Source organism: Pezoporus flaviventris, unplaced genomic scaffold (assembly GCF_033815535.1).
Source record: "Pezoporus flaviventris isolate CSIRO_AGI_PZ_B2104156 unplaced genomic scaffold, CSIRO_AGI_Pfla_v1 ptg000021l, whole genome shotgun sequence".
Taxonomy (NCBI): Eukaryota; Metazoa; Chordata; class Aves; order Psittaciformes; family Psittacidae; genus Pezoporus; species Pezoporus flaviventris.
The window spans coordinates 6,889,572-7,011,467 of NW_026892569.1; the positions used below are offsets into that span (position 1 = coordinate 6,889,572).

At 44.6% G+C, this 121,896-nt stretch overlaps 1 protein-coding gene and 1 long non-coding RNA gene across 7 annotated transcripts; one reads left to right on the top strand and one right to left on the bottom strand.

Annotated features, from left to right (window-relative positions):
* Nucleotides 1-39,976: 39,976 nt before the first annotated feature.
* Nucleotides 39,977-40,981, bottom strand: LOC133270539 (uncharacterized). Its single transcript, XR_009743821.1, has 2 exons — nt 40,867-40,981; nt 39,977-40,320 (listed from the first exon to the last, which is right to left on the bottom strand). It is a non-coding gene; the product is annotated as an uncharacterized LOC133270539 (long non-coding RNA).
* On the top strand, nt 40,313-121,072 carry ADAMTS9 (ADAM metallopeptidase with thrombospondin type 1 motif 9). 6 transcript variants are annotated; one of them, XM_061455821.1, is made up of 40 exons: nt 40,313-40,928; nt 41,055-41,443; nt 42,612-42,774; nt 56,075-56,361; nt 57,432-57,515; nt 57,613-57,734; nt 58,139-58,179; nt 58,294-58,399; nt 60,160-60,306; nt 61,157-61,298; nt 61,725-61,832; nt 65,728-65,873; nt 71,436-71,617; nt 71,719-71,855; nt 72,806-72,923; nt 73,189-73,284; nt 75,713-75,879; nt 75,985-76,114; nt 76,682-76,808; nt 78,567-78,777; nt 79,708-79,872; nt 80,880-81,044; nt 81,908-82,027; nt 83,995-84,099; nt 84,246-84,413; nt 84,618-84,902; nt 85,538-85,699; nt 86,254-86,430; nt 100,134-100,301; nt 104,891-105,064; nt 110,611-110,781; nt 112,241-112,435; nt 114,390-114,522; nt 114,753-114,847; nt 115,007-115,101; nt 115,196-115,329; nt 116,760-116,851; nt 118,471-118,575; nt 120,586-120,680; nt 120,800-121,072. In XM_061455821.1, the coding sequence occupies exons 1-39, from the start codon at nt 40,328-40,330 to the stop codon at nt 120,673-120,675; spliced, it is 6,303 nt and encodes a 2,100-aa protein (XP_061311805.1). In that variant the 5' UTR covers nt 40,313-40,327; the 3' UTR covers nt 120,676-120,680; nt 120,800-121,072. The 6 variants fall into 6 exon arrangements, 5 of the variants coding, with proteins under 5 accessions (XP_061311805.1, XP_061311806.1, XP_061311804.1 ...); XM_061455822.1 differs by having other exon boundaries at nt 40,748-40,928; nt 61,728-61,832; XM_061455820.1 differs by having other exon boundaries at nt 40,748-41,443; nt 61,728-61,832.
* Nucleotides 121,073-121,896: the final 824 nt, after the last annotated feature.

The following is a 121,896-nucleotide window of genomic DNA, read 5'->3' on the forward strand; positions in this document are numbered from 1 at the left end:
TTTGACAGATAAAGAGAACAGAACAGTGCTGGTTTCACTTGGACCCTTTCAGAGAAACAGGAAAACAGGAAGGGAGTTAAAAAACTTTATTCTACATGCACCTTGACTCCCACATTGTTTTCTGCTCAAGATTATAAGCAATGTTTAGTTGAGAGGCTTTAGATTTGTTATTTCAAATGCTATAGTGAATGAGTATTGAATTAACATTCAATATTAATCTCGTGGCGGTACATCAGAGGCACCTCCAGCTTGTGCCCCCCAAGCTAAACCCCGTTGCAGCCACTGGAGGTATATAACCTTTCTGCTGCTCAAAGATCATTCAGTAAAAATTTCATCAAATACTCACCTCTTTGTGATGTCTGCCTATGTGGTGTGTGTCAAGAGCTGGAAAGATAGATTGGTATCAAACAACTACTGTTTGGATCCGAAAGGTTTTTAATAGCTGTGTTACGATCCCTAGGAACTGCTCAGGGATTCTTTAACAGTAGTCAACGAATGTGTCTTAGTGACTAGAACAAAATAAAGTCAAGGCAGGCTGAACTGCAAATGGTTTGTAAATCCTAAACACGAGATCGATTCTATTCTTAACTTCATTCATCAGTGTTTAAATTGATATGTGACTCAGAGTGATGGCAAGATGGCTTCAGTCAGCTGTTGTCTCATGCTTTTGAGAACAAGCAGACTCGAATTCAAAGCGTCTGTTGCGAAACTAAATGAATCCTGGTTGAAATTTATTTCTAGAAAAGCTGTCCATTGGGACATTCCTGTAGTAAGTTGAATATTTATTTCTACTGCGAGACATAATTGCATCTGCTGTGTGGTTTTGATTTGGGAATGTCTGAGGGCCAAATCTCAGTTGCTCTAAATGGGTATAGCTGTTCTCCTTTCTTTTGTTACGGAAAACTTTGCTTAAGACATCAAGCCATGAGGGAGATTTCTTGTGAGGATAAGACTTTGGATAGGTTCATTTTTTGATGGGTTTGGAGTTTCTTCCCTTGTGGAGATAGGGTCAAACTGCAAGTAGAATACAGACAGCAATAATGTTCTGCTATGGCTGTTTAAAATGCTGATTTAAATATTTTCCTTAGTTTTTCGAAAAAAAAGGTATTTTTCTTTGCTCAAGTTTCTATTTCCTTTGGGTACATTAACATTTCATTTATAGCCTAAACATTTTCATTCAACATAGTGCCACTGCTCCTTGTTGGGAGCATGAGAGTTTGATGCTTTGGTCCTTCGCTGTGCACTAGGCTCCTGACTGAACTGACATCCATTATGGAGAGGAACACAAACTGTTCCTCTGCCTGATTTCCACCAACAGAGATTTGGGTTGGGGGGCGGGGGGGGGGAGGGGGAGGAGTTGCGGATGTTTTGGGGTTTTGTGGGGATTTTTTTTAGGAAGAAGATATTTTATTTTGATGTACGTTTTATCAATGTCCACAGTAAGGCCTTTTGTTCAGCAATAATTTTGCCCTTGAGGGAAGGGTTATATATGATGTTACTTCCATAGTCTCCCAAAGTATCTCCACAAAGCTTCTCCAGTGTAAATTATTGCATGTTGGAGCAGGTTTTTCAGGGAACATCAGGATGCAGACAGCATAGGCACACGTCCCTTTGCACACCTCATTGCTGATGCCCCATACTCTGTGGATCAAAATGTGACAGTGGTGAGATATCTTCATAATGTTATAATTTTAATGCAGAGGGTTTGGGGCTTTTCAGGATTTTCAGCCTAACTTTGTTTCTTAGTTCTTTGTCTAGCTACTTGGTGCATGAAATAATTGAAATAATCAAATACTGAAATAATCAAAGCACATTTGGTTTGGACATCTATTCAGAAGAAGGCTTCAAGTTCAACTTTAAAATTGTTTAGTTTGTGTATGGGAAATTTTTTTCCCACTAGTTTACTTTGGCTAATAGCCCAATAAGCCTTAGTTGTACCCTAGCCAAGATTTTTCATGAAGCATCAATAATTTACTGAGTACGTAGGTTAATTTTTTTCCCATGGGACTACCTTTCTCCTGCAATCCAGTCTGGAAAAGAGACTTGCCACTAACATGACCTTGACACTTTGCACATTTCCTATACTTATACTCTTGGGTTCTTCAGAAAACCAGCACCGGTGGGTCAGCATACAGAACTGTGAGAAAAATGCAGCTTTACAGTTGTACAACTCTTATATGAAAATCATGATTTAAATAAATAAATATGGATGCTGGATGTGTGCCAGAAGACAGAACAGAACTGGTTAGCAGAAACTAACTGCTTCATTAGCCTTGATAATATGTGTGAGTTGAAGCTTCTGAGACTTAGAAACCGACTTCGAATCACAGGGAGTCAGAAGTGAGAAACTCAACTGAGGGACCTCTATCAGCTGCCTGACTCATCCCAGACCCTCATTAGGGAGTACATGTGACCAGACCGAGGAATTGGATGTCTAATATTTGCCAGAATGCATCTGTCACCAGATTTTATTATGGGTTATAGTTGTCATTCTTCAGAATAGATAGGCCACACTTCAGTCTACGCTGTCTGCTGGAAAGCTTATGCCTTTCAGTATCAAGAGTTTAGCAAACCTTGGAAAGGGTGGGAGAGGCTGAGAAGGATGCATCTGGGGGAGCTATGTGTAAAATTTTCATTGTTAAATCCCCATACAGGGGTACTTTTAGTGTGGAGATGAGTCCTAAAGACTGATATGTATTGGAGAAGTCAGTCTCTACTGAGTGAGGTTATACAGCAAATGTCTTGTGGAACTGCTTACCTACTCCTCAGGCCCAACTATGTCAAATATTTCCTTTTCAGTTTTTCATGAATACTTATTATTGACAGAGGATGACGGATTGATTGCTTATCTTTAGAGACACAGCAGCATTTGCTGTTGGGTCTGACTCGATGTAGTGATTTGTCAGCATGTTTGTCCTACTTCTTGAGACTGGTGAAAGTGCCAGTCAGTGAAAATAAGATGAAACCTGCTACATTTTAAATGAGGTGTTTCTTGGCCACTGATGACTGTGTGTAGAGTGCTCAAATTTATTGCTCTGAGTATTGAAGACCCGTTTCATGTTGATTTTTAACCAGACAAACTGAACATACTTTGACTTTCAACAGAAGACAGGCAACCCAGGAAGAACACTATAGTCCTCAGCCCACTGATTTTTTTTCCTGACTTCATCCTCAAAAATCCTGTCCTTTGCTATTAGAGTTTTCCAGGAAATCTATCCTTACCACACACTCAGCTAGTGTCTGTGAGTTATTTACACTGTGTAAGATTGTCCAGCTTGAAGCAGACTTTCCAGGAAGGGTGGAAGGCTCCAGCCGCTTAGGTCCTTTAAGAAGTCTTAAATTTGACAACCAAAAGTCATGTAAACAACTTAGTCATTACACCTGAAACTCTGTGCTGTTGATTAGTCATTTAAAGTAACACCAGTTCCTTGTTTCTGGTCAGGCTGTGCATGGCTACAGGGGAGGTACTGAAATTGTGCTTGTGCTCTTGGGTAGCCATCCTCAACACCTTCTGGGTCTGCTCGCTGTGATGTCCTTGCACAGCTCTTGCATGGTCCAGGTTGTAACCTGTTTTCACTCTTTCTGAAGAAAAAGCTGTACCGGTTTCTCTGCCTGTTTTCATGGGGTACTGTGTTAATATTGGCAAAAAAGATGGCTGCTGAAGAATATTTGTGAATGTGAAACAAAAGCTTTCATGGGTCTGGGTTTTATCTTAGTTACTTAGACATTTTGGATTGAAAGTTTAGTAGAAATGATCTTTACATTTAAAATTAACAGAACAGCTTTTTCCATAGCTGTCAACTAATACTCTTCACCCTGGATCTCCAAGGGCTCTTGTGAATGTCTTGCTTCCCAGCCACCAAGTGTGATTGACCAAGAACCAAGATTTATGGGTCAAAGTCACTATATTACTTTTACCTTCTCATCTAACTTGACTGACTGCCAAGTAGGGTGCAAATGGTTTGAGGCATCCCCACTTGTTGATGTCAGGACATCATTTTGTACTTTATGGCCTGTGGTGTAATTTTTCTTGTATGCTCCAAGTCACTGGTCTAATTCTTTATGAATCTCAGTCTAATATCAGTGGAGTTTGAAATCTGTAACCTTCCTTGTTTTGTCATGGGAGGGAAATCTCTTGTTCTAGATATTAAGAAAACCCCAAACGAACAAAAAAACCCATTCAAAACTGCTTTGATTGCAAATGCTACACAAACATTCTGAATAACAACGTGATAGACGAAGCACAGTAAGTCATTGCAATTTCTGAGTTCATATTTGGTATTCAACATGCAGCAGGAATAAGAAATTCGATAGTTTTGCTCACTATTTTGTTGAGGACTGTCACTAGCGATGATAAAAATGACAAGATGACAAGACCACATGTGCACTTAAGGGAAAAAAACTAAAACAACCCAAACCATGCAGGATAGTTCAATCCATAGATTTAATTTTCATGCTCTTGCAGTCTCTAAGGACTTGTATGACTGACAACTTTAATAGCAAAAATCTGGATCCAAGGGTCTTCCTCCACTGACCCAGTAAACCTTTGCCAAGTCATGATGGTTGCCTGATGCACAGCCTGAGTGTCAGCTGAAGAAAGAGAAACACCTGGGATTCAAGAGCTGAAAAAGACATTTGAAAAGGAAATACAAGCTGAAGTGGAAGAAGGTCACAGGAAAAGAGCAGAGACTGGGGTAGGTAAAACTAATAGCATGGAGGAGCAGACATCATTAGAGATGAGGCTTCTCCTGCCTCGTGGATCATATGGATTTCCAGCCTGTGTTTTGTCACTAGTGATACCATGCTATTGTGATGTTACTAGCTCAAGCCTGGTTCTTCTCTAAATGTCCATTGTGTAGCAATGCTCTGGGCAATGGACCATCTTCTACCTCTGAAAACAGTATCCACACCTGGGTGCAAGCACCAGGCAAGAGGATGAAGCAGGGAGTAATGGCTTGCAAGAAAGAAGGCTCTGCTGCCAACTGGGAATGCCACAGAGCTGATCTGCAGATTTGAGATCCTATTTAATGTGATTTCCAGCAAATCTTTAATTGAGATCATGATTATGGCTGACTAGCATTCCTACGTCACTTTTATCTGGATCTCTCAAGTCTCACCCCATAAAAAGTGCTTTTTATGAAGATGTGGACCAGCCTACTGCACAAGTGACACATCACCTCCTGAAATCTAATAGAGCTGTCATCCTCGTGTTACTGTTGTATCTGTTAAAGCCATCAGCTTAACATCTGTCCCTCTGTATTTTATACATTACAAATCCACCCTGCCAACTCCCTCCACCAAGCCAGGTTCCCGGAAATGCTGCATTTTTAAATGCTTTTAGAGTGGGAGGGAAAAGGGAGTGTTTCTTCATTTTTCAGTCAGCTGTATCTGATAAAACAACAATTTGTAGCACTGGGTAACCCCAAACATGTAAAAGCTGGTTTGCAAGCCATGCTGCAGTGTTATAAAAAGGACTGGAGCTCTTCAAACCCCATGCAATTGGAATCACATTGGGCCCAAATTTGGCAAGAAAACCACCTAATTTCAGCACTGAAATCTGTAACAAACTGCAAGTAATTCTCCATTAGCATGGAATTCGTATAAATCAAGGCTTCTGCTTCCAAAATTGAATTACTCACAACAGCACAAGCTATTGTTGCTTTTAAGAGCAGACATTCAATACTAAGTGCAGCCAGTTCCAGGTGTTCAATGTTGTAATGGGGGCCAGGATTTTTTGAGACATTTAGATATGTTAAACAGCACGTTGAACTCTTCTGAAAAATCTGGTCCTGTCTTGGCTGCTATGGAAGGGATTTTTGCTCTCAAAAATGCCCCAAAAATCCCCGAAAACCAAACAAAAAACTGACTTTTTTTTTTTTTTCCATTCCTGGTATTTTTGCAAAGTCCATTTTCTGACAGAATCCTTGTATTTAGTTTGATGCTACCCACGGGAAAGAAATGCAAAGAGCTCCTGTGTCTGGGCTAGCAGCAGAAAGCTGAAGAAAACAGTGATGAAATGGAGGGATCAGGAAGGGGAGCAGACTGCAGGGCATGGCTGGAGGAGCTTGCTTGGCAAGTCCCTCTTCCCTGCCACACGTGGCTAACACAACTTCATCACATCCACATCAAACAGAATTTCACCTTCTTCTACTGCATGAAGAGCTGTGCACATTGCTATTAAAATCAATCAGATTTCATAGCATTAGCTGTAGGCTTGCAAATGCAAAGTAACCAGTTGGTTTTTTAACCTTGTTTTGATGCTTTATCCAGGTGTTTTGGCTGCCCCTTCCATAGGGGTCACAAACCAAACCAGCTACCAAATACTTATGCAAAGTAATTAATTTCTTCAGTACTTCTAAACAATCAATGTGCAGATAATGCATTTCTGTTAGTTTATGGGCTGTACCTGACTGTGGGGCAGTTCTAGGTTAGAGTTTCTTGTCTTTCTGCTTTCCACTTGGAGTGAGTGAAAAGAAAAAAACATCCTTTCCTAATTCTAAATTTTACTAATGTGTTGTGCTTTTGTTTTTTTCCTCACACCCTTTTGCTTAGACATAGCTGGAGAGTCAAACCATGTGCAAAGATGCTGTATGTTTAATATACTGCTGTTGGGATTGACATGGGATATGGAGTGTTTGAAAGTTCATCTGGAGGGAAAAGTCACAGTGCAGGTAGTTTATTAGCTGTGATGGTTCTTGATACCTTGAGAAACTCACCCTGTTACACCTGCCAAGAAAGACTGTCTCCTGGAAAAGCAAAGGCAGTTTATCTCAATAAATACTTGGATACAGCATAAAGCACACTTGCTGGCTGGGTACCTGCAATCACAATGGGTTAAGACTTAACTGCGTGTGTCTGCAGCCTGATTATGTGCTACCGATAAACTTGTAATCAAAGAAGTAAAACTCTTTTGAAGATCAAAGGAACTGTTATTCACGTGGATGAGTACAACATATCTGATTGCAGTCAATGGTCTAGCAGCATCTTGCAGCAGCAAATATAACCAAGGAAACAAATGGGTGGTTAGAAGGGGTGGATGAGGCTTTAGCAGTCTCTTCTCAGGCACTCTGACCCAGTACTGGAAACAAAATACACATTGCTGCGGTCAGCATTTGTCCAGTTCCTTTTCTAAACTGAGTTTTCAGTCAGCTGGAGAGACCTAGGTGTATAGCAAAACTGTCAGAAATATTTTGTTGTGGAAAGCCAGCCTGAGTTCTTGAGAGAAAGGAAAACTACTTTCTTTCACTGCTTCTCATTTTCCATTGCAGACATGGCCGAGAACCAAGAGGGGAGAAAAAGAGTCTTACTCAGCTAAGACATCTCTCATCCTTATGTTTTTCAGTGTTATTCATGTTTCATGACTTAGGCTTCATCCTAGTACTAACATTCTGTCTAGTGTAGTAATACTAACAATTCAGAGCTTTCAGTGCTCACTCCTTCTCAGAGGATGCATTCACAGCATCCCTTGTCAGGACCATAACCCTGTCTCTCTTCTGAGTTTTGGGGGATGAGGGGAATTTCTGTAGACTCTGGGCACAGAGTTCAACGAGTCCCAGAGACAAAAGTAGCTGCATGCCAAGAGCAGTGTTGATGGGGTGTGGAGGAGTTTGATTAATGTGCTGAAACTTAAGCTGTGTCTGCCAGAGGCTGGTACCAAAATAACAAGAAAAGTTGCAACAAGATACATGTTTGAGAAATGCTATAGATGGCCTCCTGTTGGCTGGGTCACAGTGAGGAGAAACTTGCCTTCTTGTATGTCTGTCCAGGCTAGACATTATGTTACTGGTAGATATCAAAAAGCATGAGAGGAAGGATAAATTGAGTATCTGGCGACAGGGATTTTTCCCCAGAGCTACCTGAATAGCAACCACAGAACAGCCTTTTCAATCTGAAGCAGATCAGATGCACTAAAATGTGCCATAACTAATCCTTCCCTCATATCCTCTATTCTAGGCAAAATTGCCTGTACCTGTCAACACCTCCAGGAATTGTGGTGTAAAGGTCTGTACAATAATCCCAGTCTCACCCACTGCTTGTGCTCTCATCTTTCGATCCCCCTCCTCTTTCATGTATTCCAGCAATGGATTTCCCAGATAACTCTGTCCTACTAATTAGGCATGCTGTCACTCTTTGCCATAGAAACTGTGTAACACCTGAAAACCTGAAGGGGAAGAAAAGAGTTATTTCTTGAGAAATGGTTTCTAAAATAAGAAATGTAAACAAGTGAGTCAAAAGTACTTCTTGGGGAAGAGGGAGGCTAATTCTAAGACACAGTATATTGCAAATTCTGGCTGCGCTAAGGTGTTTGTTTATCACTGAATCACAGAATGGTTTGGAATGGGAGGGATATTCAAGATCACCTTCCACTAGAGCAGGGCACTCCAAGATCCATCCAACCTGGTCTTGAACTCTGACGTAGCTTCTCTGCAAACCCTGTGCCAGTGCCTCAGCACCCTCACAGAGAAGAACTTCTTCCTCATATCTCATCTCAATCTCTGGCAGGTTAAAGCCATTCCCCTTGTCCTGTCCCTTCATGCCCTTGTCAAAAGTGCCTCTCCAGGTTTCTTGTAGCCACTTTAGGCACTGTAGCTGCTTTAAGGTCTCCCTGGAGCCTTCTCTTCTCCAGGCTGAATAACCCCAACTCTCTCAGCCTGTCTCCTGATCATCTTCATGGCCCAAACCTTCATGAAGAAGAAAAAAAAACGTGGTTATAAGAATGTTCTGGTCTTGCTATTTCCTGGGCATGTTGTGTTGTGCCTTGCTCTTGCTGAGGTTGGATGGTGTCATTCCGATAGAGTGGGAAATGGACTGGTTGACCACTTCTCTCCTATTAGTTGTCACACACTCCATGTAACCAAGGACTGAAGCATAATCTGTTGGCACAAGGTTGACTGAACTAGGGTATAGAGACAAAGAACTGTTTCAAATACTCGACATTTCAGTCTTGACCGTGGTTTATATCTGATGTAATTTGGAGGTTTATTTTTATTAGAATCTGAATAGTCATTTCTGATTATCAGACTGCATAGATCAGAAATGATACTTCAAAGCTGAAGCCATGCAGATTGCCAAAGGTAACACACTGTCTTTGCTTACTCAGGTTTTCAGTGCTGAACTTATTTGAAGTTGAGCTGAACCATGGAATATTTGTTTAGTTTGCAAATGTTGTCCACCCATCTGCTTTAGGTTTTGTTTGATTTCAAGAAGGGTTGGATGGTTTTGGCTTTTTGGTTTTTATTAAGGACATTAGGTACATTAATCCTCTGAAAAACCAAAATGCCCTCAAGATTAATTACAGATATGGGTCAGCTATTTGCTGCATTCTACCCATACGAAGCAGGTGTTTGGGTTGGCAAGTCACCCAGAAGCAAGGGGAGGACTTGGTAGATGAGTAGCAGCACCCTTTTACTTCATTTTTCTTCAAGTTAATGGTGAATCCAAGCTCTATATTTTGTCTAGGAGTCAACTGCTTTGAATGTTGTGTTCTGCAAAACAGTTCTCACAGGAATGGTTTCATAGAGTCATGGAACAATTGAGGTTGGAAGATAAAATTGCAATCCCTGTACTAAAGCAGCACCATCTGCTTGTGTGTCTTCATCATAGCCACACATGAGATAGCTGGAGAAAACAATTAGATGCACCCATCCTCATCTCTGTCTTTTCCAGGCTGAATAAATGCCATTCTCAGTCTGTCCTGTACTCCAGCTGCCTTGGCTACAGAATATTCATGTCTTTCCTGACTGCAGTACTTCAGAGGTAGCCTTTCTATAGGAATACAGGGTAATAATTATTTTCTTGACCTGCTGTCTTAAGTTCTTGCGAGTTCAGTGCAGTATGTGGTTGAGTGTCTTTGGTGGCTCAAACCCAATTCCTGTCCACCTAGACCCCACCTCCTCCTCTGCAAAGCTGCTTCCTATTTAGGTAATCTGCAGCATGCATGTGGATTATTGCTTCAGGTACAGGAGCTGGCACTGACTTTGTTGAATTTCATGAGGTTCCCATCAGCTGACTTCACCTGCCAGTCAAGATGTAACTGAACAGAGCCTTTCCCTCTGGTTTATCAGCCATTCCCACCAATTTAGTATCTCATGTGAAAACGCTGAAGGTGCACTCCATCCCACTGGCAACATTGATGTTGCTAAACACAGTGATTCCAGTATCAAACTGTGAGGAGCTCCACTGATGATCAGCCACCAGTTGAGTGTCAAGACCCTGACCACTACTTTCTGAGCCTGGTAGCCCACCCGTTGGTTCCATTCATCTCCACATGTACCCTGAAAGGTTGGCTTGGGTTAGAGGACAGTACAGCCAAGGTCTGGAGAGAGAAAATGGGAAGGTAGTGAATTCACGACTGGAGGACAAGCACCATTTGCCAATGGCTTTTTCAATGGGAGGTGGTGAGCTCACAGTGTTTTCTCTTGGGGAAATCTCTTGTAGTAGCATATTTTGGTGCTCCTGAGACTTGGAACCCAGGATTGTTTTCTTAAGATCTACTTAGCAAACGAATAATGCTTCCAGCAGCCAACAGTGCTGCAAATTTGATACAGCAGGGAGCCCTCTCATTAGGTAGAAGGGATTCAGACTACAGAGGTTAAATGCAAGTGCTGGAATCCCAGGCCAGCATAAAGCTGCTCTTAAGAAGAGTTTGTTTGCCAAATGCTGATAGACAACTGTCTTTTCCTCAACAACTAAACTCTTGTTTAGCTTTATTTCAAATGTTTACTTTTCTGCTGGGATTTCAATAAAAGACCCTTGTCCTGCCGCAGCAGCAGCAAGTCATCCAGCACAAGAATGGGGTCTGTAAAACTGTCCTTGTTTTGTGCTTGTGTAGTTCTTTGAGAGAGAGAGAGCGCTACCCATCTTGTGGTTTGCTTTTGGAAGGAAGTTAAGCATACATTATTTAAGTTATTTGTGTTATTGTTAGACCACCGGGACAAAGGGGCTGACTGGTAGCAAGCATAAAGTAGTTGAAATGTATGCTCTTATGAGTCTATTTCCTAAAAAAACCCAACCCTAAAACAAACCCCCAAAACAGGAAAAAAGGGGAAAATAAAGAGTGAAGATTAGTCATTAGGTTTTGAGCTGCTTTGGTTTCCGAGTTGTCTTTTTTCTTCTGAGCTCCTATTAGACTCTTACATCACTTGCATCCACTCCCCAGAAATAAGACCACTTATTTAGTTTCTCTAACATAACTGTTGGTCTTGAAAATTAAATTCTGCAGATAGATCATTGGTGTATCATGTCCACCGAGGAGGAATGCATTCAGTAATTGGAATTGCTCTGCTTTCCCGACAGCTTTTCCTTCTGCTACTGCATGATGATCATCTCCCCATCACTGAGCTAACACTACAGCAGCACTGGACAGGAGCAGAAATCTGTATTTTGAATTTCTATTTGATTTCTCTGTTTCAAGGTTTAAATGGTGTTGAGTAGTGAAAAAAAAGCAAGCTTTAGGTCTAGGGCAGGAGCAGGTCTCAAGCTCTGCAGATGCAGCCCCCGTACCTGTTAGGTGCACTCGGTATTCATAGTTTCTGTGATGTTTCAACAGCTCCCACAGCATTCAGCCCAAGTGCAATACTGAATTCATCTCTTCCCCTGCCTCCTGAAGAGGGGGGAGCCACAGAGGCAAAACCTACGGGTCCTTCTCCCCCACTGATGTTGACTAAATCGTGCAAGAGGGATTAAGGAGACCAGTGAAATATTTAACCCTCCTCTCACCATAAAAGCAGTAGGGTCCTGGCATGTTTACTTAACAACTGGGCATGTGCATCAAAGAGGCTGGTATATGAGAGTGGGAGAGAGGCTGAGTTTAACAAACAGCGCTTAATCCAGTTAGCTCTTGATACTGATGATGAGGGCACAACTTGGAACTGAAGTTTGTGCTCCAGTATTTCCTTTACAGGACTCTAAAAGCAATATGTTCCCTCTGGACAGCAAGCATTAAGGATCCTTTGCTGCTTTTAGGAAGGCAGCAGTGCTGCAGCAGATTTGTATGGTGTTCCCACAGCAATTCCCACTCCTCCCTGGAGCTTTCTGAAACTCCTCTGCCTTTTGATAGTGGCCCAGCTCCCCAGTTCAGTGCCTCGTCTTTGTGCGGGCACCACAGAGTCCTCACTGGAAGGGAGATAATACTTCCTGAAGTGCTCATTTAGCGCAGCGGGAGCCAGGCAGCCAGCAGCATCCACATGGGTTATTAAGCTGCACTGGAAAGAAAGAGCAAACTGCAGAGTTGTATTAGTTTATGTATTATCAGCATTTGTAAGGTACCTGTTGCCTTAGTAACGAGGAACAGTGTATATAGCTTTGACCAGGCAAAATCACCCTCTGGTCAGGGAAATAAAAAATTCATGGCCTCTCCTCCAGGGCCACTCCTCCTGTGCTTAGGGAGGGGAGCTTAAGAGACAGAAGAAACTGAGCTGGTTGTTATGATCATACAATCCCGGTTTCTGTTCATTCACAGCTCCTCGGAACCCTGCAGAGCTGCTAACAAGCTGTGTGTATATTGAGAGCACGTAGGAATATGTTGGAGGCAGGGGGGACAGAGGGGGCTCATGTAACCCAGAGCATGTGCAGTGCCTTTCAGTGCAATGGGCTTGGGTTTATTCATAGCTGTCCTTTAGGTGTCCCTCCTGTCCTCATCTCTAAAGGATCTTCCTGGCTGGGAGCATGTTATCGGTGCTTCTCCTGGCCCCATCCACCCTGGGAACTGGGCTGTTTCTGTGTGAGAGGAGTGACTATACCTACTATTTGTGTGACAATTCCATGTGCTGCACTGTCCTTAGTTCCCTGAGTTTAGCATTTTGTCATTAAATGGGAGTAATGGTATTACCCTACCTCATAAGCTCCCATAGATCCCACAGTAGCAATTAGTCTTCTAATGTGGGCTGAAGAGGTGAATGCCTTGGATGCCACTAATGTGTGTAGGTCCGAGTGCTGTGCACTTGGGAGCTCAGCACTGGCATAGTGTTCCCACTGGGGTACAGCAGGGTTGCACCATCTCCAGAGCAGGGAGCATGGCCTCAGTATATGACCCTCTGGACTTTCAGATGCTTGACATTCGATATTTCCCTATGGAAAGCTAGTCCGCTCTGTATAAATACTAAAACAAGATAAACATTGCGCTCAGCATGACAACCAAGAATAATACAGCAAGGTCAACTTAATGGCTGGGATGGGTTCAGAAGACAATGATGACTTTGTGCCAAATCAGGGGAGACTCATTGCACAGGTCCTGGCAGTCGCAGGAGATAAAGCAGCACTTTCTATCGCACGTGGGTCAGCTAGCATGGGCTTGTTCCTTTTATTTATTCTATATGCAGCCTAATGACAATACAGTTATTGTTCTTACACCTGTTTGCAAAGGGAAATGAACTGATGACAGGATTTTAGTGCCTTTTCATAAAGCACATGGGTCAGGTTTCTTTATTTTTGCCACTTTGTGCAGTACATCTGGTCTCACAAATCTGAGCTGCAGCTCAAGATCTATATAGGCAATTCGGAGCCTTGTTTTATTATCTTCTAAAGGACAATAAAATAAGTCTCCACTAGGGTGAAATAAGAGGTGAGATTCTGATAGTTATAAACCAGGCAGCCAGAGAAGGCGAATCCAATTATCTGTGGCATTGCAGGTTTCTATACGTCGTAGGCAGCAGCATTAAGCGTACTTAGGTTTGGCTTGACACATGTTGACACAATTGTTAAACAAACATTAAAATCATATCATCTATTACTGTTCCACCTTCCTACCACTCTTTGTTGCATCAGAAGAGATTTATCTTCACTCTGTATCAGCCACTACAGTGGTTACCGCTTCTGTTACCTTGACTATGATTTTAATTGCCTATAGATGCTGCACTGATCTACTTTCTGACACTGAAAGATTTAACAGTGGAGTTAAGCTCCAGAATCAATGTTAACAAGTCTTTATTTGGGACTATTTTATTTAACAGACTCTCATAGCTACTAGGGGTAATTTACAAAACTGACTTTCATTGACTGTCAGGAAAAACAGAGAATTGGCAAATACATTTCTTCAGCAATGGATCCTTCCTGGTTGGGAATTACCCTGGCCTCTAAGTCATGGTCACAACTTCACCTGCCCCAAAGCACTGCTGCTGTAACTTTTCACCAGATGATTTATTGCCCTCTGAAGAGTAAAATAAAAGCAAACTTCTTGTTCAATACACTTTAAAATGTGGCAGCAGAGGTGGAAGTAGCTGATTACTTGCAGTGCAGAGCCTCTTCCCATGTCTACCCAAGCTGATAGGGTAGTTTTAAATGTCCCAAGTAATAGGAGTCTGAAGCAAATGCTGTAAAAGATATGGTATGGAACAGCTAGGCTTTGATGGAGACATGGCTGTCTAACCTAACAGGCATTCCTTGGCTTCAACAGCTCTGCAACAGTGTGCAGCGATTTAAGTTCAATATGAAGGTTTCTGCTTTAAAAAGTAAAGGGGGAGAGAAATTGCATTACCATGCTGTTCCAGCAGACAATGTGCCATTGGGATCATACTCCCCAGTTAAAATGCCTTAGACACAATCTGTCTGTTCCTACCCATCATATTTCTTTCCATGCCAGTGGCTGGCAGGGCACTCCCATTCATACACAAAATCCAGGCTTTCTGGCTGCAGTGGCATTTGGAAAGGTGAAATCATGCAGCTGTTAGAGAAACTCACTTGCTCCTGATCAGAAAAGTAGATGAGCATTTTACAGATGATGGGTTTGGGCAGTAGTTCTGAAGTGACTTCACTCTGCTTTCTTCTACCCTCTGATTTGACTGCTGTAGATGCAGTATGTACTTCACAGAAAATGGTATAATAAAGGGTTATTAAGCAATACAAGTGTGTTAAGAAGTGCTATCCACAAATCGGTATAAAATATTCCAGACTATTATAAGACACTATTACAAGAAAATTTAAGGACTTTTCATCAGTTGATTAACCAATTACGAAACTGTGCCTCTTTATTAAACTTTCATGTGACGCGTTAAATGTACAGTTGAAAATGAAAGGCAACTAGGCCATTTATTGTAAAACTAAATGATTGAAATGATAAAAAGGGGGTTGTGCTTTTGTTTGGGGATACTGCCAAGAGGAATAGGAAGAGCAGTCCCAAAAATGGGAATGCCACAATGTGCTTTTACTCCAAACCAGAATCTGCTGTGTTAGAAAAATCTATTGCGGGGACTTGAGTGAAGTATTATCTAACCATCTGAGACACAGCCCTATAATTTATGGGTCATTGACACAGTAGAGAAGATCAGTTCTGGCTATTGTAGCAGCAGAGGGACTCTTAATCCATGGATTATTAACGTGGAAAATTGAAGGGGCTGTTACAGGCTTGTGGTTTATTAGACTATTGTGGATTTAGGGAGCTTTAATTTGAAGATTATGGACACAATGGAGTGCAACAGATCCTTTGACAATGTCAGTGGCAAGGCTTTTGTACAGGGGAAAGCTTCTGCCTGAATTCTGGTCTTCCCCATCCCACAGGATACTGCTTAGGGAAACACTTATGGGGCTGTAATCACCTTTGAAACTCATTTGATCAAAGCAACTCAGAAACCCACTTCTCTGAAGAGAATGTTCCCTGAACTATCCCTCTTGCTAGCACTTGATTTGCACTCACCATTGCTGTTTTGTCTTGCCAAAATCTGATGCTATACATCATTAGGTCCATGGGATGTTTTGCAGTACTAGTGAGCTGACTGAATGTCACAGAGAAGACTAAGAAGTAAAACCTTGGGCTTTCACTAGCAACAGCTTTAAGAAATACCATCCTCCCCCTGATCGCTGAGCAAGCTTATCTGTGCTACCCATTCACCTTGAAGGACTAAGAGAGGTTTGAGGAATTTGTGGGTATGGAGAGACACAATGAAGCTTGAACACAACCACAGCTCAAAAGACGACTAGCCTAATCCAAAAGCCAATCTGGAAGAGTTTCTCCATTGCCGAAGCATCTTTTACGTTACATATTCTCCTTCTATCCTATTCTGTTCCAGAAACAGGGAAGGGAACCAGAAAGGGTTTGTCTTAAAGTGTGGTGAGGAAGACTTAGAGTTGGCATTGGGGTCAGCTTTGTGACTGCAATGGTATTTGAGAATCGAAAGGCTTTGCCTCTGGAGAGCAGGACCATCTGTCACTGCAGTGTCTGAGCAGGTAAATCATCCGCTGGGAAGGTCTTAGCAGTGGCAGGCTCCACTGCAGAGCAAAGGCGTGAACCAGACAAACTTCCCACTCAATTCTCTGACTTATATTTGCAATAAAAAAGGGAGCTGTGAACAGAGCTAACAAAGCGGCTGCTTGGATCAAGGATCTTGATGTGTCTTCTGTGCACATGCTTGGCTCAGGGTGACTGTGCTTGCACTGGTCAGATTTACAGCTCTTGCATGAATGTCTGTGGCTGTGGGTGGATGGAGGGAACAGGGAAGAAAGCCAAAATGCCATGTGTCCATGGCATTGCTTGTTTTATTGCACTGTTGTCCAGAAAAAGTACAATTAGGTCATGGAGCTCCTTGACACTGGAAGCTGAGGAAGTTAAAGCATGAATGGGATCAAAAGGAACTACACAAATCCATGGGTAATGGCTAATAAATGGCTTTTGAATGAGGGCTCAGGCACGATGTTGGGATGCAGATTTCTAGAAATAAGGAGGACGACAGGAGGAATAGCCATGCTTGTCCTCTGGTCTAGGCTATCTCCCTAAACTGGGTACTGCCTACTCTTTCTACTTGATTTCAGTTTAGAGCCCGGCAGAATCTTAAAGGCTTTCCCAGGGAAAGGACTAAAGGAAGAAGACATCTATAGGATATGTGAATTGGGGAATGGGAAGTGAAAAGGAAGTGTGGAGGTCTCTCTGGCCAAGAGAGAGGCAGAGAGTTTAAGTGAATGCTGCCATTTATTTGCCCACTCTCAATGGGATAGTGTCGCAGGCACTATAGGATGACATTCACAGCATGAGGACAGGCTGAAGTCAGCAAAGCTGTGTTTCTTCTGTTTGTCTCTGCTTTGCAAGAAGGGGATGCTGGAGGAGAAAGCATGTGCAGGACTTCAGAAACTGACTCAAGAGTTTCTAGAAGTAGCCTTGGGCACTACACAGTCTATATCCTCTGATGCTCCAGTGTGGACCAAAGGGTTGGTTTATATACAGAGTCCCAGTAGTTGTGCAGAGCTTTGATTAAATCATTGTAAAATTGAGGTATTTCACTAATTTGAGCAATTATTTTAATTAAGAAAATATATATTTACTTGAAATAAACTCCCGTTTCTCAACTATGCTTATGTTACACAGATAGCTTGGTTTATATTTAAATAGAAAATGTTTAATATTCAGCCTGGTAATAGTTGTTTAGCAGAAATAACTATTTCTTCAATATTAAATTCCACTTCAAGTATTTACATTTGCTCCCTTTCCCTCCTTTGCCCTCTTCCATTCCCTCCCCCCACCAAAATGTACTTGGATTTCCCAGGGAATATAACTGGTTTAGAGTAATGCAAAACAAATGATAGATTGAGTGTATTTGCAATGGCCTTTGAAAACTGTCCCAGTGTCCAAAGACTGCTCAGTTTTATTTCTCTAAGTGTTCTGTGCTTACTGCTGCAACATGTCAGCTACACAGCCAGGAAGTTGTACAAGATATACAAGATTCAAGCCAAGAGGATAAAATCCAAGTGATCTTTTAGTCAGCTTTTCAAATGCATATTACTTTGTGACCCAGAACTTCAGAAATGCATATTAGCTGAGTGGTCAAACACAGATGGTCCATATGAAGTTTTCTGTGTAACTTCGAATTTGACATGTTTTATATAATTTTAAAATATACCAGGGTTTTGAGCATTGTGCTATTTAAGGAAGTGCATATTCTTGCAAAAACAAGGACCTTCTGAGAAGTGACTGTGTTTGGCTAGATTTAAGCAGTTTTCAGAATTCATGCAGTACAGTTATTGAGTTAATATTCCAGGCTAACCTATGGATGTGCAAGCAGTACGATATTCTGAAAATGCAGATTGTAGAATATGCTCAGTTTGAAGTTCATAGAGTCTTAGAATGGTTTGGGTTGGAAGGGACCTTGAAGATCATCTATTCCAACCTCCTGTCATGGGCCGGGACACTTTCCACTAGACCAGGTGTCTAGTAGATGTCCTACAAACTTGAAGATATTGATGCTTGGGTTTGTGAAGATAGGACTTGACTACAAATGATTCTGCAAACTTGGGTCCGTAGTCAGGCATTAAGGTGTTCAACTAGAAGCTAGGGATGTGGGCTGGGAATCTTGCTGGTAATGGTGCAGAATCAATATCAGAAAGTCAACTCGTGTGTACAGACCTCTCCAAAGGGAGAGCCCTGCTTCACTAAGCACACCTATCTGCCTCTTGAGCCAAAGATGCCTGATTTTGATAAGTGCTGTGTGTGCCACTCCATGAAATGGGAATGCACCTTGTAATAGTGGTGCACTAGACATCTGCAAGGACTCTGAAGCCATAAAGTCTAAAGTAGAGGTAATCTTTCCTTTGACTTCAGCAGATGTCTCCCACAAGTATGCAAGAAAATATTTGTCTTTTTATCAGCAGTAGTTTTTAGGTTAGGAAATAGCCAAAAGTCACAACTTCATTTTCTCTTGAGCATGGTTCTGAATGAAAAATAACTGAATAACTTCTATTTGATACTTGCACTCCATCATGATATTCTATCAATTGCTTATCCTCCTGGTTCTGATTAATAAAGTGGCTGATTTTTGGTAAACAGCTGGAGCGAAAGGGGTGTGAGAGGTAAAAACACAGTAAAACTGAGATAGGTGAGAGGTTCTCCTGGTCAATATAGGAAGGAAGGAGACACTGAGTTCCTCAAGCTCTGGGCATCACTCCTCCTGTGAGAGGATTGTGAAATGTTTTGGTCATTTGGTTCCTAATGTTCAGAGTAGAATTATATCCTAGGGTAAGTTTTTTGCCAGCAGATGAAGCTTTCCTTCTATTGGGACTGAAGTCTAGAAAGCGTAATGGTCCTTTTTGACACTCACTTTCAGAGGGGGTGCCTGGGTCTGTTTGTTGCACAAAGTCTCCACTGTTCATGGTGAATAGGTGCTCCCCTTGCCATTGCTGTTTAGAACACTGAAACTTCTCCCCAAGTGGAATAGCGCTGCCCAGACAACTCCTACTCACGCCACTGCTTTCTTCTGTCTCATGGCTTTCCTGTACAGCAAGGTCAGATAGAGAGCCATCAGGAGGCTGCTGACACTAATTCAGAGCAAGCCTATTCATTTCTCCTCAGCTTTGCCAAGACAACCATCTCTGCTATGGAGAGCCAAGGTGGAATTTCTTTCTCCACTTGATCAAAGCAGCCCTATTACATCCCTTTGGAGCTTTACGTATTAGCATCACATAACATCTCTTTTCACTTAACTACTCCATCCATTTATTATCCATCCAAATGGAATTTGGCAGTGCTTTCTGTATTCAAGGTTTTTTTGATCAGTAGTTGTATCTGTTGTTGGTCCAGAAAATGTCAGCTTTCATGTGTCTTCTCCCTCGCACTGAGCTTTTCCTTTTAAACCAAAATTGTTGTTTAAGTATTTAAACATGTATTTGTTTAAGTAGCAAACTGGTGCATTCTCTACTCATGTCAAATTTCACTAGACTGCATTTCTCTGGCTTTGCTTGTCTCATGGCTCAGCAGATAACATATTAATGGCCTGCAAGAAAACCCAGCAGGATGTATCCTGGAGAGAAAATGGACTATGTCTGGATTTCCTGATGGTCCTTCATTTGGATGATTACTCAGGAAGATGTTAGAACTCTCTTGGAACAAATACAGCTGCTTCTTTGCATGTACGACATCCACAAGGAAAGATTATCCATGGTCACTCCTCTTATATCAAAAGTTGCTTTCACGTCCTACAGAAACGGTTTTAGTCCAATAAATGGCTGCCATTTAATGCTCCAACCAATCTTCCTAGTAATTACAACCAGCAGGGTTCCCACGCTGTGCATCAGTGATGGTTCGTGAGCTTGCTTCAGTAACTTCCTATGAGCCATCAGCAGAGTTGACACAGCTGAAGTAAACAAGTCTAAGTACAATTATGTAGTTTTGTTGGGGTTTTTTTAAACCTGCTTTCCTAAAGTGAGGATTTCCACCATCACACTGTAAGTCAGACTCTGTGCCTGAACACACTGCTAAGTTTCATCCAAATTTGACAGACAGATATGTCAGCAATAGCAAGATAAGCAACTGAAGAGAGATTAAATTCATGCCCCCCAATCAGGAACAGAAGTTGCCTTGTAATCTCAAGTAAATCTCCAGATCCCACAAACTACTCATAGGAAAAGTATTCCTGCTAAAGGAGATGTTCTGATTTGATTTTGTGTGTTACTACCTAGAGACTGGCCCAACCCTGTGCCAGGGAGCCAAAGGAAACAAAGCTTTGAAGGTTCTGTTGCTCACAGATTGGCTTCTTGTGAAACGTATTCCTAACTTCACCGTCAGAGATATGTGTGAGCCTTTGGTTTTTGGTTTTAAATACGCAAAGATGTTTTTTCCATTAAATATTGTGCAACTGACCTGGGAGGTAAATTTCCAGTAGTTTCTTTACTAATAATTCTTGAGCACAGAAGGGAAATGGAACCTGAGGGCAGGGTGCACAGAAAGCTTTATTGCATTAGATAGGATGGCAACCTGCGAACGTCGCTGGTGTGGGACAGAGGCTTGTATAAGGTTAGAACACGTGCAAACACGTCAGATTCATATAACATGGTGCGATGTCTCCATGATTCCAGAACTCTGCCTGGGACATTGGTATTTGGACTATAACAGTCCTCTGCATGTTGAAAAAACATCAGGCCTGTTGTATGGCAGGGAACACGCAGGGGCTAGTTTTCAGCTCTATGGTTTTAGTAGACCCTCGCACGTGACAGAGGAAAGGTATTGGAGCTGAACCCCACTTTTCAAGCATGAAGCTCTCTTCCAAGTCTGCATGAACACTTGTTGTGAAGTGTCAAAGAAGGAAAACAACGTTATAAGAAGCAACAATGCCATATAAGCTCTAGGTAGCACTGTCTGGCATGAGGACAGTGGTTCTCATGATAAATATTTCACAGGTCATTCATGTCTGGCAAAGGTGAGCAGCAATGCATGAAACTTTCATATTCCTTCATCTATCTCCTTTTTGCAGCAGTCTTGTTTGCTGGAGGGCCTCACTCTCCCAATCCTTGCTGTTGAGGGAAGAAATCGCTGGTTTTGACATTTTCTAAATAGGAAAAGCTGAGGCAGAGAAAGCTACATCTGTTGAAGTAAATTAGGACAGAAAGAGGCACACAGAGCAAGCCTCAAAATTCCCCCCAGATGTCCAGCTCCCCTTGGCACCAGGCATTAAAGAAATTCCTCTAAGTTTTCTATCTGCATCTTTGCAAACCTAAATCCCTCTGAATGTCTGGCACTAAATCATCCACCCATGGTTACAGAAAGAATTTGAAGTATCACAGGGAACTGATCCTTCTTCAGTAACAAAAATGGTGTTTAATTGCTGCCCTTTCCATCTCGTGTGCTGTGTTCTAGAGAGGAGTTTGCCAGCTTCAATTGGACACTTTTCAGCTGCCAAATTCTTTGTTGAGGGAAACTCCCAAACTGCTTTGCAACAGGAAAAAGCATATCTATAAGTATGTATCAGTGTATGTGCGTATATATATTTAAAAATATACATAGTGTGTGTATGCATATGTTCATATACAATATAGATTTACACTATCAAGCAAAGAAGAAATGAGAGAGCTTCCAAGACTCTCAGCTCTCTTTTAGAGGAGAATTGTGCCTGTTGCTAGTGGCTTATTTGAAGTGCAAGTGCTAGGTTGCACATTGTAATCTTTATGTCCTAAAACATAAAGATGGCAAATGAACTCTAGTAAATTCTGAGTAGCTTTTTCCCTTGTTAACTTGTTTAATCTTTCCAGTAAACTCCTTCCCACCAGAAGCTCAGCTGGGACTGCTTGCTTAAATTTATTTTGCTTAAAACACAGGAACTGGGCCTTAAACCCATTATTAATAAACAATTTATTTTTTACCATGAGGCATCAGATGTAACTCATACATTATTGTCCATTTAATTAAAGACACTCACCTTCCCAGTTGTTTCCCTAATCAGCTTAATCTAAAGCAAATAAATTCAATGGGTGCTTTGCCAGTAATGTCAGGGAACTTGGTGCAAACACAAACACTTTCAGACTCCTTCCCTTGTCACCCCGGGTGTTACCAGGTCCTGATCTGTCCTGAGATATGCTTGAACTTCTGGGGTCTCTGCTTTGTCACCAGCAGGTTGTCCAAGGTGGATGATGCCATGCCTGGCCCACCTCTTGTCTTTATCTTTTTTCTTATTCCCTTTGAACTCAAAAGTGGACCTGTAAGTATTAAAGTAACTTAAGGCACAGCTCTCCTAGGGAAGCAAGTCTGAGCAAGTGTCTGGCTACGTCAATGGCAATGACCCTTCAAGCTAACCCGTATACAAGATCATTTCCTATGAAACGGAGGGGATGTTTCAAGCAGCTGGCTGGAGCAAGGAGTTTGTCTGTGACTATTACCCGGAGGGAAAAAAAATAGGTATCTTATTTTCAGTCCTTTCTACAGCTGGCTTTCTGAGTCTTCTTAGTTCAGGAGTAACCAAATGAGTTCATGGAAAACAATTCCACTGAGGGCTATGAAGTACAAATACAAAGATACCACCCTGACTCCAGAAATCACCTCTGAAGTTTGTTAGAGAGGTTTCTGGGGGAAAGTGGGCTGAGAAACAGAAGATAAAAGTAGCTGGAAATGTCTGGGTTGATAAAATACACCCCGCTTTCAGTGACCTGCAAAAGAGGGGAAAGTGGGTTGACCTTTGTTTATAGAGATATGCCAAAGATGAGTTTTTCTTCCCTGCATCTTGCCTTTAATTCACTTTTATTCCCAGTCATCATATGCTCCAGTGGCATCTGCAACATGATTCAAATGGGGGTAAGAGAGAGCGTGTGATGTCTGCAGGTAGGAGAAACCAAGACATGTCAATAATTACAGATAGTAAAGAATTATTCTGAAAAAAAATATATAATGTGACCAGCAATCTCTCTGTGATCTCCTCTAACTTTTTCAGTGCCCAGAAAGCTGCCTTGATGCTCACTGTTTTAGTGTGTAGGGCAGACAGAAAAGGGATGAAAATGCTCCTGCAATGTTTTTTCAAGCACCTGAGCCACCTCTGCTGACCAAGCAGCTGCACTTCCGTGACTGTATCATCTGTGTGGTGACATCAGCACTGGTTTGCCATTAGATAACACTTCTCGGAAAGGGAAATTTAATCTATTGGATTACTTTTTCAAGTAATTGGGGAGGGAATACAAACAGGGAAGCTTTGCAAGGCAGAGTTTGTTTTTACTTACGACGTCCTTTAAAACAAAGATTAACCATCTGCTCAGACAAGTCCTTGTAGAGCTAAGGTTCAAAACTGAAAGTAACAACCAAGCAGAAGTGTGCTTCTGTAGATGTGACTCAAGAACTGTGTCGCAAGCTGTGGGCTATGAGAAATCGGCTTTGTTACAAGAATCCACGACAGCTTGAATGCTGGATGTTTTGGGTTAGTTTCCCCTTTTTTGAATTTTAATGTTACTAGCTTTTGCAGTTGAGTGGTTGGTTTGATTATTCCTATGAACCCTATAAAAGAAAACTTTTTTAGTTTGGAGAAAGCTGAAAGAGAAGGACAAAGGCAGACCCTCTGTCCTTGAAGGTAGGTACCTCCGAACCACTTGACCTGGTTTGGGATTGCTCCCCTTGGCAGCCCTGCCCAGGGGCTGTTTCCATAAGGCAGGACCACTAACAAAAGCCTGAAGGACTGTGTTGGGACTAGGGACATACTTTGCAGAGCATCCCCTTCATGCACTGCAGGAGAACCAGAGCCAGTGCCACTTCTTGACTGAACTGGGTCCTGTGCTTGTAGATTTAACCTCATTTTCTGCTACAGTCCCCTGATACATGAAGAAAGCAAATCCAAGTGCGCCACTGTGTTCATTGAGGCAGCAAACTTGGGGGGGGTGTTGGAGGGGTAAGTGGTGTAGAAAATTCCCCTCCTGCATTTCATGGTGTTCTTCTAAACTATTTATAAATAGGTCTATTTTAGGATGGCTTCACTGTTCTCATTTGCAAGGCTTCTCTCAGATCTGAAAGTAAAAATCGGGCTGATTCCCTCCATTTGAAATAAAGAGGGGAAGAAATTTAATGCTGTAGGCAGGTGGCTTTAATGCAGTAATTCCCAGGAACATTCCTCCCTTATGCATGGTGGGGACAAAGCTGTCAGCCCACTTTCCCTTTTGCTCCCTCTTCATTTCCCTGCCCTCTTCATTAGCTGATGATAGTTGTAACTTCCTGTATACTTTTAAAGAGATCCCCCTGCACATCATCTGGGATTCATGAAATGCAGAGATTTGGTAAGCAGCACAAATGGCTTGCACTTGCCAGAAGCCCTGGATAAGTTTTCAGCTGAGTTTATACTTCACCTCCCTCCACTCTAGAGAGGAATGACCTATGGCTTCATTTTCTCCAGGAAAACTTGCACCAAGAAACAGCAATCTATTTTGTGAAGGATTATTTTTTGCTGATTGAGAGGTGTTTGGAGATGACAGGCATCTGATCTCATCTTAAGCCTTAAATTGCAGTAAATCCTCTATTTATTTACTTTTTACTTCATCCAAATAGGACATTATCCTGCCTTTGAGTTAACACTTCCAATGCTTGCCTCAGCTAAGTGCTGCATGCCAGAGGTATTATTACCTACCAACACTGGACAAGGAGCAGCACAGAGCCACCAAGTCAAGTATGAAACAGCGAAAACACTAAATGGGATTATGTGGCTCATGAGACACAGATAATGAGAACCAGCCTGCTAAGCAGTCTTTAAGTTGTACTACATATATGTAACAATCGTTTTGCTTCTGCAGGGGGCAACTGAAGGACAGGGCTGTGAAACAGCCCAAGACACGTGCTTTGTGTGTATGGGCATAGTATGTAAGGCCTCATTGCCTTCCTCATGCTGGCATCCAAAGGCTGGGAGTAAGAAAGAGCTCAGTGGACATTTTCTTGAGGTCATAACTTATATCCGAATGAAGAAAACGTGGCTTTGAACATGGGTGTGCAAAAATTCACTTCTGAAATGGAAAACTTTTGTTGTTACATAATCAAGAGCACCTTACCCTCCCATATCCACAGGACCTAGCTAGCAGCTTTCTTCAGAGTAGATTATCCTTGACTCAAATGATATATTTACTTTGGGATGGGTTTCTAATAAATAGAAGTTTCTAGGTGTTCTGAATGCAGGGAATGTAAGTGGTAGGTTAGTACACTATGAACTTAAACAAAGAAGACTTATAAGACTAAATACTGTTTTACTGCCTATTTAAGACTTTGAGATGAAATGTTTGTATAAAAAGAAGATGCAATATGCCAAGACAGTGGTTTTATGTCTGCTATTACTAACACAGTGTTACAAAGACCCACAAGGTCTCTGTAAACACTCTGCTCTGACCGAGCTATGAATTAAGGCCAAGACTAACTTCTTTCAGTAAGTCCCAATCACTGAGGCAAAGCACTCTTCTTCAAAGAGGTGTCCTGGGCAGTAAGTCTAGAGGTGGTCTGATCAACAACAGAGCTCGTTCATATATGTTTTTACTGATGTATGGTCTTTTAACCCAACAATAATGTGTGCAGGTGTAATAGCACAGAAGCACTAAACAGCTAATTGCTTCTGTTCTTGGATGTGTTCAGCTGCTTCTTGTTCTGAGCATCCCACAGGCTCAGAGGGATAGTTTCTGTGCAGGCAGTAGCAGCTACCCTGGCAAATAAGTGTTCACCCTCTGTTTAGAAATCTGATTTTCTTCCCTTGTTTGTTGTGGAAAAAAATCACAGGGCATTCTTGTTACAGAATTCCTTTCCTGTGTTTTGCACTCTTGCAATCTCTGCAATTATCTTGGGCACAGCAATTACTATTGTGCCAGCTGTAATTCTTGCAATAGGTGATCCTAACTAACCATTGCTATGTGTCTTGTGAAATTCCAGCACTGGTGAGTGTGAACCCCACCAGAGCTTTTATTATGGATTTCACTAATTTGTTTGGGTATGCATATTGAAGGCTTTGATGTGATTTACCTTAATGCTACAGCAAAGTGAATTGCTAAAATTATTTACTTCTGAAATCTGATCTTTTATGTAGAAAAGTGCAGTTTCTGGCAGGTGGTAAGGGATGAGTTTCCGCAGTGTATTTTTCAACTGCTTGGCACCTCAGCTGAACAGCACAGGTTTTAGTTTTATACATCACTGAAAAAAACTTATAAAACAAGGTTCAAGAGGACTATCTCTGTGTTTCAACAACTGTTTCAATTATTATGAAATCATTTATTTTAATAACTGCCATTTCAAAGGTTTTTTTGTAGCTCTATTTCAATTATAGACACTAGTTATATGCATATATTCATAGGAGGCCTTAAAAGTTTTATTTCTTTTTATATTTCTTTCATTTACATTGATTAAATGTCATACACTAAATAACTACCCATTAACATATGATTTGCCCATTAGTAATTACTTTGTCATCCTTACTTCCTCAGGCTATTTTCAACTTTAAGCCACTGTTAATCCATGACCTTTAGTGCTTTTGTCTCCAGGTCTGAATTATATAAGTATTATGGAACAAGAATTGAAATGAACTACTCTTGGCTTTATTGTACAATTACAGTCAGCTGATTGGTTTTTCTATTTCCACTAACTAAAATAATAGAGTAAATTTAATTCTTTTAAGAAAGAATCATAAGAATTTATTAATTTTACTTTTTTTTTTTTGCAGTGTAGGAAAGCCAAGTATTTCTAAGAAGAAAGTAAAAATGGAGGAAATCAGCAACTGTCTGCTTTTCTGGGTGTTCAGGATTGCTGCCAAACAGACACAAAGACGACCAAAGCAGAAATGTACCCCGCACTCTGCAGTGGCCACTGCAGTGGTAACTGAATAAAATCCACTGAGAGGAAATTAAAGGCACTTTGGTCATGGAGCCGAAATGGAAAAGTAGATGTGTTTAAAGGACCTTTTTGTATTGTGGCTCCTCAGACTCCTTCTCCTTCCATGAGACTACCCAAAAAGCAGAACACCTGCTGAATGTCAGGTTTCCTTTTGGCTGCAGGACCACAGCATCACACAGCATGGTCAGGTCTCTAAGAGACCCGGGGGGGGGGGGGGCAGTTTGCTATTGCTCGTGTTCCAGGCAAGCCATTTGATTCTTGTTTGAAATGCTATCTCTAAGCTGCTTTTGCTGAATTGCTTACTTTCATGAGAGGTTATAAACAAAAGGCCAGACTTCTGGAAGAGTTTGGCTTCCTTATATGATACTGGTTTCCAAGTGGCATGTAAATAAGGGGTCACATTTTCCAAAGGGAGGACTGCCCTAGCATCAGTGTTGTGAGAACTCTGCTTTGCAGTTCCATGGGTGTATTTAGGGGGAAACATTACTGTCAAGCTGAGTCAGTGGCCTAAATTCTCCTTCCTTTATCCATACAACCACATGAAAGCCTGTGCCTCCTATCCACAGAGTGTGCATGAATAATTTGCTTGGCATGAGACTGGAGCTTGCTAGCACCGTAACTATGCCTTTGTAGGCTCCATATGTCCCTTGCCTGGGACCTTTTCAAATGATATAAAACTCTGGTACTGTGACCAAAAAGAAAAAAGTCTGGGCAATGACTTCAGAAGCAACTGGGAGTGACTTGGAGCTCACGAAAGGACTCTTGACTTCAATGGTGTTGACCCAAGTCCATGACACTGGAGAGTTACATCCAGACCTTACGGAGATCCTAGAATAACCCCTGTGTTCTGCAAAGATTGCGTTTTTAATCACTGCGAAGGAGTCCTGACTTCCAAACACTTCAGAAACACTGGACTCTTTAACTGTATTTCTTGAAATACGCTCAAGAAATAAGTGTGCACACACATTGCCTGTCCCTGGCCTCCTCTATGCACTGAACATTTTTGGTGTAGGAGAGTTCCATAACGGAAGCGTAAACCTTCTGTTTACATCTATAAACAAGATAAGGTACAAATTGCTGCAATACAAACTTCCTTGCTCTGGCCCTCCACTGACCTCAGCTATAAAGGACGAGGAGCCTCCTTTCTCACAGTTGCAGGGTCTTTAGGACAAAGTTTCAGCCAGCAAACATGCTTGCAAGGTCTTCTATGTGAATTTTTCCAACCGCCATGCTACTCATACACCATGGGACTCATGGCTGTGACATGGGGATAAGGCATCCCCACTTGCAAGTTGCTCCAGACACCACCACCCACAAGGTGAGGTGAGTTGCATTTGCACGTACCTCCTGAAATCAAGAAATGAGCCATGGGCACTTTTGCTGAAGGGCTTTGGTAGCGAAGTGCACTCTTGTACTGCATTTCAGACTGACGGCAGATACCTGTATGCGCTCCTATCTTCTGGATGGCTCAATCCATTCTTCATCCAATCATTTCTTTGCTGGGTCAGACAAATTGGTTGAAAAATATCCAAGTAAACCAAGTATAATTAGATTAAAAAGCTACTCATGCATTGTCCTATTTTTACAGATTTCAGTGGATGCAGAAAGAAAAAGATCTGCCAATAAGACGAGCTGGTTTCTAGGCAAAGGAACCTGACTCCCTGGTGGCCTGGACGCATGGTCTGAAGGAAGGACACAAGGAGAGGGCTGGGGTATGAGGAAAGTGAAAGGGATTTCTGCTCTTGACAGCTGTAATTATAGCTCCATGCACTGAGAGAGCTCACAGTCTTTTTTGCTTAAAGCTCACAGCCATTGGCAACCCTAGTCTGGCTGCATACACATGCCATTGAGACTAGGGAGGGCTGTTTTTAATCAGAATTTATTAAGCTGAGATTCCTATAGCCATGTCTGTTCTTGGTGATCAGTGGAAGCTAAGCTATCATAACCGGTATCGATGTCAGAGCACAGGACAGTGCAAGGTCAAGCCTTTCAACACCAACACTGCATTTGCAAAGGGGGAAGAGTTCCAGTGATGTTTGTATCTCCCCAGACAGGACTGAGGTCCTCTCCTCCCTGAACAGCTCATCAGAGAACATCACACCTCTGGCATGGGTCACCCAATGGCACATCCTCAGAAGATGGACTGGTGCTCAGGTATGGCACTGCTTACAAAGGTTACCTTGTTCTTACCCTGTCACCATTGAACGGTCACTGTTGGCAGGCCCTGGAGATGGCATGGAAATGGCCGTAACAGAGCAGTAGTCTTTACGTGTTTAAGCAATGCAGAAGCTCCTCTTTTGTTCCTTATGCTGTGCAGTGGGCTGCAAGCAAGTGGCTTAGGGATGGCTGTGAGACGGAAGGGCCATGGAGATGGCTCTTGGTTAGAGATGTTATAGAACCATAGAATGGTTTGGGTTGGATGAGGCTGCCAAAGCAGCAGAGAGGTGGTGACATTGGATCCCTCCTGATGCTCTCGATATAAGCATGTCAGATCTTGAAAAATGCTGACTCCTGTCTCAGAGGCCTATTTTCTATTCACAGTGGTGTTCAAAAATGTTTGGTGCAGTCAGATATGCTGCTCTAAACCAGATGGTCTTACATACACATAACCAGGGCTACAAAGTTACAGTCTCAGTACTTAGAGGCATTAATTCATTCACAGAATCAAACAGGATAAGAATGTATTTGTTTTGATGAGCCCAGCATTACACATCTGTTCTGTTCTTGGAGTGTTCTTTTGGCTCTTGTGGTGTTTGACTTGTGGGTGCTGGGAGATGCCAGCATGGCTCACCAGCTACTAGGGTCTAGGGCTCTCAGCCATCATCAGCCAGCATCTCCCTGTCCTGGTGTCATACAAACACAGAAGTCCACTTTTGTTGGTAGATGAAATGGCTCAGATTTGGACAATTCTATTTTGAATATGGGCTTTGAGTTACAAACAGCCATGGGCAGGAACCTGCTATGAAAACAGTATAGAGAAACAGTGCTGCTGCTATGCACGGGTTTTCCCTCTCCTGAAACAAATGCTACTCTTAGCTGGCCAGCCTGCATGGAGTAATGCATTAACTGAGTGTGATAAGGCAGGGGAACTCCGATACCAGCTCCACTTTCAGTCCTGTGTTTGTTCTGCAGTTAGCACAAAGGGGTCTTGGTCCCTTGGTAGGCCCTGTCATGTCAAAACAATGTCAGTTAAGTCAACAAATTCATTCATGTTACAGTGATTTCCAAGTCATGCTTCCTCCCTTTAAAAATTCTGGATGGAAATGTTAGGGATATTTAAGAATTAAGCTGATAAAACATGGGGAGAAAAATGTGGGAACAGCTGGCTCACAAACATGAGCCTGATTCCCATCACCAGCATTCAGTAATGCTATTTATATTCTAGTGTATACAGAAAGTAGAGAGGCCTGAAAAACATGACATATATATCCCAGTATTAATGTATCATGAGACAGGGAATTACCCCTTTAGCAGTGCTGCCATGTCTCCAGGCATACAAAACATGCTGTCCACATCACATCTTCTCAGGTCTGTCATGCACCTGCCAGTGATGAGGAGTCATGGTTATCAGGAAGGTCCAAATGATCCAAATCCTCTAACTATCTCTGGATAACACTTCTAGCTGGGATAGAAATGTCATGCCCTCTCACTGGGTGTATGTGAGTTCTGTTCTTGGTGTCATCAAATTCAGCCCCTGATATTGTAGGTAATAGTGCTATAATCCTTATTGCAAACTGATCACTCTTTTTTTTAGGAGTAAGTGTATGAAAGCAACCTCTAGAATAGTGGCATGTTGCTTTCTCTTTCAGTCATGCTGCTTACTCCTAGTGGCATCCTTATGGATCCTGTCACAGTTCATCCCTCCTTGCAACCAAAAGACAAAGTGAGGCTTGGTTTTAAAGTCTTGGGAATTTTGAGGACTGATCCATGGTTTTGTGTGCTTACAAAATTAGCTGCTTACTTTATTAACTGAAAGCAGGTAAGTCATATGTATAAGTGATGAGAAATACCTGCTTGTGCAATGAATAATTAATCAGTGAAAGAAAGTGCTGCAGGATAGTACTTGGGACGGAAACTGCATAATGTCAGGTGAAATTCCCGATGACTGGAAAAAGGGAAATATAACCCCCATTTTCAAGAAGGGGAAAATGGATGACCCGGGGAATTACAGAGCAGTCAGTCTCACCTCTGTGCCTGGCAAAATCTTGGGGCAGATTCTCCTGGAAGGCATGCTAAGGCACATGAAAATCAACAAGGTGCTTGGTGACTGCCAGCATGGCTTCACTAAGGGGAAATCCTGCCTGACCAATTTGGTGGCCTTCTATGATGGGGCTACAGAACTGATGGACAGGGGTAGAGCAGTTGATGTCATCTACCTGGACTTGTGTAAAGCGTTCGACACTGTCCCACACGACATCCTTGTCTCTAAATTGGAGAGACATCAATTTGATGGATGGACCACTCGGTGGATAAAGAACTGGCTGGATGGTCACACATAAAGAGCTGTGGTCAGTGGCTCAGTGTCCGGCTGGAGGCCAGTAACGAGTGGTGTCCTTCAGGGATCGGTGTTGGGACCGGTCTTGTTTAACATCTTTGTTGCTGACATGGACAGTGGGATTGAGTGCGCCCTCAGCAAGTTTGCTGATGACACCAAGCTGTGTGGCTCAGTTGATACCCTGGAGGGAAGGAATGCCATCCAGAGGGACCTTGACACGCTTGTGAGGTGGGCTGATGCCAACCTCATGAAGTTTAACCATGCCAAGTGCAAGGTCCTACACCTGGGTCGGAGCAATCCCAGGCACAGCTACAGGTTGGGCAGAGAAGAGATTCAGAGCAGCCCTGTGGACAAGGACTTGGGGGTGTTGGTCAATGAGAAAATGAACATGAGCCGGCTTCAGTGTGCGCTCGCAGCCCAGAAAGCCAACCACATCCTGGGCTGCATCAAAAGGAGCGTGACCAGCAGGTTGAAGGAGGTGATCCTGCCCCTTTACTCTGCTCTTGTGAGACCTCACCTGGAGTATTGTGTGCAGTTCTGGTGTCCTCAGCATAAAAAGGACATGGAACTGTTGGAACAAGTCCAGAGAAGGGCCACGAGGATGATCAGGGGACTGGAGCACCTCCCGTATGAAGACAGGCTGAGAAAGTTGGGGCTGTTCAGCCTGGAGAAGAGAAGGCTGCGTGGAGACCTCATAGCAGCCTTCCAGTATCTGAAGGGGGGCTATAGGGATGCTGGGAGGGACTCTTCATTAGGGACTGTAGTGATAGGACAAGGGGTAACAGGTTAAAACTTAAACAGGGGAAGTTTAGACTGGATATAAGGAAGGAGCTCTTTCCTGTTAGGGTGGTGAGGCACTGGAATGGGTTGCCCAGGGAAGTTGTGAATGCTCCATCTCTGGCAGTGTTCAAGGTCAGGTTGGACAGAACCTTGGGTGACATGGTTTAGCATGAGTTGTCCCTGCCCATGGCAGGGGAGTTGGAACTGTATGATCTTAAGGTCCTTTCCAACCCTAACTATTCTATGATTCTAATATCAGTCTTCACGAGTCAATCTGCTACCTATAAAGTTAAAGAAAGGGATTTCTGCTGTCTGTCCTCTCTTCAGGCAGAAAACAGAGTCAGTAAAAAACCCTCCTCTTAACACTGTCTGCATTTAGAAACAGCCTACATTTCAAGTAATTAAAGCTGATGATCCTGACAAACATTCACCTCCAAAGAAATAGTATACTGTAAATGTAAACTCTCGAGATCCTTCCAGGCATATCAGCACAACTGTCTCCTAAAAATTCCTCCCAAGCCATCTGGTGCCTTATCTTTGTAGCCAAGCCATACAATAACTTTAAAAGAGGATTGTTGCTTTAGTCTCAGGACTACAGATTCCCTTCAAAATATCACAGCTAGCCCTGAACCCATCAGCAGGGAGCTCTGGCTGTGTGAATACTCCACTTTTTTCTATCAGGACCCAAAATATCCAGCTGCGGTTCTCTGGGGAGATCCCTTCCTCATGTGGTTTGCAAAGGGGGTGAGGGAGAACGCTGTGCACTTCCAAACAGGGATTTATACTCCATTAATTCTCTCTACGGCAGCCCAGCCTGAGTGGCATGACATGAATGTGGTTACAAAGGCTGCAGCCAACCCACATCATTCTTGTAGGTCTCCCTGTACCTGCGAGGGGAAAGTATGGTTGCCAGGTTTGCTCCTACACAGCTTTTGCTATCAAAAAAGGTGTTTAGTGAGTGAGAGGGCAGGAAAGCATGGAGCACAGATGGCTGATGGAAACAACTAGGGAGGGAAAGGACATCCCTGCTTCAGCTTTGCAGATCATCCAGGGTTTGCTCTCCCCTGGTTGCACACCACTACTTCTGAGCCTGCTCCTTAACATCTCACCTAAATTCCATCATTTAAGAAACACTGAATTCTTACCGTTAAGTGCCCTATTTTGGTTGCAAAAGCAGAGCTTGACAGTGAAGTTAAGTAACAAAGCCAAACCTGCAGGCATCTGACAGCAGAGCACTGATCCAGCTACAGACCATTGTAAGGGATCTTGTGTTAGCTGCTCAGACAGGACAATGGCCGTTGTGAGAAACAGGCAGGTTGCTGCAGCCATACACTCTAAACAGTGCATGGCTGAAAATAGAGCTTGCTCACCGCTCACTCATCCAGGGCAAACACAGCATAGTTGGGGAAAGACCAAATCCCTTTTTAGGTCTTGGTGGCATGTTTATATGCTGACTCTACCCTGCTCTAGTCTGTTCCTTATCAATGCTGCTTTCAGAAGAAATGAGGGAAATGGGTGCAAGAGTGTAGAAGCACATGTAGGAGAGCTCCTTCCTCAGCACATCCTGCACTCAGCAAGCTAGAGACTTGCTGGAAGATGCACCTGCAGCATCATATTTAAGCAGTGTCTCTTACTCCTTTAACATTAGTGGAGCGAACCCACATAACTGCTCTGGTTTGGTGCACCTTCTGGCTGTGCTAATGATGTGATGCCAGAAGTTGTGTCAAGTGATGGAGCTACTATTAGATTACCTTCTCCTTCTCTGTGCCAGTCTGCGTCCAGCTACATGGGCAGCATTTTGAAGCTCCCTGGTTTTCAGCGCTGCACCTTAGAGAGAAGAGGTATTTTTCAATTAGAGAGAAGTGTTGTTTCAAGCTGTTGCATCTTGGTAATGAAATACTGGCTGTAATATATGCTTGTCAAGTATTAATAAGCACAATATGATATTGTAAAATTGCTCCTGCAAATGACAGAGGTCCTGACTCTGCACTTCTCCAAGTCAGTGGAAGTTTTGTTGATGAATTTGGACAGCAGCTGGATTAGGCCTAAAACATTCCCATTTATTAGCCATTGAAAGTTTTTCTAATGTTTTTATAACTGGTACAGACTTTCTACCACTGTACAAATGCAACAACATCACAAAGACTTCCCACAGGAAGATGCTTTTGCTTTTAGCTGGCTTCCTTGTGATACCTGTAGGGAAATCAAACAGCTTAGGGGAAAAGAACTTGGTATAGAATCCCAGACTGGTTTGAGTTGGAAGAGACCTTAAAGCTCATCCAGTTCCAGCCCCCTACCATGGGCAGGGACCCCCTCCACTAGAGCAGGTTGCTCCAAGCCCCTGTGTCCAACCTGGCCTTGAACACTGCCAGGGATGGGGCAGCCACAGCTTCTCTGGGCACCCTGTGCCAGCGCCTCAGCACCCTCACAGGGAAGAGCTTCTGCCTAAGAGCTCATCTCAGTCTCCCCTCTGGCAGGTTAAAGCCATTCCTCTTGTCCTGTCCCTACAGGCCCTTGTCCAAAGCCCCTCTCCAGGTTTCCTGCAGCCCCTTTAGGCACTGGAGCTGCTCTAAGGTCTCTCCTTAAGAAGCCTTCTCTTCTCCAGGCTGACCCAGCCCAGCTCTCTCAGCCTGGCTCCAGAGCAGAGCTGCTCCAGCCCTCAGCATCTCTGTGGCCTCCTCTTGATTCACACAAACAGGTCTGCGTCCTTCTTGTGTTGAGGGCCCCAGTGATAAACACAGTACTCTAGGTGGGCTCTCAGCAGGGCAGAACAGAGGAGAATCCCCTCCCTTGACCTGTTGCTGATGCTCTGGGGATGCAGCCCAGCACACAAGAGGGTTCTGGGCTCAAGTGCACATTGCCAGGTCATGGGGAGCTTCTCATCAACCAACACCCCCAAGTCCTTCTCAATTTAGTCTCTGCCCAGCCTGTATTTGTACTTGGGATTGCCTGAAACCATGTGCAGGATCTTGCACTTAGCCTTGTTGAGGTTCACATGGGCCCACCTCTCAAGCCTGTATTTGTAAAGCTGCTGAGCTTTTTCCCTACTCTAATGGATATTTGTATTTTATTATCTCTAAAGACAATCTGCTATTTGGGGAAAAGAATTAAAACAACCCTCCTAAAATAGTTTTACAGCTTAATGATCCCTGCAATGAAATATTACATTGTACACTGAGACTGCATGCAGGCTTCAGTGAGAGGGTGGAACTGATCACAGGATCAGAACACCATGACTGTGTCCTTTGCCAAACTGCCCATCTCAGTCTCCTTTTCATAGGGTGATGGTGATACCTCACAAGGCTGTTATGATAATTAGCTTATGTGAATAAAAGTACATGGCTCGAGGGGTAAAGTTTTTTGTACCTCCAGACCTTCCAATGTTCCCAGATTGTGTTTTGGTGCAGGATTACAGAACATCTGTTCTGTTTAGTCCTCCTTGTATTGCTGTTAACGTTTTGGCAAAGGCACCTGGAACACAGCATAGATGCATATGTACATAATATCAGAAGTCAAAAGGAGTGTATTCAGGTCCTGTTTGATTTATAGCCTGTCAAACACAAAGAATAAACCCATCTTGTGTTTAGCTTGATGGCTTAATTTGCACAAAAATAGGAAGGTCCAGAATTTAGTGTTTCTTGGCTCGGAACCTGCCCCAGATTGCTACCTGTAGTAAAAAGGGCAGGGGATGGGATCTATAAATGCTTGTCAGGCCAATGGAACTGCCAGGCTGCAGCAAGAAGCAGAACTTGGGCTACTCTGAGCGTGCACTTTCCACAAGGCAGATAAGAGGTGTAAGCAAAAGTCTGCACAATGCTGGGAGGAGGGGAGGGGGTGAGGTGGCACCAGCAGTTTTAAGGGGAAACCCTCAAGGGATCATTATGTCCATCCATGCTGACCTGAAACCGAAAATCCCACACATTTCCAGTGCCTACGTGGGCTACGTTCCTCCCACCCAGTCCCTCATCCCTACTCATTTGTCTGTTTTTCAGGGTCAAAGTTGTTTCTAGGCAAATGGAGAGCCAGTTTCCTTTCATGTGAGTGGAGCCATATGACTTGTTTGCTTTTCCTTCTTCACCTCCTGTTCCCAAATGATAGTTCCGCACCCAGGCAAGGAGCAGGGGTGATGACTGCAAGAACAGGGTTAGACTTGCATCTCTACTGCACCCAGCTTGCTCCCACAGGACGCAGCTCCTGCTGCAATTCTCTGGCAGGGAGGACATTTGAGTTGCACAGCTTGACCCAGAGGAGGGCCACAAGGATGATCAGGGGACTGGAGCATCTCCTGTATGAAGACATGCTGAGAACATTAGGGCTTTTCAGCCTGGAGAAGAGAAGGCTGCGTGGAGACCTCATAGCAGCCTTCCAGTATCTGAAGAGGGCCTACAATGACTCTAGAGAGGGACTCTTCATCAGGGACTGTAGTGATGCAATGAGGGATAATATGTTTAAACAAAGGAAGCTCAGGTTAGGTATAAGGAAGAAGTTCTTTACTGTGAGGGTGGTGAGGCACTGGCACAGATTGCCCAAAGAAGTGGTGAATGCTCCATCCCTGGCAGTGTTCAAGGCCAGGTTGGACAGTCTCTTGTGTCTGTGTCTAGTGTGAGGCATACCTGCCCGTGGCAGGAGGCTGGAATTTGAGGATCTTAAGGTCCTTTCCATTCTATGTGAGCAGAACAGCTTCCTAAACTGAAAGGCAGCACAAGGTATCCTTGTTAGGACAGATGAGCAAGAGAGGCTAAAACCCAGTCTGCAAAGCTGTTAAAAGGAAATGAAATCTTTCACTTTCTGACCACAAAGATTAAATGGGAGGAGAAAATGTTGGCTATCTTCAGTTAGCTTGTGGCATTGAAGAACAACCATCAAGGGAAACAGTCTGCCTTCTGGGATAGTTATTGAGCAAGAGAGTGGATACAGCAGATAAAGGAAGATGACTCTTACCCAGAGAGGCTCAGCAGCAAAGAACAAACATTAGTGACTGGGGATTACACACAGGGAGAAAGGAAACACTAACTGGAGTGAAAAGCAGTGCAAAAACCTCAGGAAATTTGGGTTCCTCGAGTGTATTTTTGCAGCAGTGTGCACTGCTTTAAATCTCCTACTGAAGTTCTGCTGTTGTGGTCAAGTTCTCATTTTGTAGTTTAGAGAAGAAGGATTTGCAGCTCAGCTTTTGCAATATTTACACAGGTAAGACTTCCAGGGTTTTAAGATTTTGCCATGGGTAGGTATGGGCTCTTAGAAGTTACTTCTGACTCGGTAAGGACCTGGAGTCTGCACAATTACCATACTGTAAGTATTAATAGATCCTTCCTAATAGAAAAGTTATTTGAATTTAAGATTGTAGCTTAGTTTCTCTAAATTCCAAGTAATCAATTTACTTATGCTTCGGCTTTCCTTCTGCACTAATTGTCAGCTGTAAAGATTCAAAAGCTGCACAACATACAATTCTTATGTTTGTCAGTGGAAATGGCACTGTAAGTAAGTAATACCATGGTGCTAGAGTGTGTTTAGGACTATTGCAAAGTCAGGACTTGGTCCTGGGAGTAAACTTCAGTCTGCTCTCAACTCTGCCCCATAATTGAGATCTAATGAGTCTCTCCATGGTTCAGCTCCCCTCTTCTGAAAGATAGAGGGGGTTTGTCTCTTGCTTATCCTCATGTCTGTATGTGCCAAGGTTTCAGATCAGTGAGCAAGACTGTGAGGATGCTCCTCCTCAAGACAGCCTTACTCCATTCAGCTCAGTGCCAGCAAGAACAGGGTCTTACCCACCCAAGTCATAGGTAGGTGCTGCCACTTCTCACCCTGTGACAGCACTTGAGCTCCTTTGAACCCCACCTCAGAGCCAAAATAACTGGTTACCTTGTAGAAAACTAAGTTGAAAAGTCTTTGATAGGTTTTCCTGTGTCAGCAGCTGAATAGAAGCAAGGCAGCTCCCACCAGGACCAAACCTGGCATGAAGGGATGCCGAGGTTGGGAGCAGTGGGATGCAGGATGTGAAATGGAGACAGTGGTTGCCTTGCGGCACTCTGCAACCCAGATAAAACAGCAGCAGACCCGTTTCCCAACACCACCCTGATCTGAGGACTGAGGAGATGCAGGAGGGCTGCACCCCTCTCCCCCAGGATACCTGCAGGACTAGCTCCACGTAAGCCTCCTCCCCTCCCCTCTGACTCAGCTCTAATGCTATGCTCAGCTTTTCACTCCTTCCTCAGGCAACTCTGTTCATTCTTCCTCACTCCCCCTTTGCTGACTGGCAGCTTGATATGGCTCAACACACCCAACAGGCAGAGCTGGCCCACCCTGGCACTTCCAGGATACCTTTCTGCACCCACCTGAGCATGGGATATGGCTTCCCTCTCCTTTGCCATGACTTGTGGGGCGTTATCGCAAGCTCCAAGCACTCTTATATCCCTCTTCCTGTGAAGTCTGAAAGTTTGGGGGACACATGGAAGTTGTGGGAAGGTGTTGGAATGCACAGGATGCTCCCATTAGCCCAGTGGAGCAACACTGCAGCTCAGGAAACAGGTATTATTTCTGCTGTGAGTTAAGTCATTTTTGATGGTGAAATGGAAATCATGAAGAATCAGAGCAAGAAAACATGCCTGGAGTGAATTCCTGGGCTGCTAAACATTGATGTTGAGATTCCCCTTTTTGTTCATCCAGCAGCCCAAGGACCTTGGTGGCTTTTCCGCCTTAATCAGGACACAGCTCAGTGTGGGACGGGTGGGAATGCCCATACTCTTTCATGCTGAGACAGGAAAAGCCATGCAAGCCAGGAGTTTGCCTGGCAGCCTCAGCAGGCTTTGCAGATTGAAGTTATTTTAGAATAGTCTAGTCTTTCCTCTGAGGGTTTCTTTCTTAACATAGGGGCATGAGCAAGGAATTAGCTGCAAGGATAGGAAGATGTTACTTGTGCAGCCCTTTGTGTCATTAAAAGCAAATCTGGTCCAGGTCTGCTCATGAGCAGGTGAGTGCATAGAGATAAAACCACGTTCGGTCATAGGGAAGAGCTGCTTCTGGCAGAGGACAACATATACCAGAATGGGCACATCACTGCTCCTGCACACCCAGAGCAGAAGCAGGGAGATGCCTCTCTGCTCCTCAGATCTGGGGGACCATCAGACAGCCACAGCCATGCTCACACCAGCCTAAGACTGGACATAGTGAGAAGATCCAGTGCTGCTCTTGGAGCTGGCTGCATGCGAGGCAACTTAAGTCTGGAAGCATCCCAGCTTTGTCAAGCCCCTGAAGCCAACACGGGTGAGTTATCTTATTGCAAGCATCCAAGACTCGAATTAAGCATGGTTTGTAAGAGCAGGCACAATGCCATGCTGGAAGGTTACATGCCATTATGCCTTGCCCTAAAGGTGTGATGATTTGACTTGGGTCTCCACCAGCAAGGAGATTCCTGCACTGTGCCCTGTTGTGCAGAGCTGTGGCTGAGAGGCAGCCTGCCCAGGAGCTAATGGTTGAGGTTTGTTAGGACTTTGCCAGTTAGTTTAAAAGAGCCAGGAGGTGCTGTTTGGCCAGAAGTGGATTCTGAATTGATGTATTTTAAAGCTTTACCTTCCTGCAGCAAACATTTGTTCTTTGTCCCAAAGTCGAGTGAAGAAAGTGAACAACTTAAAACCAAGGTTTGGGGTTTTGGTTTAAGGAAGGGTAGAAGACAATGTTTAATTACATCGAACTCTAAAGGATGTCTTAGATTTCAATAGAAAAACTTCCAAATTGTAAACCAAAATAAACTCGGATAAAGAAAAAATCTTTCTTTTCCCTCAGAATGCTTGAAAGAAGGAAAATCATCAATTATGTAAGAAAGCTCGGCTCTCCTCTTGGCGAGTGACAGGGTCGCTCTTCCCCCAGGACCTTGCAGCTCAGTAGCAGCCGGTGACGCTACGCCCGGGCCACTTTGCCTTCTTAAATCCATCGGTGAGGAGCAGCGGGGGCCGCGGCAGAGGCCCCCGCAACCCGCCCCATCCCGTCCCGCAGCAGCGAGGGCTTTTCTTGGCGAAAACCTGCGATTCCGGCGTTCCTCGGGAATGAAAGAAAGTGACATGTTGGAAGTGGGGGGAGAAAGAGAGAGAGGAAGGGCTGTCCCTTCTGCAGGGCGGGATCTTTCCTCTTGCTTGATCTATGGAGCCCAGCCCCTTAAATTGGCTCCCGGGAGCGCCCCGGCCACCAGCCCGACGGGGGGAGAGGCGGAAAGCGAGGGAGAAGCAGGCAGGCGGGCGGGCGGCCGGATCCCCCGTCCCGGCCCGTCGGTGTCGGTCCCGGCCCGTCCGCCCCCCGCGCACCATGCGCGGCCCCCGGCGCCCCGCGCCCCTCCGGCCCGCCCGCCCCTAACGCCGCCCGGCTCCGGCGCCTTCCCCCGGCCGCGCTTCGGGGGGCGGGGAGGGGGGAGAAGGGGGCGAGAAGGAAGAAAAAAAGTAAGGATAAAAAACATAAGGGGGGGTGGGGGAAGGGGGACGAGAGGAAGAAGAAGGAGGAAAAGAAGAGCCAAGGGAAGCGGGGAAGGCTGCTCTCCTCTGAGGACAGCGCGCAGCACCATGCAGCTGGCGCCGCTGGCGCTGGCACTCACCACGCTCTTCATCGACGGCTTGAGGATAGGAGCGAGGAGGCAGAAGCTGCACCCCAGGCAAGGTAAGGGGGTGCTGGGGTTGGGGTACTGGGAGGGTGCTGGTGTGCTGCCCCCCCCCCCCCCCCCCCCCCGAGGGGTGGGGGGCTCGGCCTCCCCACTCAGGGGCGTGTGGTTCTCTTCCCTTGCAGCCAAGCTGCTGGAGAAGCTCAGCGAGTACGAGATCGTGACTCCTACCCGGGTGAATGAGTTCGGCGAGCCCTTCCCCACCGATGTCCACTTCAGGCGGCGGCGGCGGAGCACCAGCGCTGCCCCCGATGCCTGGATGGCCGCCTCCGCCGCCTCCCACAAGGCACACTACAGGCTCTCCGCCTTCGGGCAGCAGTTCCTCTTCAACCTGACAGCCAGCTCGGCTTTCATCGCCCCGCTCTTTACCGTCAGCCTCCTGGGAGAGCCCGCCGCCCACCAGCGGCGCCTGTACGCCGAGGCGGCCAACGCCGACGTGAAGCACTGCTTCTACCGCGGGCACGTCAACGCCCGCCCGCGGCACACCGCCGTTATCAGCCTCTGCTCCGGGATGGTGAGACCCGCGTCCCGGTCCCGCCGGGCGCCCAGCGGCGGCGCGCCGGGGCGGAAGCAAGGAGGAGGAGCGGGACGAGGGAGGGGTGGGCATTGGGATGGGGACGGCCCCTTCCCTCCGCCCGCGGAATAAGGGCTGGCGGCGCCGGCTCGCCCCTATCGGGGGTGACTTCCACCCCGCTTTTAGTATTCCGTCTGGTTCCGGCAGAGGGTGCTCCGCGGGTCTGGGGGGAAAAACTGCCACCCAGTGGCACCCCGGCGGGGAGGTCAGCGGGTCAGACACCCTCCTGGCCCCGGAGTGCTGGCGAGGGCTGCAAAAGGGTGATGGAGGCTCCCCACAGCGCTGACCCCAGAGCCGCCCTGCACCCCAGGGCATGGCCCACCGGGTGATAAAGGCACGCCGCCTGGCAGCCGCTCTTGGTGCCCTGCTTTGCAGGGGGATGTTAGCGAAGGAATGAGCAGAAGGTCCCAGCGGGGCTGACCTTTCTGGTGCCTTATAGCACCCTGGGTGCCTGTCCCAGGTGTGCCCAGGGGGGTCTCTGCTGTCTCCAGCTGGTTGGTCGCTCCCCTGAGTGTGTACACCCCAGCTAGTACACGTGTGTGTGCATGGGCATGCCTCCCTACCAGTTACTGGTCATGCATCCCAGTGTAGGATGGCTTTTAGTCTTGGATATCTTGTTTACATGCCAAATCCCTATGTTCATAGTCACATGCAACCAGGAGTGTTGGTGTTTTATCATGAGCTGGGATTTCAGTGGCTGGACACCTCCCTCTGGTCCTTACATGTGTGTTGAAAGCCTGTCTCAGGAAGAACTGCTGTATGAAAACCAGCAAAACCAGATAGAGTTGTACTGAGACCTCCGACATACTACAGCACCATCTCCCCTTGGGTAGGAGTGGTGTGGTAAATGGCACAGGGACAGGGTCTGGTAGACATGCCTCTCTTGTTCTTCTGACCTATGGGTTAGTAAATTTGCTTTCCGTAAATTGCAGTGGGATGGCTGCAGGGTGCAGTGCAGCCTGGTGTTGGTGTGATGGGACCTGAAGCTCACATGGGTTACTGCAGAACCAGGCACTCCCTCATTAACCACTCATTGCGTTGGGTAGTCCTGCTCCGTGGTTTGTCATTGCCCAAAGCTAACCCTCTGCTCCTCTCTGGTCCTTCTCAGCTAGGCACCTTCAAGTCTGACGATGGGGACTATTTTGTAGAGCCACTGCTATCACTCGAAGAACAGGAGTATGAAGAAGAGCACAATAAACCACATCTAGTCTACCGACACCGGACACCTCCAATGAACTCTTCGGGGGACAGGCAGACTTGCGACACTCCAGGTACACATTCTGTTACTGCTCTTGGTGACTTGGCACCTATGAAAGGGAACTCATGCAGTAAAAACAGTAAGTTTGGGTGGGGCACAAGGGATGTGGAGTTGAGGGACCCTCTAGAAATGGTGCTGCTGTGTGAGCTAGGACCGGGCTCGTGGTGGTACTGCTGTCCTGGAGAGATGTGGTGCGCCTGTGCTTCCTAGTAAGGGGTTAGAAGGAAGTTGTGGTCAGGAAAAATGTTAGGTTTCCGTTTCATCCCTGCTGAGGCTGGCAAGAGATCTGTTGGGCTGTCTTGCCTTAAATATCCCATGAACATTTCAACTTGCTTTGTGTCCTCTCCTACGTGTAATTTCTAACTATCCTAATCTAATTTGTTCTCTGTCTGAAATTATCTTTCTGTCCTTTAAATGACTTCTTGGTCTTGCTGTGCTCCTGGTCTTCCCTTCCCAAATGTGTTTGTGATTTGCAGTGTGTTATTTCTTTCTAGTGGAAATGAGAAGGTCCTAACACCAAGCCTGACAGTTCTTCCCTTATTAATCACTTTTCCATGGTTCATTTTCAAAGGCCTTTTTCCCTCATGGCCCTTTCTCCACCAGCACCATCTCCCTGACCTCCTCACTCCCTCTTTCTAGTCATCGCACATATGAAAGAGCACAAGGCTTTATCTCCCCTTCACTCGCCTTGGTGAGCAATAGCCTTGCTCCTACTGTCCCTATTATCTGCAGTGGCCTCCTGCTGCTCTCTGCTTCATTGACTTCCTGATTTTCACAACTAATCCTCTCCTTTGGCAGCAAATAACTAAGTTCTCTCCTGTTTCACCTACTGTTTTGCCCTCCTCCTTTGGCCTGCAGCTAGATCTGCAGGAGCTTTAAAGTCTAAACAGAGTAGACCTTGACTGACTTCCCTTGTGAAGGCTGCAAGCCGCTCATGTGCTGCAAAGTAGGTGGAGTTACTCAGGGAGTAAAGGTACCACTGGAGGAGAAGCGTGGTGCCAAACTCAGGCTTCATTTAACACGCGTGACTCATTTGGCACCCATGACTGTGGATTGTGGCTGTGCTGTTGAGTTGTCGGTCTGTTCAGCTTGAACTGATCGTGCTACCTCAGAAGATGCTCTGGTGCTCTGTGACCAGCCAGAGCCGATGCACTAGGAACATGTTTTTCTTCTAGAAGACATGTGGACACATGTCCACATACAGGCATACGTGCTGGGGGACAATGGTACCTCTCACAAGGCCATCGTTGTTTGTTCTTCCAAGGGTTGCTGCTGGACTATGCCATTCTGGTTTCTCTCTTCCAGCTGTTTCTGCTCCCTTCTTTGAGATCAGATGCAGGAGACTCAGAACAGTTGGAAAGAAACACGGAATCTGGCACATTGCATCAGTAGCCCTTGGAGGAACGGAGCAGCAGATCACAGGACTCATTGAATCGAAGGTAGCTGGGAGGGCTCTGGCTTTGGCTTGTGGACTTCACTCTGTGCCGTTATAACAGCCTGCTGTATTTCACACCACTGTCATAGCTTCCACTGAGGGTATTATTCTTCTGGATCATGATTCACATGAATAATGCTCCATCTATGGTATTATATATATGATGTATATCTCTCTCCTCTTTTCCAACATGCTTTGCCTCTTGCTTATCTTTATTTCCTTGCTCTTCTCAGTTGCTTCATGTAGTGGAGGGAGAAGATCTTGCCTCTCACATGCAAGCTTTAAGGCTCCAGATAGGTGTGACAGTTTTACTTGTCCTCCTGTCCTCTTTCTCTCCATCTCTTGCTTCCTCTTTCACCATTGTCCAAGGTTTTGAAACAGAATGACGTATGGTGAAGAATTCTTGGTCACTTAATTTAAGTAGCATGTGCAGAGCAGCTTGGGCAATGCTGAACCTTGGTGTTCCCTGTGGATCTGGTGGAAAGAAGGCATCTCACATGTCTTTGGAGCAGAGGAGAAAAAACAAAATCTGGTAGCACTCACTGTTTTGAACAGGGTGCATCTGTCACTCCCAGCAGAGAAGAATGGTTTCATGAGAGTCTGGGGGAGCTTGTTAGAGCTGTAGGTAGTTGTGTGAATCCAGGGAGAAGAATGTGTGAAAAGGTGCATTTGCTTTGCAGGCTTCTGGCAGGGATTGAAATTTGCTCAAAGAGGAAATTAATGCAAAGGAAATCTTTGGTACCACCCTGCAGTGAGCAAGGGAGCCTGCATTGCCGGGTACTGGGGCTATTAAGAACAGCTTTCTGATAGTCTTCTTCCTGGAAACGATTAATAAGCAACACACCGGTGTGCCCTTGCCATGATGATGTAATTATAGACTTATTGCAGTATCCAAGAAAAGTTTCCCTTGTGAGTTGACTGACAGATTGAGTAAAAGCTTTCATTTCCAGTGGTCTCCTGGTGTTACTTTTGGTTTTCAGCATCCTCAGGTCAGCTTAGAAAAACATGTATTTGATTTTCTATAGAAGTTTTAATTAGCCATTTCTGATAATGGTTTTAGGTCCTCTGACATACGAGATACTCTGCAGATGTTGTGAAAAAAGGCCTTTCTTCTCTGAACGCTGATGGATATCTAATGCAAACTGTGCTCTGAATATGAACTTTCATAGCACAAACCAGGGTCTCCTGGCAATGCACTTCAGCGTCTGGTGTATAGCTCAGCCACCGCAATAAAAACTTTTGACAAAGTTTTCCTTGGGGTAACAGGTTAATGTAGTTTCAGTCATAGGAAATGGTGCAATTTCTCCTCCTTCCCGTCTTTTAGTTAGTACCGTGAATCAATTTGTCATCTGGTCAAGGATCTGGCAGAATAATTAGTTGCACTTTACTGAATAACCCTGACGGGATGAAGGCTTGGCCTGGTTGAGAGCGTGATGTCAGTAGGTGCAGCGCCGCTACCACCCATCGCTTCATGATAGCAAGCTTTTCCGATCCAAATTATTAATATCCGCTTTTTTGAGGTGGAGGAGGAAGGGAAAAGAAATTCTGATCCTAAAAAAAGAAGAAAAGGAAGTGGCTCATTGCGAAGCTGGAGAGTGGAGCTTTCCTGCGCCCTGCGGAGGAACAATCTGACTCCGATGATAAAAGGCGCGTAGCTGCATCCTGCAGCTGTGTCCCTCTGTGCCGGCCGGTACTGGGGGGCCAGCAGCAGCAATCTGACCGGCCCATCCAGTCTGACCTCCTGCGAGGAGCAGACCTGCCAGCCCTACCCACTGGTTTCCATGTGAAACCCCAAAGGTTTGGTATGGCAGAGAGATGTCCAACTGCAGATGCTAACGTCACACTGCCTCTAGTCATCACCTGAGTAAACCACTTTGGGCCACCTCTTGCTCTGCATCTTGTGTCCCTTTCTACTGCCTCTTCTTTCTCTCATGTTTCCCACATTTTCTGTCATTGATATGTTTTTTTAGGTATATTTTGGTTGTTGGATTCTCTGGAGCTCTTCCAGTTTTCTTTGGTTTTGTGGTAGCATTAGCGTTTTACTGAGTCTTATTCAACCATTCTGCTTGTTGGCCACCCCTTGTTCTGAGACAGATTGGCCTCCACCTGCCTGGTGGCACCAAAGCACAGTTGCCTTGTGCCCATGACTATAAATGCAAGAGTTGGGCTTTCTTGTCTCCCCAGTTCTGCTGCATGCTCAGCTATTTCATTGCTCCAGACTTTGCCAATTCCTTGTTGCTTTTACTGTGACCCTGTTGCGGTGCTCCTGAATGAACTCTTTTGGGGCAGCTCCTTGTTTGTTCCCACTGCATTCATTTTACTGCTCTCCTGATCTGTGCTTTCCATTTCCTTCCCAGCTTTGTCAGTCAAATACCTCCCTGTTTCATAATTCTTTTATATTCAAGACCCAGCAGTGGCTAAGATGAATGAATCAAGGACTAAATCTTTAGTGAGCATTAGCTGTTCCCATGACTTGTTGCTGGTCAGCCATGCCTGTCCTGAGGCTGGCGTGTCAGATGTGGGCTCCAAGGCTGCGTGTGAGGATCTTGCACTAAGTCCTGGCTCCTTAATGAGAGTGCTTAAAGTGGGAATATTCACCACGGGCAAAACTCCTCATGCAGAAGCAGCAATAACACTCCAACGGTGCCAAACTAGCAGGAAGATGATTAGAGCTTTCCTGTTTCTGGAGGAGAGCCAAGGGGCTGCAGTCAGCAAAGAGGCCTTCCAGCAATTCTCGCTGAGGTGGTGAGGGTTTGGAAATGGGCTCAGAGGAGCACAGGACAGAGCGGATCTTACCTGGGCAGAGCTGGCTGCTGGCAGAGGTGGGAAAGCCCAGTGACTCAGCTGCTGAGGTTGCTTTCCAAAACTCATATGCATTACCAGCACAGAGAGCTGCTGGGCACAGCCTGGAGGCTTAGCACTTCCCAGAAACAGATGTAAAAGGGTCTCAAATTTGCAGCTGGGTATTTAGCTGCAAGGTGTTAAAGCAGTTGGACTATTCAGGAGGCAGCACATGTGTACTGCAGCTCCAAAAAGGCAAGGCTGTGTACTCATATGGGTGAGGAGGAGAAAAGAAGCTGTGTGCGTGTAAGTTGTGTTGAAAAGGTTGCTGTAAAAAGCACAAGACAAATCAGCGTGAACCAAGTCTTGCCGCCGAGCTAGCATGACATGGGCTTAATCAGTAATATGTCACTGATTTTACAGTTGCATTAATGAGTAATTTGTAACAGATTACCCTTTCATAGTAAATGTAACAACCCTTCACACTGAACGTGACACTGGGGAGCCCCCAGAGCAAAGGAGTGCTGCCCTGGGTCTTGGGCAAGCAAAAGGTGCTGCCAGCCCCATGACTGCGATCTTCTTTCTGCATGATAATTAGCATCAGCCTGCTCAGCTATTACAGATAGTTGTCATCTCTTTCCCAGTGCCACCCAGATGGAAAGAGTCATTGATGAACCCACGGCACAAGGAGGAGATGGTCCTGCCACTGTGTTCCCATGTGCTTGAGGAGTGGCCAGGTTGAGGTTGATAGAGTGTGGGTCAGCTAATGTGTTACCGGTGCTGTGACCAAGGAGGTGGCATGGGTGAGGATGTGTTGGGGGTCTGGCACCATGGCTGAAGCCTGACTTTGTCCCTTTCCATGTATCATGGTCTCTTTGTTCAGGTAGGTGATAAGCTCTTTCTCCAGCCTGAGCTGCAGTTTGAGGTATATATCCCATGTTAGGACTGTCAATGGTGGGAACTGTGGCCAAAGAGGCCAGAGGTGGAAAATTTCATACTCATTCTTCAGACCACTTATACATGTTACAGTCTCATTTTATAGCAGGTTTGAGGCAGAAACTTTAAATGTCCTTTTCCACAGGACTCAATGTTTGTGTTCTGGTGACTGGTCCATGATGTAATCCCAGCTCCTTTTCAGTCAAGCTGTTGGTCTAAAGCCCTCTTGTATTTTTGCTGTTCCTTTTGGACCATTTGTCTTCATTCTATCTGTGACCTTACTTTGGTTTTCAACTCCTCCATCCAGCAGAACTTCACATTCTAGGCGTCTGGTTTCCAGGCAGGTCTTCAGGCAAATTCTGTGGTGCTGGGTCTCACGTAGCCTTGGGTTTGCAGGAGATCTGCAGGGAGGTTTCCCTAAGCCTTTGCTTCCAGGTTGAGCAATCCCTGTGCTCTTTCAAATGTCTGTTTAAGCCGTCAGCTTTGCTTTTGGCCTCAGGGTAAAACATTGACTTCGTTCTTTCCCTCAGAAAAGTTTCTCATCTTGAGGAAGTGAATTGTAATTTATACTAAGATAGTAATTATTTCAGGTTTCCTTCCCTCCCAAAACCGGCGAATGAGAGAGTTACGTCACAAGTCCCATATGCTAATGTAATTAATTCTATTTCTGGCTTCCTATTGAGGTAATAGCGCAGTAACAGCCAACTAGTACTTGCTCAGATGGGCCTGGGATGTCAAGCATAAGCTTTTCCCATACTGACTTAGGAAGGGATCAGGCTGGGATGTTTGTGCTATCTTGCTGTGTGCTGGCAAGTGAAATAAGGTATTAGACTGACTTTGGTTAAAAAATGTGATTACAGCCAGTAATGCAGATCCCATACTGTAGTTTTGTTTTAAAATTTTTCAATGTGAGTTACAAGTGAGGTGCATGAATTATCTTGTTGTTAATATTAAAAATGTAGCAAGTCTGGTACCCTAATGGTGGAAAACCAAGATTGTGGCTGAGCAAGTCATTATTGCTTGGTTATTGTTTTGCAACTTGAGCATGGTAAGTGAAGAGAGTTAAATTACTCTCCTGCAATCAAAATTGATGTAACTGTGATTTTTCAACTACTTTTACATCGCCTGTGTGGACATCCACTGAGGAAGGGCAGGTGGGAGAAGCAGGGAGGTATCAGTTGGGTCCTTTCCATCTGTACCCCATAGCATATACTAGTGAAAGCAAACAGGCTGACTATTCTGTGACTTCTGTGATGCCCCATCCCTGGCAGTGTTTAAGGCCAGGTTGGATGAGGCTTGGAGCAACCTGGTCTAGTGAAAGGTGTCCCTGCCCATTGCAGGGGGTTAGAAAATGATGATCTTTAAGGTCCCTTCCAACCCAAACCATTCAGTGATTTTATGTTTTTCTTTCCACGTGCCTGTATTGTCATTACCAGTTAAGTTTCTTTCTTTCTAATGGGATTTTTTTCTGATCTTTTGATCTTTGAGTGAGTTTAGTACAAGGCTGTGGTGATCCCAGTGTTGTTCCTGTTGGCATGGTACCTCCTAGGTATCACTAGACATGGACATGGATAACGTGTTGGTGCACTTGAGGCTGTCACGCATTGGGAGTTGAATTAAGAGCAAGCAAACAAGCTTAGTATTTCAGGTGCTCCTGTGGTTTGCAAAGCAGAAGTCAGGTTCAGCAAGTGCAACCTCTAGAGTGCTGCAGGCAAATAGGTTTAATTAGCCCTGGCAGTGCCAAAGGCAGCAGCTCTGGCTTTTTTCCTGATGTACTGAAATACCACCAGTGTATGTCAGTGTGCCCATGGTATATTCATACCAGTGGCACCCACAGCCTGGCTCAAATACATGTCTACTCACAGATGAAACGCTGCAATGTACTTTAGCGATCTGCCCAACCCCATAAAGTATCAGGGTGGGTTTCAAGCTATTTTGCCATGTTTTTTCAGTCATTCTCCATGGCTAGTTTATTTTTCTTCTTGAATCAGTGGATTATGGAACTGGTATCAGTGAATTTCAGCACTGTAGCTTTCTGTCAACTGTACCTTAAACCAATTTTGAACCACTACAATGGTCCTTTTCTGCCTTGCGGTTGTGAGGTGCAGTTATTTACTTATTTCTTTTCTGTAAGATGATCTTGAATCATTTTCTGCCACATGGTCAGCTCACATGTTCCTATCTGCTTTCTTAAAGAGGCAATTTATTGTTTTGTTCATTAATCTGGTTTCTGTCTACTGTGTGAAATTGATAGCTGGTTTCACATACAACTTTTTACCTTAGGCAGAAAAGAATTCTTTAAAGCTGGAATGCATTCTGACATACATCATCAGGAAAGGAAATGTCTGGAGTATGTGTGGTCTTTGGTGCTTGCATGGCATAAAAACAGAGAGTATTTTCTTACTGAGAGAAGTTGATTGGTGCTAATTGCAAGTCCATGGTTCTCAAGCATTCTGGTTCAAGCAGCAGGAAGAAAGGCGGGATCACCCTGAATGACATAGGTGGGCTCAGCATCACATTGAGCCTTGGCAGCTCCAAGGCTGAGTCCTTATGGCCAAAGCCACTGCAGGTGGTAGTGGCTGATTTTTGTATCAGTGATGCTTCATGCCAGTCTAAACTGCTCATGGCTCTGTAGTGTTGCTTTCTGGCCTTGAAGAGTATTTTCATAGGCTACAAACACAGATTCCAGGCTCTGGGCTTGACATGGGGGACATCTTCAGCACCGTGCTCCTGGGCACGGACCTTTCTGAGCATCTTAACATTGCTCCAGTTGGAGATCTAGGAAGCCACTTAGTGAAGTGTACCTATGTAACTCAAAGGGGAGGAAGGCAAGAAATTATCAAGGTGTACCTGGGTAATGAGGGCTTGTGATCTGTTCCTGGAAACATTTCTCTTAATAGCAAAGAAAACTTCTCTGTAGAAGCCCATTATTTTGATGCTCCTGGAACAGTCTGGGAGGGAACACTTTTGAGCCCATACCATAGTATGAACAATATGGGCAAAATTGAACTATTTCTCTTTCATATTTCTCTAATAGTGGCACAGTCTGATATTTTACTGCATTTTCAATAGTTCCAACTGTGAAAGTTTGATCTATGCAGTTTCGTCCAGCTCTTGCTGATGAAGGCTGATACTTCAGTTGATCTCTCTGTTAAATAGGTTCAGATTAATTTGCATTTGAACACTTTCTGGTTTGCAGATTAGAATAATTAGGCAAATTTTCATTTCCACTCTTGGTGCAGGATATCTTTCTCTTTGGATACTGGGTGGCCCCTATCCTTCATTTCCCTTCTGATGGAGGTCACTGATGTCACCTCTAAAGCCTGTTTCCCCTTTCTATCTATAGCAGCAGCTCCAATTGCACAGCCACAGAGCTATCCAGAGGGAAGGCAGGATTAGTCCTGCTCATAGTTGTCTCAGTGTGGTGCAGGTCATGGCAGTTGCTGCTCCCACATTACCATTCCTGGTGAGCAGCTGCTGGCAGCAGACGGATATCTGTATCTGTAGGTATATTGAAAGAAAGATAGAGATATAAAGCATATTGATAGAGAATTAAAGCAGACCTAAAGCTAAGAAAAATCATTTGGTCCAGCTTAGGACCTGTGTGGGTCTTCAAGAGGAGTCAGTTTCCATCCCGTTTCCTGGCAAAGGGAGCCTAAAAACATGGTTTGATTTCAGCCAGTCTGACCTCTGTATGAAGAAGACCCATTTTGCCTCTTGCCTCTCTTTTCCAAGTGATGACAGACACTTCAGTGGCTGCTGTTGTACCAGCTACAGACAGCAAATTCAGACCAGCCAACTGTAGCTGTAGCTTGTACTGGAGTGCTTGAACAAGGTTTGCTGCAGTGGCTCCTGCAGGTCACACACTGACTGGAGGTGTGCAATAAATAACTTCCAAATGATGGTTTTATCATCTGTGCAGCTGGATCAGAGTAGGTCTAAGAGTGCTATGGGCCAAGCACTGAGTGTCAAACTGTGTTCAATATCCTAGGTCATACATTCAGGAAAGGTCTGATAGTAGGTTAATTTGAAAGGACCATGCTCCATTTCTAGCTTGGAGTAGTTGTTAATGTTATTAGCTTGAGAAATAGATTATTTTCCCCCCTCATGAACTCTTTTATGTCTCTTTTTTGGTGACTGTCTTCCCCCTGTTATGTGCAGCTTTCATGAACTTGGAGCTGAACTGCAATTGCTTGCATTGTCACATGCCTTATTTAATTGTGCAAATTGCTTTCTATTCCAAGGACAAGTTAATGTAGAAATGGAAAGAGTTAGAACTGTTGGGATAAGCGATCACGCTTTCTTTTAATTTTTGGGTTTAACATAACAATAGCTACTATTTCAAAAGCAGTCCCTTGTTGACGCGGGAGTCACGGACAACGCAGAGATGATCAATGTGATCAAGCGATTGCCAAATTTATTACAAAGCCTTAACTCCTTATATACTATTTCTTACATGCAGTTACAGTGATTCGGCATATTATGATTGGATACATGTCTTGAAGAACCTCAGTGACTAACATATAATTGGTTAAGCACAGGTGTGAGAACTTGACCTCAAAAGCTTGCCAACAGTCCACAGTTCTCATTAACTCAGTGAATTCCAGCTTCTTCTTATCTTGCTTGCTTAAGCTTCCTCGGGCCTCTCATGGCCTTGCTGTATCTTTCAGGATTATTCAGAGTTTATGTAGCAGTTATCCATTCTCCTGTGAGAACACTGTCTCCACAGTCCCTGGCTCTGCCCTGTCACCCCTTCATGCAGGCAAAGTACTCAGTCTGAGTCTCCTCTGCCCTCTCCCTTGGGATAGATTCAAAGTCCATTAATCAGTGGAAATCATCCATAAGTCAGCTCAGTGGGCTCTGGGCTGAGGCTTCTAGTGCAAGTGGGAAGATGCCATCAAGGAGGAATTATCCCTGTCACAGGATTGGGTCTCCTTTATAAGTCCCACATAACAAAGAAAAAACCAGGCAGAAAGAAAAATGGACATAGACCTCCAGCTCTGTCTAAAGACAGTGCAAACACCATAGACTAGCTTAGTAAAGCAAGCTGTTAAATGGACATTATTCCAGCAGCCTTTTAGCCACCTCTTGAATGAGCATTAACTGCTGAATCAGTGCATAGGCTCACCCAGTACTTGAATTATTGATGTGTAGTTTGCATGGGTTTAAAGTGTTGGTCTACCCATTGGGCTTAGGTTTTTTTGCAGATTAAAGCAAATGTTTTATTACTTCAACCCAACTGATTCCTGCCATGTGTAGATAGATGTTTTTCAGGTCGTTTGCAGAGATTGAGAGCTTGCCAAGCAAACCATTCTTCCTGATTTCTGTTAATATATTAACACAATAGGAAACTTAAAAAAAGGCAAACCCAGGTGGAAAAACATTGCACCCTTTTTTGGTGCTGTGTGTGGCAGTAGGAAGCAGTCACTATAAAACTGAACTTTTCTTCTGTAACTTGAGAAAATCTCACTTCTGCTTGATTCAATGGCAGTGTGCTGCACCATTCAATAAGGGTATGGCTGTTGTGGCCATTGTAACAGAGCAAGATAACAGCAGCACCAGGCACAGGGAGTACTGGCAGTGCCTGTATGCAACTCCCATTAATGCTGGTGGGGTTTTATGGATGGGTTGAGAGCAGTGCCCTGCCATTAGTGTTTAATTTTTTACAGGTGAATGTGCACCATCTCTGAGTGTAGTTACATGCAAGAAAGATGGGTGAAGATAACAGTTCACTACTGTCAAAGTCCAGGAGTGGCTTTACATATAATGCACCCCTGCTGTGTGCTTGGTTTTACAGTAACTAGGCTGGCAAACATACTGTATGTGACTTGTCCAAATAGTGAGCTGTAAGTGTTGGAGTGATTCATACCTGGAAAATAATGTCAGCTTTTGAAGGGATGATGGGGCTGACTTTATCTATGTGCTGGACAGGGGAAGTGCAGATACTGTACTGACACTTGGCAGTGTTAGGTTAGCAATTGGACTCAATGATCTTAAGGATCTTTTCCAACCTAAATGATTTTGTGACACTGTGCCTGATCTCTGCAAAAGGAAAAAGGCAGTTTTTCCTCTGTGCTGGGCATAGCTGCCTGTGTTGGGCTGTGGTCCTGCACAGTACGTCAGGTTGAGGCTCTTAGAATCAGACCTGGCATTTCATGGGTTTTGGGTTTTGGGGGAGTTTGAGGTTCTTTTTTGAGCATGTGCCAGCACTAGCTGCAAGATTTCAGTGCAAGCCTAGTCAATATCAACAACTCAAATACCTCCTGTATAACCACTTTCTCTCCAAAGAATCCTTTGCATGGAGGAGAAGATGCCTTAGCCCCATGGTTCCATCTGGGGCCCTATGGAGCCATGGTGGTGAATAGGTGAATAGAAATCTGCCTTCACACTGCAGCCTTGCCTTCAGCCTCACTTGAGCTCTGTTGGTCATCTCCTCATCCTTAATGCATTTTCTTTTAGCACTTCTATTTTTAAGTTGGATATTTAAAAGGAAAATTTAAGGGACTGGCTGAGGGTGCAGAGAGGAGGGGAGCTGGTTGAAGGGCTGTTAGCACTTGCTCCTAAGTCTGGTCTTCTTCACACCTTTAAGTTATTTGTATGCATAGTTGGCTTCCTGCACTGGTTGGCACTGAATGAGTCAGGATAATGTCATGGTTGCCCACAAAGCGGTGCCAGCTTAAGAGCACAACCTTGCCAACACAAGGCCATTGATTAGTGCAGAGGAACTAGGGCAATCCAATTATAACCACAAATGCTATTGGCTTTCTCAAATTCTTAGTCAAATAACTGCAGGCTCTCTGCTGTATTAAGGTGGTCTGGACTATATCAAGAAGGGAATTCATAGGACTCTAGGTAGTGCAGAGTAAACAGGATTTAATTCTTGAATACTGTATTGCCTATTTACACATAGGACAAAAGGATAGTATTTTTCAAATAGGTAGAAGCTGGCTGACCCCCTTTGCCTGCCCTTGATATTGGAGAATGTCTTTTATATGTCCTTTTTTGGAAATTATTACAAAATATCCTAAGAGGAAACTACACAGGAAAAATAGCTAAGAAGTTTCCTATCATTTTGATCTTGTTTGAGCATTGAGTATTCCTTTGTTCCCTAATATTATGCTTCCTCTAACCTACTCAGTGGGTCAGATAAGGAAATGTGATATTTTCCACCACCATGATGAAATTAGGCTAAAGCTACAAAGATTGTGAGGGTTGTAGCCTAGAGTCTTAGATGAGTAGTTCAGATCTGGCCTTATATTAAATGCAGAAGCAAATAGTCTCTCATGGATGAATCACACTCAATTAGCTACTTCCTATGATGAACTGATTAAAAATTAAGTGGCATCAAATAAGATTGATTTTGCTCTTACATTTAAATAATGCTATAATTACATACTAATCAGATGGTAAATCTTAATTGTACACGTTCCATATGTTTTATTTGCCTGTTCTCCCTCTTCACTTTGTCGTCTTTGTATCAGCATGGAGTATATTTTCAGGCTGCTTTTATGTTTGGCCTAATTGAATATCAAAAGCAGTATATGTGAAACTTCCTGAATTCTATTCTTTAGCCAGTGGCAGCTGTGCTATTAGATGACCTTTACCATTCCTGTAGCACAGAATAATAAAGGGAGGGGGGGAATTGAAGCCCAGCCATGTTATTGTTAGAGACAGAAATAAATCATATATAATTGCTTTGCTATGAAGGCCAAATCCTGCCGTCCTTCATGCCTGAGTTAGAAATACAGGATTTGGACCTTTGTTTCCTGTGGTTTCCTGGCCACCTTGGACGTGCCCAGAATCCTCACACTGTCGCTGCGGTGGCTAATTACCATCATGGGGCTCACGTCGTGTTAAACTGAATGGCAGCCCAGGCTCCATCCCTCCTGCATGGGCAAGGAGACAGCTCTGCTGCAGGGAAACTTCATGGGAATGTCCATCTTGAAGTGCCATTGACTTCTGTAAGGTTAGTTTAAAGATTAAGAAAAGCCTTAGATGTTGGATTACATGGTGGCCTTCCACAGAGTGCTTCTGGTTTGGGTACTTGTTTGTAACAAGCCTGCTGACTCTTTATTGAAGTGAAATAGCTATTTTGACATGTGGTATTAACTTTATTCACTCCAAATTGCACTTGGTGTTTTTGTCTGCTTTTCAATCATAGATCATGAACACAGTCACAAAAAGAACAAGCGGAAACACTGGAGAAGAGAGTGGGCCGAAAGCAGTATATTATCTGACGTGGAAATGTTGAAACACAGTCTGGAAGTGAATTCATTTTCTGCAGATAGCAACAAGACTGGGAACATCATTGAAAAGAAGAGCCACAAACGAACAAAGCGGTTTCTCTCCTATCCTCGGTTTGTGGAAGTGATGGTGGTGGCTGACAGCAGGATGGTTGCCTACCATGGAGCTAATCTACAGCACTATGTCTTAACGTTAATGTCAATAGTGAGTAATTCAACTAGGAGGAGTACATTTACCCACGGATCATTTTCTAGGCATCACAGAGCACACTTTCTGCTGTGTTCATGTGCAGTACCATCAGTTTGCCTAGGCCAGGCATGGAGATAGTGCTGGGATTAGAGTACAGCTTGGAATCACTAGTCAGAGTTGTCTTTCTTCCCAGACTTTTCCTACATCTCTCCCTTCCACCTTTCCAAACACCAAGCATTAAGAGAAATATCACTGGCCCTTCAGTCCATGTCTTCTTTTTATTTAAGCCCATGTGAAATAGCAACTGAATTAAAAAGGTACTTTGGGAAGTGTGCCTTCCAAGGGACTGATGCTAGCAAGTTACACAGGTGCCTACCTTCCCTTGCTGTTGCAAGGAGAAGCAGCCTGTGGTCACCTGGATCCTTAGCATAGTGCTGGGATGGGCTTTCCTGGCAGAGAACAAGCATTTTAGTAGCTGCTGGTACTAGGATGCAGTAGTACCATCCCCAGATAAGCAGCTCTGTAGATGCAGAGTGACTGGAATGAATATCTATCTTCCATAGTTGTGTCACTGGAGGGATTTTCATCCTGTTTGAAGGTAGAAGTGCAGTGAATATGTGGTCTAAAACTTTCTACATCAAAATGAGGTAGTTGGGAGAATAAGTTGCTTTTGACAGTCTTGATTGGTGGTCATTGTATCTCAGAGCAGAATGATCCTGTAATTTGGTGAAATGTGCACTAAAGCAAAAGGAAATGTCTGGTTTCTAAAATACCAGCAGGTTTGCCTCATTCTGAAATTGTGCTTCTGGCAGGAGGTCTCTCCAAGTAGCATCAGAGCACTGAGTGGGACAGAAGAGCAGCTCTGGGATAAAACAGTTACAGAATGGAAAACATAGACTCATAGAATCATAGAATAGTTAGGGTTGAAAAGGACCTTAAGATCATCAAGTTCCAACCCCCCTGCCATGGGCAGGGACACCTCACACTAAACCATCTCACCCAAGGCCTCGTCCAACAACGTGTTGTCTTAGTTGTTTCTTTCCTTGAATGTTAACAATAATTCTGAACAATTCTATTTGAATCAGGTGGCTTCTATCTACAAAGACCCGAGCATTGGAAATTTAATTAATATCGTTATTGTGAAATTGGTGGTGATACATAATGAACAGGTAATGGAAGCGATTTTCTTCACCTGCTGTTTGACAGTGATGTTTGTAGTGGGCATTGCGACGAATAAGTAAATTCCTGCTGTGTGTTTCTTATTAGGATGGTCCTGCAATATCTTACAATGCCCAGACAACACTAAAAAACTTCTGCCAATGGCAGCAATCACAGAACCACCCTGAAGGAAGTCACCTTCAACATGATACAGCTGTGCTTGTTACCAGGTATGGTGAATATTCTCATGAAAACTATAGCCTGTCATACATCAGAGGCTGTGAGCATGTCACATATCCATCTATGGGAAATTATTAGGTTTGGATGTGGGTGCAGTGACATTTGCAATTGTGGGAGCAGTGTAACTGTGAGCTGAATTGGGATAGTGTGACCAACATAGCGATAGATGACTGAAAGCTTCGGGACTGTCCAAGTTCTGCCTGTGGGTTCACCATAGGGTGAAAAACATTGACTGTGGTAGGGAGCTGGTTTGGACTCTCGATAATGTGGCAAACCAGTTTGAGAAGGTCTGTTGGAGGACCAAGAATTGCTTTTGGATGTTGTTGTTATTGTGCTTGTACCTTAACTCGCTGCTGCATTGAAAATTAATGTGTCAGGTCTGCTCTGCTTTCAGACAGGATATTTGTAGAGCACACGACAAATGTGATACTCTGGGTAAGGAAAACCTTTCCTTTGTCTTTTAATAACTTTTTTTGTACTGACAATGTTAGTTGCCTGTGCTGAACTATGGGAAACATTTCCCTGTCATAAATCTCTGTTCTCTCCTAGGTCTGGCAGAGCTGGGCACAGTCTGTGACCCATACAGGAGCTGTTCAATTAGTGAAGATAACGGACTGAGCACTGCTTTCACAATAGCACATGAACTTGGCCATGTGTATGTTTTATGTAAATACATTTACATTTAAATAGCCCAAGATTTATACTAGCTAGGGCTTGCGGCCAGACTAGGACTTGGTACCTGCTGGGCCTAATTATTTGAGAGGAGATAAATACACTTGGGTGGAAGATGCACCACCGAGGAAGATTAAGCTGTGATTCTGAGAGGTGGTGGAGTGCTCCAGAGCCCATCTGAGAGCAGCAGAACCACATTTTGAGGAGGATGAGTGATAGGGTACCCCAAGCAGCACTCAGGCAAGGGAGGAGTGCTAACAGATGTCCCTTATTACTGCATCTTCTCACATCTGCATGCAGATGGCAGGTGCTCAACCTGTCACAGCTCATCCCACTGCCATTTGTGGTGCTACTGAAGGCAGCCCAGCTGTGTGTGAAGGCAGAAATTTACCCAGGGCATCTGGCAGGTAATGGGAATGTATAAGTGAGCCTTATCCCCCTCTTTAACTATTTCATGATGGAAAATCTCATGCTGCTGGACATCCCCAGAAGAGATGCTGTCATTCAAGATTGCATCTCCTCCATTGGAAACTTCTTTTAACTGATTTTGACTCCTTTTGAGAGTGGTTGGGAGAAAAATCATCTCAGATCATGCAGTCCTTTACCCTTACCCCCCAGCTGTAACTCTTAGCTGATTTAGCTCCAAACCACCTGCCTGGTTTGCAGTGGAGGTCTGTAGGTTTGAGATAGATGAGTACTTGAGAACAGATCTCTCATTGTTTTAAACTCCCTTTTTCTTCACGGGGAGCCGGCTGAGATGGTCTATTTTTAACTACAGTAGTATTTGTTTAAATGAGATTTCCTGATGAAAAGTCCCCGAAGTTTTGGTGTTCCCCACACCTAACCTGTGGCTAATTCCTTCCCTAATGCCCCAGATCTGCCGGAGGGGTTAGCAGTGCTCCCGAGCAGGAGTTGCCTCTTTGCTCTTTTGCAGGGAGCAGAGTGGGAAAGGTGGTTCAGTGGAGGTAATCTTAATGGGATATAAACTCCCCAGCCTTCAGACGCAGGATCACACCGGGTCATTTCCCCTTCTCCACTTCAAACAGCCAAGCGCTTTAAGCCATTCCGTCTCCCCTAGCATATTTGCTGCATTTTCCAATATGTCATGTGCTGCAAGCTTCGCATGGGTTTCTGCTGATATTGATGCTTGGTGGCATTTTGTAAACCTGCTACATAAAGTATAGGAGCCAGGTCTATCCCTGGTGTGACCCTGTTTAGCCAACAGCATGAGGGATCGGCGTGGCCCAAGGTATTCAACTGCATTAAAAAACGTTTGGCAGGCAATGTAGGGTGCATGCAACGGACTTCAGGTGGGCAGTGAGCTCAAGACATTTGTCTCCTTCAGAACCTCCTAATTCCCCTGGCTTCACTCTTGGGTCTTTTTCTCAATTCCAGAGTTCTTTCTATTTTCATGGTGGTGGGACCAAACTCCAGATTGCCTGCGGGTGCCAACTGCTAGTGAAAAGCTGAAATAGCATCTTACTTCAGGCTCCCTCTGACTAAATATGTGTGGAGAGCTTACCAGGATGTTCTGTATCTTTTTGCAGACAAGTGATAGGGCCTGCATTTGAGGAATACTTGTTGACACTTAGGAATATGTGCATATATTCTGCAGTGCCCGTCAGCAGTATATCTAGGAAAAGTTCTTGGGTTTGCTTACTTTTAGTTCACACTGTTGCTATGCTAAATACTTGACATTTGTCACTTAACTGACTCTGCTTTTCACTGCTGTTTTTCTCTTAGATTTAACATGCCACACGATGACAATCATAAGTGCAAAGAAGACGGAGGTAAAAATCAACAGCATGTCATGGCGCCAACACTGAACTTCTACACCAACCCCTGGATGTGGTCAAAATGCAGTAGGAAATACATTACTGAGTTTCTGGAGTAAGGCCTTGCATATGCATGAGTTAGGCTGTTTTTACATGTGCATGCATTCCATGGGGTTCCTTGGTTAATCTGAAGTCCTAGTGTGCAGCGTTTGGAGGAAATCACAGGGATTTGTGTGTGCACACATCCTTTATATAGAGCAGGAATGCACCCCTGCTATCCAGTCCCTGCCAGTTCAGCCTCATGATAAGCTGGCAAGGACCGGCGTCTCTATGGGGAAGAATGTCTAACCCCATGGATATTGCTTTTAAGGAATGCACGTTCTCCTCGAACCTGAAGAGTGAGTTTTTCAAGCCCTGTGGCCCAGATACAGAGCTGTGTTTTAGGAGGCAGATTGCATCTGCCTTTCTGCTCCAGAGGTCAAGATAAAGCCCTGGCACTAACCTGTGGTGGGAACACCATTCCAGGAGCCCACGGGTTAGTTTGATATGCACAGTGATTACCCATTTTGCTCTGAAGCCTTCCCATGTGTTGTGATGGGGAACAGAACGAGAGCCATGGTGGCAATTCCAGGAGCTGAGTCCCTTGGGCAGTTCTGCTAATCAGTGATATTCTTTCTAAATAGTACCAGTACTTGCTTAGCCACTAAATACAGGTTGTGCACTCAGATATGCTTTGCCAGGATAGCTGACTGCAAGGTGGTGGATGGTTGTTGGCACAACACGGTGGTGGTGGTGATAAATGGGTGATGCACCCTCCTGTGCTTGAGTCTGCAGTAGCTGTTGTAGTGCTTGTTAAATATGGCAAATGTGGTGTGCATCTGCCCTAAGGTTAACTCAGGTAAGCAGCAAGGGGTTCTGTTCTCATGGCCTCTTGTTTAACACTGTTTATCTGATTTGTGTTGTAGCACTGGCTATGGGGAGTGTTTGCTTGATGAGCCTTCATCAAGAACGTACACATTGCCTCAGCAGCTTCCGGGGCTGATTTATGATGTCAACAAACAATGTGAGTTAATTTTTGGACCTGGATCTCAAGTGTGCCCATACATGGTAAGTGGAATTCCACCCTGATGTTGCCAGAGCAAAATAAGGCCTCCTGGGGTTGGGTGAATCATAGATTCATAGACTCATATGGGTTGGAAAAGACCTTTAAGATCATCAAGTCCAACCTTTACCCCAGGACTGCCAAGTCCATCACTAAACCATATCATAAGGGCCACATCTACATGTTTTTTTAAACACTTCCAGGGATGGTGGCTTGGCCACTTCTCTGGGCAGCCTGTTCAATACCTTCACCCTTTTGGTGAAGAACTTTTTCCTAATATCCAGTCTAAAATGGGAAGTTCACAAGCCATCAAATTACTGTCAAGCTTGTGAGTTAATGATAAATGCTAGGGGGATAATTTCATAAAAGGTCAGATATCTGGTAAGGTACGTGGCACATATTTAATACTTCCATCTTTTTAATACCTGAAGCAGATGCAGTGTCGGCGACTTTGGTGTATCAACATTGATGGTGCACACAAGGGATGTCGTACCCAGCACACACCTTGGGCTGACGGGACAGAATGTGAGCCTGGAAAGGTCTGTAGTAACTGGCGGTTACAGCTTTGTAACTGTTTCCTAGGGCTTAGGCTAAGCATATCAGTCCAAACCATCCTATCCCAGTGATCAGTTGTATGGGGAACAGCTACTGATGGCAGCGGTGAGAGCCCAAAGCATCTTGTTGAGTTTTACGTCTGGTGTGCATGGGTCAGCTCTACCCCAGGTAATGTGATTAACATCGACTGCTTGGCATAACGTTGTTTAAAGCAGGTATTCCTTCTGGAGTGCTTATCTTTTTCAATTAATGCCCTTGAGTGAACTCTTGAGCAAAACCTTTGCAAAGCTTCCCTAGGCTTCTATTAGAAATTTCCTATACGGTGTGAGCAATTAGTAATTTTGTGTAACATAAACTGGCCAACTGGTATCATAGCTTGACAATATCAGGGTAAAATATGGAACTGATTGACATTTTCTACATGGAACATTTTTGGCAATAATTCATAGAAACTTTCAATTTCCATGTGCAATGTTAGTTTCCAGCTAGCATTGTGGTTTCTAGGATAACTATTTAGTATTTAGTTTTCCAGATCTGGAGAAAAATAGTTGAGGATTTTTCTTCTTCTTTTATTGAGATACTGAACCTTTTGGTGAAAAATGATAACTAGTTTTCATCATTTGTTTCTGAATAAAAGTATTCTCTGTGTGGATCTAATAAAAAAACCAAGATGTTATTCTACAATTTATAACTTAAAAATTTGCTTTTCAGGCTCTTGATGATCAGTTACAGTTTTCCTTTAGAGTCAACATTTTAATTCATAGTCTTTCGAATGTATGTTTGGGTTTGTTGTTGAGGGATGTGGTTGGAAATCCTATTTGTGTGCTACTCCTTGGAGCCAACTGTACACCAGTGTTTAAAGTTTTATGTAAAACCTGTGCTGGTTTGAGACTAAGGATAAAGGGAAGGCAACTGTGGCATCCCTGTGACATGAGACCTTGTGCCTTCATCACCTCCATTGGTGACCTTGTGGTTGCTGGAAGCTCAGAAATAACGTACTTTCTTGAAATTCCAAAATTGGGGTCGCAATTTTGTTCTGACAAACCTGCAGTTACCCTGGGACATGACCAGTGATGTGCAACCAGCTGCAATTGGGCAGATTAGCACCTCCTCAGAGTTACCCTGTCATGCAAGAGGCAGTGTCCAGCTGCATGGCTTTTAATAAAGACTGTGTAAGCGAAAACATTTCAGCCCATAAATTTAGACAATTTAACAAGTCTAGACAAATTAGACAAGTGTGACCTGAACTTCTCGGCTGAGAGCAGATGGGCTCTTAAGAAAAGCTAATGCAGGCCACTCGTGTTCAGGCATTTGAATGCGTTCTCATAAAAAGGCTTTATGGAGTAATTCTTTTATCTGTGTGTTGGTCTAATTCAAGCTTAAGTTTTGTATCATCATATGGCATCTCCTTAGTGTTTACTTGGGCTTGTAAAGTATTGTGGTGCGACTCTCTCCTGGTTATCGGGGTTGTTTAAAGAATGATTAAATAAAAGTATACGAATAGTAATCATTTCTATCTTCTGCTGTATGGCAGCAGGTAGCATATATGTTATGCATGCATGGAGCTCCACAGTACTTGTCTGCCCCCTGCTAATCTATTCAGCCAAAGTCAGCCCAAGGATGGGAGCTGGATGTGGTGAATTATCTGGGACTCCAGTGGCAAGACAAAGGGAAGGAAAGCCTGTTGTAGTATCTCCCATCCCTGCCATTGCTCTCCTGCTCAACTGTGTGTCTAAGTTGTTTTGAATTTGCTCCAGACAAAAATTCTTTCATGCTCTGCTCTGGAAGCTCATAGGAAGGAGAACCCTGGCAGGCTTCATAGCTTTTCTGTTGTAACTCAACAGAAAGTATTTTTAAAACACAAAAGGCATGAAGATTGTGCAGCCAGACTATTCACATTGTGCTTCCAAGAAACACCATTGCATTTCCCTAAGATAATCTTGCTGTTTATTTAAAACAGCTGCTCCTTTGGGTTTTTTTCTCCTCCCTGATTTACCATCAACTACAAACTCCAAATTTTCAATCAAATGAAGGTGGTTTCCTGGTTAATTCTCAACCAGGATGGGAGACATACAGGTCATGTCACAGGTTAGCTGTGCTCATTCACTAGTTAGCTATTCAGTCATCTTCTCTGGGTCAGTGGTGCCAAGCATGATTGTGGTTATATATTTAGCTGGGAGCATCAATATTGCTGCGAGCTCTCCTCCACTGGGACAGCACTGTTGAATTGGTGTCATATATTTTTGTACGTTGATGATAGCTGTTGGACCTCTTTGTCCCTGTACAGGACTGGCATAGGGGTCCCAGCGTGCATTTTTTCAGCCCTCTAAATGCCAGAAGTTATGCATCATAAACATTTGTCCTGCGGCAGCGAAACGGGCATTTCAGCTTGTTTTATTCCTGTCCTTTACTGTGGCAGAGATTTTTTAGCCAGTTTCTATTTGGGGACTCATATTTTCAGATGAAAGCAAATCTAGGGCACATTACAGATTTAGAGACTATGCTCATCCCTCAGCAAATGCCACGTTTAGGGTGCAAGCTATGAGTTGCTCAGCTGTCCTGCAAATGAATAGGCCTTTGCTTTCTTCATCAGCAAAGCAATGTGACGAGCTGGTCATCATGAGCAAAAGGTGTTAAATGTGCTGCAGAGCCAGTGTCCTATGGGCTGGATGCACAACTTTCAGCATAGCTTCATTTTACTCTGTTTTGCTAGATAGACTTCTCCAAGGTAGTTCATGAGGATGTCTAAAAAAAGGGAGATGAGCTCATGGTGTATCCAGACTCAACCTTGTTCCACTGTTAGTGAAGGAGCTGGAGAAATGCAGTACATGAGTAAATTCAACCCATTCCCATAAAGATCATTGGGTGTTTTCCTGCCTGAACAACCTCTGGTGCAGAGAAATATTGCAAGCAAATATTTTAATGAGGCACTATGTGTTTTCTTCTTTAAGTCTGTAAATTCTTCTAATCTGTGAGCAATCAGCAATGTTTGGGCTTTCTATAATTGCAAAGATTTAGACATCCACAGGCAGATGATCATGCCTCTGGGTTTAAATCTGCTGCAGCAAGCACTGTTCAGTAGGAGAGAAGCCCTACTCTCTTGGTCTTGGGGACACCTTTCCATCTACTCTTGTGGGGCCAGAAGGTAACTCTCCTAGATCTCACCTCTCCAGAAGTCTGTGTAGTTGAAATAGCAAACACACCCCAAATGGACACAATTTATACCATAAAAATGAGGAACAGGGGCTTGCCAGAATAATTTAAGCCAGTTTTCCAAACAAAACAAAACAAGAATTATAACTGGAAAACAAAAGTCTAGGCCAGGCCTTGGCAAATCCCATGTTATAGCTGAGTGAAGAAAAAAAAAAAAAGCAAACAACTTTGGATTGAGGAATTCATTTTTCTGTTTCTTTGCCCTTTGGATTTGGAAGTTTCCTTTCCACTTTGTGGGGAGGCTTGAGTTTTCCCTGGTGTTTTATTCCCATTGCCTGTCTCCTCCCCTGACACAATGCCATTCCTACTGCTCTCCAGGAAATCAGATAAGCAGTGCTGCAAGCACTGCCGTGTTGTTCAGCACCGGTCAACAGGGAATATTCAGTGGTTACTGTTGTCCTCGGTCTTCTTCCCATAAATCACTCCCATGGACTCAGCACCTTGCCTTCACTTCTCCATTTAAGGGTGTAGAGAAACTAAAATATGGAGGAGATAGACAAAAAGTAAAGTTCTGTTATATTTGATTGCAAAATCTTTGCTGCATGATGCATGTGGTTGACAAAGAAGTAAACGTGAGTCTTGTCACCCAGGCTGGTCACTGTCGGTCGGTTCATAATGCCAAAGCAATGCAATCCCACCTTTCCCATCTCTTCCCTTCGCACGCAGCACTGCCGGTTTGGGATGTGTGTGCCCAAAGAACGTGAGACACCAGTGATAGATGGAGCATGGGGGACGTGGAGCCCTTTTGGGACCTGCTCGAGAACCTGTGGTGGTGGCATAAAGACAGCGATACGGGAGTGCAACAGGCCTGAGTAAGTGTATGGAGCTACGGGAAGCACTGGGGGGTAAAGTTGGGAAAAGCAGCTGGGTTGCCCAAATGGGCTGAAAACCCCTTTGGTTGCTCCCAGCCCATGTGTACTTTGCCTGGCATGGACAAGGCATCATAAGAACCAAGGGGCCACATCAAAAGGAGCGTGACCAGCAGGTCGAAGGAGGTGATCCTGCCCCTCTACTCTGCTCTTGTGAGACCTCACCTGGAGTATTGTGTGCAGTTCTGGTGTCCTCAACATAAAAAGGACATGGAACTGTTGGAACAAGTCCAGAGGAGGGCCACAAGGATGATCAGGGGACTGGAGCACCTCCTGTATGAAGACAGGCTGAGAAAGTTGGGGCTGTTCAGCCTGGAGAAGAGAAGGCTGCGTGGAGACCTCATAGCAGCCTTCCAGTATCTGAAGGGGGCCTATAGGGATGCTGGGGAGGAACTCTTCATTATGGACTGTAGTGATAGGATAAGGGGTAATGGGTTAAAACTTAAACAGGGGAAGTTTAGATTGGATATAAGGAAGAAGTTCTTTCCTGTTAGGGTGGTGAGGCACTGGAATGGGTTGCCCAGGGAAATTGTAAATGCTCCATCCCTGGCAGTGTTCAAGGTCAGGTTGGACAGAGCCTTGGGTGGCATGGTTTAGTGTGAGGTGACCCTGCCCATGGCAGGGGGGGTGGAACTAGATGATCTTAAGGTCCTTTCCAACCCTAACTATTTTATGATTCTAAGGAGGAGCCATTCATAGATTTGGTTTATGGGTAAAGTGCACTAAAAAGGGATCCATTCTAAGGAGAAGGAAGAAAAAAGCTAATATCTGTGTGAGTTTCATGCCTCCTGTTTTCCTGGGGGAGCACAACCAGAGTACCACTTCCAAAGGTATTTTTCTTTCTCCAAAGTTATGGATCAGAAAAGATGGAGAAGGGAAGGAGCCATGGTTTTATCCATTTTTCACCATTTTGCAGCTGTTTCTACAGACCACCTTCTACAGTTTTCTACCATTTCACTCCTGCTTTGGCTGGATTTGCAGCTTTTGGCTGCTTTTGCAGCTGATCCTTTATACAGTTATATGTCATCTGGCGCAGACTAGCCAAAACTCAGCAGCAACCTGTGCCCCATTAAAAAGTGGCACTCAGAAATGATTGCCATCAGACTGGAGTGCAAAATCCTGCTCCCTTTGAAATGGCAGGGATTTTTGCCATGGGCTTCAGGGAAACAAATGCATGGCCAGCAAAACACTATTAATAGGTTGAGCAACTGTTATGAAAACACCTTGTTTACATAAATAGTGAACTGTGCTGGTGTTTGTTTAACTGCCTCTGTTCAGCCCACAAGAGCAAGAAGGGCTGGGCTGGTTGCTTTCTGGGGTTTCAGACATGGAGAGGCGAGTGGTCAGTAGAGCTGGTCGGACTGAGGGGTTTTAAAACAAATGAGCAGGCTCGTTCCTCCTTCTCATCATTGGTGTTGGACAGCTTACTGCAAAGGAAACTGTTATCAGTGATGTGCCAGTGACAGTTCCATCACTGCTAATGGGAGAATGGAGTGCTTGTAACTGCAGCACCAGTGGTGAAGTGACAGAAGAGACTGGCTCAGCACAGCTGGCCAAGTGGTGGAGGAGAAGGGCTGAGGTTAAGGGAGTAGGACAGCAGCACATTAAGTAACATGATGCTGAGAAGCACATGAGTGCAAAGGAGTTGTCATCTTGCTGTGCTGAGTCAGCACACGCCATATGGTCTTCAGTAGCCATGAAGAGACAAAACTAACATGTTTTTCCACACACAAAACCAGCTATGCTATGTAGACAAACCTTTGGATGCTGTCAGCGAGATGCATCCCTCTCTTCTGGAGAGGCATCTGTCTGGATTGATAGCTTTTTGTGGTAGAAAATCTCCTTTATCCTAAAGGGATTTTGAATTCCATCTTACAGCTAGTGTTTTGTATCTTGGTGTGTCATGGGGCAGATTGCTTTGGCTGGGATTTGCAAAAGCACCTAAATGCACTCAGCACCAAGCTGCCTGTGAAATCACATGTGGTCATCATTAATAGCAGTCATTTTCCAGGCCCCCTTTTGAGAGCTGTGTAGCTGGCAATGGCCACTTCTCCAGCCCCTCACAAAGCCTGTCCTAGCCCTGTCCACAGAGCTTTACACCAACTCTGTTGTTTTATCCCTGTAATTTGACATCGTAGCGTGGGCTCCCACCATCTGCGTCCCTGTTATCAAAGGACTGCTGAGACAATGCCAGTGATGAGACACTGCTGGGTACTCGCCTGCCTTTCCTGCTTATCAAAGTACTTCAACCATTACACAGCATTTCTCCTCTATATAGAAGGCAGCAAACCCAGCCCAGATACCTTGAGTAAGGTCTGAAATAGTGTTCAATAAGTCTTTTGTATTCAAAGATGATTTAGCTTTTTAAAGTGTTTTCTGTGCACAAGGATCAGGGGAGGGATCTTGCATGCCAATAAAATACTGTGTTAAACCTGGCATTGAAAATGACACAAAATAAAGCTGCAGCTCTTTAATGTGCTCTGACATCTATGCGGACAAGTATCTTGCAGGGCTGTAGGAAGAGCTGTAAGCCTCCGAAATGGCAGCAGACTGTTGACATACACTGAAGGAATGCATTTGCTAACCAGACCAGACTTTTCCCACCAAGATTGCCCTCTTGGGAGTTTGAGACTGGCTGGTACAGACAAAGCCTACGGCTGTGGGGCATCACATTAGAGGGTCTGTGGTGCAAGCCCTGGTTTTCAAAGCAAGGCTTAGCTGCAGAAGTATGGGGAAAAGGCATATTTCATAAGATATCAATACCGGGAGCCTTGTTTTCAGGAATGGCTTTCTGGATGGGGGACTGTTGTCTCTGGATGTGAGTCAGATCATGTCTGCCTTTTAGTCCATCATGGAAGTATCCACCTGTGCTGAAAGCTGTCTAAGCTCAACATGTAAAATGTAAATACATCTATAGGTAACTATGCTGGTCACTGGCAGCACATGTACCAATTCCCTGTCCCAGTGCTTCCCAGGATGATGCAAGAGATCTCAGACTGATGTGCGCACACTAGAGCTTCACAGGGTTTTCGGAAGAGGCACATAGGCAGATGTGCAGATAAGCAGAAATGCTCTGCAAAATGCCCCAAAGGCATTTTGTGACAGCCTGGGTGTCCCCTACAGAGCTGCTGTCTGTGGGGCTGAGCATGCCCAAAGGATCCCCAAAAGAGTGCTTCTTGTTGAGGAGCCTGTACCTGGTGCTCCTGGATAGCTAAGAGTTGGGTGCTGCCTTAAGGTCTGCAGATTAAAATACTCAATATTAGTAATTGCAGATGATGCATTAAGCATCAGGTTGCCCAGAGAAGCTGTGGCTGCTCCGTCCCTGGCAGTGTTCAAGGCCAGGTTGGACGGGGCTTGGAGCAACCTCCTCTAGTGGAAGGTGTCCTTGCCCGTGGCAGAGGGTTGGAGCTGGGTGGGCTTTAAGGTCCCTTCCAACCAAAACCATTCTATGATAAAAATATTATATGGTGGGAAGTATCCATATTTCCTCATGACACTGAAAATTGATATTATATGAGGCTGACTTCCTTTGAGAGTCAGCTCTTACTCAGACTCTGGGAAACGCCATTCTGCTTTTAAAACACCCTAAAGCTCTCAGGGTGCTTTGGGGCTGTTTTGCAGTGTGAGCAGTGTGAGTGTGCTTCAGCCCCAGACACTGGCTGTGGGGAAATCTACTGCCACAGTTAGGAAGCAGACAGTTTGCAGTATGATGGCAATATTTAGCATCCTTTGGTTTGTGGTGTGTCCATGTGTTCAATGTTATCTCAATCCTATGGGCCATGTAGAGAAAAGGAAACGATAAGGTAGCTTGGAATCTTTGGATTTTGTTAGACTTACCCTTTAAAAAGCTCTTTATGTTCTTCTTAACTAACTTACTATTTAAAAGTTTCATTTTTGTTAACTTGATCTATATTGGAAGCAATGTGAGTACCATAAAAATGTTGTGATTGCAGCTTTTTTAATGAAATGCACTGCCAGAAGTTTGTGTAATTTAAAGCATGCAATAGTCCTGGGCTGTGCCTAAAGACAAATCCTACCCCTCTGCATTTAGGGTAGGCCTTAAAGGGTCTGCACCGTGGCAGTGTGACCGTGGCAGTGAGAGGATGCTGGCAGGAAGAATCCCATTTGTGTAGCAGGTGATGCTCTGCATCTCACCTGCTGCCAGGATCAAAGAGTGGTTTGGGTTGGAAGGGACGTTAAAGATCTAGTTCTAGCTAGAAATTGTAGGTTTAGTGGCTATTTTGCAGCAGAGGCTGGAGCTGAGCCAGATGTTGTCCTGAGCTTCGAGGGCCACTCTCTGCCTCTGTATATGTGCCCCGCAGTTAGGGCACAGTGGTTTGGGATGCTTGGGATGCTTTTGCTCTCCAGTGACTCCTCTGAAACTGTCTACTAAAGGGTGAGGGTCTCACATCAGCAGGTGGAGACTTTCCCATGCCAATGGCTGAGGAGCATCTTAACTTCATCTCCCTTGAGCGCATGTTGTATCTGGTGTAATTTTTCCTTTCTGGATAATTACAGTTTTGCCCAAGCTGACCCTGGCAACATGTCATCCAGATGGCAGTATCTTTCCTTCGTATCATACGGGAAAAGCAAAGCTGCCTGGGTGGTACTGCATGTTGATGGAGGTAGCTTGTAGAAGCCTTCAGCATGCCCTCACAATGTCATTTAAAGTTTCAGGAGAGAGCAGTAGAGAAGGCGGAGGAGTTTTGGAACATTTAAAGCATGGTGCATCCTTTTTTATCTTATTGTTGCAATTCATTATATACATAGAAGGCTGCACTTAGTCCGAACATATGAAATGTCCTTTGAACAGACAGTAAGCAGCTTTTATCCCAAGGGTACTTTCCTTGAAGTGAGGTGAAAGGTACTAGAGGTGAAAATGGGTTCTCACCAGAAAAGTGCCTTCTGCTGAGCAACTCTGATGCCATCCACATGCAGCTCACTCCCACACTGCTGACAGGGGCTGGAGTGGGAGAGGCTTTTTCAGTCCCTGAAGTGAGCTGTTATCTGGTAAAGGCTCCATCTACATATGAGGACAAAAATAGCTTTAGGACTACAGCCCTGAATCTGGGAGTTGCAAAATTCAAAGACTCTTCTCCTTTCTGCTGTGGTGTGTAGTTATTTGCAACCCACTAGATCAGGCAAACCCTCAGCCATCAAATTCATAGGATCAGTGGGGTTGGGGGGGGGATGATCCCATACGGGATCCCTCAGTGAGAAACTACATCCTCAGATGGGGAGGAAGATGTTGCTCTTCCTCTTTGGCTTCTCTCAGTATCACTTTTTTTGGCAGAGAGCAATTATTCCCATTTTCATCCCCTTTTAGCGTTGCATATATGGTCTTTTTTATTAGGCACCTACCTAATCTTTCCTGCTTGTCAGTCTGGCATATTAAAGACATACACAGGGACAGAGCCCAGAACGGTGTCACAAATCCTGGCTGTCCTGAATAGGATGCAGAATTGGAGATTGCATCTCATTTCCAGCCTAATTTTGTTTCTGTAGGCCTAAAAACGGTGGGAAATACTGCGTGGGGCGCCGCATGAAGTTTAAATCCTGCAACACTGAACCATGCTCAAAGCTGAAGAAGGATTTCCGGGATGAGCAGTGTGCTGACTTTGATGGGAAGCACTTTAACATCAACGGGCTGCCCACGAACGTGCGCTGGGTTCCCAAATACAGCGGCAGTAAGTGGCAGGGGTGATGCAGATCCTGTCTTCTGGATTGCATAATCGGGGTGATGGTGTTTAGATAGCGTGCTTCTGGTTTTCCTCTCTCCTGTCCCCAGTTCTAATGAAGGATCGGTGCAAGCTGTTCTGCAGAGTGGCAGGAAATACGGCTTATTACCAGCTGCGGGATCGAGTTATTGATGGGACACCCTGCGGCCCCGACACCAATGATATCTGTGTGCAGGGCCTTTGCCGGGTAAGTATTTTTCCTCCTCTTCAGCAAAGGGTGATTGCAGCTTTGCACATCAGGCTGGTGCTTCTGCCCCTTGCTCTACCCGGTTGTTGGCATGCCCTCTTCATTTAGGTTGTAAAGACCTTTAAGATCAAGTCCAACTGTAACCTAACACTGCCAAGTTCACTATTAAACCATGTCCCCAAGTGCCACATCTTTACATCTTTTAAGTACCTTCAGGCATGGTGCCGCCACCACTGCCCTGGGCAGCCTGCTCCAATGCTTGACAACCTAATATCCAATCTAAACCACTCCTGGAACAATTTGAGGCCATTTCCTCTTGTCCTATCACTTGTTAGTTGGAGAAGAGACCAAGTCCCACCTCACTCCATCCTCCTTTCAGGTCGCAGTAGGGAGCAATATCGTCCCCCTGAGCCTCCTTTTCTCCAGACTAAACAACCCTGGTTCCCTGAGCTCCTCCCCACAGAGTTGTTCTCCAGACCCTTCACCAGCTTCGTTGCTCTTCTTTGGACACACTCAAGTGGAGGAAGTTTGTACATCTGCCCTAAGTTACTGAGGGCTGTGGAGGTCTAAGCCTGAATCCAAATGATGCTTCCTTCTGTGCCCTGCCCTGGTTCTTCCCGGTCAGACCCCAGAGCACTTTACATTTCCATTCACAATTATTTTTCACACTTTTCTGTATGGAAACAATTGATGGAGGAAGTTTTCTTTAGTGAAGGCATCGCCTGGTGCAAATGGCAGCTCTGATTCTTGCTTTGTAAGGAAGCCTTTTGTTTGGAAATGGTGTGGGATGGCCACACTATAATTCAGCAGAAAAATGTGGGGAAGCAAAACAATTTGTCTCACAGCAGCCTTTTGCATACACAGCTTTTGTGTGCCTTAATTGGGAGGTTTGTAAATGCTGTTCTAGTCTGTATTTGCTCAATCTAGTTTTTTCAATGTCTCTCTTAAAGCAAGCTGGATGCGATCATGTGCTGAATTCAAAAGCGAGAAGAGATAAATGTGGTGTTTGTGGTGGGGATAATTCTTCATGCAAAACTGTTGCAGGCACATTTAACACGGTGCATTATGGTAAGAATCTGTTGCTAAAAACTTTATAGTGAAAAATGCAGGTCTATAAAAGCCATTACCACACTTAATCTACAAAAAATACTGATGTAAAATGCAAAACCCTTCTAGCTATAGTATATTCTATTTTATAACTATTTATGCTATCCCTAAATGAAAAGTATCAGCTTGTGTAATGTGAGGTAATTTTGCTCATTTCCCTTCCCCCTGTAAAAAGCAAATGAAATGTCTGTGTAACAGCCTTGGGTTTTTGTTAAATCTTTTCTAGGCTATAATGTTGTGGTCCGCATCCCAGCTGGTGCAACCAATATTGATGTGCATCAGCACAGTTACTCAGGGAAGCCAGAGGATGACAACTACCTGGGTGAGTTGCAGTCCCTGTTTCAGTCCAGAAATCTGCTTTATTATCTGGTTGTGGCGATACATCTACTGGTGATCTCTGCAAGACAGGGTGAAGAATTCATTTAAAGGAAATGTTTTCTTATTGAGAATTTCTTGTATGTTTACGAAACACTCAGCCTTGTCTTGTTCCTTCTTTCTGTGCATGCCATCCTTGATGGAAAGTCTGGGAGGTTCACATTAGAAGAAATATCCCATTATAGCACCTCTGGAACTGGAGGGACTATTGAGCCTGGGTGGGAGTGGCAGCTGAGGCACAAAGCTGGGACCAAACAGACTTCCAAGTTCTGCTGGAGCTTCCTCACCGCAACTTAACCCCTCTCTGCTTTCACTGTGCCTTGGCTTGAGACTAAATATGGCATACCCTGAAAGACATGTGTACAAACAAATTCAAAGGGAAATTGTTTGCTATTCATCTGAGAATAATAATTCTGATTTCACTTAAATTGAGCCCTTCTTTTCCCTGCCTGACAGCGATCCATAAATGTAAAGAAACACCCTGCACCAAAGATATTGGCTTGATTTAAACCCAACAAATAGCTTGGCTTTTGGCTGTTGGACATTGGTAGTCACTGTTACCTCTGGGTATGTCTGTAGAGGCAGATGAAAATGCTTGGAGTGCTGTGTTAAACCAATCTGCAGCATACACATATGGCATATGCCAAGTGCTCGCTGTAAATGGGGATGTTAAAAATGGGACTAGGTTGATGGTTTCTAGCCCATTGAAGGTAAAGGAACTCACTTGAGAAACGACTAGGGGACACTACTGTGCATCAAAGAGAAACAGTGCTTACAGCTTTGGCTGTCTGAAACACCATCCATGTGGCTGGACCCTTCATTCAGTCCGAAAGCTGAGTGGGTCCTTTGTGTCCTCATTCCCAGACTGGGGTCATAAAATCATAGACTGGTTTGGAAGGGACCTTAAAGCTCATCTAGTTCCAGCCCCCTGCCACAGGCGGGGGCACCTTCCACAAGAGCAGGTCACTTGTATGCTCATAGCCTCACTGCATCATTTTGAACATTCACAGCAATGAGAGATGGTGCAGGATGAATGCACATCAGTACCACAAAAACCTTACTGAGGTGTGATAGTTTTCCATCCTGGGGGAGGGAGGTGTGTTTTATTCCTGTTGTCTAGAAAAAGCATTCCTCCCCATGTTGTGCCGATTCCAACTTGTTCACCCCAGAAGGAGCCCCAGAGAACTTTTCAGTTCTTCTTGGAGGGCCTTTAATCTTCTTGGGAAGCAATGAAGTCAAATCTTCTTTAATGTTGCTTTAATATTGCTGGGAAACCATCTCTTCATATTAGGCCTGACTAGAAGCAAATGAGAAGTGTGCATGTGTTCACTTATTTTGAAGCTCACTGAGTGTGAAATCTTGGGCCCACAGTACTGAGAACCTTGTAGTTGCTTAACAATTTAGGAGGAATTTGATGTTGTCATCAAGTCCAAGACGTGTACCTACTGTTGTAGGAGATACAGTAAACAGGAAGGAATCCTTTAATGAGTTTTACTACTGCCTAATGACATTAGAGCCTCCAAAGCATGGAATTTAGTTGAGTGTAGTGCCTGCTTTATGAGCTTTCCTCCATCTATGTCTGTTTGCTACAGAGCACTGTTTTGCTTCATTATCTCCCCTCATTCAGTGTACAACCCTTCCCTTTGGTGTTTTGGTGTTAAGTTTGGATTTTTCAGTACAGAGTCTTTGTAGTAATGTAGCTGTGATGGGTGAAATGGTGGGGAAACTAACTTAGGAAATTAGCTACATAATCGCATTAGTGTGAAGCTGTGCAGCAGACTGCTGTTTTCAGGAAACTGTTCCTTTTATAAAGCATTTAGGCTTTAAGCCTTCATTGCTTTCACATACCTTAAGATTTGGAATAATAAAAAGTACAGAGGGAGGAGGGAGAGGGGGAGATACTGACCAAACTCCCTATAATTGCCTACTAGAAAATGACATTTGGGCAATTAGGGTTACATACATTTACCCTAAGAACACACCTGGAAACAACAGGGAAGCCACCCTATCCACACAGCTAACAAGACGTTTTGGGCAGGATTATTTCTGCAGAATATGAGTAGATACAGACAGTGGGTGCTGTGTACAGCAGCCAGCCCCACAGGCCTTTTGGGTATCTGCCCTGGGTTATTGGTCAACTAGTTAGAAACAACTTCAAGCTTTCAGCCTCGGTTTTAATGAGTATTTTCAGTGGAAGAAGGACACAAGGTCTGTAAGAGCTCTGCTGCTCTGTTTACATCCTTTCTGTCTGAGAGTGCCAGTGGGCTTTTCCTCTCACTCAAATGAAAAGGAGCACTGAGAGCGCATGATCCATGTTATTACGTACGTATGAGTTAATTCTGCCTCTTTAGTTCTTGTTTTTTGCACCTATGCAGCCTTATCTAACAGTCAAGGAGACTTTATATTAAATGGAGACTTTGTCGTCAGTATGTTTAAAAGGGAAATCAAAGTTGGGAATGCTGTGATCGAATACAGCGGATCGGATAATACTATTGAAAGGATTAATTCTACAGATCGGATTGAGCAAGAAATAACGCTTCAGGTGAAGTATATGTTGTGTGTGGAGAAGTCTGCCCAGCATTAATGGACTGAAAATAGCGAGCAGCAAAGTCTCTTTATTTATCTGCTTCATCTTTTTTCCTCTCAGGTTTTATCAGTGGGCAATTTGTACAATCCTGACGTTCGTTACACGTTTAATATCCCCATTGAGGACAAACCTCAGCAGTTTTACTGGAATGCATACGGCCCATGGCAGCCCTGCAGTAAACTCTGCCAAGGTGGGTGCTTGGGAAGGCTGTTTTGTCCTGGATTTGTCTGGTATCTGAGCAGTGCTGTCAAATCCCTCTCTGTTTGATTTCTTTGAGATTCTCACATTATGGGTGCAATTGTTTCCCTGTAGTAGTAGATAATATTGTACAAGGCCTTGTAGCACTGCTTTGCTGCTTCTTGGTTTCAGAGCAGGGCATGTTTACAGCCCCTCTGAGCTAGGTGAGCCTGGCAACCTTGTTTGCACTTGAGTAAGATCAAACACAGGAGAAGTTATATGGCATTTCCTAAGGCAGCAAAGGGCATCAGGGTCTGGTCTGGGGTCTGACATCCAGTTGTTGCCCCCTGCCAGTGCTGACTCTGCTAAACACACAGCGCCCATCCTTGCCCTTGCATCATCTTATCTGTGTTAACCCCCTTCTGCTCTTCTTATAATCTTAACCCCCTCCCTGTTTCTGAAAGAGATTTAAACGCATAATTAAACATCTCTTAAGTGCTGCTATAGAAGGACTAAGAGAAATAACTGATTTGATTGCTTTCCTGTAAGACTCAAACAATGTGCCCTTTTTTCTGTGTAGGAGAGCGAAAGAGGAAACCCGTGTGTACAAGAGAGTCAGATCAGCTCACGGTGTCGGACCAGCGATGCGATCGAATTCCCCAGCCTGACCCCATCACGGAGCCTTGTAGCACAGAATGTGAATTAAGGTGCACTCCACTCGTCTGTGTCTATACATATACATCATACATTTACTGTTGTTTACTCCTCTTCCCTTTTTCCTCTCACCAGAATTCCTTTTCTTACCAGCCTGTATTAGATCTAGAAGAAAAAGAAAAGGATTAGTAGTTGCCTCTTTGTCAGCCAAGAGGGATTGACATCCACCAGCTGTGTTTTGAGAGGCACTTTTCTACATTTTCACGTTTCTCTTGTTGGATTAATCAGTGCTATCTATAAAAAAGAAGAAAGAAAAATCACCTAATATTGAAAAATCTCCCTGTGCCTTGAAATTTGCATCTGCCTGAATCAGAAATGCTCAGCACCATCCTCCAAACAGTCTGCAAAGAGGGAAAAACACATGCTCAAAGCAAAAGAGTAACTAAGACTTGGATATATCACCATTTGCTGAAAGCAAAGATTAAGTGTGGTGCAGGTTTGGAGCTGTCCCCAGACAACTGGAGAGCTGGAATTGATAGAGAATGGTCTAAATCATCCCAACCCGTTTTCCTTTAAAAAGCAATCTGTTTTCCTTTCTGGAACTTAAATATGGTGGCATTAAACGACTGCTGGTGAAGGAATTCAGATGGCCATGTTTCCCAAGGGGTTTCTCTGTCTGTGTTAAAGCCTGGGCTCTCTATAGGGGCTCTACAGGGGCTGTAGGTCGGGTTGTCGAGGTAACAGCTGTTGCCATTGCAACAGGTTGGAAATTTGAGAAGGGTAAATGCAGGAGTTTGAAAGCAGGCAGGGATGTGAGGGGTCCCACTATTCAGGAGCTCTTGACTCCAAATCCCCTTGATCTTATTCTTTTCCTGGCTGTGCTGAAGTTTACTCTCTTGGCTTAAGAGCAAGGCTCTTTGCTCCCCACACAGGCTATCACACCAGCTGCCCAGCACCTCCTTTCCCAGGAGCCATCAACTCCTGTTGATTCCATGGTCCCCGACATCTCCCTGGATCAGGCCCCATGTCCAGCATCTCTTGTCGGAGATGATATGGAGCAGGGGTGAGGCCACCAGCACTATTCCCTGCTGTCCACCATTGGAAGGAGGTAGCAGGGTAGGAATCTGTGTGTCCATAGGGAAAATCTCTAATCCCCACTGACCCCTCTGGGGCTGGTGTGTCTTGGAGCAAGTCATTCACTCACACTTCGAGTAGCTGAAACTATTCTACAGATATCCTGCCATGGGAAGTGCCTTTCGAGCCTGTGCAGATTTTATGATTCTGTATTATTCAGCTCTTAGTTTTTAGAGGCCAAGGTGGCACCCCTTCAAGGCACATGGGATGGAAAGCCTTCAAAGCACTGCTCCTTTCTTGGCCACCTTGCATGGTCCCACATGTTTGGTTTGCTGCCTGTGAGAGGGACCTGGTGACAGCTCCTTCTGCAAGGAGCAATGTCAGCATTGATTGTCTTAGAGTTTTGGAAGCCAGAAAGCATTGGGAAGTATTACAAAGAGCCAAAACTTCCAGTTCAAGGATGTATATTCATTATTCATAGAATTGCAGAATGGCTTGGGTTGGAAAGGACCTTAAGATCATCCAGTTCCAAGCCACCTACTATGGGCAGTGACACCTCACACAAGACCATGTCACCCAAGACTCTGCCCAACCTGGACTTGAACACTGCCAGGGGTGGAGCATTCACCACTTCTTTGGACAACCTGAGCCTAACCTTACTTGTATCAAACACCCTTTAGCACATTACCTGCAGGGTCCCAGAGCCCCACCACTGATGTTTGCTCTCCTCGGCTCAGGTGGCACATCGCGAGGAAGAGCGAGTGCACGGCCCAGTGTGGGCTGGGGTACCGCACCCTGGAGATCTACTGCTCCAAGTACATCAGGCTGGAGGGGAAGATAGAGAAGGTTGACGACCGGTTCTGCAGCAGCCAGCCCAAGCCCAGCACAAGGGAGAAGTGTACTGGAGACTGTAATGTGGGAGGGTGGCGGTATTCAGCCTGGACTGAGGTAAGAGATGCTCAGTGGTACGGTGAACACGGTCTCTTTCTTGTGCAGGGATGTGTCAGGCTATTAAGTTTGCAAGCAGCATTTGTATAAGAGTTGGCTGCAGCGATTCTGCTTTCATTGCTTTTCCTGGAGGATGCTGTAGTTGAAATCAGTCTGGTACTCCTTATTTTCCTCAACTTATTTCCCTTATTACTCCTTATTTCCCTCAACTAATTTATGCCTTTAAGCATCCCAAGGTCTGCTTTCATTATGTTAAAGCTCTGCTGGCTGTCTTAGAATCCCAGACTGATTTGGGTTGGAAGGCACCTTAAAGCTCATCCAGTTCCAGCCCCCTGCTACAGGCAGGGGCACCTTTCACTAGACCAGGTTGCTCCAAGTCCTGTCCAGCCTGGCCTTGGACACTTCTCCCATGAAAGCCAGCACCACTGCCAGGAATGGGCAGGACATATTATCATCAGTAGAGAACTTCTGAAATTTCTATCCTTTATGGCTTTCAGCTTTTCCATAAACAAGGAAATTCCTGAGTGCGAGCCTGGCACCAAGAGAATAATGAGCCTGGGACTTTTCAGGGAGGGCACAGTGATGAGGGGGTTTTGGCTGGTTAGAGGGAATTAATCTCTCCTAAAATGAGGATGAGCAGCAACCATTTTGGCGAACTGAAAGGCAACGCTTGTAAAAGTAATAATGGGGTTATAACCCAGAATGAGTTTGTGAAACTCGTTGCCATGTGCTTTTATTAAGCTTATCAAGATTGACTTTTTAAAGGAATATATAGAGTAACAGCCTGTTACTTAAAGTACAAATTGTTCTTCCAGAGCTTTTCTGCGGTCTCTTCACAGTCTTGACTGCAAAGGGGGTGAAGGCCATAAGCATGCTCTCAGCCCATAATAGAGTGGCAGAAAGTATTTACTCAGTGTCTCTCCTTCCCAGTGCTCCAAGAGCTGTGGTGGGGGCACGCGGCGGCGGCGAGCCATGTGTGTGAACACCTACAATGATGTCCTGGATGACAGCAAATGCAGTCAGCAGGAGAAGCTGACAGTGCAGCGATGCAGTGACTTCTTGTGCCCCCAGTGGAAGACTGGCGACTGGTCCGAAGTAGGTGCTGGTCACCAGGGTGGGCTCACACTGAGGGGATGATGCAGGCAAAGAGACATCTCTGTCCCTGCTCATCCCTGATATTTTGTTGTGCACCAGGGCATGGTGGCACTGTGCCTCCTGCAGAAGGTCTCCCCAAGCCTGAACACAGGGAGGCTTGAGACAGGCAGCAAGGTCACTGATCAAGTGGCTGTTTCCCTCCCTGCTAAGCCACATTCCTCTCCAGTCCTGCAGTAATTTCTACCCAGTTTTTCCATGGTTTGTCCACATATCTGGGAAGAAAAATGCTCATTTTCCCTTGAGATTGTCCTCATGAGCCCTCGCAGCTCTGGCTGTCGCTGGCGGGCAGGATTTTGCCCTACTAATGTTTTGCTCAGCCTTCTGCCTGCTGTTTAATAGTGTTACTTCTTCCACTGCTGCTGGTGTCCTTTGCAATGCAACAAAGCCACATCTTGATAGGCTTTTCTCTGCAGCAGGAGCTGGGATGCTGGTGAGCAGTCTTCAAAGGCTGCTTGTCACCTTTGAGGCCAAATGGTTCTTGGTTCTGTGAATGACATTCTTTAAGAAAATAATGACAGCAATTGAGTGGGAACAGGGATTGTTCTCTGCAAAATATCTCTTCTGGGTCGAGCCGCCATCATCACAAGCACACCTGAGCTGAGGCCCTTGACATCCACACTCGAAACCCGAACAAGTCTTCTTGCAAGCCTTTGCCTCATATTGTGCCCCACAGGGCAGTGCTGGGGCTTTGCTCCATGTCTCAATGCAGCTGGAAGTCAAGAGCCTTTGTGGTCTTGCTTTGCCTGTGCTGAAGGGTCCCAGCCTGGCTGTGCTCTCCATGCTCCAACCTCTGTGCTGGACCATCTCCTGAGAGCAATCCTGTCTCGATAAAAGATACTCACAAGTTTTTCAGTGCAGCGATTGCAGCTGGTCTCCAGGGCTAGGGCTGATGCTGAGCTGTTAGCTCATCCCCAGCACCGCTTGAACTTGTGCTTTCCTCATTGCAGTGCTTGGTGACCTGTGGAAAGGGGCACAAACACCGCCAGACCTGGTGCCAGTTCGGAGAAGATCGATTAAATGACAGATTTTGTGATCCTGAAACAAAGCCGGAGTCAGTGCATACATGCCAGCAGCAAGAGTGTGCTTCGTGGCAAGTGGGGCCATGGGGCCAGGTACCACGGGGTTCCCCAGTCCATGGGACCAGGGTACTGATGGCTGAGGCTGGGTACTATCCCTTCATCCAAAATCAAAGGCATTAACTGCATTAATTGACTTGCACAGCAAAGCAGCCCTCTGTTCGCTTGGGTTCAGCAGATGGGCAGCAGTAACAGTACCTGCCCTGTGTGCTAAATTTAATCTTTGTCATACTAAATTGGCCGTGATTGTTTAAAAAAAAGGGTTTCCAAGGTTACACTCTTAAATCCATATTTAGGCATGTAAATACATGGCCTAATTTTCACAGCAAAGCTGCTCCCTTTGAATAGCTTTTGTTGCTTTTAATGTTTTCCAGTTTCTGGGTTGTTGAGTGGTTTTTTCCCTGTTAGAATACAAGTCGCTCATTTCTCCCGGAGTGTTCTGGCATATCCTTTTCCACAAAGCTATTAGCTCTTGACTTAAAAACACAGCAACAAACCCAGACCAGTTGTCCCAGTAGGACTGATTTCCCATCAGCAATATTATTCATTAGCTGCTTGTGCTACCATGGGGCTGAACAACTGGTTTTAAAGGAGGATATGATGCAGGTTCTACCAGACTGTGATTTACTGTGTGCAGCAAAGTTAATCATTTAAATGCTCGCACCTTCATTCCCAAGGAAGCAAGTGAAGCATGCGAGGCTCTAGTGGGCACAGCGAGTTAAAACTTTGACCTAATTTAAAGCTGAAATGCATGAAGTGGAGAGAAACCTGGAGGGAAGCTGCGTTTTATTTTTGCTGCTTGTGCTGCGTGCCTAAACACAGGCTGGGCTGATTAATACTGCCTATTGGAAGCAGCTACTCAGACCCAGCACTTCTTTTTCCCATCTGTCCTCTCTCAGTGCACGACAACTTGTGGCCAAGGCTACCAGATGAGAGCGGTGAAGTGTGTTGTGGGCACCTACATGTCAGTGGTGGATGATAATGAGTGTAATGCTGCAACCAGGCCAACAGATACCCAGGTAAATCCTGCCATCCTGTCTCCATCTTCTGACAGTGTGTGTATGGAGGTACTCCAGCTGCAGTTTCAGGGCTCTGAATGCCAGTCCATGCGGAGCAGTATATTAGTTTCCTATGCAGCCATTGAAAAGGTGTAGCACAGCAGTCTGTTATGGTAGAAATGGGACAGAGAAGCCATATTCAGGGGGTTCTATCCAGACCCTCTCCTAACGTGGTTAACCTTGCACTCTGAAACACCAGATTTCCAAAAAGATGACTTGTTGTGAGGGCATCAGGACTTTGTGGGACTTTGCTTATGGCTTGTATCCATGGAGCTCTAGTCATAGGATGGGATGTGTGAGGGGCTGTGCAGATTCAGAGCTGAAGCTGGTCACTAAGAGCTCATGAGCTAAAGAAGCAGCAGAAGATGTACATGGGAAGAAAACCAGAGACTAGAAGGATAAAATGAGACAGGGCTTACCAGCCTCAGAGGTTGGGGTCTTAACACAGCAGACATCTCCTTTGGCTTGCATGGGGTGTGGGATGCCTGGCTGCAACCTAGGCTCCCTTGGCTGCGGGACTTCTGCTGTGTGGTACCAAATGATGGCCAGGGGCCATCATTTCTTGTCTGCTGCATGTGACAATATAATGTGCCAGCTACAGTTCCAGATACACCCCCTGGGCCAGTTGAATTGAGAGATGTTGCACCCACTGTAAATTTGCTGAAGAGACTTTTCCATGCTGTGTTCACTGGTACTTGGAAGCAAATGTGTAAATTCCCATTTCAAGCAAAGGATGTGTCCAGGGTGTCTGAAGGAGTTGAATAAAACAGAAAATTACCATCTATCTGTAATCTAGGAGAGTTGTAGTGCTGATGCCCTGCCCAGCTTTAGTCCTGTGTGACATATAGAATCATAGAGTCATAGAATAGTTTGGGTTGGAAAGGACTTTAAGATCATCCAGTTCCAACCCCCTGCCACAGGCAGGGACACCTTCCACTAGAGGAGGTTGCTCCAAGCCCAGTCCAGCCTGGCCTTGAACACTGGCAGGGATGGGGCAGCCACAGCTTCTCTGGGCAACCTGTGCCAGCGCCTCAGCACCCTCATAGTAAAGTTTGACTAGGGCCACAACATTTAGTAAAGGGCTCGTTTCGCTATGTCTGGAGATACTATAGTCAAGGGGTAACAAACCCACTTGTCATCAGCCATCATTTGGCATGCACATCTCCAGTGTAAGTAAAATCACAGCAGTGCGGATATCATTGGTGCCATTTGTCTAGAGCTGCTTTCTCTCTCGTGGTGACAATCAGTATTAATTTCCTTTTTGGCAATGACTTACTCATAGGCTCATGGAGTGAAGTCATGGCTATTCACCATTTCTGTCACCAGACATCCCAGGAGGTCCAGAGCCCTCCTGTCAGGCACTGCACCAAGGCTGAGCAGAAGGAAACCACCATCCCCAAAACCTTGCATGCTTAGTGTGTGATGAATGTGTGTATGGATATAGGTGGTCTGGTGGGCTGCAGGGAATCAAAGGGTCACAATCAGCTCAGTAGCTTAACCTTTATTAAGTGTGCTGCAGGTCTTGTGCTGAAGGAAAGGAGCTTTGAAGGGAGATAAAGTTGCTGATTTGCAGATGTGTGTTCATACCAGAACCAGAAAGTCTCTTAATGAACTTTCATCTTTTGCTTCAAAAACATCTGGTTTTAATGTATGGAGATGGCACATAGTTATGGGGATCCCTTTTGTAGAGTTCTTAACAAGTCAAAAGTCCACTGAAGTTCCTGCATATGAACCCCTGGGGGTATTGATACCAAGTTTTGCTGATTCACCAACAGGACATGAGGGAAAGCCTGCCAACACACAAGCACGCAGGTCACATTTTCAAGACATTGTGTGTTGTTCATAAGTACATTGAAGAGGAGGTGGTTTAACTGCAACATCTGCAATTTCTTCATTTCCCTCTTTTCCCTCATGTATTTCACATACAGGACTGTGAAATAGCAGCATGTCCTCCCCATCCAAATAGTCCTGAAGCCAAGAGATCCCTAGCAGGCATTCACAGGACGCAGTGGAGATTTGGATCCTGGACACCGGTAAGCATGTGTTTTTAATACTTTCAGCATTATTTTCCAGTAGACAATGTGATATTCTTAAGAGCATTTGACCAACTTTTCATTCCAAAGCCCTTGTAACATATATCAGGAAAGTTTCTAGTGGAGTTGTTGTCGCTCTTCCCTAGTGCTCCGCAACCTGTGGGAAGGGTACCCGGATGAGATACGTCAGCTGTCGGGATGACCAGGGCTCTGTGGCCGACGAGTCAGCCTGTTTCCACCTCCCGAAGCCATCAGCCACAGAAATGTGTACTGTGACACCATGTGGGCAGTGGAAAGCCTTGGAGTGGAGCTCTGTAAGCATTGCGCTGTCTCTTGCATTAGATCTTTGTAGTCCTCGTTGCTGGAAATTAATTAATTTCATTAGTGTTTCATTAATGTCACACTTGCCCTTCTGTAAGTGGGGAGATTAAAGCTTTCTGCTGTTGTTTATTAGCAATAGCTGTCTGATTTTCAAAGCTGGAAATGTGACCATGTCTCCTTTTCCCACTGTAACACAGTGCTCGGTGACTTGTGGTCAAGGTAAGGCAACGCGACAAGTGATCTGCATCGATTACAGTGACCAGCTGGTGGATAGAAGTGAGTGTGATCCAGACGACCTCCCTGCCACAGAGCAAGACTGCTCCATGTCTCCTTGTCATCCAAACAGCCATGACTATGGCAGGCCTATCCACCCTTTCCTCTATCCGGATCATCGCCTGAAAGTGCACCCTGGAGGCAGCCTGAACAGAAACCGTGCACATATACCAGGAGGCAATCAGTGGAGGATTGGTCCCTGGGGTGCTGTAAGTGACCTTGTTTCCTTATTGCTGAGGTTTTGGGTTTTTTTCCCTGGGCTATTCCATGCTTTTCCCTAAGTCAGCACATAGTGAAGAGAGAGACCTTTCTCTCTGGTGTCTGCTCTCTGCTCACACAAGCATTGCAGTAGGGCATAAGCATTGCTTCTCACACTTTGTATCTCCAAGACTCACTAGTCAGAAAGCTAATGGCATCATTTTCCATGAGGCAAAGGCCAGCCTCTGCTTCTTGGCTGTATCCTGGGACATATACAGCTGTGCAGAGCTGTTGCCGAAGCACAGCAGAGCCTAAATGCCAGTTCCTCTCACCCCAGCCAGTTGCAGCACTTTATCATGGAAGTCCCTGAAGGGAATTAAACACAAATGGGATGTCAAACACTACATTAAAGGCAGTAGAGATTACTCACCTGCTTAAAACCACGCTTGTGTTTATTTTCTTTGCTTAGTCAGCACCTAAGTCATTGCACTGCTATTAGTAATAGCAGGGTTTTGAAGTTAATAATGCCTGTTAGCTGTATTAGACTTCTAGCGGTGCATTCCCACGGTGCAAGGCACTGGGAAGAAGCTGGGAATGCAAAATTATCCCTGGACTCAACAAAGCCATGGGCAATTGTGTCTTCCAGTGCTCTAGCACGTGTGCAGGGGGGTTCCAGCGGCGGGTCGTGGTGTGCCAGGATGAAAACGGATACACCGCAAATAACTGCGACGAGAAAAGCAAACCTGTGGAGCAGAGATCATGCGAGTCTGGCCCCTGTCCTCAGTGGGCTTATGGCAACTGGGGAGAGGTGAGTGCAGCATTCATCCTGTGCAGGTTGTTTGAAAAATGGGAGAACATGGTGGATATTGTGGTGATCTTTATTAGAAAGGTTGGAGCTTGAAAGGCAGGCTTTGATAAATGAGTGAGCCCCAGCAAGTGCTTGGTGGTGTTTTGCTTTCCATTTGTCATGGGGAACTTTCTTCCCAGGCAAAAGCGAATTCTATGAAAAATGAGATTTTCTTTTTAAGAGAAGTTTAACTGAAGGCCTTTTTTTGTAATAAAAACATGCTTCCTTCTGCAAATTAATTTGAGATGAACTATTAGGATGTTGACCTCCAATATCATGTTGGGTCTGGCAGTATCATTGTGGAGCAGAATGAACAGATTTGGGAAGAGAGAAGCTGAAGTAGCTGGTGCCTGTCTGACGACATGCAGCTTGTGGTGGGGGGGGTTTGGCCAGAGTGGGTTGGTTGGGAAGAGAAACAACTGTTGGGTCTCAGGAGGTGGTAGTCCTTAGCATGACTGGTCAGCAGTGTTTCTGCTACCCAGGCAGTGATTGCTTTGTCATTTGCTGACTTCCAGTGCACAAAGCCATGTGGGGCAGGGACAAGAACACGGCTAGTGGTGTGCCAGCGCCCTAATGGAGAAAGGTTTACAGATCTGAGCTGTGAAATCCTTGACAAGCCACCAGACAGAGAGCAGTGCAATGTACAGGACTGTCCTAGAGATGCTGCCTGGAGCGCTGGTCCTTGGAGCTCGGTACGACCATAAACTCTTTCTCTTTGTGAACCGTTTTGTGGATATCCTGTAACAACAGATTTAATTTGCTTCAAACCAAGGTGCTAATGCTTCATGTCTTAAAACTGCACTTAAAGAGGATTATTGACAATATATTCAGAGTAACAACTGTTCAGGAAGGGCTTACATTAGGGGAGCTCGAGTCCTTTAATTTGAAAAGCACTTTCTGCTAGGTAGCCACTTTTGTCCATGTTATTACATTGTTCAAGCGCTGTGCATTATGAGTCTTGGTTCTGATGGAGTTCTTTGCATATGGATTTAAATCTGGCATTTAAGCAGTACATTGCCATTGAAGTTAAATTTTTCTGGTATTTAGTGGTAATACTGCACTGTGCACCTCCTGCTTTACCCAGTTGTGTTTTCTCTACCAAAAGCAAGATGACAGGGGAAAATCTGGACTAAATTGCATTGACTCCCAAGCATGTACGAGTGTGTATAGATGTGTGTGTATGTCCCTACCTGCCCGCACACACAGCTGTATAGGACATTTGCAGTCGCACCTTTACTTTTATTTCTTTTCCTGTGTATACATGAGTGTGATGTACTGTGTAAACGCACTTGTAAGCTATTCTTGTGCATCTCTGGTTCTGGAGAGCTGTTGTCTGGCCTGATCTCCAGCTTCTGCTGTAGAAATCATTAGATCAGCAAGGTGGTGAAAGGCTTAAAAGCCCTGGGAGTTTTCTAATAACAAAATAGTGTTTGGAGCAGAGGTGTCTTCTGGTGCTCCTTTGCTGCTGGAGGAGTCTGCTACAGAGACACTTTCATGAGGGCAGGAGCAGCCCTGAACCACAGGGCTGGGATGCTGTTGTGGGCCCTGCAGCTTTGAAATGCTCCCTGCCCAGAGCAGCACTTTCTGCTCAGGACAGAGCCCCAGCATGCATCGGGGCTGAGCCCTGTACAAGGGTGAGTACTGCTCGGGATGCTCCTGGTGCACTGGAAACAACAGACCTGCCAGTTTTGGAGTGGCCTTCAAACAAATGTCAACCTTTATTGCATATTTTGTTATAAAAGCATTTGAAGAGGATTTTAAAAAAAACTTAATCTGACTTAAAAGCACTTTATATGCAAAAAAAAAGGCCTGCTTGTAATGTATTGGACTTCTTTAATTGTCATGGTTTGAAAAGTCATCTTACTAAAACGTAACCACGCTGGTTTCTGTGGGTGCCTTCAGTACCACTCCTCAATATCCTTACCATACCTCAGTGAGCTATGCAATAGCCATCAAACTGCTGAACTGGCATTTAAACGGTGCTTCAACCAGTACAAGGGACAGTGATCTGAAATACTTCATTTGAGGTGCTAATGTATCACTTGTATGCTGATATAGTTGGTGCTAAAAATGAGCTAGGTGAGCTAAACAGAACTAGCGACCTGTGCAGTGTCTTCCCAGTGGAATTACCAGCTGGGAGTTGCTGCCAACCTTTTGTTCCCTGTGCTGGACCATTTGCAAGAACCAAAAGTGTGGACAGAGTTGTGTTGCGTTTTGGTGTCTCTCAGCGTTCAGCCTCTTCACAGCTGTTCAGGAGCAGGCTCCAGGGCTGCACCCAATCTTCTCTGTTGGAAATGCAGGGTGCAGTCCTCGTGGTTTGGTTTCTGGTTGTTCTTTTTCTACCTAGGAAAAATCCCTTTGACTTTACTCGTATTAGCCTTGGTGAATTATCCTTCCTTCCTCTCCTGGGAGAGGGTGGCATGTCAGGCAATCTGAGGGCAGAGACATCCTTCCCTGCCTGCAGCATCTCCTCCCATCTACCCATGGGGCTCCTGCAGGGAAGGGGCTGCAGAGTTGAGCCCCATCACTGCCACAAAGTGACTTGATTCAGTCTTATTACTGAGGTGTCCTTTGGCTCTGATGTAGGGGACCCAAGAGCTGTTTGAAAACTGAATTGTACCTATGGGGCCAACAGGGCTCCGTGTCCCTCCTGCAGACCACTCCACATGTATGTCTACCTCGTGCTACTACTGTGGGTAGTAACATCCAAATTTTACTTTCTTTAGTGTGGTATCACCCGGATTTGCTTTAGCTCTGTCATCGGTTACAAACATCATTCTGTCAGCTGTACATACTTCATCTGTTGGGATGGAGTGTCACTACCATATTTTTTGGTCACTTTTGAAACAAGAGTATAGTATTAGCTGAAACTTTTCAGCGGTATGGATTTATGTATTTATGTAAAAGTGTATTTATTTTTCCAATATTGTTATTTAATTTTATATAAATATTGCATACATTTACGATGTTTAATGTTAATGTTGAACAGTGAAAATTAAAGACAAATAGAATGTAATCATAAATGAATTTGTATAATGATTTCTTGAGTCTTTTGCTAAATTAAGATCATATACCTAGTTTTGGTAACTTTAACTAAATTTTCTGAAATGCTACTGCGATGTTCCATCTTTTGACTTGCTTTTCTTTTACTTGCCGTGTTCTCCAACAGAAACTGTCATTCTCAATAATTAAACACAGTTGAAAGTATATAAATTACAAAGTTTGGATAACGAATTTCTTCCAAGCATCACATTGTCTCAGCTTTACTCAAGTTTCAGTGAAATTAGTACTATAAGATACATACAAATTAAAGCAGAGAGAGTCTGAAGAGTCCAACACCCGCAGTCCTCAGGTGAAATTCCACTGGGAATTTATACAGTAAACAAGTGATTTTTATCTAGCTGGTTAAGTCCAGTTTTTAAAGAGATAATTAAGTGAATAAATGGCTTTTTGTATGTAAATGATAATTTTATAACAGGAGACTAGTGAGATGCCTTATCATTGTAATGTGTGTTCAAAGAGGACTAAGAGAAGATGATATTTTCATTTCCTTGCTTATTTAAGAACATGTATTAAAACACTCTAGATTTGTACAGCATGTGATAGACCTGATCTTTTTATTAAAATAATGCTTTAGAAAACATGCAGAAACTGTCACCAGAATACAGAGAGTGTTTTTAGCTCCTCTGAATGACCTATGGTATGAAAGCAGATCTCCCTGCATGCTCTTGGATACTGAGGGACATCCTGCCATGTTCTCCAGAACGAGGGAGATGTTCACAGAGGTCATTACCCATCTCTTCACTTAGAACCCAGGGCTGAACCCATTTCTCTGGGAGCAGATTTGCTCCTTGTAATAATCCATGTGAGATTTTGAGGTTACCATAATGTCCAACTGTATTCTGATACCATTTATGAATAATGCAGAGTTAACATGCTGTGGGCTTCTCATTCCTTCCAAGTTAGAAAATGGGCACAGATAAGGTAAAAGAGTTACATCACACAGCACCTTGTCTTGGTTCAGTTGGGTGAGTCATTTGAGCTTCAAAGCACTGGGGTGGTAATCATTTGGCTTTGACTTGTGGAAAATAGGTTGGTGGGGTTTTAAACTATTTGCTTGTCTGTTTGAGGTTCTTCTCTCAGAAGAGTCTTACAATTTCAAAAGTAATCTGCTTTGGCAAGTACTTACCATTCTTGTGTATCAAAAGTTCTAGCTGCTAATGCAATGGTTGTGAAGCTCTTTGTGCCTGCAAAATGGCAGTATGTGCTTCCCAGCTCTTTATTGATAAGACAGAGATGCTGCTGTCTTAGTTTTTGAGGGCCTTTCGATCTCACAATGAAGAATCGGAAGCTTGGCATAAGATAATTAGAATTTTATCTGGCTAAGCTCCAAACTCTGTTATTGTCAATGTGAATTCAGGTTTGGGTTAGGACAACATTGCTGTATTTGCTGGAAGCTGGTGGTATTGACATCTTCGCAGGGCTCTTTGGCTGCTGCAGGGATGTAGGTAGCAGTGATGGGGCTTTGACCTCAGGGGAAACTGCCTGGACCACATCTGTGTCAGGGAGCTGATGCTCAGGAATGTTAATCTTAACATTGGTGTCAGTGGAAAGTTCAGGTTATTTGTATTTAGTTCTGTCAAAGCCCCAACACATTGTTTATGAAATGCCTTCCCCATTCCCTGGCTGAAAATAGGGTGTTCAACAGCAATATTCTCCATGTCGTTGTTCTGATAATACTCGTAGCAGACAGGATGTTGGCTCTTGCTAAGGCAAAAGTGATAACCAGAGGCAGATTTGGTTGCAAGTGTATATAACTCTGCTGTTCTCTTCCTCTCTTCTGCAGAAAACAAATTTGCTGTGACAGCAGCATTACTGAACTGCTGTATGATTCTTTACACATGTTTTGCAATAACAAAGCCAGCCTTGAAAATGAAGTGATAGGCATGCTGAACCCTTCAGTCACTCAGTGATTCACATTGCTTTTCCTGTCCTTCATTCACATGATGATGGCTCTGAGACTTCAACAGCAAGTCTGTATTTCTCTATAGTGCCAGATATTATCAGAAAGCTAACAAAACCAGTCCTACCCCGAGAGCCTGTGGGGGAAAGGATAAATGCAAAGGCTGCATAAATGATCCCAGCACCCATAATGCAGGCAGAGGAAGGCAGTGGGTGGCTCACATGCTTTTAAAAAAACATGTAGAAATAGATGCCTTAGTGAAGGTTTAATAAAGCTCATCCAGACCAAAATGAGAACTTGGTAGCCTATGGCTATACCCAGCCATCTGTCTGAAGATGTCTCCATCTCAGAGCTGTTTACTGTATGCTCAGGCTGGCTCACCAAGGCTGTTGTCCCTCTTGAGTTCCCGGCTGCCTCCTCTCCAGGATCACTCAGACATACTGACTCCAGGGACCGCCTGTTTGGTGTGCTGATGAAAGGCAACAAGTTGTCTGCTTTGGTTCCCAGTCAGAAAAAGGCCTTTGACAATGCATCCCTCTTTGCTTTTGTTTACAAAAAGCAAACCAGACCCATTTCAGCCCTTTCCTATGGTCCCTGCTGTGTGACACCCATCCAGAGAATCCTACCATCGGTGCCCAGTTCCACAGCCATTCCAAACATTCACATCCCTGGGTCATAGATGGGAATCTACCTGTTCACTGCCTTGGCTCTTCTCAGGGCTTGTCCCAGAGGGTAAACGCAGTTGTGGTTTTTGTTCGAAGAGTTTCACCCTGTTGCTCCTCTGGGGCAGCAGTGATGGATGCTCCTGCAGCTCTTTCCTCAGCTCAGTGTCCATCATCCCTGCTAAGGCTCAGAGCCACAGTTACAGGTGGGTGAAGCCAGTGGTACCCAGCTGCCTATTAGAGGAGCATCCCTTTATTCCTCTCTTGCTACTTTAAAATCTCCACTTTTTATTTTTCTTTCTATTTTGTTGTTTGCTTATCATTACCGTCTTTCATTGCTACTCCTGTTCCTCCTTAAATAAGAACTATATAGGTATACTGTTGCTATCTGTTTTGCTGTCTCCTGTTTGATAGTGTTGATGCTCCATGAGCAGGAAAACAAGTACTGAAGCCCATCAGGCCCTGTGGCACTGTGTGCTTAATGCTGAGCCTGCACTCAAGTGCTTTGCTGCATCCATTCCTCACAAGACTTGATTTCCTGCAACTTAATTCTCAGCTGTTGTAATCCACGCTCTTCCCATGCAGGCATCCATTAGTCTTTGCACCCATTGTGATCTGACCTACTGGTTAAATGTAGTGTCTTTTAATCTGATGGAGGAGTAAAAGACTGGGCAGCAGTGTCCCCTCTAACCTCCCTAACCCAGTGACCAGGAGGAGGTCACTGGGGAGGCTGGGGAGGTACCAGCGTGATGAACCGCAGAGAATGCCCTGTCTCATCTGCTCTCCCTCAATAGCCTCTCCTATGCTACTGCCAAGAGATGGACCAGTGGTTAGACTCAGGAAGGTTATTTTCTTGTATCTTTAAACTCCTCCCCTGCTCCAAATGGTGCATCTTTTCCCAGGTTCCTCAGTGCACCTTCCCACTCAGAGCAGGTAAATCCGTTACTGTTCACTGATGTTTCTTACCATCCAACCCATGCTTCTGTCCCAACTTATTATAAAATACTTGCCTTTCTCCTCCCAAAGAAATACATTGGCTGTTTGGCTGCATTTGGTATGCCTCCATGGTTGCCTTTTTACAGGTCCCCCCTTATACATTTTCTCAGTGAGATGGTCGTTTTTAGGCTGTGCACAGCTGGCCTGAACTTGAACAAGTGGTGGGACTGCTGTTCAACAATGGCTGGCTTGTCTCCATGTCGTCAGGTGTGGCCCATCCATGACTGCTGGCTTCATAAAGTCTGCAGACCTCTTATACATGCACATATGCACATACTCACACATGCAGGAGAGAAATAAAGCCATAAATAAAAGGGCAGTAGTTGGGACCATTTGTCTCCCAAAGCACCATCTGTGAGTGCAGCAACTGAAATATGCATCAGACTACAGGAGCCAGGTTAGAGCAGGAACACAAGGATGAGCAGTGAGGTTCAGCATCTCCAAACAGATCCCTAAGCTGGGAAGTCTGTTTGTGTTTTTGTCCATATTCCGTATTCACACTGTATACCCCAAACTGCAATAATTGCTCTTGCTCAGATCCTAGGGGTTGTAGCGTTTAGAAATAAGGATGTGTCTAAGCACAAAGATATTTACTGTGTTTGTAACTTTCCTGGTGACTGATTTGTGCAGTCATTAAGGAAAAATGATGTACTCAGTCTTGTTCCAAAGGCACTTAATGCTCTATTCATGTTTTAATTTTTACTAGCTCGCAAGGGAGCTGAGTGAGCCAGCAGCATAGATGAAAATGTGTCTGATGCTCAAGACTGTCTGCAGGCTGACAATATTTGATCCCTACTGCACTGAGTCAGGATTTGTCTTTATAAAACCAGCAGCCCAGTGCTCCTACAAACCCCTGGTGTGATACACACCTGCGAAATAGGGCTGGCATTCCTCAAAGAGCTCTGTGGTTCACTCCATCCAATACTGGAAAATCCCGTTCTTTAAATGGGAGTTATAAAATGGCATTATAATACAACTAAAATATGAAGTGTCAGCCTGGGCTGCTTGCTGCTTTAATTGTTACTCTCTTTAAGGTGCCACAGCATGGAAAAGAGGCTCCATCAGTGCCTTCCACATGCCTTTATACCAGTGTCCTTGGGTAGCTCACACACCTCCTCCTGATTTGAGGAAATGCCATCTAACCCCCCACTCCCTGGAGAGACTTTCAGCGGCCATTTGGGGGCTTTTGCTTGTTTGCTGTTCAGGTTCAATAGCGTGGGAAAGGGCAGGGATGCAGCTTTTAAGGCAGTTCTGTGTGTTCACAGCCCTGCTGCTTTCTGTACCTGATGAAGTCTTTGTGTGGGATCTAACAAGAGGGCAGGTGAAAGAGGGGGAGAAGGTGCTATTTACTAAGTGGATGCCATAGAAGGGAAGATGCAAGACTTCTCCTACTGCAGTTACCTGCTTTTCTCCCATGTATCTTGTGAGGTTTCCTAGATCAGGGAAATTGTGTATTGACAGGGCTTTAAATCTTGCAGTAGTTAAAGAACCCAAGATCATCCTTTTCTCCAGGTAGTCTGGCTGCTGGAGGAATGGGCTCCAGACACACCAAACTCTTCCCTCTGCTGCAGCAACACATCCAGTTGAACCTTTTCCTTTGAGAAACTTGGGAAACTCTGTGTCTCTGCTGCAGAGCTGAGAGCAGAACAGCTGGAGGATGGAGACCCTATGTGCAACAGAGAGCCAGGCCAAGCCAGCGTGGCTGTTCCAGGGAGAGGAGCTCTCCCTGGGGATGCTGGTGCAAAGCCTGCTCTTGGGCCCACCAGGTGCTGCCCTCTGGGTGGGCTCCTTGGGACATTTCCATAGGGATTCTGGACAGTGTTCACAAACCTACTTAAACTGCATGCTCCAAAATCCTTAATGTTCATGTATTTTTCCTAATCTTCCCATTTTTCTGGGGAGTCTGCTTTGATTAAGCATTTCTAAAGCTTCTTTCAAACTGCAGTGCAATGCTTTGGTGTGTTTTGGTCAGATCTCTGGTGCAGCTGTCCTTCCTTGAATATAGAGACTACTCTTCCCTTTTAAATATACAAAAATCAGATGTATTTTCTGGCCTAGTATGAGCTAAAATCACCCAGCTGTGTGTGTTAAGGTAGGAGAGGAAAGCCCAGCTGGATGAATCCTTCCCTGCCATGTTCCCAGCCCACAGCCATGGACTTCTCACCATGTCAATGCAGCTGGGCATGAGACCATGCTAAAACAGATCTGTGGAAAGAAAAAGGTTTCAAAGAAACCATTCCCTAAACATCTCCTGAGATGCTGCAGCCACTGGAGAAATCATAGCATGGAGCTGAACCCTTGTTTTAAGCTCGTTGACTGTCTCACTGAAGCCAAGGGAGTTACCTGCTAAATACCTTGCTGTTGTGAAGATAATTAAGTTAGTTTGGATGCCACAGAGTCTCTATTGCTGGGTAACACACACACAGCTCAGGCATTTTAAGACTTCCAGTAAAGGTTCAGCTGGTGAGGAATGATCCAGGCTTTCCTTGGCGGTGTGTCTGCTCATGTCCTGTGTCCTTGGGAGATCTCAAAGGTGTGGAAGTCACAGGGCTGTGATTTCAGCAACTGATAGCAGCAGTGTGGGTTATAGTAAGAGCTGATATAGAATAAAGGACGCTGAAATGTAACTGTGAGGGTGCAAGGCTGGGCTCTGCTCATCGTTGGAGAAGTTTGCTGACATGCAGGAGCACAGCCCCTCACAGAAAAGGGGGTGTAAAGCATTGTAGGGCTCTGTTGGTTTTCTGTTTTATTTCACCCAGCATATGTTTCAGCTCAGATAGTTGGAAAGGATGAACAAGGGCTTACTTACTTTCCATATAATCCTTAATGTGTGGAAATCTAAACCTGCATGGATTTATTTTAATTTCCTCCAAAAAGTTGCTCCTGGCAGAATCTGATAAAGCTGGTTTTAGTCTAATTCTTCCCAGCCCCCGGCCCTGCCCTTGGTGAGCTATCAGAGCATACCTATCTTTGGGAATTCGTTTGGTGATCACCACAGCTTGCATTCATTATCTCAAATACCTCCCAGATCGTCGGCTGATGCACGGAAAAGTGATCTGACAGCATTTTCTGAAGCTTTTCACGTTGCGGGGTGGGGGGGAAGAATGTCCCCAGGTTCTTGCTGTTGTTTTGCTTTCCTGTCCCATGTCAAGCAGCTCTTTAGTGCACAAAGTTAACAAGAAATGGAACTGCTGTTTCTTCTTGAGTGTTCTTTGCTGCCTCTTTGTTTTCATCAGGATTTGTTCATTTGTACCCAGGGCTTTGAGTCCTTTTGCTGCCAGCCTGGCCTTGCTCCCAGCATAAGCTCCCTGTGCAGAAGAGAAGGTCGTGGTCTTCCACAGGAGGCTCAGAACCTGGGAACAACCAGACATTTTGTACAAGTTTTTAAGAGCTTTTGGGGTACATATTCTGTTTTTAACGCTGCTACCAGCCCAGTGAATCAAGTAGCAGCCTTTCTATTTAGAGAAGTCTTAATGAATGAGACATACCCTCATTGTCCAAAATATCAGAAAGATGACCTTATGGCAGCCTTCCAATACCTAAATGGGCCAACAAGAAATGGAGAGGGGCTTTTTCTGAGGACACGTAGTGATTGGACAAGAAGGAATGGATTTAAACTGAAAGAGAGTGGGTTTAGATTAGATATTAGGCAGAAGTTCTTCCCTGTGAGGGTGCTGAGGCACTGGCACAGGGTGCCCAGAGAAGCTGTGGCTGCCCCATCCCTGGCAGTGTTCAAGGCCAGGTTGAACTGGGCTTGGAGCAACCTGCTCTAGTGGAAGGTGTCCCTGCCTGTGGCAGGGGGCTGGAAATGGATGAGCTTTAAGGTCCCTTCCAACCCAGACCACGCTGAGATTCTATGATCAGAATAGGAAATGCAGCAAGGGTTAGTTTAAAGCAATTTTGCACATACTTGGTAGAACAGAATGATCTTCCTCATTGCTGAACTCTGAAACAGAAAACAAATTTCTTGTGGAAACACAAACATAAGCTTGCTGCTGCGCTGGAGCAGAGTGATGCATTGCAGGAGATATTTAGCATCATGTTCTGACGTTTTTGGAAAGAGTTGATATGGAAATGTTTTTGTCATATTTATTTAAGCTTTTTTCTTGACTTCATTTATACTAGGCAATATATTTGTTTCAATGATTCAGCAGTATGCCAGTCCCCAGTCCTTGGCATATTAACAAAACTAATCATGTAATAAACATAACCCCCTTAAATCTGTGCTCTAATGCTCTTAGGAAAGTCCTTTTGTTCTTGTTCTCCATGTAAAGCACCAGGTGTGACCGTGATGAGTTGAGGAGATAATGAAGATAATAACAAGAGGAGGTTTAGTAGAGTCTTTAGTGTAATGGCTATAGCTGATTTTTTGAAATAGTATTTCTCTACTATTTTATGTACCACAGTCAAATTGTTTCTTGTGTTTTTTTTCCTTAAGAAACAACACAATGTGTTGTTTTCGCACCACTCTCCATGCCTGGCCACCCTCCCAGGTTCACCAAGGGGTGCTATTTGCTGTGCCTCAGTCACAGGCAGGAAACAGTATTTCAGAGCAACGTTTACCCCCCACTTGAGTGGAGGCAGAGGGCGGGTTGACCATGGGCAACAATAGATCCTGGACTCTATAGAAAGCTAAGTTAATGGAAAAAGTCAATACAGTACCTTGGCTACACCTCCAGGGCTGCATCCACAGGTGATGAAAACCAGAAGTATTTCTGTTGACTGCAAAGAGCCTTGAATAAGACTCCTGTTCCACAGAGTGCAGCCTGTCCATCCCCAGTACTTGGAGGTATTTTCTGTGGGAGATAGCAAAGAAATAAAGAAAAGGAGAAGTATGAAAGGAGCAGGTTTGTCTGTGCTACTCGAATCTTGTAAAGAAGGCAGGATCAAAGCTTACCTCGCTATGACAGTCTTATTGGTAGGTATCATAAGTGATGAGAAGTCCTGATAATGAAATGCAAAGTTTCTCCAGGGTCCAAAATAAATGATGGGGCTGATGGCAGTGGCTTCCCTAAGTCACATGGCATTGAGATGAAGCCCATTATTAAATTGTTTTCTGCATGTAGCTCACATATGCTTTAAAATCTATGTGCCAAATTAAAGTTGGAAATACCTGAGATGAATTAGAAGGCAATTATGAAGTAGTCTCTTTGCAAAGGAATTTTCGGTGTCTGATACTTGGCTACATTGGATTATTCAGTCTCTCTTTTCTGTCAGTGCAAATAAGATCATAACTCACATGTGCATGAAAGCAAATGGGTGATCTAGATCTAAAAATGCACACTGCCTAACTTTGATTTATACTGAAGACAGACACAGAAATTATTAATTCCAGCATCCTGGGAATTACATTTAAGTATTAACAAAATTAGGCAAATTAGGCTTCAGCCTCTGAGTGCACCAAGGTATCTATGCAGTCTTCTTGTTTGATCCTGTGATAAATGTTAGAATCAGGCACCATACTAAAGTTAAGCAATTTGTAGATGGGGGATAATGACTTTGGAAATGACTAGCACTGTATTATTTGTGAGATCAAATATTTATCAACCAACTTCAGGTCCCCAGAAATATGCTTGCCTTGGTGCACAGTGTGGTTATTCTTCCTTTAGAATAAGTATTATTATAAGGATTGAGAGTAAGTATATTACTCTTTTAGAATAAGTAGAGTATCTAATACATTTTTTAAATTAGAGAAAAGATGCATTAGGCTGTACCTGCCTGGGATATGTAGGGCAAGAGAGAGTCCTGATCAAGTCTGTAAATTTACTGTTTAGCTTTGGCTGTCACAGTAAAATGCCATCAACCTGCACTTACTGAGGAGCACTTGAATTATTGCTAAAGTATCAGTGCTGCTGCTTAGTCCAAAGATAGTAAATGGATAAAAGCATTAGAAGTTTACAACTGGGTTTGGTAGGATTTGACATTTCCTTCTTATTGCTGACGTTCATTGCCTGGGGAGAGATGTAGAAGGAGTGAAAAAATGAACTTCTGATGAAATTTGAAGGCTTATAAAAATAGGATAACATTAACTCAATCTTTTTTCTGTTGATGCTAAAGAAAAAAAGTGAAGTTTGTGAATCTGGGTAACTTGTGAGAAAGTCTTACTTTAGAACAAGGGACAGCATTTCCTCTGTTTCTCAGTGCAAGGTTGAATGTTGTTCTTTGGGGGGGTTTTTTGCCTATCTTGAAATTGGAACTGGGCTCAGGAAAACTCAAAGGTGGCCATCCGTGCCCCAGGCTGGGCTGGCTTCCCCACCTCTCTAATGGTGCAGGAGCAGCATTACTGGCCCTTAAACCCTTATTGATCATAAGGGAGTTGGGCTGGCTACCTTTTGCCAATCTGTAACACCTTGTAGCATAAAAACAGCCCTTTCAGGACGTTACTTATACAAGATTTTAAGCAGCAATGTCTGGTCTGATGAGTTACATCCATTTCTCTCCACATTGCTCTGAACTTTTTCATTTTGGAGCAAGTTACTGCTCTCTCACTGATTCTTTGTGGGCTGAATGAGTTGGAAGTATGGCTGTAATTTAAAGTAATCACAGCTGTCAATGCATATGCCAGTTTCTGTTCTAACAGATCTTCCAGATCTGTTACATATATAAATTGTCGGATTTTAAGTTTAAACATATTCATAGGCTGGGAAGAACTTGGGCTGTAATTTATTTCTTAGGAAATATACTGATGGAGTGCCTCCAAAATGAAGGTAGAAGCCTCATCTCTGAATGTTTGCTCTGTTCTGTAAAGAAATCAGAACATTTTATGTTGAGAGGTGGTTGAAATAGCATGTTTGTGCTCAAGGATTAAACCAGGGTGCTTATGACGTAGCATGTAATGAAGAAATTGAAGCTGAGTCTCTAGGAGCATCATGCTGAGTAAGAGGCTTGTTCTACATGGAACTGTCATATTAAATTCTTGTCGTGATTGCAGACCCCTTTGATTCCTAAATCTTTTGGAGGAGACTAATCTGAAATCAAAGTGAAGTTGCTTGGGGTTTGCATGCCAGAAGTGGTCACATTTGAAAAAGTTCAGTGAACCTGCAGAGGGAGGTTGAAATTAGTTCCTTCACTACAAAGCTTACAGCTAACATACCTGCTGATTTGCTTTTTGCTTTGATTCTTCAGGCTCTGCTTTCTTGCTACTTTCTGAGTTCGTTTCAAAATGCATAAATCTAAAGGATGAGCATGTCCTGATTTCAGTCTGTTTAGGTTAAAAAAAACCAAGTAAATCAGTCTACACCAGTAAAACTGACACGAGCATTAACACGAGGGCATGGCAAAACTGCATTTTTCTCTTCTGCCTCTTCCTTTGTGCAGTTATTCCCCTCTGTAAAGGTGTATATCACACTTTACTCTCCTGATTTACCAACATTTGACCTCCCTTTGTACCAAGGTAAATGGAGACAATTCCTTTCAAGTTCTTCTAAGTAGATACTGAGGGCTCTTGCCTTGATCCCTGTAAGATGACTCTGCTCCTTTGAAACCACTGGAGCAATGCCAGGAATCCAGCGTGTTATCCCTGCTGAATGTCAGCTGCTCTCTCTATTTTGATACTGGCATTTTGGGATGATTTGACCAAGAATATCATGCAATATTAAGTGCAAATGGAAATATTTCTGCCCTTCCGTATCCCCCTTAAGCCTTGTTCTGTGGGAACCTGGGGATGTGTTTTTTGGCCCAGCAACAAGAAAATGCCCTTGGTAGCCATGGCCCATACATAACCATATAGATGGCCCTGCATTAAAGCTGATCTGTTGTTACTTTATATTTACAGTGTTCTGTCTCCTGTGGAAGGGGCCAAAAGCACCGCAGTGTGTACTGTTTATCAAAGGAAGGGAGGCATATAGAAGAAGACTATTGCAAGCACCTTGCTAAGCCCAGCATGCAAAAGAAATGCAGAGGGGGCAGATGTCCGAAGTGGAAAGCAGGAGATTGGGGACAGGTGAGACACGTTGTATACCCTTGTGCACCCTTGGATATTCTTCCTCCCTCAAATTTGGTTGGAAGCTGCTTTTCCCATCATTTCTGTCCTCTGGAGTTTTTTAAGGGTGAAAAGTTTTGGGTGAGAACCTTAGGTGATAAACAACAGTGTAGCTTCACGGACAGCAGAGATTTGTACCAGTTGAAAACATGGCAACTTGCTTTTAGTGTCTATCTGAAAGTCAATTCCTTGTTGTTTATTTTGTTTCTGCTAGTAGAGGCATTAGTAGATAATATTAAAGAGAATCTACTACTTATTTGTGGTTTTAATATCGTTATTATTTAAAATGTCACATCCCAAGCAAGACCTTCCTTAGTTCTGAGAAATCTGAAACTAATTTTATTATCAGCTTCCTGGGAAAGCTTAACGTAGAATCAGAGCTCTTCATTAAAAATGTTTTTCTCCGCCTTTTGTTTCTTAACAAGCTCATTGCTTGATTTTGCTTTGTTAAAAAGTCAGACACTGATGCATAGAGCAGAGGCTGCTGGAAATGTGAAAGTGTTCGGAGTTATTAAGCATTTTGTTTGCTGTAAGCATACCGCAGATCCTTGTTTTCCTGAAAAATAATGTCTTTGTCATCACCTTGAATCTGCTGCATCACATTTTTCTCTCTGAACCTCCCTTTTCCCCTCTACCTCATTAGTGTGCTAATCAGCAGAGGTATTGAAAATCCTAGACTAAATGAACTGTTAACTTGTGAAACATCATGTTCTCTTGAGGTCTGTCTTCCACATTAAGGTACAAAACACCAGTTCTCATTCAAGTTCCCTGAAAGATAAACCACTAACATTGCTACAGGCACACATGCAAATGTTAGGACAAGGACAGTTGTTTAATGTCGACTATTAAAAAAGACAATAAAGCCACTGGTGTGCTATAATTGTTTTCAGACTTGTACTTTTTCTTAATGCTTACCTTTGAATTCATAGGATAGGAGTATTTGCCATTATGTGTGTCAAGGGCTAAGTGCGGAGGTTCAGTTACTGAGGTCTGGGTCCTTTACCTCAGGTATGGCTGGGAGCACTCAGGTAGCTGTGCATAGCCCTGTGAAATGCTCCCATATTGGAAATCAGCTCAATATTATTACCTTTATTACCTGCAGGAATGAAACCTCAATTTTATACAGGAAGCTAGATTGAGAAGCCGCCTGAAGCCATTAGGTAGTCTCATCATATCCCATTTGATCCTTATTTAAAGTATTTTTTTTTTACACCTAATAACTGTAAACGTAATAATGTAATGGTCTGTTGATTGCGTTAAAACACACTCATATTAGTTGATACAAGTATGTGTTTTAAAATTCCCAACATTCTACCGCATGATCAGAGTTAATTTTATGCAAGTGGAGAAAGAAACCCAAGGTAATAGGAGGATGAGGTGATTTATGGCCTGAGGTAATCTCTTGTGACTAGGCAATTAAGGAATATTTGTATGCTAGTAGTAAGAATAGGCAGTGCATTTCCAGGGGTGGCTCCTCAGCCCAGGTGCCTGATGCTGGGTGTGCTCAGCCAGCCAGCATCTTGCTTGGGGAAAAATAAAGGGTTAGAAACACTCATTCTGCACTATCAAGCTGGGCTTTTGGAAGCTCTGACATGGCTTCCTTGCATCCTGATCCTCACTCGTGCTGGCAGAGCTTTGCCTGTGATAGATGAAGAGCTGTGGCCGTCACACGTTCAGGGCACCAGCTATGGCCATGTGAGAGCACAGGGCTTTCATGGCTTTGCAGAAGACTAAATCCAAGAGCCAAGGTGAATTTAGGTGCAGAACTTCTCATTAAGGCTGTATAACAGGCAGGGGTTCAGCACTCTGAATACCCAATAGATTGATCAGGGTTGAAATGGGCCCCATAATTCCGTGTCACCCTCCCCATCACCAGTACCACTGCTGAAAAGAGGAGCCTTGATCAGTTTGCTCTTCGATCTGATCAAGAAAAAGCTTTCTGAAGGTCTAAGTACCTCTGAAAGATAATCCCAAAGCTGAGCTGCTGTGAGCTGGCTGCCTTCCATCCTGGATAAACCAGTGAAAGTCTGTGTGAGACATAAGGCAGGGTTTTCCCATAGGAGTGCATCTTTTTTGTCACCACATGTGCACAGGACCTCATGTACCTTTAAGGTTTTGGGGGTGGTTTTATTCTTTTTCATTTTGTAAAATGAACGATTCAAAAATCAGGATTAAAAAATACAGAAATGGTTAAATTGAATCCCCGCTGGCAGCTGTGCTTCGCTTCCAGGTTTTTTTCTCTCTGGATGTTTTGTATTCAGAGGCTGCATAATTATTTTCTAGATTGTTATGAATCCACTTTCCTGCAGCAAAGCATTTTTAATATATCTGCGGTATCAGAAGGCAAGCAAAAAAGGCTTTTTCTCCAAGTTTTAAATGTGCTTGTATCTGCACTGAAATGTCAGATTTAATATGTTTGCATCTCCTAAGTGGTATCAATTATGGCCATTTTACCTTTCACTTAGCAAAAATACCAACATTTATTCTGCTGTGTGGTATTTACACATTGCAGCTATAGGCTGAAATCCAGGCTGGTCTGAAAATCAGCTAGAGCATCAGGTAGAACTTCCCTATAGCTGTGTTGGCACTTGGCAGTTTGGTGACTGACTTTCTCAGTGGGGAAAGGAGCACTCCTGGGAAAACATATGGACATTGTTGAAAGGACTAACAGGCTGCCTGACTCATGGCATCCCCTAGGAGAATATATATAGGTACAGCAAAAGCTGTCTGCCCCAGACTGAGTATCTTCTGGCAGTGTCAACCAGCTGTATTTCCCCAAGGTAGACAGAGGTTGGCTGTTCTGGATTAAAACAGACAGGGTGAAAATGATGTTAGAAACCTTCTTTTCTTACCTCTGTAATAGAGTGGAATGGTGTGATTTTGAAGCCAGCCATAAATGCAGTGAAACAGTTCACTCCCCCACTGCAAATCCTCCCACGCATTCAATCAGGGTGCAGCATTTATTCTCATGGGCTTACACAGGGGCCAAGTTTCACCTAGGCACACAGTGAAATGAGTCTATGGCTTTACCTGGTGCCGTGCTTTGCCCAGCACAGACAGGTACCAACCTCTGTCTCCCCAGACCCACTCTACCTGGGTGTCACACATAGCACAGCCCCTGTGAAAGACCTACTACATTGCTAGTGCTCCTTTATCATAACATACCCAGGCATGTGCCTTTTAGGTGACTGATAAATGCAAACCAAGATGCATTTTGGAGCATGGTATGCATCCTTGTGTACGTGTTTCTCCAAGTTTGTGGCCATTATTCAGTTTAATTGTTCCCTGTGGAATGCATAGGACAAACACAGTGCTGTTAATCAGAGGGCAGCAGCGCAGCATATGGGAAGCATTTGCATCACCAGTGACAGAAATCTCACTGCTACTTTCAAAAGTTACACAAAAAAAAAAAAGTCCCTTCCACCATCTAACGAATATCTGGAGCCAGGCAGATATTCACAGTCAGCTTTTCTTTGGTTTTCTTGGCTTTATGGGGTATTTGGATAGTAAAGCAAATGGAGAATTACAGAGGAATACTCTGCAGAAGAGAGAGTTGCTTCCCCATTAGGCACTGCTTAATTCCCTGCCTTAAGAAGTCTCACTTCTATGGGTATTGCAATAACGGTCTGCAAACTTGTTTTCTTAGTTCCTGATGTATTAATAAGATTACTTATATTGATGGTTAATTCAGCAGATGGCTAACTGTAATAGATGTGTTGTAAATACATACCTTTGATTTTTACATGCTTTCTTCTATAAATGCAAATTCTCTTTATTCCAAATCTATACAGTATACTTTAAGATCTAGCCCGGAAGAATCCATACCAGAGGGACATTACGTACTGCTAAACATATTACAGTGTGCAGTCACAACACTAAGAAATGTTGCATGAAACTAAAAACAAGCTGTTAAAAGCATTTTAGTGAAGATGATAATTTGAAAATGTCTGAGAAACAGAGGAATTCGGGCTCTTTTTGCTGTGCCTAGAAGTGGGGAGGAATGTGCCCACAGTGTAATGAAGGAAATGTGAAATGCAGTTCATTAAAAAAAGACATTTATTTTCACAAGCTAACAGGCTTGTGTGCATGGGCATGTTTAGATGCTCACTGAAAGAAACCCCAGCTTGTATCATACCTTTACCTTTCTACTGCTACACACTTTCTTCTATATAATCCAAGTTTGCTTTTCATTAAACTCCACTCCAGTTGTGGCATTTGATACATTTTGAGCTATTACCTTCTTGAGCTGAGTGCCTGTGAAGTAACAGGCAGAGCCTGTCTCTGGCATGCTGTGGTTTAAGTTTAGCAGTGCGGCTATCCATCTCCAGAGGTTTTTGCAACAGAAATCCTGACCCCACTGAAGCCCACTGCAGTATTCCTGCTTGCTTGAGCGGAGCAGGGATTTCTGTCTGCAGAAAAGCCTCCCCTGGAAGTTTAAATGCTGGCTTTAGCGCGTTGCTATCACAGCCGCTGAGTTCAAAGCAGAGGGCGAACCCACAGAACTTACCGTGAAGCTGCGACCACCACTCACCTTTTGTCCCTTCCTCCAGTGCTCGGTGTCCTGTGGCCGGGGTGTCCAGCGCCGCGCCGTCCACTGTCACAGCGGCACCCCGAAGGCAGCCGAGGAGGCAGAGTGTGACCCGTCCAGCCGTCCCCCTCCGCAGCAGGACTGCCACCTCCCCGAGTGCCCCACGCACCGCTGGGCAGCTGGCGAATGGCAAGCGGTAAGCGGGGTCCCCCCCTTCCCTTCCCTGGGGTCACGTCACTTGTGCTCTGTGTGCGGTGCAGGATGATGCTGGAGATGGGGAGTTGCTGAGGCTGGAGGTCAGTGCTGGAAGGATGGGGTTTTGGGGTTGCAAACTGGGCTTTCCAAAAGATAAAGCAGAGGAAACACTCACATGTGCTGGGTGGAAGGGGGAGCTGAGAAATACCTCGATAGGGTTAATACATGGCTTTGTGCTGCCCTGTCTTTGGCTGGGACCTATGCAAATGGTGAGCAGGTTTGGGGTAGGGCAGATTTGGGTCTGTTCCTGGAGGCTGAGCCCTGCTGTGCTGCTCCAGCAGTCAGCCCTGTGCTTCTGGGTTTGAAGGACTGGTAATTCCCACTTTTCTGACCCCTTCCCCCAGCTCCTTCTGCCGTCTCTTTCCTTTCACCGAGCTCCTGGTCCATGCTTTTTGTCAAGCTATAAGCAGAGGTGAGATGCAGTGTCCCACAGGAAATGCTGTGCACTGTGGCAGGCTTTGAGGTATACAACAGGTTTTGGCAGAAAGAGCTCAGACCAGGCACCAAAATGATGAATTTTGTTCTGGCTTAATTCAGTTTTTAGTTATCCCTGCCCCAGCCCTCATCCATCCCTGTCCTATTGTCCCAGGCTCTTCCCAGGGACTGCCAGCCTTGGAAATGGGAAAGGTGATGGAGCTGCCAGCTCTGGTGAGCTGACTCCTGTGTCACACACCTGCAAAGGGGCCACCACTCCTATGGAGCGGATGTCCTTGTCACATAGGGAGGAGGGGATTGCACGCCATGGGCCCTCCATGGGGATGCAGGGGATGGAGGGGTCCAGCATTCACTGGCAGTCAGGCTGCTTTTATATTGCTCCTGCATGGCCCAGGGAGGTCTTGAAGTGGAATGAAATTGGCTGAGGTTCCTTTGCCTGCTGAGACACTGTAAAGAGGCCATGGTGTAAATGCAAAACGGGGCCTCATGCTCCGGTAACAGAAGATAGAGAAGTGTTGCTGGCTTACTGCTCAAAGCCTTGGTGTTCACAGGCACTTGAGAGCCTGCCCTTGTTGTGTCACTAAGGAAAAAAAGAAGGAAAAAAAGGGGGAAGATAGGAAAAGCAAATTTACTGATAAGAGAAAAAGCATCTCACATGTACAGAGGCTGTGCAGCTTCTCTGCTGCTGCAAGGAAAGATTCAAGGTGAGGTCAGCACCTGTTTTTCTCTCATCCTTCCTCTTTCATGAGCTATTTCTTAGCTCCTCACTGTGCTGAGCACCCCAGACTGCAAGCACTTGGGTGTGTGACATTGTCTAATATCCCCTAATATACTAGGCACATTGGCCTGGTAGGAATAGTGTAAATAAGTTTAGCTTGCTACATGGTCTGGTGTGATGTGTCCTTGTCCATGGCAGGGGGTTGGAACTGGATGATCTTAAGGTCCTTTCCAACCCTAACTATTCTATGATTCTATGATTCAGAGCTAAGCTGATGGCTCAGTGGTACCCAATGGAAACATCCTAGCCTGGAAAAGAAATGTAGGAACAGCCCAGGAGGCTCGAGCAAATTCCTTGCGATGAACTTTTGCTTTTACAGAGCCCGTTAAATTTCCTCAGCTAATAAATTTACAGGCGGCAAAGTAGGTCAGCAAACAGCATGCAGTTGCAATCCTTATCCAATGGTGTAATTAGCTCTGAAAAGCCACAGCTCCTACCCCATCATTTTGCTTCTTCGCTTTACTTTTACAACTTCTCAAACCAGTGGCAAGAGGCCTCTGCCTGCTTCTACCCTACCAAGCCCTTGGTGGGAGGTGGATGCTGATATTTTCCTCAGTTTCCCAACACTGGGAAAAAATTTACTGTGTTACAGAGGTTTGTTGTTGTTTTTTTTCCCTTGGGAGCTTTGCTAGAGGAAAGCTGGGCTGAAAGTTTCCTCAACCATAAATAACCATTAATAGAGACACGCAGGAGATCCCAAATGTGAGCTCTGCCCTTTGGCTGACTCCAAGCAGTTCTGAGCACTTCTTATTTTGTTCTGATATACCTGGTGAAAGAAAGTAATAGCAGCTTCTCCCCAGCCATAAGTAGGGGCTACATATTATTCGTAGTGAGGAGGCAGAGACTGCGTTAGTATCTCTGAGCAGGGAACAGCAATGAACCCTAATTGATACGAAAGGCAGGATGTAAAATAAACATCCCAGCACTATCTTATTCTTGATTTCTTATCTTTAAAGGGAATCTGTAAAGATGGGTTTTTGTATTGTTCCTTTTTGTTGTTATTTTTATGAAAAAAAGTTGGTCTTGCCCATAAAAGGAAGAGGGAACTTACTGGAAACCATTTATTGCTCTGTTGGTGTATCGCCATTAATTAGCTGTCCTCAATACCCCCACCAGGGAGAAGAAACTCAATAGAAAGGTCCTTGTTAATGTCAAAGTAAAACTCAGACCATGGTCACAAAGAAAAAGGGAATATTGGGGAGAAAAAGGGTTTTTTTAATATGAACCTCTCTGGAAGCTGCAATGCAGTGCTTGAATCTTTGACATTTGCCATTTGGGGGAAAATCCTTGTCTGACTGGGATTGCAGAGTTACCCAAGGCATGTTTGGAGTGTTCGTGGCTTGGGGTTTCATTTCATCTCTGTGTCAGATTTTGATTTAAAATGAGATGCCAAAGAATGCTTTTGCAAAGCTGTGCCTTTGGGGTTTTTAATTACTATTATTACTCTTCCAAAACAGTTGCAGAAGTGTTTGAAATTGTTCTTAATTTGAACTGCCAGGAAAACAATTCAGAATATGGGAAATGAGGCAAAAGAGATGAATATTGTCAAATGCCTGAGCTGTTTTTCAGCCCTTGCTATCAATAGCTTTTATACCCTGGCTCCTCTGTTTTGTGGGAGATTTAGATCAGTCATGAACATGAGATTTCATACAAAATCTATCACCGTATTAAAAGGAAAAATAGCCTTTTCATGCTACCTGAACTGTCCACTTCCTACATGAATAATGTTTTATAACCTTGGGGTAGCTGATTGGAAACTCTGGAGTGCTTCTCTTTGATTTATTTGATGATGGCCTCGCTGTCTTTGAGCCATATTTAATATCTCAATGGGATTAATTTAATTGCCAGTTATACCTAAAAATACAAATCATCAAACTTTAATTTACTGATGATGATAAAATGCACAGGGGCTGGCTCATGTTTATTTGCCATGTAACCACTATTTGCAGAGAAACCCAAAGCAGGCTGGTATGTGCTTGAAGTTGTCAATCTCTCATCAGCAACTAATGATTTTAAACCAGGAAGGGCTTTTGATATGATAACTCTTCAAAACCAGTGTCAAAAGATGCATTGATGGCATAGAGGTTGTTCATCCTTTTAAAATTAAGCCTGATCCAATGTACTTTGCAAATTTAGGCTTAATTATACATTAAGGGGAGGAGACAAGATCAGCCTTGTGTTTTCCTAATCTTTGAAAGGTGCCTCCTTTGAGTGTGAGCAGCAGAGGGCTGAAACGATTCACTCTGTGCTAACGACCATGTGCTGTGCTGGTGTATCCCAAACCAGAGGCAAGGCAGGCTCTGAGCATCCCATGGCGCCGCTCTCACTGCGCTGGAGAGTTCCTTGTTGAGAAGGAACAGGAAGGTTTGGGGTTCATGCTGCCCCTGAAAGAGAAGCTACGTGATGATGGAACATAATGATTCCTTATTCACATGTATAAACCCCCTTCCAGATTTTACTTATATAACAGGGAGATATTGGAGAAGGGCAAATATAGCACAGCTTGTTTGCTGTCTGGGGAAATCAAACTCCTCCAATACCCATAGGATCACTGTGTTTCAGCACAGACCTGGGAGAAGCTTCTAGTCCAAGGACTTTTATAGCAAGAGAGTAAATAAGGTTGAAAGCACACGAAGCCCTTGGGGTCTTCTGGTAGACTACAGATTTTGCAGTGTTGACTGTTGCCTGAGAGCTCCTAAGTTATTCCTTCAGAATAGATGCTGCTTTGTGGGGCTGCCTCTCCTTCACCATTGCCCTCCACTTTGCTCAGTTACTAAATATTTACAACCAAGGTTGCTGTGACATTCCTGGTTTGCTGCTTCTCCTATGGATTGATCTGATTTTTCAAAGTCTTAGTTCTGACAGCTAATTATGGAAAGTGAAGGCCTGACAGTGCCTGTGCTTTGCAATTAGCTGAAACCACTAATAATCTTGCTAATTGTGGGCCAGTCAGGAAAGCAGGAGTCACTTTGGGGAGGCTGGAAATGATGTTTGGAGGGTGAGACTCTAACTAAATTAAACTGGGACAGTCCTATCTGACTGCAAGTAGTGTTTCTGTACAAATTGGGATGGTCTGACTGAATGTTTTATCCTTTTCCTTAGGGGAAGACATTTCCTGCATGTTACATAAAATGATTATTTTCATGCATGTTTCTCCTTGTTAATCCAGTTAGTTGAAAGTGTTAGAAGTCCATTTCAGGATATAACTTTAAGAAAATAGGGCTTTATCCAGACAGCTGCTTGTACTCTGATGTAGTTTGTTTTATGTGTGTTTTCTGTAAGATGTTCTCCAAGCACAGACCCACTTCCAGGATCATAGCTTTTTCCAAGGTGAGCAGAGAAAGAACAAAGTCCTTAAAGTCTCCAGAAGCCCCCAGGGAGCAGTTGTGCCCAGCTAGCATGGGTTGCTCAATATTACTCAGGGCAGTGTTGAAAAGAGAATAAATCCATAGGGCTGCCTCTGTTGCAGCAGCTGCAGAGATGTGCCCCATGCCATGGGAGGGCAGAGTGCTGCTGCTCGCCTGCTGGCAAGGACAGGGGAAGGGAACCCCCCACACCAGCCACAGCCAAGGGTGTATGTTGGAAGGGGGATGGCTGGGTTGTCATTCTCCAAACAGCTGTGTTTACTAAGGCTGAAATAGAATCACAGAATGGCTTCTGTTGGAAGGGACCTTAAAGCTCATCCAGTTGCAACCCCCTGCCAGAGGCAGGGACACCTTCCACTAGAGCAGGTTGCTCCAAGCCCTGTCCAACCCGGCCTTGAACACTGCCAGGGATGGGGCAACCACAGTTTCTCTGGGCACCTGTGCCAGCGCCTCAGCACCTTCACAGGGAAGAACTTCTGCCTAATGTCTAATATCTTCCTAATATTTATGTATCCCCTCTTTCAGTTTAAAGCTGTTTCCCCTTGGCCTATCAAATGCTGAGGATCAGCCCCTTTCCCCCTTGCTGCATCTCCTGGCCTGGCATGCCCATCCCTGCATCTCTTGGTCCCATCACTGGACTCCACATCTGCCCCATCCCAATACTTGCTACCTCAGTTTCTCTTCTCTCCCTACATTTGGAATTTGCTCCAGAGGATGGGAGCAGTTTGTCACTGGATGCTCCCTCAACATCCAGCATCAAATTTGGCCTTGGGTGATACCAATGGAAGATGCCAATACAGGGCATAAAGCTATCTACTCACTCAGGCCGCCAGGAGGGCTTGCTCCGGATGTGGGTTGATTTGCTAAAGTCCCCGATGTGTAGCATGAGCTGTTGTTTGTTGCAAACAGTGCATGAAGACATGCGGGGAAGCATCCCGGTACCGCAAGGTGTTCTGTGTGGATGAGAACAAGCAACCGCAGAACAGTGGCTACTGCGATGCCAGCAAACGCCCTCCCGAGATCGAGAGCTGCGGGCTGCCACCCTGCGAATACGTCTGGATCACTGGAGAGTGGTCGGAGGTGAGTCCCCATCCCTGTCCCTCCATAGGGGATGTGCTGTTCTGCACCAGGCCACGCTGTCCCCCTCTTGCCACTGGCCTCGGTGAGATATTGCAGCCCAAATCAACAGTGGCAGGGCAGCGCTGCGTGGTGTTATTTTGGGGGTTGTTTCAGTGTGCAGTTTCCCTGCTGGAAAGATAGGAGCAGGGCTGTGGGAGAAGACCAGGATATTAAAGACTATAAATGCCAGCATGCTTAGCATCCTAACTAATACCTAGAGGCAATTTTCTTCCAAAGCACGTTGCCTCCAACAGGCACCCTCTGTGGGTTTGTGCTATTTCATTTCATTTATTTGGTTTTATTCCTTCCAGTGAGCTCCATGAGCAAGGGTCTGGGTGAGCATCCAGGGGTAAAGGTGAGCCTGGACATGACTGAAGGGACATCCTTCCTTGGTGTTGTCTCTGGCATGAGCAAAGGCAGCAGGTTCACTCTCACTGCTGGGAGAGGGCTCAGCAAGGAAAGCAGATGGGTTTTCTTTGTGGCAGGCACTGCATGCAGGAGGACCTGGGCTAATCTCAGCCTGTTTCCTTATGCTGCGAGTGAAGGATTACTTTCCACTTGGAGGAGCAGCAGAGGGAAATGACAAGGCAGCTGCTGACACAGCACTGATTAGAAAGAAAGAACAAGGAAAGGGAGAAAAAGAAAACAGGCTGGGGCTGAGGGGGAGGAGAGGCAAACCACCCAAGACAGCGCAGGAGGGAGAAATGCAGAGATGAGAATTTGTTGGAGAAGCCTGGTTTCCTGGGTGGTTTTCTAAGAGAAATATTAAGGTGCTAATATCAAGCCCTGGCTGCCCCTTGCCCAGATGCCCACCACTCCCTCTCACCTCCTGTGACACACACACACCCCCCCCCCCCCCTTCAGGCCCATGAAGACACAAAGGTGGGCAAAGCCTCACAGAACCAGAGCTCAGCTCTCCCCAGCTCCCACTCAGCCTGTTGGTGAAGAGGATAGGAGCACTATCTGCCCTTTAATTACAAGGAAAATCTTCCCTTTTTGTCTAGTTACTGCCAAGTACCTGCTATTCAGGGTCAATCTTGACCATTTTCTTTCTCTGTGCATCCCATGGCAAAACCCAAACCAAAACAAAAAAGGGGAAAGAAAAAAAAAGAAACCCAAATAACAGAAGCACTTCTGAGCTCCCAAGGATCTTGTGCACCTTTCTTTGCCCTTAGGGAGAGATTCCATGTGCCCAGGAGCCAACCCGGAGTAGGGAGTCCTGGAGAAGCTGTAGGAGCGACACAGGGAGGAACAGTGTGCGCAGTGTTGGGCACTGGTCCACTTGTAGCCACTCACAGTATTCATGGCTGGCTTAAATAGTTACTAATGATCCCTCAAGCTGTCAAGCCTGCTTTTCCCTGCCATTTTGGGCAGCCTTCCTAAAGCATGCAGTGCTAACAGGCACTTCCTCTGCTCGCAGTGCTCCGTTACATGTGGGAAGGGATACAAGCAGCGCCTCGTGTCCTGCAGTGAGATTTACACCGGAAAGGACCACTATGAGTACGGGTACCAGAACACAGTCAACTGTCCTGGCACGCAGCCACCCAACATCCAGCCCTGCTACCTTGGGGAGTGCCCTGTCTCAGCATCCTGGCGTGTTGGCAACTGGGGAAGCGTGAGTTTGGCAAACTTCTTTTTATAACCGAAATCATTGGAACAAACTTTTTTTTCCTTACACCAGGAGACATGGTCTGAAAGTTTGGTGGGGAAATGCTTAAAAGCTGCAGAAATGAATGCAATGAATACCCTTGTGCAGCAACAGCCCTGGTGTGTGTAGGGCTCCATGCTCCAGATTGAACCCCATCGTATGGGGGAGTCCCAGCAGCTACAAGTAGAATCATGATTTCAAGTTTGGATGTAGCCAAAATTGGTGGCAGTGTTGATAGTCATGCTGAATGCTTAGTCAGAAAGTGGGGTCTTTGCCAGAAAAGGAGTGTTTTGAAAGTGTGGTGCTAGAAGGATTGATGGATAGCTGGCAACTAGGGTTGATCTTGTCCATGTGTATGAGCAAGACTTGGGAACCACCTATAGGCCAAAATGCTGGTAATTTGAGCCTTAAAAGGATTTTACTTTCTTCCCTCTCCACATGACCTCCTCTTTATAAAGGCTGGAACAGGGCAGGGGAAAGAACTTAGCCTTTCTGCTAAAGTTATTTGTGTTGAGCCTCTTTTGGGGGCCTGAACTACAAGATCAGGTTTTAGTTAAGGTGATAACATTTCACTTCTTGTGTTCCTGACATCCTTTGAAATGTGGTGTTCCTCCCATAAATTTGATTTATTAACCCAGCTCAGGCATTTGTAGGAATTTGTCAAACCTTTACAAGGCAACAAGGGTCAAATCAAGCAAAACGCAGTGGAAACTGTCAAAGTAAATGGCAGAACCATTTGAAACCTAAGTTGCTCCTGCTCCATAGGAAGCTTCAGATCATCCCTGAAAGTCAAGGCAGAGGAGTTACAGCAAAGAGCTCAGCCTCAATTAACTGGTATTTTCTCCAGAATTTCAGTGTAAAATGTCCAACTCATTAATACAAGTTCATTGCAAGGAGTATCCATTTCAGAAAGCCAGACCTTTCTCCTCACTTTGGGCTGCTGAACGTCCCAGTGACTACCATATGCCATGACCCTTCTCATCTCTGATTTTCAAAGGGATTTAATGTAAAATACCATCACCTTTGATGGACAAAGAGAGTCCTGCTCAGCTCCTTAGTTAAGTTTTATGGATCTGAACCTAAGGAAGAATAAATGACAAGCTGTGAATACCATGAGCCATTGAAGACCTTCTCCTTCGTGGTGTGTCCTTTAGACTAATCATTTCTCAGTAGACAAGCAGCATCATTTTCTTGGCGGCCCAACCTGGTATCTGTAGAAAGAGCTGATTTTCAGTTCTCCAGTACTTGAAAAAATAAGCTGTGGAGGTGGAGCAAGATGCTCCAAACTCCCATAGCCCATGCTTAGCAGCAGCCAACTCACACAAGCTGCTGCTTCGTAGCTCCAGTAACTTGTGCAGTTTCAGCATAAAGATTGCCCTTGATTTGAGCTGTTTGAGGATGACAGTTTTTTGCTGTTTGCACAGATTTTTCCAGAGGGTGAGGGGAGAGAGGGTTTGGAGACTGTGGGGTTTTTTTGGTGCAATATGGATAGAAAGTACCAACCCACATTGTGTTTGTTTTGAGGGCCATGTCAGTGACCCAAGCAATGTCTCCCAGCCACCAGGAGAGGATTTCTACCATTCAGGCCTTCTGGTGAAGATTTCTCCCTTGTATGACCTTCCTAATGTGAAATACAAACAATTTCAGGAGCACATGGTTCACATTAACCAAATGCCTCATCCAGTAAAGCATGCAAGTGCTAAACAAAGTACAGTCATTTTCTTGAAACAATTAATGACAATAATAGTGAAATGATTAATAATCAAGAGGACTACTCATTTGCTTAAAATTAAGTCTGGGTTTGAATACTTTGCAGGATCAGGGGCTTTGCTGCTGTCTCTTGGTACAAGAGAAACAGTCTGTGCCTGTACTTCTGAAGCCCAGAAACCCTGGAGATAAAGCACGAATCTCTGTCTTGCAGTGCTCTGTCACCTGTGGAGTTGGAGTCATGCACCGCTCAGTGCAGTGCTTGACGAACGATGACCAGGTCAGCAGCTTGTGCCAAGCGGATCTGAAACCTGAAGAGAGGAGGGCATGCCACAGCGTCCATGACTGTAAGTCGCAGATTTGCCTTTCTCGTGGCTTCAACATCTTTCCCACTCAAACTAGAGATACGCAGCGTTTCCAAGCACTGGGAGCCATCCAGCTAAGCACTAAGGCATTTCAGGGAAACCTGTCATAAGATAAACAAGGTGTTTTGGTGCTTTGGATGCCACACAGTGTTACAAAACAAATGTTGATGTACAGTTGCTCAGTGACTACAAGTGTTTCTGTTTTGTTTCAGGTGAATTACCAAGGAGTTGCAAGGACATTAAAAATCTCAAAGGTGTCATTGAAGATGGCGAATATTTCCTTCAAGTCAAAGGGAAGACATTAAAGGTGCATTTCAGCAACAGATTGATAGTTAATGCATTTCCCTAAGGTGCAAGAGGACCCTGTGTGTGCTTTTCACTTCTGCTCTTGGATTTTCTACCTTTGATTTTCTTGCCCATCCCTTTGCACAGGATGCCTGACAAAACTCTGGCTTCTCTTTCTCAGGTATATTGCTCTGGGATGCAGACTGACAGCCCCAAGGAGTACATGACCCTTGTAAATGGGGATGCAGAGAATTTTTCAGAAGTGTATGGATACAGGTAGGAAATCCCTTAATCCTGAGCTTCACAGTGGTTTTATTTTCCATGGCAATATTTTTCGGTCATGAGTAGAAAGGGTTTTCTTTTGATTTAGATTGCATAACCCGACTGAATGTCCGTATAACGGGAGCAGACGAGAAGACTGCCAGTGTAGGAAAGATTACACAGCAGCTGGGTTTTCCACCTTCAGCAAAGTAAGGCTGGACCTGAACACTATGCAAATAATAAGTGAGTAAAAACAGGGCCTTACCATTAAAAACAATATGTTTATTTTACACAAATGTAGCTGTAACTAGAAGCAAGCAGTAGTACTGTAGTGAGCAACATTCCTGAGCTCTCCTGTTTTGAAACTTGGTCACTTGTTTGCTGCTTTAAGCTTAGAGACTGCAAGTTGAGTACCTCAGAGATGCTCATACTTATTCTCCATAATATGGAAAGACATTCAAACAGTTGCTGGTACATCTGCTGTGCAGAATGAATATTTGCATGCTCCTGGCAGGCCAGGGCTTTTTCAGGACTGTATTTCATTTGGTCTTCTATTTTCAGATGGGACTCGGAAGGCTTAACCTCATTTAACATACACTTGTGTCAGGAGATCCCAGCACAGGGGACTCCTCTGGGGTCAGAATGCTGGTCCCTTTGGGCCAGGGTGGAGGAAGCCCTTGACAGAGCCAGATGATGGGGAAATAACTTGTGTGGAGAGTGATGGAGCTGAGGCCCTGGATTTGCAGGGGCAGAGGGGAATGTAGCTGTGCAGTATAAGTGATACCCTGTCTCTCTTATCATTCATGGGAGCTGGGAGCCTGCAGCATCCCACAGGGTCATGGTTTCAGTCCCACTGACTCCAGAGATACTATCAGTTTCCATCAAATGATTTAAAAGCACAACATATTGTTGGAGGTTCATTCAGCATCTAGCAGAGATGTTTTTCAGTGAATCAAAAATCCTTCCTTGTAAAATGACTCTTTATCTGATAAGGATTTTTTTTTTAATCACTTAATTTTCAAGCCATGAGACCTCCCAGTCTATGAGTCTGTAAAAAGCTACTAATAGTCTGTAAAGGTAAAGAGCTCAAAAGAACCACCCTTGGGAAATTTGATACCAGCTCCCTTTGAATTTCAAAAGGAGCTGGGCACCTACCTCTGTCAGGCAGGAGCTATCTCACATCCCCATCTAAATGAGTCTTGATTACTTCACATCCCTCCAGAGCAAAATACCCCAATTCCCTTTGAAACCCCGACCCCTGTGCTGAGGCAGCCAGGAGAGCACTGAGATAGTTGTTTGCCTTTGTTTAAAAAGGAGATTTAGGAGGTCCCATGGCTTTCTTGAAAGTGGGTTATTTTCTGACGGAGAAATAAAACCCAAGTCATGGGTTTGAGTTTTGTTCTTATTTACACCTAGGCCCTAAATCACCAATGTGCTTAAACTGAACTGTGAAGTTTGAGTGTTTAAGTGTCTTGTTAAAGTCAATGCTCACATCCTGGGAGTCACATGTGGGATGAATAGAGGGATTTAATATTAAAAATCCAGCAGTTTTAAGATTCATGTGTGAAACCGGCTTTAGTGAATTTCAACGTTAGCAAACAGCATATTTACAATCGTGTTGTCTCTTCCCCTGCATCTTTCTTTCCGTGTTATTCACCAACTATTCTCCACAGCAACTGATTTACAGTTTGCACGGACACATGATGGACGACCTGTGCCTTATGCCACTGCTGGGGACTGCTACAGTGCAGCCAAGTGCCCGCAGGTATTTCACAATAGCATTTCATAGCAATTGGTGACATTTGTTATGTCCAGGTCCTCTATTAATTACTGCTGATCACATTAGCCCAATCTTGGTGAGTGTCACATTCTCATCTTAGTGATTGGAAGCTTCATTTTGTCCATGAAGGAAGCACCTTCCATTTTCCATGAGTGAAAATGTCAGGTCATTATCAGGCCACTGTCAGGACTGGCTAAGGGACATTCCCCTGGGCCTCAGTCAACAGTAAAGGGTTTGGGTTAGAACTTAAAGATCACCTAGCTCCAATGGCAGGGACAACTTCCACTAGACCAGGTTGCTCAATGCCCCATCCAACCTGGTTTTGAACATTTCCTGTGCATCAGGGCAAATCCAGCCTGTCCCAGCACCATGAGGTGCTGGCCATAAAAGTATGGAGCTGGGCACAGGCTAAGTTACCTCCTTGGAAGCTCTAGGAGGTGATGTAGGATATCTATTCCAAGCCCAGTTGCTTGGAAAAAAATACGCTTTCTTCAAAGTCTTTAGGAGACTGATTAACACTTTGCTATAGGTGGATTGCTCCCTGTCCCCAGCACAATTAGCTTTTGTGGAGCTGGAGGATGATAAGTGATGTGTTTGGGGTTGGAACTAGATGATCTTGAGGTCCTTTCCAGCCCTAACTATTCCAGGATTCTATGTTTGGATAGTCCAGGCTATTTGGTGGACCATATTTGCAAAGAGCATTAATCAAGGAGTCGCTGCAACACACGGTAGAGGGCAAACCTCTCCATCTCCTTCCCTCCGTACTTTTAGAGCTGAAGCTTTTCTGCGTAGCTCAGCAGCTTAGGGATTGACTTCCTACCTCAGGAAGGCTCATGAATGTTAATATCCATCTACTTGACCCAGACAGTTTGATCCTCACAGAAAATCAGCATTCCCAAGGCAGCCACTGCAAGGAGCAGAGCTAACAACCATCTGGTACCATGCGGCCATGGTGGGTTGTGGGTCAGCCTGGGGATGTGTCCAAATGATTCCTCCTTGGGTCCCAAAACAGGCAGGGCTGGGGTGTGCCATGGGACTAAGGCAAAGGCGGGGGGGCTGTGCGTTGGATGAAGGCGTAGCCCTTAGTTTTCCTTCATTTGGGGGATTTGGAGATGGGGTGGAATGAAGTGAAGGACGTTTTTAAGAAATAAGCAATTGAAAGAGTTTTGATTTTACTGAAGTCCAGAGGGGGGAAACCCAGTGGAAAACAGGGAAAACACGGACAAGTGTGCCCTCTCCAGCTGAGGAGGGAGCAGTGAGAGCCGCTGCAGCGCATCCCTGGGGTACCTTTCCCATCAGCTGTCGGAACACGTCATGCTCCGCAGTTTGCCATGGAAAAGCCAAGAATGCCCTCAGCCGGCAAACCGCGAAAAAGCAGTGAAAACCCAAGATAAAACCCCTCCTTTCCTGCAGCCACCAAGAAGGAAATTCCTAACCCAAGACATGCTGTGATTCAAACAATATGTGCTTATCACTGTCAGAGCGATGGAAGACATTTAAAACATCGCTGGCAAGATCCTGTTGGAAAAGTGGTACTATGGAAAGTCACAGGAGGCCAAAGCACGGGGTTTTGGGCTAACCAGGCTCATCTGCTTGCTTTTTAGGGTCGCTTCAGCATAGACCTGTACGGGACAGGCCTGACCTTAACGGGACGAGCAAAGTGGCTCTCACAAGGGAATTATGCGGTGTCAGAAATCCAGAAATCCCCAGTGAGTTGTAATTTTACCTATGGTTATACCTGCTCGTAAGGCTTTTAATTGCCATGTTGTGTTTCATGGTAACATCTTCCAAGTAGACACTAACAAAAGAATAGCATCTGACATTAAATTGTTGTCTGTAATTGCATGGGGAGAGCAGGAGCTAGTGGGTTTAACTTGATGTGAGTTGTTGCAATTAATTGGTGAGCCTGCTTAACCATGAGTGCTGTGGGGTAATATCCTTAATTAGTTGTCTGAGATGTCCAGCATAGAGTGTATATCACACAGCAGGCAGGACACATGTGGTCAGGGCTGCAGAGGGTCTATGGGCCAGCCGAGTGCCCTCAGTAGGAATGTTCCCAAAGGGCTGCTAATAAAGTGAGGAGGATATGGACTGTCCCACTGGGATGGGTTTATCTGCTTGGGAGAGACTGGAGTCCTCACAGCTGCATTGCAGGGCACTGTCCCCTGCATCTACCTGTGGCTTCACTAACCTGTGGTCTCTGGGTAAGCCAGACAGACCTTCAGAATCACCCCACGCCCAAATCTGAACTTGTATGGCTTAATTTGCCTGCCTGTTAACACCCCCATCACTGTGTGCCTTCACATACTGTTGCTTCTGTGTCATGTTCTGAAATTGGAGAAACCCAGGACTGCTTTTTTGGCTGTTACTTCATATGAGTCATCCCAACTGCCCCTGTTAAAGCTCTCCAAACTTACGGATGTCACCATAACCATTTCATAGAAAGCAATTTGCAAAATATCCTCTCCTGTACTGCTGTCGGTATCCCTGGCTCTGGGGAGCCCCATGAGCCTCATCAGTGCTAGTGCTCTTAAAGGAGAATTAAATGCTACTGGTCCAACCACATTGCAGCAAATCATCCTCCAGTGTAGGTGGGACCAGCACAGACCTGGTAGCTTAGTTCTGGCAGGTGCTTTGCTGTTCTACCTTTCAGAAAGAAGATGCAGCCGACTTGGGGGTTGTGGAGAGCAGACACCACCACAGCTAACAGAATTAAAACAAACTTTAAAGAATAAGGGTCAAGGAGACAACTCTTACCTCCATCACCCACTGGCATCTGTCAAGTGCTGTTCCAAGGGTGTAATTGCCTGCAGGATCAGGAGACAGTCAGGCATCATGAGAAGAGATGATAGCAGCCTGCTGCAATCACAGATCAATAGTGTCAAGGGCAGGATGGAGCTCGTTTAAAAATAAATGCTTTGTGCAAGCTTGTCCTGCACTTAGGTCCAATTTTCTGGTAATTGAGGGCTGAGCTCCCCTCAAGGACTGTCTGTCCGTCTTAATGACCAAGAGGAGAACGACTCTGCAGAGGTGGGATGAGGAAGGTCAGATGGAGATGTTAATCTCCTGACTCAAGACCAGAGTTGCATCATCCTTGCTGAGCTTTCCTGGAGACTAGGCTAACCCCAGGACCTCTCCACATTTTCCTTTGTCTTTTCTGGCTTTGGAAATGCAGAACTGGGGAGAGACAGCACCTTAGCAAGTAGCAGAGCCTCAGCCCATTGCTTTCCTTCTTGTCGCTGCAGCCACTCCAGACCTTTTCCTTCCAAATGGATGTTTCTTGGTATCACCTGCAAATACCTTTCCTGTGCCCTTCACGTGCTCAGGCACAGCTGAAAGCTGTTATTGTCTAGATGCGGTTTTGCATGAGCTGAGTTTTCCGCTACACTACAGTTATTCACTGTGGGGCAGTTTGGAGAAAGCAAATACCCTTGAGATACCCCTCCAAATGATCTTCTCCTTGGGCATCTTTCAATGTAATGAATCAAAACTACCCTTTCTTATTTGTGTTCACCATCTGACCTGGTAGCACTAAAGAGAATTACATTTGCATATATTTAAATATAACATTGATTTCATAGATTGATTTAGACGTAATTTGTTTTCCTTTCAAGGCATTTTCTATAAAAACCCTTACTAGAATAACCCAGATCCAGCCCTTCCACAGCATGTTATTCCTGAGCCCTTACCTGAGATGTTATTTCTGATTTTGCCTGCAGGATGGTACCAAAGTAGTAGGAAAATGTGGCGGTTACTGTGGGAAGTGTACTCCATCATCTGGAACAGGCCTTGATGTTCAGGTGTTATAGCCATGGTAAGTTCCCTGCTGCTCCTGCATGAAGGGAAATCCTTCCCAAAACATCCTAGAGGAGCAGATATGGCTTCAGAAGATGATGGTCTGACTTTAATGTACACCTTGTCTATATTTTCTAGGTTGTCTGCAAGCGGAGATGAGACGAATGAAGGATAGCGATGCAATACCTCTGCCTTCCACTTTTTTATGTTTATGTATGTATATAGATCGCATATTCTTAATGTACAGGTTAATATTTATGTTTGGAATTATTTATTTTGATTTAATATTTTTGTACGTAAAATCATGATATTAAGGCTGCTTTTCCTATTTTTATTTTTTATTGTTAAATCCTGCAGTCAAACCACTGCATTTTGCGTACTCTACATTATATGTAGCATTATGACAAGTGATACTTTATTGTCACTGTATTCAGTTGTTTACTTTCAATCAGTAATTTTCCTTCAGTTATGGGCTGCTTTTGCCCTCTACGGTGCTACACAATCTGCATAGGGGTATTTTTGGCATTTCAATCTGTCTTTATGTTAAGGAAAATAGACAAGATGTGCTTAAATTTTATTTTTAGGGATTAGGCTGACAGCACTCGAGGAAAACATGACAATGAATACAGTGCTAGTTGCATTAGCAATCTTTATCTTTTAGGTATGTTTTGAATTTCACATGACCTCTGTGGCCAGTGCTAAAAGCACTGGTTTGGTGCTAACATGGTATTTATTAATGCTCTGTAGTTTTAGTTAATCCAGTGCCTTTATCAGTGAAAAAGGGAAGAAAGCAGAAAAATTGTCAGGTTCAAATAAACTGATCTCAAGGTCCTTTCCAACCCTAACTATTCTATGATTCTAAATTAAGATCTACCCCAGGTTTAGGAAAATTCCTGCAGATGGATCTTCAGCTCAAGCCCCTTTTTCGTAGGGCCCTGAAGAGAACTCGCTTTTTTAAAAACCATATCTTTGTCTCCTAATTGCATGTGCCACTGTGCTTCCTGCTCCATCTGGAAGCGGGGTATTAACTCATCCCAGACAGGCTGATCAGCCCATATGTTTCCCTGGGCTGTGTGCTGAGAAGTGATACGGGTTCTTATGGACATTGTCACAAAATCCTAACGGGAAGCTGAAAGCACCCCTGCAGTGTTATCTCCCCTGGGGCCAGTGTGGACCGCAGGGGATGTGGGACAGCAAGCCCAGCCAAGCCAGCCCTTCCTCTTGGCTAGGGGACT

Coding starts and splice junctions, on each gene's coding strand:
- ADAMTS9 (XM_061455821.1), top strand. CDS start 40,328: ATGAAAGAAAGTGACATGTTGGAAGTGGGGGGAGAAAGAGAGAGAGGA. Junction 58,400..60,159: donor GCACATGAACTTGGCCATGT/GTATGTTTTATG, acceptor TTTTTCTCTTAG/ATTTAACATGCCACACGATG. Junction 71,618..71,718: donor GGTTCCCAAATACAGCGGCA/GTAAGTGGCAGG, acceptor TCCTGTCCCCAG/TTCTAATGAAGGATCGGTGC.